Genomic DNA, 143770 nt, shown 5'->3' with positions numbered 1-143770 from the left:
ACATGGCATAAGTAATAGGTATTGTGGGTTGAGCCTGCCGGTTACTCCCCGCTCGCACTCTGCATTCCTCCTTAAAGAAAGCATACCATTTAATAAACTGAGAACTAGTAAGAACGGCTTTGGCCACATCCATCCAGTCCTTAGGGACACACGGGTAATAAGCAATGTCTTGTAATAGGGCCTGGGCCCAGGGAGAGTTTGGGCCATCCTCCACTACCGCCTTTCAGAGCTCTTTAAGATCCTTAGCTTCCCATGGATACCATTCCAAGGGCCTGTTAGCTCCTGGTGCCAGATTGACCGGATATGCTTGGGGAAGGGAACCCTGTGGCCTAGAGTCTGGGCTCTCGAATGGCCCTTCCTTTCCAGAGGAGGTCTCTGAGTAGGTTACTTCCCCAGCACTCGGCCCCTCCATGGAAGGTTGGTAGGGGTCTGGGTCTTGCAAGTCCCTCTCGCAGGTCTCGTAGGGCGCCATACCTCCCCTCCAATCAGGGGAATAGGGAGGGGGCCTAGGACCATCAGGGGCACCTGAGTAGATACCTCCGCCCCTGCATGCACAGATAGTGCGTTCCTGGTCGAATTTGACCTGTTCCTTTTCCTTTTCACTTCCCAAGTCCTCCTGCACTCCTTCTAGGCCTAATGTTGCCTCCTCCTCCTTCTTCTGTGATATAGCATTACCCATATTTAGGGTTTCACTTACCCCGAGAGACCGCTTAGCCTCGGCCGGTATCTTTTCCTTTCGTGCCCCACATTGGGTGCCAGATGTTGGGTCTTTGTCCATCCCATGAAAGATGGACGGGGTCCGAGGAAAGGTAAGTGCGGTGCTTGCCCGTTCCCAAGCCTCCCTCAGCCCGGGAGACAATCAGACACAGCAGGGAGCCAAATCCAGCAGGTAGAAAACTCCTTTATTAATAGAGAGCAGCCCCTTTTAAAGACAAAAAGGGTGGGTGGCATGGCAAGGGAGGAAGAAGAATCAATCGCTGTCAAGGTCCCACCCAAAGGAGGGAAAGTGTAACAAGTTTGTCAAAAAATGTATTCATTACCTTATTGATGTAACTGTAACCCCTCTGTACATTATTTTGAAAATATACATATACTGTTTGATTTTTTTATATTTTTTGTCGGTCATGGGGCCAGAACTCTGGGCCTTGTCGCTATCCCTCAGCTCTTCAGCTCAAGGCTAGTGCTCTACTACTTGAGCCACAGTGCCACTTCTGTTTTACTGTTTATGTGGTGCTGAGGAATCAAACTCTGGACCACATGCATACAAGGGAAGCACTCTACCACTAAACCACCTTCCCAGTCCTTGACAATAATGTTTTTAAGTTTTTTTTTTCATTTTTGTCTTTTCATGGGGCTTGAACTCTGACCCTGGGCACTGTCCCTCAGCTCCTCAGCTCATGGGATGCACTCTACCACTTGAGCCACAGTGCTACTTCTGGTTTTCTGGTGGGTAATTGGAGATTAGAGTCTCATAGACTTTCCTGACTGGGCTGGCTTTGAACCTTGATCCTCAGATCTCAGCCTCCTGAGTAGCTAGGGTTACAGGTGTGAGCCACCAGTGTCCAGGTCAAAAAACAGGTTTATATTGCTTAGTTGCTTGAACTATAATTGGGGGGGGGGCTGGAAATGTGACTTAGTGGTAGAGTGCTTGCCTAGCATGCATGAAGCCCTGACCTCATTTCCTCAGAACCACATACACAGAAAAAGCCAGAAGTGGTGTAGTGGCTCAAGTGGTAGAGTGCTAGACTTAAGCCAACGAAGCTCAGGAACAAGCCAGGGGTTGGTGCCTCACGCCTGTAATCCTTCCTACTCAGGAGGCTGGGATCGAGGGATCGAAGTTCAAAACCAGCCCAGGCAGGAAAGTCCATGAGACTCACCTCCAATAAAACACTCAGAAAATCATCAGTGGCACTGTGGCTCAAGTGGTAGAGTGCTTGCTGTGAGCTGAAGAGCTTAGGAATAGTGTCCAGGCCCTGAGTTCAAGACACAGAACTGCCCCCCACACAAAAAAATAGATTATTGGTGGGATAAAAGAAATACATTTCCTGTACACTATTAAAATTAAAAATAATTTCAGTTTATTAATAAAGACAGCAGCTAGACAGTCTATTTCTACCTTGCTTTCCCTTCCTAATAACAGTGCTGTTTGTTATATGGAATTTTATTAAATCACTCTAAGAATGCTGGTTCTCCAATGACAGAGCAGCATCTAGCCACCGAGGAAACAGCATGTGGCCAAAGGACACAGCACAAGCCAGGCACAGGTGGCTCATGCCCATAATCCTAGCTAGTCAGAAGCTACCTTGGTGCTCAGGCCCACTGGGAAGAAAAGTTAGTGAGACCCTAACTTCTACTAATCACAGGAAAACCAGAAATAGTGCTATGGCTCAATGGTAGAATGCTAGCCTTGAGCAGAAGAAGCCCAGGAACAGTGTCCAGCACCTGAGTTCAAGCCCCAGGTCAGGCAAAAAAAAGTAGATCTTGCAGTCAATGACAAAGAAAATTGTAGCCTATAACAAAGCAGGAGGCAACCAATGACAATCAGGATGCAGTCATCGCAGAGATGTGTATACAAGATGACACAAATTCTTCCATTCTGTGATCTCCATGACTCTACTCTGTGACAAGCAATGTGGCAAAGGCACAACGGAGATCAGTCTCCTGATTTAGACAACAAAGGAAACCTTCCAAATAGGGTCGTGGAGAGAGTAAGTCCCTGCAGGTCCCGTTATCCATCACCACTGGACTTTCTGGAAAAGTGTCAGGAGGAAAAGACCTGCTGTTCAGTCTGGAGCCCATTGGACATTGGGTATTTTATTCTATTCTATGTTTTGGTCAGAGACCAGGACTGGAACTCAGTATCTGATGCTTTCAGTCATCATCTGATGCTCCACAAGTCCCCTATCCCGCCTTTGGACACTCAACCTAGTTTGAAATCTACTCCCCCTGTTATACTTTCTGTTCACAGTCGCTATACACAGTTGGCTCTCCTGATAGTAAGTATTGATCCTTGATTATAGTTTAGACCTTAATATTTACTGTTTGTGTGTCTGTAGCCAATTTGGATCTTTGGAGTGAAATCCATTTGATTATCATGTGTGATCTTTACATTTCCTTACTGTCTTCTATTTTACTTGACACTGACAGGGTTCTTATCATGTTTTGATATTAGGGAAATTCTGTTTTCATCACCTAAGTTCTCAAGAGTCCCCTCTCTGTTATGAAATTTTTGGAAAAGCCTCTTCATTATGGGTTTGAGAGTTATTGTTTGACTTTTCTTTGTTGTTGTGTTGGTTCTGGGGCTGGAAGGGAAGACCAAGTTTGTGTGCCTAAGCTTTTGCACATGACCTATATAATAATTTTTTAATTTTATTTTATTGTAAAGATGTTGTACACAAGGGTTACAGTTACATGAGTCATGTAATGAGTAAATTTGTTGTTGAGCATTGTTGTCATAATTATTTTAAATTACAGTCCCTGAAAAAATAAAACAAAGACCCTGGGAATGTGGCTTAGTGATAGAGTGCTTGCCTTGCATGAGTGAAGCCCTGGGTTCCATTCCTCATTACCACAGACACTGTGCCACTGTGACTTAAGTAGTACAGCTCTAGTCTTAGGCATGCAGAGGCTCAGGGACAGTGCCCAGGCCCTGAGTTCAAGACCCAGGACAGGCAAAAATTTTAAAAATAATAAAATATTCTTTCCCATAACAAAAACCAAAGCCAGACACTTTTATAAATGAAGACCGTCGAAGCTTTAGGAAGGAACAAACACCAATGCTTCTCAAACTACAAAGGGGACCACCTCCACAAGTTACAAAACAAGGGGAAGAAAGATGACATTGATGAAGCATCTTCGTATTCTTATACTGCTTTGTGGAAAAGCAACTCCTCTGTACAACTACTTAAAGATTAAAAAATAAAACTAAATAAATAAAACAAATATGTACAAATCAATAATACTTCACACAAAGAGATAAGATCTGAAATCAAAACTTAACATTAACTGCACCCCTCAAAAACACTTTTAAAAAAGAACAGAAGGAACATGATCATATCAATACCTGCACAAAAAACCTTGAAAAAAGTTCAACAAGACTTCATTTTTTTTTGTCATCATGGGGCTGAACTCCAGGCCGGGGCACTGTCCCTCAACTCTTCAGCTCAAGGCTAGTGCCCTATGACTTGACCCATAGTGCCACTTCCAGCTTTTTCTCCTTTTGTAGTACTGAGGTATCAAACACCAGGGCCTCATGAATGTGAGGCAAGCACTCTACCATTCAGCCACCTTCACAGTTCAGCAAGACTTCATTTAAAAAGCTCTGAAGGGATTAGGAAGAGAGTGGGACATGCCTCAACTTCACAAAGCTTATGTGTGATAAATCTATAGTTCACACTGTCCTAAATGGGGGAAATTGAAAGAAGTCTGCATAAGGAAGGAAGGTAAGGGAACTCAACGATCTCCAATCTCTGATGCTATCAATATGGACTTGATCTTTCTCACTCTATTTCACTGAGAAGTTTGATGAATACCAGTATTAATCTTGAAAAGTCATGCAGAATTCACCCATGAATCCCCTCGTTCCTGGGATTTTCCTTTTTGGAAAACAGCCCATTATTTCTTCAGTCTCATTGCATATTATGGGCCTGTTTGACTGGTTTATAATTTTCTGGTTCAGCTTTAGCAATTTGTATACATTTCTTCTTGATTTTACATCTTATTTGAATATAGGTTTTGAAAGTATTCCCTCATATTCTTTTGGATTTCTTGGTTGTTTTTTTTTTTGTGGGGGGTCTGGTCATGGGGTCTGAACTCTGGGCCTGGGCGCTGTCCCTCAGCTCTTCAGCTCAAGGCTAGCGCTCTACCACTTGAGACACAGCGCCACTTCTGACTTTTTTCTTTTTGCTTATGTGGTACTGAAGAGTCAAACCCAGGGACTCAGGCATGCAACGCAAGCACTTTACCAGTGAGCCAACTTCCCATTCCCTTCTTCTTTGTTTTTTGCAATATTTCTATTAGAATTTCTAATTTTGTTAATTTGAGACTTGTCTTCACTGATTCATGTAGTGGTCTGTTAAGTGTATTGATTTTTTTTCAAATGTCACCTTTTGGTTTGTTGATTTTATGCAAGAGTTCTTTCTTTGCGAGTACTGGGTCTTATACTCAGGGCTTGAGCACTGTCCCTAAGCTTCTTTGGCTCAATGCTAGCACTCTACCACTTGAGCCACAGCACCACTTCCCACTTTATTTGTTTATGTGGTGCTGAGGAATTGAATCTAGGCAAGCACTCCACCACTAAGTGACATTCCCAGCCCCTATGTACAGATCTTTTAGTCTCTAGTTTATTTAGTTCTCCTCTATTCTCTTTTTTTATATGGGGTCTGAACTCTGGGCCTGGGTGCTGTCCTTCAGCTCTTCAGCTCAAGGTTGGGGCGCTATCACTTGAGCCACAGCAACACTGTTGTTTTTTTTCTGCTTATATGGTGCTGAGAATCAAACCTAGGGCCTCATGCAAGCAAGGCAAGCACTGTACCACTGAGCCACCTTCCCAGACCTCCTGTTCTTTACTGTCTCTCTCCATCTGGTAGTTTGTTTTTTGGTTTGTTCCTGTTTTTTAAGCACCATTAGTTGCATCCTGGGGTCATTCATTTGTAATGTTTCTCTGTTCTTTATTTGCACAATTTGTGCTATGAAGTTTCCTCTCAATGTCGATTTTGTAGTATCATTAAGGCCCTGGTATCATGTGTTTTCATTTTCTTGACTTGTAAGACCTTTCTGATTTCCTCTTTTATTTCTTCAGTGACCCACCTGTTGTTCATATGTGTGAGAATTTTCTGCAGTGTTTTGTTATTGAGGAGCAGTTTCATTCCATTGTGATCACATAGGATACGAAGAGGTATCTCCATCCTTTTGGTTTTGCTCAGACTTGATGTGTGTCCTAGGATATGGCCAGTTTTGGAGATTATTCCATGCACCACTGAGAATATGCATTGCGTGGTTGTTGGTTGAAATACTCTGTAGATGTCTACTTGGATACTGTGGTCATTTAATTCAAAAGCTGCTTTGCTGATCTTTTGTTTGGTTGACATATTCTTTGATGAGAATGAGATATTAAAGTCTCCCACTATTGTTGTGTTGGGGTATATCATGTTCTGTAAATCTAAGAGTATTTCTCCAATGTATTGATGCCCTCCATTGTTTAGTGCATATAAGTTTTAACCATTATGATTACTTCTTTGTGGATGATGTCATTTGTTAATATGTAATGGCTTTCCTTGTCTCTTCATAGTGATGTTAATGGGAAGTCTATTTTGTCAGAAAAAAATATGGCTACATAGCCTTTTTTCCAAGATGCATTTTCATGAAATATCTTTGTCTAAGCTTTTACTCAGAATTTGTGTTTTTCTTTTGACTGTGAAATGACTTCGTGGGAGTCAAGATTGAGATGAACCAGGTGCTGGTGGCTCACACCTGTAATCCTAGCTACTCAGTAGGCTGAGATCTGAGGATCCTGGTTCAAAGCCAGCTGGGGCAGTAAAGTCCGTGAGACTCTTATCTCCAATTAACCCCCAGAAAACTGGAAGTGGCACTGTGGCTCATGTTGAGCTGAAGAGCTAAGGGATAGTGCCCAGGCACTAGTTAAAGCCCTATGATGGAAAAAAAACAATAAAACAAAAACTCAGATGAATTATTGGGTTTTGTGTTTTGGTCCAATCTACTACTCTACCTCGTTTGGTTGGGGAGTTGAACCCATTGGTATCTATAAAGAAACATGTTTCATGCCGGGCGTCAGTGGCACATGCCTGTAATCCTAGGTCCTCAGGAGGCTGAGATCTGAGGATCGTGGTTCAAAGCCAGCCAGGGCAAGAAAGTCAGTGAAACTCTTATCTCCAATAAACCACCAGCAAACTGGAAGTGGCCCTGTGGCTCAAGTGGTAGAGCGCTAGCTTTGAGCTGAAGGGACAGTGCTCAAGCCCAGAGTTCAAGCCCCACGACCAATTAAAAAACACAAAAACTGTCTCATTTCCTGAGATTTTGTTGTTTTCCTAGTTCCCTAGTTTTTCAATATTACTCCAGAAACTTTGAGGAAAGAAAACTTTCTAGCATATCCTATGTGCTAGTTTATGACCCCTGTGCTGTGGGTTCCTGGAGTCCCCGAGCCCTGGTGTACCAGATGCTATACTCTGCAGGGCCAAGGCACATGGTCACCCAGGGTGGCAAAGCCCAGTGGGAAAGGCAGAAAGCATTCTGGGTTCTGCTCCAATCTCAGGATGCATCCAGGGCTGTAGGAACCAACTTGTAATAACTAGCTACATCCTGAAGTTTACTTTCTGACGAGTTTGACATATTATTCTGATCCATGAACATAATATGTTCTCTAAGCAATTCCTTCAGCACCTGGGCGACTGATTGTCTCTCCTGTGGCGACATCAGATTGATGCCCTGTAAACAAGGCCATCCAGACAGCAGGTAACACTGATTGAGGGCCACTGGGAGAAGCCTCATCACCCTGATATGGTACATAGACAAGGCTGGGCACAAGCAGCCTCAATGCCAAACTGCCTCCAGGAAGCTGTGCCCAGTGAAGAGCATTGTGAAGCTCTCAACCATGAGAAGAACATGAGGTAGGAAAAAGTAAGAAGACTTCATCATCCTCTTAGCCCAACCTTACAACATTGCCTGCTATACATGTTGAGATTTGAAACCGGGTTGCAATAATGTTTCCTGAATGGAACATATAAACTTCAATGTTTTGTAGATTAACTTTATCTGCAGTAACCCAGAAAAGGAGTAAAGTCTATTTATAAGGTATTGATTGAGCTACAGATGTGATTTATATGTATGTATGCATGTATGTTTATTTGATGATCAATTGCCTGTTTGTGGCTTGAATCAGGGCCTGGGCACTGTCCCTGAGTTTTTGTGCTCAAGGCTAGGACTCTATCACATAAGCCACAAATCATGCTTCAAATCATGATCCTCATATCTCAGATTCTTGAGTACCTAGGATATAGGAGAGAGCCACTGATGCCAATTTACAGATGGTTTTCTTTCTTTTCTATCTTTTTTTTTGATCAGTCATGTACTTGAACTCTAGGCCTGGGCACTGTCTCTAAGTTCCTCCGATCAAAGCAAGCACTCTACCACTTGAGCCTCAGTACCACCTGCAGTGTCCTGGTAGTTGATTGGATGTAGGAGTCTCACAGACTTTCCTACCCAGACTGGCTTTCAACTGTGATACTCAGATCTTAGCCTCCTGAGTAGCTAGGATTACAGGTGTAAGCCACTGGCAGGCTGCCCAGATGTTTTTCTTATAGCTTATCAATTCTGTGAAATGATAGATGTTAGAATTGTACACTTACCAGTTTTATCATTTTAATTTTCAGAATTATTTTGTATTTTTATTATAAAGCTAATATACAGGATTACTATTTCATAAGTCAGGAAATGAGGATAAATATCTGTCGGTTGTGAGGCTTTCACTCAGAGTGCACATGCTGTCCCTGAGATTTTAAGCTCCAGGCTGCACTCTGCTACCTTGAGCCACAGTGCACCTTCTACAGTACATATCTTTTTGGGTAATGTCACCTTTACCTCTGCCCTTCCCAGTTTTCCCAGTCTGTTCTAACCACAAGTTATTTAGTTCCTTTTCCGTATAGTGTCTACTGAATACCACTGATGCATTTGTTCACCCTTTAACTGTCATAATGACCACCAGACTCTCCAAACAGCAAGTGGATTTATTCCTCCAACCTCAATGTAAAAATTTGAGTACCACAGGTACAATGCTAGTGAAATCATGGATTTTTTAACATGATAATGATAACATTCATCGTTTACATATACTGAATCTATTGCATGGTAGATTTCCTAGTTCTCTTGCTATATATTCATCACTTCCAGTGATCACTGCGTAGAGGAAATAGGTGAGCTGAAGCCTACTTTGAATCTTAGTCTCCTGTTCCATTGACCCAGTTTTATATCATAGTGCAAGACGTATTTGTGTAGATTTTTGTGTCATTTCCCTCCAGATATACACTGGCATTTCATCTCTGGATTCACATGATAATGACTGCATTTCATATCAAGGCATGCTAAAATAGAACCATGGTCCGCACAATGCTTCATAGAGTTTTCAGGGAGTATGTGAAACCATTTTCACATCTGGTATATTTGGCCGACTCCTCTTTTGAAGCTTATTTTATAAACATTTTACCCAGAAAATTTCCCCAGTTTGGAATTTCTTCACAAGAAGCATTCCACCTGGAAATCTTTCTGGAATGGTAAACATTTTGGGGGATGCTGGAGCTTGAACTAATAGTCTGTCCCTTAACTTTCTCATGCACTACTGATTAGATGTATTTTCAACTGAGACATTGTAGCTGGACACTGGTAGCTGGTGCCTGTAATTCTAGCTACTCAGGGAGTTGAAATATGAGGATCATTATATGAAGCCAACCCAGGCAGGAATGTCTCTGATTATCTCTAATTAACCAGCATAAAGATGGAGGTGAAGCTCTTAGCTTTGAACAAGAATAAAACACCAAAAGGATATCATTCAAACACTGATTTCAAGCTGCAAGATTTCAACTGCACGCGCCCGCTTGCACACACACACACACACACACACACACACACACACACACACACACACACACACACACACACAAACACACAGGCACACAGCAAATATAATCTGGAGAGCAAAGAAAATTTCTTATAATATGCAAATTTCTGTGTACCACAGGCCTACAGTTCTCCTAGTAAAGGCACTGGGACCCATGGTGTCAGCCAGGGTTTCCCTCCTATAATCTCATCCATTTCTATACTCAAAATCCTCTGGAACTTTTATGATTCCTTTCTGGAAGTACCACTTGTTGGCCTGAAACTGATTTTCATCGTCCTCATATTCTTCCTGAAGAATCATTTAGAATGGATCGATAATCTAGTGCACTGCTTTTTCATTCTGGAATCAACTGTCTGGCTGCTCTATACCTCAGACCTTAGAATGCCATTCACAATGATCTCGGGTGTATCAAAATGGGGGCTTTTCCTCATAGCCCAGCTGTTCATCAGTGTCATGGGGAACTCCCTGCTCTCCATGCTCTATGTGTACATGTTTTCATTCCAGCGTCATCTGAAGAAGCCCATTTCCTTTTCTTTATAAAACTTGCTCATCAAGCTGCACCAGTTAACTACAGTTTGGTAAATTGTTATTTAACAATTATGACATCTGCAATGTTTTATAAAGCAACTAATTTAATAAAAATCACTGCTGTGAGGACTTAAAAAAGAAGATTCAAACTAGGCATAACATCAGCCATTTCCCATATTCAGTGATGACAAGAATAAAAGTGCAGAAAATGCCAGAGCCCCCCAACAGATCCAGAAAATCGACCATGCGATAGGTTCAGTAGGTGTAAGTGATGAACATTTTTATCATACAGAAATGGTAAGGTTATCATTGCCATGATAAAAAAAAATCTCTATGATGTCCAGACATATCAGGTCTCTGGGCAAGAATGTCAGTTAAGTACTGAAAAATTTCCATTGTGGTTGGATGAGTACAATGACTTTCTGTTTGGACAGTTTGATTGTCCATTATGAAAATTAAATGTGAACAAATGTAACAGTGGTACTCAGTAGACTCTGTGGATAATGCAGTATGAAATTTGTGGGTGGTAATGGGATGAATAAACTTGGAGGGAAGGGATAACATTGTTAAAAAAAAGAAATATACTGATTACCTGAGTCGTGAAATGGTAACCTGTCTGTATATTACATTTATAATGAAAATAAAAAATAATGATGAAGCCTGGCACCAGTGGCTCATGAGTGTAATCCTACTCAGGAGGCTGAGATCTGAGGAGCCAGGTTCAAAGCCAGCCCGGGAATGAAAATCTGTAAGACTCTTATCTCCAATAAATCACTCAGAAAACCAGAAGTGGCCTGTGGCTCAAGTGATAGAGTGCTTGCCTTGAGCTGAAGAGATGAGGGACAGCACCCAGGCCCAGAGTTCAAGCCCCACAACCGACTATATTTCTATATCTATATCTATATCTATATCTATATCTATATCTATATCTATAGACAATTAAAATTATAAAAACTGGGAAGAATGCAATACTAATTTCTATCATTCACAGAATCTATAAGATATAAGAAAGACATCTGATATGGAGTTGGGAGTGGGTGGCTGACACCTGTGATCCTAGTTATTCAGGAGGGTTTGATATGGGGATCATGGTTGGAAGCCAAACATGGTAGTGAAGACTGTGAGACTCTTATCTCCAATAAACTATAACACAAGCTGGAAGTCAAACTGGGCAGCAAGATCCAAATTCCCTCATTGGCACATTAGCACCTAAGTGTCAATGGGTTGAATAACAAGCACCAAAGATACACATTTCTGATTGTCCCTTTGGCAGAAGCGAAAGGAAAAGAAGTTGTGGTACATCTGCCAGATCACCTTCCAAAGTGGCCTTTAATCCCTCTGCAGGAACCATGCCTTTCTTCTTCTTTTTGGCTTTGCTTTGCTTGCTTCTGTGTTCTCACCACAAAGCACAGTCAATGAGTTAGTCATCTTTTCCAAGTCATCAATTTCCAACAAAATTCACACATCTCGAACTAAGGCTTTCAAAAACCTGCCATAATAGAATGACTTTTCATCCTGTGTAATTTTACCTTTTAGTAACTTCCCAAATTCTGTGAAATCATCTCTTGAAGATGGGTTCATAGCATCTATCCCACAAACTGTATCATTCACACCACCAAACGTTTCTTTTGCTAGTACAAGGTCTGACTCTTCCTCTAGTTTCTGTAGACACAGTTTATTTGCTAATTGTTCTTCTGGTGTTAGCACTTGAGGTTCTTCAGGTTCTTCTCATCTCTTTCTAATTTCTTCTTGCCTTTTGTTCTGTTGTCTTTCTTTTTTCTTTTATTTTCTCCATTATTTTTCTTTCTTTTCTGAAAATTTTATTTCTGGTTTTACTTCTGCTAGGGAATTTACGTCTGTTAGGAAAATGAACCCTAAGATATGTATTTTAAATGTTTTTTTTCTTTCATGCATTTGTTTCTAACACAATTATAAGATTATTTCTTTGTTGTTTTGTATGTCCCTCCCCCACAGTATAACCCCTGTTTAACTCTATTTGATGTTAGTATAATTTGTGGAGGGGAAGGGGAAAAACACGTCATTCAAATAAGGATACGGGTGGGCCTGTTGCAACAATGAGAAGTACAAGTTGTCATGTCGAAAATGAACTTTACAACGTGGGGGGGGGAGGATTGGGTGGGGAAGGTGAGAGGATGGGAAGGGATGGGAAGGGTAAACCAAAGGGGAGGCTACAATGCTTGATAAGAAATGTACTCACTATCTTGCCCATGTAATTGTAACCCCTCTGTACAGTATTTTCACAATAAAAAAATAAATAAATATTCCTGGGAAATTAAAAAAAAGTTGAGATTTGAAGATCAGGATTCAAAGCCAGCCCATTCAGAAGAGTCTGTGAGACTTATCTCCAGCATAAAGATGGAAATGTACCCATTAGTACTGACCAACACAAAAAAAGTTCAGGGATAACACTTAGGCCCTGAGATCAAGCTCCAGGATTTAACACATACACACACACACAGAGGCACACACACCAATCTGTGTTATATCAAGTACATTTATTAATCATTTTCCTAGTTCCTTGATACTGATAGTCACCTACGATGTTTTGGTAGCCTGTTTTGCTTCTATATGCTGAGTTCTCCAGAGTTATGCTGAGGACCGGCTCGGTCAGGACTACGGAGGACACCTAGTGGAGGTAACTTGAATAGGTGGGGAGATGGCAAACAGACAACTCACACACAAGAGGAGTAAATGCTGAGTGTGATTTATTGCAGAGGATAACAAGCTTCTATAGCAAAAGTCTCTATGAGAAAGGGCAAAAGGTTACACAATCTTGCTGCAAGGCTTCGTTCTTGGGTGGTCACCAGCTGGTCGCCTGATCTTGTTTTTTGGATGACAAGTTATGACTATAGGCACTTGTTTTCAGCTTTACCTCTATTTTTAAGAAATACAATTGGTTTTGATGTTTATCACCTATTAACCATTAACCAGGGCATATGGGCAAGGTGCTGAACAGAAAGGCATGAACAATAGTACTTTATAGTTACTTTTGTTTAGTTTTGGGATTGGGGTAGGTTTTTGTCTTAAAAGTGTGTTGTGTGGAGGGACTGGAAATGCTTTCATATCCTAAAAGGAAAGATAGAGTTAAATATCTGCCTATGATTGTTAACCATTAAAGTCTGTGCAGCTACAGGTTCCGGATTGGTTGTTGTCTTAAAAATGTTTCCTAGTATGGTACTGGATTTGCTCTCATTTATAAATGGGCAGAACTAGCCATAAATAAACAAGAAAAATGGCAAGTCAAGGAACCTCAACCTCTACTCAAAATAAATAGGCAACAGAGCAATCAATGAAAAACCTAGAGGATAGTTCTCAAGCTCTACAAACAGTACTTGTAAACATGCTGAATGAAAAGACTGAAAGCCTGCATGAGGCTATACTTGAGCATGATGAGGTTAACCAAAGATTAATAGAGGAATTCATGGAATCCACAAAAAAAGCTGTATTAATTCCAACCAAAAGGCCTGGGAAGGTGGCTCAGTGATAGGATACTTGTGTAGCGTGCATGAGGCCTTGAGTTTGATTCTTCAGCAACACATAAGCAAAAAGAAAAAAGCTGGAAGTGGTGCTGTGGTCAAGTGGTAGAGCGCTAACCTTGAGCTGAAGAGCTGAGGGACAGTGTCCAGCCCAGAGTTCAGACCCCATGACCACCAAAAAAAAAAAAGAAGACAAAACATAATTCCACCCAAAGGAAAGGAAGTCCAATTAAAAATATATCAGATTGAGTTAAGAATCATAGCAGAGAAATTCCTGAACATCCAAATGATAGGACCACTCAGATACAAGAACCCTTTAGAACCCCAAACAGACAACCAGAACGAGAGAGCCCACCACCACACTGTGATCTGCACAGGATTTATAAAGACCAAGCTTAAGCTGGGGCTTGAACTCAGAGCTTGGGTACTGTCCCTGAGCTTCTTTTGCTCAAGGCTAGTGCTCTACCACTTGAGCCACAGTGCCACTTCTGGCTTTTTCTGTGTATGTGGTACTGAGGAATCAAACCCAGGGCTTCATGCATAGGCAAGCACTCTACTACTAAGCCCCTTTCCCAGTCAGTATAGAGCCTTATAAACAGGAAATAGCAATGGAAATACACTTCCAAATAGGCCCAATGTCCAGTGGTGGGATTCTAGGCTCGCAGTGCATCAGCCAATGAGCAATTGTGTCACATACCAAGTTGGAGTCCTGGTCTCTGAGCAAAAAAAAGGAAAAGGAACTAACAAAAGTGCAACAGCCTCTAAAGTAGAGTAGTAGGCTTCGTCTCTTAGGAAATCTCCAGAATGTCCCATGGTTGCAGCTGTATACCCAGAGCCATAGTCTCTCCACAGTGCTATCCAATTTGTTGCCTGAATCCTGAACACTGATGTTCTCCATTGTGTCCCAGGGCCATGCTGCTTGTCACAGTGCAGAATCATTGAGGCTGTCGGATCTAAATACAGGTCTCATGGCCTCTATGTTGCTTTGTCCTTGGCTGTACCCTTTCTCATTGGCTGCATCCCACTTTCTAATTGGCTGTATCCTGCTCCCTCATTGGCTGTCTACTGACTCCTGAATCTTCATTGGCATACAAGTATTCATCAGATGATTTAATAAAATTTCTTTTAACAAACGGCACTGTTAGTAGAAATAGAATGTAAGAAATAGAAATGAGATGTCTAGCCATTGTCTTCATAAAAATAGAAACAATTTGTTAATTTTAATAATGTACAAAAAATACTTTTTTTTGTCGGTCATAGGGCTTGACCTCTGGGCCTGGGCATGGTCCCTCAGCTCTTCAGCTCAAGGCGAGCACTGTACCACTTGAGCCATAGCACCACTTTGGGCTTATGTGGTGCTGAGGAATTGAGCTCAGGGCCTCATGCACGCAAGGCAAGCACTCTACCACTAAGCCACCTTCCCTCACCAGAAAATACATGCTTTATCCCAACAATTATATTTTAAGCAACAAAACCCCCAAAAAACATCGATGGAAACACACGGGAGAGAGAGAGAGAGAGAGAGAGAGAGAGAGAGAGAGAGAGAGAGAGAGAGAGAGAGAGAGAGAGAGAGGAGAGAGAGAGAGATCGGAGAGGGAGAAGGAGATGAAAGGGAGAGAGAGAGAGGCACATTCACTATGACTTCAAAACCTCAGTGTTTTAATTTTTTATTTATTTTTTATTGTAAAGATACTTTACAGAGGGTTAAAATTACATGAGTGAGGTAATGAGTACACTTCCTCTTGAACATTGTTACCCCCTCCATTGTTTTCCCCCTATCATCCCCTCCCTCCCTACCTTCCCTGAGGTTCTTTTTTTGATTGTGATTAAGTGATTACATAAATTCCGGAATTTCACAGTATGGTGGAATAATGATGCTCATTTAAAGTCACAAGTTCATTCTAACTTTCCTGGAGCAAATTGTCTATCACAGTCTGTAACATATAAGGGTGTTCACATGTTATACACCATACATGTGATCAGCAGCATGGGGATATTTAGTAGTGGTTCGACCAGATGAGTGGGAGTTCTTTGTTTCTTAAGTCCTCTTAGTTTTGTCATATCACCTAACATTTTGGATTTAGCATCCACTTATCAGGGAGACCATGTACCGTTTGTCTCTTCACTCTTGGCTTACCTCGCTCAACATGATTCCTTCTAGCTCCATCCATTTCCCTGTGAATGCCATTATTTTTATCATTTCTAATGTAGCCTGGCCAGCGGAGTGTGACCCACGGGCTGGTGGAGCTCTCGAACAGTTCCCAGGTTTACTGGGTCCTGTGGTCCGGATGTTGGGGTAGGGAGTCTAGGTCAGTGTTTTAAAATTGCAGCATATCAGAATTTGAGTAACTTGTCTAGTGCTAGATCCCCTCAGCTCCACTCTAGGTCCTTTGGTGGTCAAGTAGATATTCTAGTCTCATGGACGTTCCTGCCTGGGCTAGCTTTCAACCTCTATCCTCAGATGTTAGCATCCTTAATAGTAGAATGACAGGCCTGAGACACTGCTCCTGGCCTCTGTGGTGTTTCTATCATGCTATAAACAGCAAGGATGATGTGAGCAGAGTGGGACTGCCATCATGGACTGGACTTCACTTCCTCTCACAATGTATCATTCTTGGTATAACATGAGTGAGTGATCCATCGTGAAACCATTCTGTTATTCTTCATGAGCAAGAATGGGCAGAGGGTGGGGTAGCTGAAGGACAAAATCAGTAGCACACCCTTGGATTTGTTCAATTTCTCCAGTGTGTACAAGGAATACACAATCACGATGTTGTTGGAACAATAGAAGAACACAAAGCAACTGACCAGCAGCAGAATGGTATGGGTGGCTGTGTTCTCGGGTGCCGGCTGGGAGGCAAGTTTGGGACTCTGGAGGTGCCGGGCTCTGCGACGGTGTCGGTAGAGGAGCGTCACCATGTAGAGGCTGGGGGCCACCATGAGGACCAAGAATAGAGCATCTCGCAGGACAATGGAGCTGATAATGGGCATTGGGTTGTCCCTTCCAAACTTTGTTTGACAGTAGGGATGAGAAAATCCCAGGCTCATGACTGTGGAATTGCAGTTGGATTCCACATGTGTGATGACGTTGAAATACATGATGGGATTCAAGATCCAGAAGGAGAGCAGCGAGGTCAGGATGAAGGTGGAGGATCGGCTTTTCAGCCAAGCCAACTGGGCAGGGGTGCGGCTGATGGTGAGGGCCTGAAAGGCGCTCAGGAAGGTGGTAGTGCAGGTGGACAGTCCCCGAGTGACCCTGAACAGGAACAGAACCGCCTTACACGTGGCATCATCCCAGAAACACAGGACTCCATATGAGGAGATGATGTAAGGCATGGAATGGAACATGATGGTCAAGGCATTGACCAGGGTCAGGTGCATGAAAACCATGGTGATGGGCTTCCGGAGCCGGGGCTTGCACATGGAGCTGTACGCATAGAACAGGAAGAGGATACAGTTCCCCAGGACGCCCAGACACACCTTAGACACAAGGAGGAGCCTGAACACGGTGTTGCCTGCGGTGGCTGTCATTGTGTGTGTGTGCGTGTGTGTGTGTGTGTGTGTGTGTGTGTGTGTGTGTGTCTGTGTGTCTGTGTGAATGCCTGAGAGTGTGCGAGTTTAATTGTGAGAATATGTACAAGAATGAAGAAAAATGTTTCAGCATGTGATTGTGTGTGTGTGTGAGTGTGTATGTGTGTGTTGCTGAGCATCAAAGCAAGAGTGCTGCCCAGCCAGGAAGGTGAGAAAGCTCTAGACAACACTGTGAGTTCCACAGGTGGGAATCTTCACGGTGCTCCACTTCTTGATCAGGCAAGCCAGGTTAAGAATGAATGCCAAAAGATAGAGTGTTAAACAATGATTTTAAAATAGTTTCTTTTTTGGGAGGTGGGTAATACTGCTTATGAAATTGGAACTCAGGGTCCAGGTACTGTCCCTGAGCGTTTTTACTCAAAACTGGTGTTATCCCAGTTGAACCACAGCTCCATTTCTGGCTTGTTGGTGGATCACTGGAGATCAGAGTCTCAAGGACTTCCCTATCTGGTCTGACTTTGAACTTGGATCCTCAGATCTTTGCCTCCTGAGCAGGTGGGATTACAGGCCTGACCCACCAGTGCCTGGCCCATACAATTGTTATAAGTGGAGTCTGGGAAAAAATGTTCCATTTGCCAGTTCTGGAGGGTTGGAAGTGTTCTGACCTTGGTATTTCTGACATGAATGTGCTGTGACCCTTGAATCTGGGATGTAGGGCCTGGAAGCACCTGGGGAGACACCTGTTAGAATCAGGAGGGAATTCAAGGGCACCACACTGGGCTGGGGTGTTAGGAAGGAAGATCACTGGCTGTCTCTTCCTGCGGTCCCTGGGGCTCCATCAGGGTCGGCAGTGGATGGTACAAGGAGCGCGGGGAGCCCGTTCATCTGATTGGCTTCACTTTTTGTAAAATCTTCATTTTTTGTATACCTGTTGCACAAATAGCACATCCATGTAAAATCCCTGTGGGGATGGCTACAACATGACTTTTGTTTTTTTGGTTGGTCATGGGATGAACTCTGGGCCTGGGTGCTGTCTCCATTCATCAGCTCAAGGCAAACACTCTACCATTTGAGCCACAGTGCCACTGCTGGTTTTCTGTGGTTCATTGGAGATGAAAGTCTCAAGGATTTTCCTGCCTGGGTTGGCTTTCAACTTCAATCCTAAGATCTCAGCCTCCTGAATAGCTACTATTACAGGCATGAGCCACTGGTACCCAGTACAATATGACTGTTTTCATAGTGTGTAGAGATACTAGAAGATAAATATCTAACCAATATTTTCTGTATATTTTTTTTTCTGTCAGTCGTGGAGTTTGAACTCAGGGTCTGAGTGCTGTCCCTGAGCTCTTCAGCTCAAGGCAAGCGCTCTACTGATTAAGCCACAGCACCACTTCTGCTTTTGTAGTGGTTTCTTGGAGATTAGTCTCCCAGACATTTCTGCCTAGGTTAGCTTTGAACTATGACCCTCAGATCTCAGCCTCCTGAGTAGCTGAGATTACAGGCATCAGCCCCCAGTGCCTGGCTTATTTTCTGTACGTTTGAGAGTTTTCCTCCTGTATCATTCTCACTCATTACTGTTCTTGTGTATTCTCTCACATCACATAGAATACTTTGTTCCTCAATAAACTTGCACGGAATTAAATTTGTATCCCATTTTTCCTGATTAAGTCTGGAAGAACATTTTCAATCCATTCTCCTGAACAATCTCCTGCAGAACAAAGTTTCACTCTGGCCCTCTTTGCTGCTACATGGAAGTATTCTCACCATTTCCTGGCCAGAAGCAACAGCCAAATTGTTGGGCATGACAATTCTGTGTGTTGCTCTCCTCAGCATCCTTTGTGCCTTCCAGAGACAGTTTAACTTTTATGAATTAGAATTCTTAGGAATTGTGATATTGGCTATGGTTCACAAATGTTCATCATATTCTCATATTGGTAATATGTGTTATCTTTCCTAGGTAATCAGGATCTTTCCAGATTGTCTTTTTCTATGTGTGTTAGTCATGGGGCTTGATTGTGGGTCTGAGCATGGTCCCTGAAAATTCTTCCTCAAGACCAGTACTCTATGACTTGAGCCACAGCTCCATGTTTGGCTTTTTGGTGCATAATTGGAGATCAGTGTCTCATGGACTATCTTGCCTAGGCTGGCTTTGAACTGTTATCCTCAGATCTCAGTTTCCTGAGTAGTTAGGATTACAGGCGTAAACCACACACACCTAAATCATCTTTGAACAAGTGCTTGCCTTTGCTCTAATGCTATCTCTAAACTTTTCAATTTAATTAACATGACCTCTAGAACTTTGTTTCTTTTTTGGGAGGGGAGAGGCGTCGGGTTGTGCTGCCTGATCTCTGGGCCTGGGCGCTATCCCTCAGCTCTTGAGCTCAAGGCTAGGGCTCTACCACTTGAGCCACAGTGCCAATTCCAGCTTTTTTCTTTTGATTATGTGGTGCTGAAGAATAGAACCCAGGACCTCAGTCATGCAAGGAAAATACTCTACCACTGAACCACCTTCCCAGCCCTTCTGGTAGAACTTTACAGTGAAGCTTGTTATTTTATATTTTCCCTTCTTATTGGACAGAAGATCAGTGTGAAGTGAGAGTATTAAATGCAGCTCACTCACAAAGAATTGACTTGGGTTGTGTATTTTCCATAAGGCTTTCTGCTCTGATTCTCATTCCATGACCCACTGGGCAGTTTACCACTCACGTTACTAGAATCAACAGTTGCAAGGCATTATTTTACACAAAGGATTTAGCAATTAGCAGAAATAACGGGGGAAAAAAGGAAAGATGGAAAAGATATAAATAAATCTGATCAAGGAAGTTCATACTCTTGACCAATGTGCCGTGAGAAACCGCACACCCAGTCTTTATTAAATGCCAGCTTTAACCCAGTCAGAATAAAATTCCATTTATTCTCTCTCAGACACTGATGAAGCCAATTCACTACCCAGAGAAATGACAAGGGCGTAGAGTTGTTACAGATGAACAACATTTCCCAACACAATTATTGTGCTTCACAAATGGAATGAAAATGGTCCCAGAAAAACACTATCTCCACACACTTGAAAGATAAAAATCTGCTGTGAAAACTTGCTACTATGAAGATGCACTATGAAATTTCTGCCACAGAAATCAAAGAGATGATTCAGACACAAAGATCAAGAGAACAATGTCAGAAAGGAGCCCCAACATTACAGACTGGGTGCTGGGATGAGGACAAGGAGAGCAGACAGCCCTTATGGGAGAAAACACAGAACAAGTCAGCTCCTTGTGAACAAGCCCACGATTCACACACCCACCACTCAGTGTCCAATAAGATGGGGAAATGTTCACCATTAAAGTAGTAGCTGGCAAGCTAATTTAAGATGGGAATTTTAGAGATAGCAATAGAACAAATGCAAGCCCTTGTGGAAAGAAGATTTTGTGGCTCACATGCTACTCAGGTAGCTGATATCTGAGGATCCCAGTTCAAAGCCAGCTCAAGAAGGGAAAGTTTGTGAGATTTGTGTCTCCACAGAATCACCAAAAGCTGGAAGCAGAGCTAGAGCTCACATGGTACAGTGTTAGCCTTGACCAAAAGTATTTAGTGACAGTGTCCTAGCCCCAGGACTGGCACATAATCACACATGTACACACACACACACACACACACACACACACACACACACACACACACACACACACACACTGCATGATTTTGTGATTCCCCTTGTAAATACATTTGAAAGTACTCCTAATATGCCTAGAAAATGGAACTTACCACAGGTGAGTTGGCAGTTGTACAGGACTCATTAGGAGGGAACTGAGCAGTGTTGTGCCACAGCGGCATAAGTTTGCACACCCAAAAGAATAAAAAGCAAGCAAATAACTGAACAAAAAGGGTAGCATTGAGAGAAAGAAGAAAGATGTGTATGCAACCACAAACACAAGTGAGAGAAATGAAGACAGGCCAGTGATGCACTCCTGCAAGCCTACCAACTCAGGAATCTGAGATGTGAGGATTGGGGATCAAATTTAGTGAGAGCAGGAAAAGTTCAGGTGATGCTTATCTTTACAAAAACTAAGTAAGTTTAAAAAAACCCACAATTGGAGCTGTGGCTCAAGTGGTAGAGAACTAATCTTACGCAAAACAGCCAAAAAAAATCTGAGCACCAAGGGCTTGTCTTCAAGCCCTAGGACTGGCACCAAAAAAGAATAGGGAGAGAAGTGAATCTGCAAACCACAGCTCATCCTGGGATGGGCAGTGTTGGGCCTTCATCCCACCCCTGGCTCTGAACCAAGGTTCAGAGTTGCAGAATCCTTCTTCTGGCTGTCTGGACTGCAGACACACAGAGTGTCTTTGGAAGCCTGGCTTGATCATGGGTGCCCCTATCAGCTAGAGGAGGTCGGGGGGGGGGGGTTCCCCAGGGTGTTTGCTCAGCTCGTCCCCTGCTGCTGTCACTCTGACCCTGTTTATTTCTTGTCATCGTGATGGACCAGAGCAGTCAGGTGCCCTGTCCCACGTGCACAGCATGTCTCCTGATGCAGGTCTGTCTGTGCTCCCAGTTCCAGCGGTGTCAAGAAAGTCAAATGGAGATGCTAAGAGCTCATTCAAAGTTACTTCTCACACCACTGGTAGGAAATAACCTGAGCACTGCAGGGCAGAGTTCAGAGAGCACTGTGCCCTCCACTGGGAAGCACTGAGCCCCCAGCATTCATGGCTTGGCACTGAGCTCCATATGGTCTCTGTCTTGGCTCACTGATTGATCATCCAAAGTTGGGATATCATGATCAGAATTCGTTCTTCTTTGTATAAAATGGTGACCAACACAGAAAGAAGAAAATGGGGGCTGGGAAGTTGGCTCAGTGGTAGAGCGCTTGCCTTGCATGCCTGAGGCCCTGGGTTTGATTCCTCAGCACCACATAAGCAAAAAGACAAAAGCCAGAAGTGGTGCTGTGGCTCAAGTGGTAGAGCAGTAATCTTGAGCTGAAGAGCTGAGGGATAGCGCCCCAGCCCAGAGTTCAGGCGCTATGACTTGAACCCCCAACTCCACAAAAAAAAAGAAAGACAGAAAATGAAATAGAACTGTGTTAAGGGTTAACTTATCACTGGAAGATGCTGTTTTTAAGGAGAAATGAGATTGCCGGGTGCCAGTGGCTCATGACTGTCATCCTAGCTACCCAGGAGGCTGAGATCTGAGGATCATGGTGCAAAGCCAGCCAGGGCAGGAAAATCCTTGAGTCTCTTATCTCCAGTAAAACACCAGAAAACCGGAAGTGGTGCTGTGGCTCAAGTGGTAGAGTGTTGCCTTGACTGAAGAGCTAAGGGACAGCGCCCTAGCCTAGAGTAGAAATAAATGAAATTAACATGCATTTGTAGGAAACCTCTGTGTGTGTGTGTGTGTGTGTGTGTGTGTGTGTGTGTGTGTGTGTGTGTGTGTGTGTGTGTGTTAAGGCTTCAACTCAGGGCCTGGGTGCTCTCTCTGTGTATTAGTGCTCAAAGCTGGTCTCCTACCACTTGAGCAACAGTTCCAATTCTGGCTTTTTGGTGGCGTATTGGATATAAGCCTGCATAGGCTGCCTTTGAACCTTGATTCTTAGATCTCAGAAACCTGAATAGCTAGGATGACTACTGTGAGCCACTGGCACGGGGCTGATGATTATGACATCAGCTTGGAGAGCAGTTTCAGTGAGATTGTTATAATCACTGCTACTCAGTAGACTGTTTGTTCTTTGTGCATAGAAAAGCTTCCAATAAGTATATATTTAGCTTGTTTCCTGCTGCTTTGCCATTAGAGTTCATGTAGCACAAAAGCCTCATTCAACTGGAGTTTTTCATGTTTTATGTACAGGATCATAACATCTGCAAATAGGATTAATTTCTCTTTTGAGTTTATTTTGGTCCTTTTGGTTTCTTTGACATTGCTGTGGTTAAAGGTCCAGGCACAAAGTAAATAGCATCAGAGATGGAGAGCCTACATGGCCTCCTTTCTCCCTTATGTAGGCTTTTTCAGATTTTCTCATTAAGTACAGGGTGAACTATAGATGATCACACAGAGCCTTTCTGATGTTGAAGCATGCCCTCCCTTCTCTTCCTAGTTTCTTTGGCGCTTTTATTATGAAGTGATATTGACTTTTGTCCAAGGGATTTTGTTCAGGCATTGATATGATCAGGTTATTTCTGTTCTCTTTTATAAATGCTCTTGAGGGGTTCAGTTGATGTTAGGATTTGATTTCAGATCCTGTCTCTTTAAGAGCTATATAATTGATTTCTGTAATATTTATTTTGTTTTATCTTATTTATTTTGTTTTATCTTATTTATTTTTTAACCCTTAATTGGTTGTGCAGAGGAGTTGTTGTTCAAAAAATTTGTACATGGCCTGGCGCCAGTGGTTCAGGCCTGTAATCCTAGCTACTCAAGAGGGTGAGATCTGAGGATCACGGTTCAAAGCCAGCCAGGGAAGGAAAGTCATGAGACTCTTATCTCCAGTTAACCACCAGAAAACCTGAAGTGGTGCTGTGGCTTACGTGGTAGAGTGCTCCCCTTGAGCTGAAAAGCCCTGGGACACCGCCCAAGCCCAGAGTTCAAGACCCACAACCAACCAAACAAAAATTGTACATGATGACAATGAGTCTTGAAGCTTCCCACTAGTTGTACAGTTCATTTTCCACATAGCAGTGAATCTCACTGCTGCTTTTGTTCACAGTTCATTCTGCATTTTGGGGAGATAATCACTACCTCTGTCTTCTCACACATTACACTTCTGCATAAGTCACTTGTATACTCCTTGCTCATTTTTGGTAGATTCTAGTATGTCTACAAAATTTATTGGAGCCGGATACTGGTGACTCATGCCTGCAGTCCCAGAGATTTTGAAGGATGAAATAGAAGGATCACAGTTCAAAGCCAGCCTGGGCAGGAAAGATGGTGAGACTCTCATTTCCAATTAACCAGCAACAATCCCAGATAAGGAGCTGTGGCTCCAGCAATGGCAAAAACAGTTCAGGAAAAGCGTCCATGTCCTGAGTTCAAGCCCCAGAACCAGCACAAAACCAAAGAAACAAAAGCAACAACAACAAAAACAAATCCATGAAAATGCTCCTTCAACAAATTCATAAAAGAGAGGGAATTCTTGAGAACTCAGCCTATAGAAGCAAAACAAGCTACCAAAACATGGTAAGGTGACTATGAGTATCAAGAAACTCAGAAAATGATTAATGAATGGACCTGAGATAACACACATACGAAAGGCTCACAAATGCATGTGATAACATATTAGAAAGTTCACACATGATGAGCAAGATGATTTCACTTCAAGGGTGCAAATTCGCTCAACTTTGATTCTCACAGGCCTGGACCCAGAGTAACAAGTATTGATGGGCTCAATTGCTCAACCAAAGGATATAGAGCCACAGATGGATCAAAAAACAAGACTCAAGGGCTGAGAAGGTGTCTCAGTGGTACAGTGTTTGCCTTGCATGCATGAGGCCCTGGGTTTGATTCCTTAGCAGCACATAACCAGAAAAAAAAAGGCGGAGAGCGGGGAACCAAACTCAACCATTTGTTGTCTCCCAGAAACTCATTTTGCAGGCAAAGAAAACTACAACTACGGTGTGCAAGGAGAGAAAAAGATCCTTCATGGGGCTGGGAAGGTGGCTCAGTGGTAGAGTGCTTTCCTTGCATGCATGAGGCTTTCCAATCAGCCACTGAATGCTTTGGGACAACTGATAGTTCTCCATGAAAGAGACAGGGCACATGGGGAAAGCATTTTATTATTCTTCATGAGGAAAAAAGGGAACACTGTTGGGTCGCATGCTGATTGAATACTAATCATCACCTCCAGGGTAGGGATTTTCACTGCTGTGTAAAAGTAATAGAAGTTGGTGATGTTGTTGAAGCAATAGAAACACACGAAACAGCTAATCAACAGCAGGATGGTGTGGGTGGCCTTCCTTGATCTTGGGTGCTGGCTGAGTGGCAAGGCTAAAATTATGTAGGTGCTGAGCTATCTGGTGGTGTTGGTATGGAGGCCTCACCCTGTAGAGGCTGGTGATGAACATAAGGATTACAAACACAACATCTTGAAATAATAAGATAGAGATATAATACCCTGATTTATTGTCTTCAAGCTGCGGAGTATGAAAAACCCAGAAGCAACAAGAATGAAATTGATTTTGGCTTTCATAACCTTAATGACTTGGACATAGATGAGCATATTGACAACCCAGAAGAACAAGAAAGAAGGGAAAATCCACACTGAAGACTTAGATTTATGCCACATGCACTGGGCACGGCTGGAGATGATGATGATGGCCTGAAACTCACTGAGGAGTGAGGTGGTACAGATGGACAGTCCCTGGGTGACTCTGAAGAGTTACACCACCACCTTGCAGCCCACATTGTCCAGAAAAAATTGGACTCCAAAGGATGCCATGATATTTGGCACAAGTGTGAAGGTGAGGTTCAGGATGTTGACCACAGTCAGATGTATGAAGATGGCATTGATGGGGTTCTTCAGATGATGTTGGAATGAAAACATGTACAGATAGAGCATGGAGAGCAGGGATTTCCCCATGACATCTATGCACAGCTGGGCTATGAGGAAAAGGCCCCATATTGATTCACCGGAGAACATTGTGAATGGCATTGTAAGGTCTGATGTATAGAACAGCCAGACAGTTGATATCAGAATGAAAAATCAGTGCACTAGATTATCGATCCATTCTAAATGGTACTTCAGGAAGAATATGAGGACGATGAAAATCAGTTTCAGGCCCAGAAGTGGTACTTCTGGAATGGAATCACAAAAGTTAGAGAGGATCTTTGAGTACAGAAACAGATGAGATTATTGGAGGCAAACCCTGGCTGACACCATGGGTCCTAGTGCCTTTGCTAGGAGAGCTGTGGGCCTGTGGTACACAGAAATTGGCATATTATCAGAAATTTTCTTTGCTCTCCAAATTTGCTTTGTGCCTGTGTGTGTGTGCAAATGTGCATTTGAAATCTTGCAGCTTGATATCAGTGTTTGAATGATATCCTTGTGGTGTTTTATTCTTCTTCAGAGCTAAGAGCTTCACTTCCATCTTTATGCTGATTAATTAGAGATAAGTCTCAGAGACATTCCTGCCTGGGTTGGCTTCATATCATGATCCTCACATCTCAACTCCCTGAGTAGCTAAGATTACAATCACCAGCTACCAGTGTCCAGCTAAAATGTCTCATTTGAAAACACATCTAATCAGTAGTGCATGTGAAAGGTAAGGGACAGACTATTAGTTCAAGCTCCAGCATCCCCAAAGAAATGCTTACCATCCCAGGAAGATTTCCAGGTGGCATGCTTCCTGTGGAGAAATTACAAAGTGGGGAAAATTTCTGGGTAAAATCTTTACAAACTAAACTTCAAAAGAGGACTGGGCCAAATATACCAGATGTGAAAATGGTTTCACCCACCCCCTGAACACTCAATGAAGCATTGTACTGACCATGGCATTATTTTAGCATTCCTTGATATGAAATACAATCATTATCATGTGACTTCAGAGATGAAATGCCAGTGTATTTCTGGAGGGAAATGACACAAAAATCTACACAAACCAGTCTTTCAGTATGATAAAACACTGGGGCAATGGAACAGGAGACTAAGATTCAAAGAAGGCTTCAGCTCATCTATTTCCTCTATGCAGTGATCACTGAAAGTGAGCTATATATAGCAAAAGACCTAGGAAATCTACCATGCAGTAGATTCCCTATATATAAACGATGAATGTTTTGATCATGCAGAGATCTTGTTATCATTATCATGTTAAAAAAATCCATGATTTCACTAGCATTGTATCTGTGGGTACTGAAATTTTTCCATTGAGATTGGAGGAATAAAGTCACTTACTGTTTGGAGAGTCTGGTGGTCATTATGACAGTTAAAGGGTGAACAAATGCATCAGTGGTATTCAGTAGACACTATATGGAAAAGGAACTAAATAACTTGTGGTTAGAACAGATTGGGAAAACTGGGAAGGGCAGAGGTAAAGGTGACATTACCCAAAAAGATATGTACTGTAGAAGGTACACTGTGGCTCAAAGTAGCAGAGTGCAGCCTGGAGCTTAAAATCTCATGGACAGCATGTGCACCCTGAGTTGAAGCCTCACACCTGACAGATATTTATTCTCTTGTTCTGAGTTATGAAATAGTAATCCTGTATATTAGCTTTATAATAAAAATACAAAATAATGACAATTAAAATGATAAAAATTTGGAAGAGTGCAATTCTAACATCTGTCATTTCACAGAGTTGATAAGGTATAAGAAAAATATCTGAGCAGGCCGCCAGTCGATTACATTTGTAATCCTAGCTACTCAGGAAGCTAAGATGTGAGGAACACAGTTTAAAGTTAGTCTGGGCAGGAAAGTCTGTGAGACTCTTGTCTCCAATCAACTACCAGGACACCTGAAGTGGTGCTGTGGCTCAAGTGGTAGAGTGCTTGCTTTGAGCAGAGGAGCTTAGAGACAGTGCCCAGGCCCAGAATTCAAGCCCATGAATGACCAAAAAAGAAAGAAAGAAAGAAAGAAAGAAAGAAAGAAAGAAAGAAAGAAAGAAAGAAAGAAAGAAAGAAAGAAAGAAAGAAAGAAAGAAAGAAAGAAAGAAAGAAAGAAAGAGAAAAGAAACCATCTGTAAATTGGCATCAGTGGCTCTCTGCTATATCCTAGGTGCTCGGGAAGCTGAGAGATGAGGATCATGATTTGAAGTCAACAGACTTCAAATGTCTGTGACATTCTTATCTCTCATAAATTACCAATGAAGCTGGAAGTGGAGCTGTGGCTTATGTCATAGAGTCCTAGCCTTGAGCACAAAAACTCAGGGACAGTGCCCAGGCCCTGATTCAAGCCACAAGACAGGCAATTGATAATCAAGTAAACATACATGCATACATACATACATAAATCACATCTGCAGTTCAATCAATACCTTATAAATAGAGTTTAGCCCTTTCCTGCATTACTGCAGATATAGTCAATCTAGAAAACATTGAAGTTTATACGTTCCATTCAGGAAACATTATTGCAACCCGGTTTCAAATCACAACATGTATAGCAGGCAATGTTGTAAGGTTGGCGTAAGAGGATGATGAAGTCTTCTTACTTTTTCCTACCTCATGTTCTTTCTCAAAGCTGAGAGCTTCGCAATGCTCATTCTCTGGGCATAGCTTCCTGGAGGCAGTCTGGCATTGTGGATAGGCTGACTGTGCTCAGCCTCATCTATGTACCATATCAGGGTGATGAGGCTTCTCCCAGTGGCCCTCAATCAGTGTCACCTGCTGTCTGGATGGTCTTGTTTATGGGGCATCAATCTGATGTCACCACAGGAGAGGCAATCAGTCTCCCAAGTGCAGATGGAATTGCTTAGAGAACATATTATGTTCATGGATCAGAATAATACAAGTCAAACTCATCAGAAAGTAAAATTCAGGATGTAGTTGGTTATTAAAAGTTGGTTCCTACAGCCCTGGATGCATCCTGAGCTTGGAGCAGAACCCAGAATGCTCTCTGCCTTTCCCACTGGACTTTGCCACCATGGGAGACCCTGTGCCCTGGCTCTGCAGAGTACAGCATCTGGTACAGCATCTGGCATAGGGCTCGGGGACTCCAGGACCCCACAGCACAGGGCTCATAAGCTAGCATATAGGATATGCTAGAAAGTTTTTTTCCTCAAAGTCTCTGGATACACATTGAAAAACTAGGTAACAAAATAAGAACAGAAAATATCTCCTGTCTCAACAGACAGAATCTCACTCACCTAACAGAGACTTGTAGAACTTGTAGCAGTCAGGATCCCAGAAGAATATCTCTATACAAAGTAGAGTGAAACCTTTGCACTTCAAGAACAAGGAACTATTTTTAAATGAAGCAAAAACCAAAGGAAGAACATTATTACGATGCAAAGAAGATAGTATTACTGCAGATTTCTCCACACCAACTCTGAATTCAAGGAGAGCCCCTAGAAGTTTTGAAGGAAAGTAATGGAAACCCAAACTGGGGTAACCAAAGAATGTAATAGTAAGGAAACTTTTCCCATGAAAAACATAGACCAAGAATCCATGAACATCAAGCCAGCACTACAAATCGTAATAAAGAAAAGCTGACAATCTGAAAAGAATAGTCAAAGTCAAGGAAACAAAGCTCTGAGTAAAAAGCTCTTGAAGACTAATAAATACAAGAAGAAGAAGAAAGCATACTGCAGGAAAACAATAAAATCACAGGAAATGAGCCTTTTTTTTTTTAATGGTCATGGGGCTTGAACTCTGGGCTTGAGTGCTGTCCCTCAGCTCTTCAGCTCAAAGCTAGCCTTCCACCACTAGAGCCACAGCACGACTTCCGGTTTTCTGGTGGTTTATTGGAAATGAGAGCTTCACGGACTTTCTTGCCCAGGATAGCTTTGAACCTCGATCCTCAGATCTCAGCCTCCTGAGTACCTTAGGTTACAGGCATGTGTCACTGGAGCCCGAATTGAGACACGTTTCTTTATAGACACCAATGGGCTCAACTCCCCAACCAAAAGATGTAGAGTAGTAGATTGGACCAAAACACAAAACCCAAGAATTCATCTGAGTTTTGGTTTTTTTATTTTTGTCAGTCATAGGGCTTGAACTAGTGCCTGGGCACTATCCCTTAGCTCTTCAACTCAAGATGAGCCACAGTGCCACTTCCAGTTTTCTGGGGGTTAATTGGAGATAAGAGTCTCATGGACTTTTCTGCCCAGGCTGCCTTTGAACCAGGATCCTCAGATCTCAGCCTACTGAGTAGCTAGGATTACAGGTGTGAGCCACCAGCACCTAGCTCATTTCAATTTTGTTGTCTCCCACAAAGTCATTTCACAGTCAAAAGATAAACACAAATTCTGAGTAAAAACTTAGACAAAGATATTTCATGAAAATGCATCTTGGAAAAAAGGCTATGTAGCCATATTTTTTTCTGACAAAATAGACTTCCCATTAACATCACTATGAAGAGACAAGGAAAGCCATTACATATTAACAAATGACATCATCCACAAAGAAGTAATCATAATGGTTAAAACTTATATGCACTAAACAATGGAGGGCATAAATACATTGGAGAAATACTCTTAGACTTACAGAACATGACAGACCCCAACTCAACAATAGTGGGAGACTAATATCTCATTCTCACCAAATGATATGTCAACCAAACAAAAGATCAGCAAAGAAGCTTCTGAATTAAATGACCACAGTATCCATGTAGACATCTACAGAGTATATCACCCAACAACCACACAATTCATATTCTCAGTGGTGCATGGAACAATCTCCAAAACTGGCCATATCCTAGGACACACAGCAAGCCTGAGCAAAACCAAAAGGATGGGGATAACTCTTGGTATCCTATGTGATCACAATGGAATGAAACTGCTCCTCAATAACAAAACACTGCAGAAAATTCTCAAACATATGAACAACAGGTGGGTCACTGAAGAAATAAAAGAGGAAATCAGAAAGGTCTTACAATTCAAGAGAATGAAAACACACCATACCAGGGCCTTAAAGATACTTCAAAAGCGGCATTGAGAGGAAACTTCATAGCACAAATTGTGCAAATAAAGAACAGACAGACAGTACGAATGAATGATCTCATGATGCAACTAATGGTGCTTAAAAAACAGGAACAAACCAAAAACCAAACTCCCAGATGGAGAGAGACAGTAAAGAATAGGGGTTGTGGGAAGGTGGCTCAGGGGTAGAGTGCTAGCCTTGTTTGCATGAGGCCCTGTGTTTGATTCTCAGTACCATATAAGCAGAAAAAACCCAAAAGTGGTGCTGTGGTTCAAGTGATAAAGCCCCAACCTTGAGCTGAAGAGCTGAAGGACAGCACCTAGGCCCAGCGTTCAGACCCCATGAGAAAAAAAATGAATAGGGGAGAACTAAATATACTAGAGACTAAAAGAACTGTACATATGGGCTGGGAATGTCACTTAGTGGTGGAGTGCTTGCCTAGCATGCATAAAACCCTGGATTCAATTCCTCAGCACCACATAAACAAACAAAGTGGGAAGTGCTGCTGTGGCTCAAGTGGTAGAATGCTAGCATTGAGCAAAAGAAGCTTAGAGACAGTGCTCAGGCCCTGAGTATAAGACACAGTACTGGCAAAGAAAGAACTCTTGCATAAAATCAACAAACCAAAAGGTGACATTTGAAAAAAAATCAATACACTTAACAGACCACTACATGAATCAGTGAAGACGAGTCTCAAATTAACAAAATTAGAAATTCTAATAGAAATATTGCAAAAAACAAAGAAGAAGGGAATGGGAAGTTGGCTCACTGGTAGAGTGCTTGCGTTGCATGCCTGAGTCCCTGGGTTCGACTCCTCAGTACCACATAAGCAAAAAGAAAAAAGTCAGAAGTGGCGCTGTGTCTCAAGTGGTAGAGCGCTAGCCTTGAGCTGAAGAGCTGAGGGACAGCGCCCAGGCCCAGAGTTCAGACCCCATACCCAGACCCCCCTCCCAAAAAAAACAAAACACCCATGAAATCCAAAAGAATATGAGGGAATACTTTCAAAAACTATATAAGATGGAAAATCAAGTAGAAATGTATACAAATTGCTAAAGCTGAACCAGGAAATTATAAACCAGTCAAACAGGCCCATAATATGCAATGAGACTGAAGAAATAATCAGCAGTTTTCCAAAAAGGAAAAGCCCAGGAATGAGAAGATTCATGGCTGAATTCTGCAAGACTTTTCAAGTTTAATACTGGTACTCATCAAACTTCTCAGAGAAATAGAGGGAGAAAGATCAAGTCCCTATTCATAGCATCAGAGAGTGGAGATCATTGAGTTCCCTCACCTTCCTTCCTTATGCAGACTTCTTTCAATTTTCCCCATTTAGGACAGTGTGAACTATAGATTTATTACACATAAGCTTTGTGAAGTTGAGGCATGTCCCACTCTCTTCCTGATCCCTTCAGAGCTTTTTAAATAAAGTCTTGCTGGGCTGTCAAGGTGGCTGAGTGGTAGAGTGTTTGCCTTACATGCATGAGGCTCTGGTGTTTGATTCCTCAGCAGTACATAAGGAGAAAAAGCTGGAAGTGGCACTATGGCTCAAGTCATAGGGCACTAGCCTTGAGCTGAAGAGCTGAGGGACAGTGCCCTGGCCTAGAGTTCAGCCCCATGATGACAAAAAAAAAATAAATTCTTGTTGAATTTTGTTAAAGGTATTTTGTGCATGTATTGATATGTTCATGTTCCTTCTGTTCTTTTTCAAAAGTGATTTTGAGGGGTGCAGCTAATGTTAAGGTTTGATTTCAGATCTTATCTCTTTATGTGAAGTATTGTTGATTTGTACATATTTTGTTTTATTTATTTAGTTTCATTTTTTAATCTTTAGGTGGTTGTACAGAGGAGTTGCCTTTCCACAAAGCAGTATAAGAATACGTTGACGCTTGATCAATGTCATCTTTCTTCCCCTTGTGTCATAACATACTTGTGAAGGTTGTCCCCTTTGTAGTTTGAGAAGCACTGGTGTTTGTTCCTTCTGAAAGCTTCGACGGTCGTCATTTATGAAACTGTCTGGCTTTGGTTTTTGTTAGGGAAAGACTATTTTATTATTTTTAAAATTTTTGCCTATCCTAGGTCTTGAACTCAGGGCCTGGACACTGTCCCTGAACCTCTGTATGCCCAAGGCTAGAGCTGTACTACATAAGTCACAGTGCCACTTGCAGCTTTCTCTGTGTATGTGGTACTGAGGAATGGAACCCAGGGCTTCATGTATGCAAGGCAAGCATTCTATCACTAAGCCACATTCCCAGCCTGTTTATTTCATTTTTTCAGTGACTGTAACTTAAAATAATTATTACAACAATGCTCAACAAGTAATTTACTCATTACCTTACTCATATAACCGTAACCCCTGTGTACAACATCTTTACAACAAAATAAAATTTAAAAATTGTTATATGTCATGTGCAAAAGGTCAGGCACACAAACTTGGTCTTCCCTTCCAGACGAAGGACCAACACAACAACAAGAAAAGTCAAAGAAAAACCCTCAAACCCTTAATGAAGAGGCTCTTCCAACACTTTCATCACAGAGAGGAGACTCTTGAGAACTCAGGTGATGAAAACAGAATTTCCCTAATATCAAAACGTGGTAAGAACACTGTCAGTGTCAAGTACAATAGAAAACAGTAAGGAAGTATAAAGATCACACATGATAATCAAATGGATTTCACTCCAAAGATCCAAATTGGCTAAACACACACAAGCAGTAAATATTAAGGTCTAAACTCTAATCAAAGATTAATACATACTATCAAGAGAACCAACTGTGTATAGCAAATGTGAACAGGAAGGATAAAAGGGGGAGTAGATTTCAAACTAGGTTGAGTGTCCAGCGGTGGGATAGGGGACTTGTGGAGCATCAGATGATGACTGAAAGCATCAGATACTGAGTTCCAGTCCTGGTCTCTGACCAAAAAATAGAACACAATAGAATACCCAATGTCCAGTGGGCTCCAGATTGAACAGCACCTCTTTTCCTCACGACACTTCTCCAGAAAGTCCAGTGGTGATGGACGACAGGACCTGCAGGGACTTACTCTCTCCACGGCCCTATCTTGGAAGGTTTCCTTTGTTGTCTAAATCAGAACACTGATCTCAATTGTGCCTTTGCCACACTGCTTGTCACAGAGTAGAGTCATGGAGATCACAGGATGGAAGAATATGTGTCATGTTGTATACACATCTCTACGTTGAGTGCACCCTGATTGTCATTGGTTGCCTCATGCTTTGTTACAGGCTACAATTTTCTTTGCCACTGGCTGCAAGATCTACTTTTTTTGCCTGACCTGGGGCTTGAACTCAGGGCCTGGGCCCTGTCCTGGGCTTCTTTTGCTCAAGGCTAGCGCTCTACCACTTGAGCCATAGCAATATTTCTGGCTTTTCCTATGATTAGTAGAAGTAAGGGTCTCACTAACTTTTCTTCCCAGTGGTCCTGAGCACCAAGGTGGCTTATGACTAGCTAGGATTATGGGCATGAGCCACCTGTGCCTGGCTCTGGCTGTGTCCTTTGGCCACATGCTGTTTCCTGGTCTCTAGATGCTGCTCTGTCATTGGAGAACCAGCATTCTTAGAGTGATTTAATAAAATTCTATATAACAAACAGCACTGTTATTAGGAAGGAAAAGCAAGGTAGAAATAGACTGTCTAGCTGCTGTCTTTATTAAAAACTGAAATTATTTTTAATTTTAATAGTGTACAAGAAATGTATTTCTTTTATCCCACCAATAATCTTTTGGGGGGAGCAGTTCTGGGTCTTGAACTCAGGGCTTGGACACTGTTCCTAAGCTCTTCAGCTCACAGCAAGCATGCTACCATTTGAGCCAGAGTGCCACTGATGATTTTCTGAGTGTTTTATTGGAGGTGAGTCTCATGGACTTTCCTGCCTGGGCTGGTTTTGAACTTCGATCCCTAGATCTCAGCCTCCTGAGTAGGAAGAATTACAGGCGTGAGGCACCACCCCCTGGCTTGTTCCTGAGCTTCTTTGGCTTAAGGCTAGAACTCTACCACTTGAGCCACTACACCACTTCTGGCTTTTTCTGTGTATGTGGTTTTGAGGAATTGAGCCCATGGCTTCATGCATGCTAGGCAAGCACTCTACTACTAAGCCACATTTCCAGCCCCCCACCAATAATAGTTTAAGCAACTAAGCAATATAAAAAATTTTTGAGCTGTGCACTGGTGGCTCACCCCTGTATCCCTAGCTACTTAGGAGGCGGAGATCTGAGGATCAAGGTTCAAAGCCAGCCCAGGCAGGAAAGGCTGTGAGACTCTAATCTCCAATTAACCACCAGAAAACCAGAAGTAGCACTATTGCTCAAGTGGTAGAATGCACACCATGAGCTGAAGAGCTGAGGGACAGCGCCCTGTGTCAGAGTTCAAACCCCATAAAAAGACAAAAATGAGAAAAAAACTTAAAAACATTATTGTCAAGGACTGGGAAGGTGGCTTAGTGGTAGAGTGCTTGCCTTGCATGCATGAGGTCCAGAGTTTGATTCCTCAGCGCCACATAAGCAGAAAAATAGGAAGTAGCACTGTGGCTCAAGTAGTAGAGCACTAGCCTTGAGCTGAAGAGCTGAGTGACAGCGACCAGGTCCAGAGCTCTGGCCCCATGACCGACAAAAAAAATAAAAAAATCAAACAACATATATATTTTTTCAAACTAATGTACAGAGGGGTAACAGTTACATCAGTAATGTAATAAATATATTTTTTTAGAAACTTGTTATACTTTCCCTCCTTTTTCTCCTACTTTCTATCCCCCTGCTTCCTATCTCCTCACCCCCCAAAATTTGTACAGATCATTTCCAATACTTTGTCTTCTGTATATTGGTGCTGCATTGGCTCAGCCCCTGTCCTTTATCTCACCATTCTGTTGTTCCCCTTCCCTTCCCTAATTCAAATAAATGTATATGCAATACTATGGCACCAAACTCAAATATAGCAACAACAGGGGATATAAATATAAAATGTTTGGGAAAACATACTCCCTCAATGTTTAAGAATTACAGCATGTCTAAAGTGCTCAATACACACAGTTTATACACACAGTTTTATTCCCCGTGTACGTTATTAAGATCTTCACTGCTTTTGAGCAAATGTTTTGGCTGTCTAAATAGCCATTGAACGCTTTATGACAACTGGTACTTCCTATCAATGAAAGGGAGAGTGTACATTTGGAAATAATTTTATTATTCTTCGTAGGGAAGAAAACAGACATGGCTAGGTAGCCTGATGATAAAATACAAACAATCACATCCAGTGTTGGAATTTTGACTTATGTGTAAAACTAATAAAAGTCCATGATGTTGTTGGAGCAATAGAACATGAAACAGCTGACCAACAGCAGGTTAATGTGTGTGGCTTTGTTCTCAGGTGCTGGCTTTGAGGCAAGTCAGGGACTATGGAAGTGCCGGGCTGTCTTGTGGTGTTGGTACAGGAGGGTTACCATATAGAGGCTGGTGATGATCATGAGGATTACAAACACAAGATCTCAAAATAAGAAGATAGAGATGCAATATCATGGCATATTGTCATCTATCTGCTGAGTATGACAATATACATTGGAAAAATCCAGTATCTCAATAGTAACATTGCTTTTGGCTTTCATAACCTTAATGACCAGTACATAGATGAATGTTATTGACAACCCAGAAGAAGAGGAAAGAAGGGAAAAACCACACTGAAGACTTAGATTTAAGCCACACACACTGAAGCAAGGTGGTGTAGATAGAAATCACCCGGATGACTCTGAAGAGGTACACCACCGCCTTGCAGCTTACATCGTCCAGAAAATGATGAACTCAGAAGGATGCCATGATGTCTGGCAACATTGTGAAGGTGAGGTTCAGGATGTTGACCACAGTCAGGTGCATGAAGATAGAATTGATGAGCTTCTTCAGATGAAGTTGAATTCAAAACATGTATAGATAGAACCTGGAGAGCAGGTAGTTACCCATGACAATGATGCACAGCTGGGCTATGAGGAAAAGCCCCCATATCGATTCACTCAAGAACATTGTGAATGGCACTGTGATGTCTGATGCATAGAGCAGTCAGACCGTTGGTGCCAGAATGAAAAATCAGTGCATTAGATTATTGATCCGTTCTATATGGTTCTTCAGGAAGAATATGAGGAAGATGTAAATCAGTTTCAGACCCAGTGTTGGCTCTTGTGGAATGGAATCCCAAGGGCTCCTGAGGATTTTAGAGGACAGAAACAGATCAGATTATAGAAGGAAAATCTTGGCTCACACCATGGGTCCTAGTGCCTTTGCTAGGAGAACTGTAGGTAGGCCTGTGGTACACAGAAATTTGCACAGTATAAGGAGTTTTCTAGGTCATCAGCTTGTAGTGAGTGTGGTGGGGGGCTTCATCTCACATCCTAATATCTATCCCTGAGGTTTCTTTTTCCTTGTTGCTCAAGGCTAACAGCTAACACCATCTTCATGCTGGTTTATTTGAGAATTAAGTCTTGCAGACTTTCCTGCCATGGCTTGCTTTAATTGCCATTCTCAGATCTCAAATTCCTGAGTAGGTAGGACTGCAGAAATGAGCCAACACTTCTCAGTACAAAATCATATTTCTTTTTATTTAAATCCTATTTCAAAACACATTTTATCCATAGTTCACTAGAAAGGTAAAGTAGTTCAAATTCCAGTACCAGAAAAAATTTCCTTAGCACCGTATTAAGTTTTCAATTTCAACTCTTCTGGGAAAGAAATTCCAAAGAGGGGGAAATTACTGGGTAAAGAATCAAAATAAGCTTCAAAGGAGGAGAGTGGCAAATATATAAGATGTAAAAATGTTTTCACATACATCCTACAAACTCGATTAAGCATTTGTATTTAGCCTGTTATTTTCTTAGCATGGCTTTGAAATCAAATGGGATCAATTTAGTGTCATCTAAAGAATGGAATACAAGTGTATTTTTGGATGGCAAATAAAAAAGCAACACAAAATAACTGCAGAAATGAATCTTGCACTAGGATATAACACTGGGGCAATGGAATAGGAGACTAAGATTCAAAAGACACTTCATATCACCCATTTCCCCTATGCAGTGATCACAGGAGTAGAAGTGAGGAAAATACAGGAGCACTTCAATAGACCCAGGAACTCCACTATGCAACAGATTCAGTATAAGTATCATGGAGAAATTGTAAAGTAAACATTACCATGTTCAAAATGTATCTATGATGTACAGAGCATCATATCTGGCCGTACTGAAACTTTTCCATTGAGGTTGGATGAGCAAAATCATCTGCTGTCTGGACAGTGTGTCAATTATGACAATTATGGGATAAACCAATGTAGCAGTGGTACGCAGTGGACAAAAAGGGGTAAACTTTTTTTATTTATACGGTATTGGTTGATCTACAGATGTGATTTATGTATGTATGTATGCGTGTATGTTTATTGATTATCAATAGCCTGTCTTGTGGCTTGAATCAGGGCCTGGGCACAGTCCCTGAGTTTTTGTGCTCAAGGCTAGGAATCTATCACATAAGCCACAGCTCCACTTCCAGCTTCTTTGGTTATTTATGAGAGATAAGAGTGTCACAGACTTTTGAAGTCTGTTGGTTTCAAATCCTGAACCTCATATCTCAGCTTCCTGCGTACCTAGGCTATAGGAGAGAGCCACTGATGCCAATTTACAGATTTTTTTTCCTTTTTTTTTTTCAGTCATGGGGCTTAAACTCTGGGCCTGGGCACTGTCTCTAAGCTCCTCCGCTCAAAGCTACAGAACTACAGCGCCACTTCCGGTGTCCTGGTAGTTAATTGGAGATAGGAGTCTCACATACTTTCCTGTCCAGACTGGATTTAAACCATGATGCTCAGATCTCAGCCTCCTGAGTAGCTACGATTACAGGTATAAGCAACTGGTGGCCTACTCAGGTGTTTATCTTATAGCTTATCAATTCTGTGAAATGACAAATGTTAGAATTGCACTCTTCCCAGTTTTTATCATAGCGCCTGAACTCTGGGCTGGGGCGCTATCCCTCAGTTCTTCAGCTCAAGGCTAGTGCTCTATCACTTGAACCACAGCACCACTTCGGGCTTTTGTCTTTTAGCTTATGTGGTGTTGAGGAATCAAACCCAGGGCCTCAGGCATGCAAGGCAAGCGTTTTACCACTGAGTAACCTTCCCAGCCCCCATTTTCTTCTTTCTGTGTTGGTCGCCATTTTATGCAAAGAACGAATTCTGATCATGATATCCCAACATTGGGTGATCAGTCAGTGAGCCAAGAGGGAGACCATATGGAGCTCAGTGCCAAGCCATGAATGCTGGGGCTCAGTACTTCCCAGTGGAGGGCACAGTGCTCTCTGAACTCTGCCCTGTGGTGCTCAGATTATTTCCTCCCAGTGGTGTGAGAAGTAACTTTGAATGAGCTCTTAGAATCTCCATTTGACTTTCTTGATACTGCTGGGACTGGGAGTACAGACAGACCTGCATCAGGAGACATGCTGTGCACGTGGGACAGGGCACCTGACTGCTCTGGTCCATCACGATGACAAGAAATAAACAGGGTCAGAGTGACAGCAGCAGGGGACGAGCTGAGCAAACACCCTGGGGACCCCCCGCCCCGTCCTCCTCTAGCTGATAGGGGCACGCATGATCAAGCCAGGCTTCCAAAGACGCTCTGTGTGTCTGCAGTCCAGACAGCCAGAAGAAGGATTCTGCAACTCTGAAACTTGGTTCAGAGCCAGGGGTGGGGTGAAGGCCCAACACTGCCCATCCCAGGATGAGCTGTGGTTTGCAGATTCACTTCGCTCCCTATTCCTATTTGTTCGCTCCCTATTCCTATTTGGTGCCAGTCCTAGGGCTTGAAGACAAGCCCTTGGTGCTCAGATTTTTTTTGGCTGTTTTGCGTAAGATTAGTTCTCTACCACTTGAGCCACAGCTCCAATTGTGGGTTTTTTTAAACTTACTTAGTTTTTGTAAAGATAAGCATCACCTGAACTTTTCCTGCTCTCACTAAATTTGATCCCCAATCCTCACATCTCAGATTCCTGAGTTGGTAGGCTTGCAGGAGTGCATCACTGGCCTGTCTTCATTTCTCTCACTTGTGTTTGTGGTTGCATACACATCTTTCTTCTTTCTCTCAATGCTACCCTTTTTGTTCAGTTATTTGCTTGCTTTTTATTCTTTTGGGTGTGCAAACTTATGCCGCTGTGGCACAACACTGCTCAGTTCCCTCCTAATGAGTCCTGTACAACTGCCAACTCACCTGTGGTAAGTTCCATTTTCTAGGCATATTAGGAGTACTTTCAAATGTATTTACAAGGGGAATCACAAAATCATGCAGTGTGTGTGTGTGTGTGTGTGTGTGTGTGTGTGTGTGTGTGTGTGTGTGTGTACATGTGTGATTATGTGCCAGTCCTGGGGCTAGGACACTGTCACTAAATACTTTTGGTCAAGGCTAACACTGTACCATGTGAGCTCTAGCTCTGCTTCCAGCTTTTGGTGATTCTGTGGAGACACAAATCTCACAAACTTTCCCTTCTTGAGCTGGCTTTGAACTGGGATCCTCAGATATCAGCTACCTGAGTAGCATGTGAGCCACAAAATCTTCTTTCCACAAGGGCTTGCATTTGCTCTATTGCTATCTCTAAAATTCCCATCTTAAATTAGCTTGCCAGCTACTACTTTAATGGTGAACATTTCCCCATCTTATTGGACACTGAGTGGTGGGTGTGTGAATCGTGGGCTTGTTCACAAGGAGCTGACTTGTTCTGTGTTTTCTCCCATAAGGGCTGTCTGCTCTCCTTGTCCTCATCCCAGCACCCAGTCTGTAATGTTGGGGCTCCTTTCTGACATTGTTCTCTTGATCTTTGTGTCTGAATCATCTCTTTGATTTCTGTGGCAGAAATTTCATAGTGCATCTTCATAGTAGCAAGTTTTCACAGCAGATTTTTATCTTTTAAGTGTGTGGAGAGAGCGTTTTTCTAGGGCTGTTTTCATTCCATTTGTAAAGCACAATAATTGTGTTGGGAAATGTTGTTCTTCTAAAACAACTCTATGCCCTTGTCATTTCTCTGGGCAGTGAATTGGCTTCATCAGTGTCTGAGAGAGAATAAATGGAATTTTATTCTGACTGGGTTAAAGCTGGCATTTAAGAAAGACTGGGTGTGCAGTTTCTCACGGCACATTGGTCAAGAGTATGAACTTCCTTGATCAGGTTTTTTTATATCTTTTCCATCTTTCCTTTTTTCCCCGTTATTTCTGCGAATTGCTAAAGCCTTTGTGTAAAATAATGCATTGCAACTGTTGATTCTAGTAACGTCAGTGATAAACTGCCCAGTGGGTCATGGAATGAGAATCAGAGCAGAAAGCCTTATGGAAAATACGCAACCCAAGTCAGTTCTTTGTGAGTGAGCTGCATTTAATACTCTCACTTCACACTGATCTTCTGTCCAATAAGAAGGGAAAATATAAAATAACAAGCTTCACTGTAAAGTTCTACCAGTGGGGCTGGGAAGGTGACTCAGTGGTAGAGTATTTGCCTTGCATGCCTGAGGCCCTGGGTTCTATTCTTCAGCACCACATAATCAAAAGAAAAAAGTTGGAATTGGCGCTCTGGCTCAAGTGGTAGAGCCCTAGCCTTGAGCTCAAGAGCTGAGGGATAGCGCCCAGGCCCAGAGGTCAGGCCCCACAACCGGACGCCCCTCCCCCCCGAAAAAGAAACAAAGTTCTAGATATCATGTTAATTAAATTGAAAAGTTTAGAGATAGCATTAGAGCAAAGGCAAGCACTTGTTCAAAGATGATTTAGGTGTCTGTGGTTTACGCCTGTAATCCTAACTACTCAGGAAACTGAGATCTGAGGATAACAGTTCAAAGCCAGCCTAGGCAAGATAGTCCATGAGACACTGATCTCCAATTATGCACCATAAAGCCAAACATGGAGCTGTGGCTCATGTCATAGAGTACTGGTCTTGAGTAAAAATTTTCAGGGACCATGCTCAGACCCACAATCAAGCCCCATGACTAACACACATAGAAAAAGACAATCTGGAAAGATCCTGATTACACATATTACCAATATGAGAATATGATGAACATTTGTGAACCATAGCCAATATCACAATTCCTAAGAATTCTAATTCATAAAAGTTAAACTGTCTCTGGAAGGCACAATGGATGCTGAGGAGAGCAACACACAGAGTTGTCATGCTCAACAATTTGGCTGTTGCTTCTGGCCAGGGAATGGTGAGAATACTTCCATGTAGCAGCAAAGAGGGCCAGAGTGAAACTGTTGTGCAGGAGATTGTTCAGGAGAATGGGTTGAAAATGCTCCTACAGACTTAATCAGGAAAAATGGGATACTAATTTAATTCAGTGCAAGTTTATTGAGGAACAAAAGATTCTATGTGATGTGAGAGAAAACACAAGAACAGTAATGAGTGAGAATGATACAGGAGAAAACTCTCAAACGTACAGAAAATAAGCCAGGCGTTTGTGGCTCACCCCTGTAATCTCAGCTACTCAGGAGGCTGAGATCTGAGGGTCATGGTTCAAAGCCAACCTAGGCAAAAATGTCTGGGAGACTCTAATCTCCAAGAAACCACTACAAAACCAGAAGTGGTGCTGTAGCTTAATTAGTAGCGCTTGCCTTGAGCTGAAGAGCTCAGGGACAGCACTCAGACCCTGAGTTCAAACTCCACGACTGACAGAAAAAAAATGTACAGAATATATTGGTTAGATATTTATCTTCTAGTATCTCTACACACCATGAAAAAGGTCATATTGTACTGGGTACCAATGGCTCACAACCATAATACTAGCTATTTAGGAGGCTGAGATCTTAGGATTGAAGTTGAAAGCCAACCCGGGCAGGAAAATTCTTGAGACTTTCATCTCCAATGAACCACAGATAACCAGAAGTGGCTCTGTGGCTCAAGTGGTAGAGTGTTTACCTTGAGCTGATGAATGGATACAGCACCCAGGCCCAGAGTTCATCCCATGACCAACCAAAAAAAACAAAAGTCATGTTGTAGCTATCCCCACAGGTATTTTACATGGATGTGCTATTTGTGTAACAGGTGTACAAAAAATGAAGATTTTACAAAAAGTGAAGCCAATCAGATGAACGGGCTCCCCGCGCTCCTTGTACCATCCACTGCCAACCATGATGGAGCCCCAGGGACCACAGAAAGAGACAGCCAGTGATCTTCCTTCCTAACACCCCAGCCCAGTGTGGTGCCCTTGAATTCCCTCCTGATTCTAACAGGTGTCTCCAGAGGTCCTTCCAGGCCCTGCATCCCAGATTCAAAGGTCACAGCACATTCATGTCTGAAATACCGAGGTCAGAACACTTCCAACCCTCCAGAACTGGCAAATGGAACATTTTTCCCAGACTCCACTTATAACAATTGTATGGGCCAGCCCCTGGTGGCTCACACCTGTAATCCCACCTGCTCAGGAGGCAAAGATCTGAGGATCCAGGTTCAAAGTCAGACCAGAAAGGGAAGTCCTTGAGACTCTGATCTCCAGTGATCCACCAACAAGCCAGAAATGGAGCTGTGGTTCAACTGGGATAGCACCAGTTTTGAGTAAAAAAGCTCAGGGACAGTACCTGGACCCTGAGTTCCAATTTCATAAGCAGTATGACCCCCCCCCAAAAGAAACTATTTTTAAATCATTGTTTAACACTCTATCTTTTGGCATTCATTCTAAACCTGGCTTACCTGATCAAGAAGTGGAGCACCGTGAAGATTCCCACCTGTGGGACTCACAGTGTTGTCTAGAGCTTTCTCACCTTCCTGGCTGGACAGCACTCTTGCTTTGATGCTCAGCAACACACACATACACACTCACACACACACACACACACAATCACATGCTGAAACACATTAATTCATTCTTGTACATATTCTCACAATTAAACTCGCACACTCTCAGGCACTCACACAGACACACAGACACACACACACGCACACACACACAATGACAGCCACCGCAGGCAACACCGTGTTCAGGCTCCTCCTTGTGTCTAAGGTGTGTCTGGGCGTCCTGGGGAACTGTATCCTCTTCCTGTTCTATGGGTACAGCTCCATGTGCAAGCCCCGGCTCCGGAAGCCCATCACCATGGTTTTCATGCACCTGACCCTGGTCAATGCCTTGACCATCATGTTCCATTCCATGCCTTACATCATCTCCTCATATGGAGTCCTGTGTTTCTGGGATGATGCCACGTGTAAGGCGGTTCTGTTCCTGTTCAGGGTCACTCGGGGACTGTCCACCTGCACTACCACCTTCCTGAGCGCCTTTCAGGCCCTCACCATCAGCCGCACCCCTGCCCAGTTGGCTTGGCTGAAAAGCCGATCCTCCACCTTCATCCTGACCTCGCTGCTCTCCTTCTGGATCTTGAATCCCATCATATATTTCAACGTCATCACAGATGTGGAATCCAATTGCAATTCCACAGTCATGAGCCTGGGATTTTCTCATCCCTACTGTCAAACGAAGTTTGGAAGGGAAAACTCAACGCCCATTATCAGCTCCATTGTGCTGCGAGATGCTCTATTCTTGGTCCTCATGGTGGCCCCCAGCCTCTACATGGTGACGCTCCTCTACCGACACCGCCGCAGAGCCCTGCACCTCCAGAGTCCCAAACTTGCCTCCCAGCCGGCGCCCGAGAACACAGCCACCCACACCATTCTGCTGCTGGTCAGCTGCTTTGTGTTCTTCTATTGCTCCAACAACATCGTGATTGTGTATTCCTTGTACACACTGGAGAAATTGAACAAATCCAAGGGTGTGCTACTGATTTTGTCCTTCAGCTACCCCACCCTCTGCCCATTCTTGCTCATGAAGAATAACAGAATGGTTTCACGATGGATCACTCACTCATGTTATACCAAGAATGATACATTGTGAGAGGAAGTGAAGTCCAGTCCATGATGGCAATCCCACTCTGCTCACATCATCCTTGCTGTTTATAGCATGATAGAAACATCACAGAGGCCAGGAGCAGTGTCTCAGGCCTGTCATTCTACTATTCAGGATGCTAACATCGGAGGATAGAGGTTCAAAGCTAGCCCAGGCAGGAACATCCATGAGACTAGAATATCTACTTCACCACCAAAGGACCTAGAGTGGAGCTGAGGGGATCTAGCACTAGACAAGTTACTCAAATTCTGACATGCTGCAATTTTAAAACACTGACCTAGACTCCCTACCCCAACATCCGGACCACAGGACCCAGTAAACCTGGGAACTGTTCGAGAGCTCCACCAGCCCGTGGATCACACTCCGCTGGCCAGGCTACATTAGAAATGATAAAAATAATGGCATTCGCAGGGAAATGGATGGAGCTAGAAGGAATCATGTTGAGCGAGGTAAGCCAAGAGTGAAGAGACAAATGGTACATGGTCTCCATGATAAGTGGATGCTAAATCCAAAATGTTAGGTGATACGACAAAACTAAGAGGACTTAAGAAACAAAGAACTCCCACTCATCTGGTCGAACCACTACTAAATATCCCCATGCTGCTGATCACATATATGGTGTATAACATGTGAGCACCCTTATATGTTACAGACTGTGATAGACAATTTGCTCCAGGAAAGTTAGAATGAACTTGTGACTTTAAATGAGCATCATTATTCCACCATACTGTGAAATTCCGGAATTTATGTAATCACTTAATCACAATCAAAAAAAGAACCTCAGGGAAGGTAGGGAGGGAGGGGATGATAGGGGGAAAACAATGGAGGGGGTAACAATGTTTAAGAGGACGTGTACTCATTATCTCACTCATGTAACTGTAACCCTCTGTAAAATATCTTTACAATAAAAAATAAATAAATAAATTAAAACACTGAGGTTTTGAAGTCTTAGTGAATGTGCCTCTCTCTCCCTCTTCCTTTCCTTCTCCCTCTCCCTCTCCCTCTCCGATCTCTCTCTCTCTGCTCTCTCTCTCCTCTCTCTCTCTCTGTCTCTGTCTGTCTCTCTCTGTCTCTCTGTCTCTCTGTCTCTCTGTCTCTGTCTCTGTCTCTGTCTCTCTCTCTCTCTCTCTCTCTCTGTCTGTCTGTCTCTCTCTGTGTTTCCATCGAAGTTTTTGGGGGGTTTTGTTGCTTAAAATATACTTGTTGGGACGAAGAATGTATTTTCTGGTCTGGGAAGGTGGCTCAGTGGTAGAGTGCTTGCCGTGCATGCATGAGGCCCTGAGTTCAATTCCTCAGCACCACATAAGCAGAAAAAGCCCAAAGTGGTGCTATGGCTCAGGTGGTAAAGTGCTCGCCTTGAGCTGAAGAGCTGAGGGACAATGCCCAGGTCCAGAATTCAAGCCCCATGACCGACAAAAAAAAAGTATTTTCTGTACATTATTAAAATTAACAAATTGATTCTATTTTTATGAAGACAATGGCTAGACATCTCATTTCTATTTCTTACATTCTATTTCTACTAACAGTGCTGTTTGTTAAAAGAAATTTTATTAAATCATCCAATGAATACTTGTATGCCAATGAAGATTCAGGAGTCAGTAGACAGTAGACAGCCAATGAGGGAGCAGGATACAGCCAATTAGAAAGTGGGATGCAGCCAATGAGAAAGGGTACAGCCTAGGACAAAGCAACATAGAGGCCATGAGACCAGTATTTAGATCCTACAGCCTCCATGATTCTACACTGTGACAAGCAGCATGGTACTGGGACACAATGGAGAACATCAGTGTTCAGGATTCAGGCAACAAATTGGATAGCACTGGGGAGAGTGTATGGCTCTGTAACCATGGGACATTCTGGAAAGTGTCCTAAGAGACAGAGCCTACTTCTCTACTTTAGAGGCTGTTGCACTTTTGTTAGTTCCTTTTCCTTTTTTTTGCTCAGAGACCAGGACTCCAACTTGGTATGTGACACAATTGCTCATTGGGTGATGCACTGCGAGCGTAGAATCCCACCACTGGACATTGAGCCTAATTGGAAGTGTATTTCCATTGCTATTTCCTGTTTATAAGGCTCTATACTGGCTGGGAAAGTGGCTTAGTAGTACAGTGCTTGCCTAGCATGCATGAAGCCCTGGGTTTGATTCCTCAGTACCACATACACAGAAAAAGCCAGAAGAGGCACTGTGGCTCACGTGGTAGAGCACTATCCTTGAGCAAAAGAAGCTCAGGGACAGTACCCAGGCCCTGAGTTCAAGCCCCAGCTTAAGCTTGGTCTTTATAAATCCTGTGCAGATCACAGTGTGGTGGTGGGATGTCCCATTCTGGAGGTCTGTTTGGGGTTCTAAAGGTTTCTTGTATCTGAGTGGACCTATCATTTGGATGTTCAGGAATTTCTCTGCTATGATTCTGAACTGAATCTGATATATTTTTAATTGGACTTCCTTTCCTTTGGTTGGAATTATGTTTTGTCTTTTTTTTTTTTTTGGTGGTCATGGGGCCTGAACTCTGGGCTGGACACTGTCCCTCAGCTCTTCAGCTCAAGGTTAGCGCTCTATCACTTGGCCACAGCACCACTTCCAGCTTTTTTCTTTTTGCTTATGTGTTGCTGAGGAATCAAACTCAGGGCCTCATGCACGCTACACAAGTATCCTATCACTGAGCCACCTTCCCAGGCCTTCTGGTTGGAATTAATACAGCTTTTTTTGTGGATTCCATGAATTCCTCTATTAATCTTTGGTTAGCCTCATCATGCTCAAGTATAGCCTCATGCAGGCTTTCAGTCTTTTCATTCAGCATGTTTACAAGTACTGTTTGTAGAGCTTGAGAACTGTCCTCTAGGTTTTTCATTGAATGCTCTGTTGCCTATTTATTTTGAGTAGAGGTTGAGGTTCCTTGACTTGCCATTTTTCTTGTGTTTCTATGGCTAGTTCTGCCCATTTATAAATGAGAGCAAATCCAGTACCATACCAGGAAACATTTTTTTTTAATTTTATTTTATTTGAGAACATACTGTACAGAGGGGCTACAATTACATGGGCAGGATAATGCATACATTTCTTACCAAGCATTGCAGCCTCCTCCTTTGTTTACCCTTCACCTCCCTTCCCAGCCTCCCCCCTCCCCCCACCCAATTATACCCCCCTCCCCCCCCACACCGACATTGTAAAGTTGGTTTTGACATGACATTTTGTACTTCTCATTGTTGCAACAGGTCCACCTGAATCCTTAAACGACTTGTTTGTCCCCATCTCCTCAACATGTTATACTGACATCAAATATAGTGAAAGCGGGGGTTACACTGTGGGGGAGGGACATACAAAGCAACAAAGAAATAATCTTATAAATGCGTTAGAAACACATGCATGAAAGAAATGAAAACATTAAAATACATATTTAAGGGTTCATTTTCCTAACATCACATTATCTGACCTTTTCCGCTTGACTCATACCTATACTAGATATTGCAAATAAGGGAAACCATGGGACCTATGCTTCTTTGGGCCTGGCTTACTTCACTTAATATAATTTTTTCCAAACCTTTCCATTTCCTAACAAATGGGGCAATGTCATTCTTTCTGATGGAGGCATAGAATTCCATTGTGTATATATACCACATTTTCTTGATCCATTCATCTACTGAGGGGCATCTGGGTTGGTTCCATATCTTACCTATGGTAAATAATGCTGCAATGACCACACTAAAGCTACCAGCACAACTATGTTTATTGCAGGAAACATTTTTAAGACAACAACCAACCCAGAACCTGTAGCTGCACAGACTTTAAAAGTTAACAATCATAGGCAGGTATTTAACTCTATCTTTCCTTAGGATATGAAAGCATTTCCAGTCCCTCCACACAACACACTTTTAAGACAAAAACCTACCCCAATCCCAAAACTAAACAAAAGTAACTATAAAGTACTATTGTTCATGCCTTTCTGTTCAGCACCTTGCCCATATGCCCTGGTTAATGGTTAATAGGTGATAAACATCAAAACCAATTGTATTTCTTAAAAATAGAGGTAAAGCTGAAAACAAGTGCCTATCGTCATAACTTGTCATCCAAAAAACAAGATCAGGCGACCAGCTGGTGACCACCCAAGAACGAAGCCTTGCAGCAAGATTGTGTAACCTTTTGCCCTTTTTCATAGAGACTTTTGCTATAAAAGCTTGTAAACCTCTGCAATAAATCACACTCAGCATTCACTCCTCTTGTGTGTGATTTGTCTGTTTGCCATCTCCCCACCTATTCAAGTTACCTCCACTAGGTGTCCTCAGTCGTCCTGACAGAGCCAGTCCACAGCATAACTCTGGAGAACTCAGCATATAGAAGCAAAACATGCTACCAAACATTGTAGGTGACTATCAGTATCAAGGAACTAGGAAAATGATTAATAAATGTACTTGATATAACACAGATTGGTGTGTGTGCCTCTGTGTGTGTGTGTATGTGTTAAATCCTGGAGCTTGATCTCAGGGCCTAAGTGTTATCCCTGAACTTTTTTTGTGTTGTTCAGTACTAATAGGTACATTTCCATCTTTATGCTGGAGATAAGTCTCACAGACTCTTCTGAATGGGCTGGCTTTGAATCCTGATCTTCAAATCTCAACTTTCTTTTTTTGATTTCCCAGGAATATTTATTCATTTTTTTATTGTGAAAATATTGTACAGAGGGGTTACAATTACATGGGCAAGATAGTGAGTACATTTCTTATCAAGCATTGTAGCCTCCTCCTTTGTTTACCCTTCCCATCCCTTCCCATCCTCTCACCTCCCCCACCCAATCCTCCCCCCCCCCCACGTTGTAAAGTTCATTTTCGACATGACAACTTGTACTTCTCATTGTTGCAACAGGTCCACCTGTATCCTTATTTAAATGACATGTTTTTCCCCTTCCCCTCCACAAATTATACTAACATCAAATAGAGTTAAAGCAGGGGTTATGCTGTGGGGGAGGGACATACAAAACAACAAAGAAATAATCTTATAATTGTGTTAGAAACAAATGCATGAAAGAAAAAAAACACTTAAAATACATATCTTAGGGTTCATTTTCCTAACAGACGTAAATTTCCTAGCAGAAGTAAAACCAGAAATAAAATTTTCAGAAAAGAAAGAAAAATAATGGAGAAAATAAAAGAAAAAAGAAAGACAACAGAACAAAAGGCAAGAAGAAATTAGAAAGAGATGAGAAGAACCTGAAGGAGGACCTCAAGTGCTAACACCAGAAGAACAATTAGCAAATAAACTGTGTCTACAGAAACTAGAGGAAGAGTCAGACCTTGTTCTAGCAAAAGAAACGTTTGGTGGTGTGAATGATACAGTTTGTGGGATAGATGCTATGAACCCATCTTCAAGAGATGATTTCACAGAATTTGGGAAGTTACTAAAAGGTAAAATTACACAGGATGAAAAGTCATTCTATTATGGCAGGTTTTTGAAAGCCTTAGTTTGAGATGTGTGAATTTCGTTGGAAATTGATGACTTGGAAAAGATGACTAACTCATTGACTATGCTTTGTGGTGAGAGCACAGAAGCAAGCAAAGCAAAGCCAAAAAGAAGAAGAAAGGCATGGTTCCTGCAGAGGGATTAAAGGCCACTTTGGAAAGTGATCTGGCAGATGTACCACAACTTCTTTTCCTTTCGCTTCTCCCAAAGGGAAAATCAGAAATATATATCTTTGGTGCTTGTTATTCAACCCATTGACACTTAGGTGCTAATGTGCCAATGAGGGAATTTGGATCTTGCTGCCCAGTTTGACTTCCAGCTTGTGTTATAGTTTATTGGAGATAAGAGTCTCACAGTCTTCACTACCATGTTTGGCTTCCAACCATGATCCCCATATCAAACCCTCCTGAATAACTAGGATCACAGGTGTGAGCCACCCACACCCAACTCCATATCAGATGTCTTTTTTATATCTTATAGATTCTGTGAATGATAGAAATTAATATTGCATTCTTCCCAGTTTTTATAATTTTAATTGTCTATAGATACAGATATAGATATAAGCACTGTATCACTAAGCCACATTCCCAGGGTTTTTATTTTATATTTTCAGGGACTGTATTTTAAAATAATTATTACAACAATGCTCAACAACAAATTTACTCATTACATGACTCATGTAACCGTAACCCCTGTGTACAACATCTTTACAATAAAATAAAATTTAAAAATTATTATATAGGTCATGTGCAAAAGCTTAGGCACACAAACTTGGTCTTCCCTTCCAGCCCCAGAACCAACACAATGACAAAGAAAAGTCAAACAAAAACTCTCAAACCCTTAATGAAGAGGCTTTTCCAAAATTTCATAACAGAGAGGGGACTCTTGAGAACTTAGGTGATGAAAACAGAATTTCCCTAATATCAAAACATGGTAAGAACACTGTCAGTGTCAAGTAAAATAGAAAACAGTAAGGAAATGTAAAGATCACACATGATAATCAAATGGATTTCACTCCAAAGATCCAAATTGGCTACAGACACACAAACAGTAAATATTAAGGTCTAAACTATAATCAAGGATCAATACTTACTATCAGGAGAGCCAACTATGTATAGCAACCATGAACAGGAAGTATAACAGGGGGAATAGATTTCAAACTAGGTTGAGTGTCCAGAGGCGGGATAGGGGACTTGTGGAGCATCAGATGATGAGAGAAAGCATCACATACTGAGTTCCAGTCCTGGTCTCTGACCAAAAAATAGAATAGAATAAAATACCCAATGTCCAGTGGGCTCCAGACTGAACAGCACCCCTTTTCCTCATGACACTTCTTCAGAAAGTCCAGTGGTGATGGATGACGGGACCTGCAGGGACTTACTCTCTCCACGACCCTATCTTGGAAGGTTTCCTTTGTTGTCTAAATCAGGAGACTGATCTCCGTTGTGCCTTTGCCACATTGCTTGTCACAGAGTAGAGTCATGGAGATGACAGGATGGAAGAATTTGTGTCATCTTGTATAGACATCTCTGCGATAACTGCATCCTGATTGTCATTGGTTGCCTCCTGCTTTATTATAGGCTACAATTTTCTTTGTCATTGACTGCAAGATCCACTTTTTTTGCCTGACCTGGGGCTTGAACTCAGGTGCTGGGCACTGTTCCTGGGCTGCTTCTGCTCAAGGCTAGCATTCTACCATTGAGCCATAGCACTATTTCTGGTTTTCCTGTGATTAGTAGAAGTTAGGGTCTCACTAACTTTTCTTCCCAGAGTGCCTGAGAACCGGGGTGGCTTCTGACTAGCTAGGATTATGGGCATGAGCCACCTTTGTCTGGCTCTGGCTGTGTCCTTTGGCCACATGCTGTTTCCTCGGTGGCTAGATGCTGCTCTGTCATTGGAGAACCAGCATTCTTAGAGTGATTTAATAAAATTCCATATAACAAACAGCACTGTTATTAGGAAGGGAAAGCAAGGTAGAAATAGACTGTCTAGCTGCTGTCTTTATTAAAAAACTGAAATTATTTTTAATTTTAATAGTGTACAAGAAATGTATTTCTTTTATCCCACCAATAATCTTTTTTTTGTTGGGGGGGCCAGTTCTGGGTCTTGAACTCAGGGCCTGGACAGTGTTCTCAGCTCTTCAGCTCGCAGCAAGCATTCTGCCACTTGAGCCACAGCACCACTTATGAATTTCTTAGTGGTTTAGTGGAGATGAGTCTCACGGAGTTTCCTGCCTGGGCTGGCTTTGTACTTCCATCCTTAGATCTCAGCCTCCAGAGCATGAAGTGTTACGGCGTGAGCCACCGATGCCTGGCTTGTTCCTGAGCTTCTTTGGCTCAAGGCTAGCACTCTACCACTTGAGCCACTACACCACTTCTGGCTTTTTATGTGTATGTGATTCTGAGGAATTGAGCTCAGGGCTTCATGCATACTAGGCAAGCACTCTACCACTAAGCCACATGTCCAGCCCCCCACCCAATAGTTTAAGCAACTAAGCAATATGAACATTTTTTTTGAGTTGGGCACTGGTGGCTCACGACTGTAACCCTAGCTACTCAGTAGGCTGAGATCTAAGGATCAAGGTCAAAGCCAGCCTAGGCAGGAAAGGCTGTGAGACTCTAATCTCCAATTAACCACCAGAAAACCAGAAGTAGTGCTGTGGATCTAGTAGTAGAGCGCTTGCCATGAGCTGAAGAGCTGAGGGAGAGCACCCAGGGTCAGAGTTCAAGCCCCATGAAATGACAAAAATGAAAAAAAACTTTAAAAATTATTGTCAAGGACTGGGAAGTTGGCTAAGTGGTAGCGTGCTTGCCTTGCATGCATGAGGTCCAGAGTTTGATTCCTCAGCACCACATAAGCAGAAAAGGTAGGAAGTGGCACTGTGGCTCAAGTAGTAGAGCACTAGCCTTGAGCTGAAGAGCTAAGGGACAGCACCCAGGCCCAGAGTTCAGGCCCCACGAGCAACAAAAAAAAAAAAAAGAAATGTATATATATTTTCAAGGTAATGTACAGAGGGGTTACAATTACTTTAGTAAGGTAATAAATACATTGTTTGACAAACTTGTTACACTTTCCCTCATTTTTCTCCTACTTTCTACTCTCCTCCCTCCTACATCCTAACCACCCAAAATTTGTACAGATCATTTCCAACATATTGTCTTCTGTATATTGATGTCCCATTGGCTCAGCCCTTGTCCTTTATCTCACCATTCTGTTGTTCCCCTTCCCTTCCCTAATTCAAATAAATGTATATGCAATATTTTGGTGCTCCATTTCTTTATCAGGTAAGCCAGGCTTAGAATGAATGCTAAAAGATAGAGTGGTAAACAATGATTTTAAAATAGTTTCTTTTTCGGGAGGTGGGTCATACCGCTTATGAAATTGGAACTCAGGGCAGGGGTACTGTCCCTGAGCTTTTTTACTCAAAGCTGGTGCTATACCACTTGAACCACAGCTCCATTTCTGGCTTGTTGGTGGATCACTGGAGATCAGAGTCCCAAGGACTTCCCTTTCCGGTCTGACTTTGAACCTGGATTCTCAGATCTTTGCCTCCTGAACAGTTGGGATTACAGGCATGAGCCACCAGGGTCTGGCCCATAATATTGTTTTAAGTGGAGTCTGGGAAAAATGTTCCATTTGCCAGTTCTGGAGGGTTGGAAGTGTTCTGACCTCGGTATTTCAGACATGAATGTGCTGTGACCTTTGAATCTGGGATGTTGGGACTGGAAGGACCTGGGGAGACACATGTTAGAATCAGGAGGGAATTCAAGGGCACCACACTGGGCTGGGGTGTTAGGAAGGAAGATCACTGGCTGTCTCTTCCTGTGGTACCTGGGGCTCCATCATGGTTGGCAGTGGATGGTACAAGGAGCTCGGGGAGCCCGTGCATCTGATTGGCTTCACTTTTTGTAGAATCTTCATTTTTTGAACACCTGTTGCACAAATAGCACATCCATGTAAAATCCCTGTGGGGATGGCTACAACATGACTTTTGTTTTTTCTGGTTGGTCATGGGATGAACTCTGGGCCTGGGCGCCATCTCCACTCATCAGCTCAAGGCAAACACTCTACCACTTGAGCCACAGAGCCACTTCTGGTTTTCTGTGATTCATTGCAGATGAAAGTCTCACGGACTTTCCTGCCCGGGTAGGCTTTGAACCTCAATCCTAAAATCTCAACCTCCTGAATAGCTAGGATTACAGGCATGAGCCACCGGTACTCAGCATAGTATGACTTTTTTCATGGTGTATAGAGATACTAGAAGGTAAATATTTAACCAATATTGTCTGTACATTTTTTCTGTCAGTTGTGGGGCTTGAGCTCAGGGTCTGGGTGCTGTCCCTGAGCTCTTCAGCTCAAGGCCAGCACTCTACCGCTTGAGTCACAGCACCACTTCTGGTTTTGTAGTGGTTTCTTGGAGATGAGAGTCTCACAGACTTTTCTGATTAGGTTGGCTTTGAACTGTGACCCTCAGATCTCAGCCTCCTGAGTAGCTGGGATTACAGGCATGAGCCACCAGCGCCTGGCTTATTTTCTGTACCTTAGAGAGTTTTCCCCCTGTATCATTCTCACTCATTACTGTTCTTGTGTTTTCTCTCACATCACATAGAATCCTTTAATCCTTAATAAATGTGCACTGAATTAAATTAGTATCCCATTTTTCCTGACCAAGTCTGTAAGAACATTTTCAACCCATTCTGAAAACTATCCTGCACAACAAAGTTTCACTCTGGCCCTATTTGCTGCTGCACAGAAGTATTCTCACCGCTTCCTGGCCAGAAGCAACAGCCAAATTGATGAGCATGACAACTCTGTGTGTTGCCCTCCTCAGCATCCATTGTGCCTTCCAGAGACAGTTTAACTTTTATGAATTAGAATTCTGAGAAATTGTAATATTGGCTATGGTTCACAAATGTTCATCATATTCTCATATTAGTAATATGTGTTATCTTTCCTATATAATCAGGATCTTTCCAGATTTTCTTTGTCTTCGTGTGTTGATCGTGGGCCTTGATTCTGGCTGGGTCTGATCATGGTCCCTGAAAATTTTTCCTTAAGATCAGTACTCTATGACTTGAGCCACAGCTTTGTGTCTGGCTTTTTGGTGCATAATTGGAGATCAGTGTGTCATGGAATATCTTGCCTAGGCTGGCTTTGAACTGTTATCCTCAGATCTCAGTTTCCTGAGTAGCTAGGATTACATGCATAAATCACACACCCAAATCATCTTTTAACAAGTGCTTGTCTTTTCTCTTCTTCTATCTTTAAACTTTTCAATTTAATTAGCATGAACTTTAGAACTTTCTTTCTTTCTTTTTCTTTTTTGGTCCCATCGTGTGGCCTGAACTCTGGGCCTTGGTGCTGTCCCTCAGCTCTTCAGCTCAAGGGGAGCGTTCTACCATTTGACCCACAGTGCCACTCCTGGCTTTTTTCATTTTGCTTATGTGGTGTTGAGGAAGCGAACCCAGGGCCTCAAGCATGCAAGGCAAACACTCTACTACTTAGCTACCTTCCCAGCCCCACCTGTAGAACTTTCTAGTGAAGCTTGTTATTTTATATTTTCCCTTCTTATTGGACAGAGGAGCATTATGAAGTAAGAGTATTAAATGCAGCTCACTCACAAAGAACTGACTTGGGCTGTATATTTTCCATAAGGCTCTCTGCTCTGATTCTCATTCCATGACCCATTGGGCAATTTTAGGACTCATGTTACTAGGATCAACCATTGCAATGCATTATTTTACACAAAGACTTTAGTAATTAGCAGAAATAACGGGGGAAAAAAGGAAAGACGGTAATGATATAAATAAACTTGATCAAGGCAGTTCATACTCTTGAGCAATGTGCCGAGAGAAACCGCACACCCAGTCTTTCTTAAGTGCCATCTTTCACCCAGTCAGAGTAAAATTCCATTTATTCTCTCTCAGACACTGATGAAGTCAATCCACTGCCCTGAGAAGCCATAAGAGTGCAGAGTTGTTTCAGCTGAACAACATTTCCCAACACAATTATTGTGCTTTACAATGGAATGAAAACTGCCCCAGAAAAACGCTATCTCCACACACTTGAAAGAAAAAAATCTGCTGTGAAAACTTGCTACTATGAAGTTGCTTTGTGAAATTTCTGCCACAGAAATCAAAGAGATGATTCAGATACAAAGATCAAGAGAACAATGTCAGAAAGGAGCCCCAACATTACAGACTGAGTGCTGGGATGAGGACAAGGAGAACAGACAGCCCTTATGGGAGAAAACAGAGAACAAGTCAGCTCCTTGTGAACAAGCCCCTGTTTCACACACCCACCACTCACTGTCCAATAAAATGGGGAAAAGTTCACCATTAAAGTAGTAGCTGGCAAGCTAATTTAACATTGGAATTTTAGAGATAGCAATAGAGAAAATGGCAAGCCCTTGTGGAAAAAAGATTTTGTGGCTCACCTGCTACTCAGGTGCTGATATCTGAGGATCCCAGTTCTAAGCCAGCTCAAGCAAGGAAAGTTTGTGAGATTTGCGTCTCCACAGAATCACCAAATCTGGAAGCAGAGCTAGAGCTAACATGCTACAGTGTTAGCCTTGAGCAAAAGTATTTAGTGACAGTGTCCTAGCCCTAGGAAGGGCACATAATCAAACACACACACACACACACACACACACACACACACACACACACACACACACACTGCATGATTTTGTGATTCCCCTTGTAAATACATTTGAAAGTACTCCTAATATGCCTAGAAGATGGAACTTACCACGGGTGAGTTGGCAGTTGTGCAGGACTCATCTGGAGGAAAACGAGCATTGTTTTGCCACAGCGGCTGAGGTGTGCACACCCGAAAGAATAAAAATTAAGCAAATAACTGAACAAAAAGGGTAGCATTGAGAGAAACAAGAAAGATGTGTATTCAACCACAAACACAAGTGAGAGAAATGAAGACGTGACAGTGATGCACACCTGCAATCCTAGCTACTCAGGAATCTGAGATGTGAGGATTGGAGATCAAATCTAGTGAGAGCAGGAAAAGTTCAGGTGATGCTTATCTTTACAAAAACACCTAAGTAAGTTTTAAAAAACCCACAATTGGAGCTGTGGCTCAAGTGGTAGAGAACTAATCTTGGTCAAAACAGCTAAAAAAAATCTGAGCACTAAGGGTTTGTCTTCAAGCCCTAGGACTGGCACGAAAAATGAATAGGGAGAGAAGTGAATCTGCAAACCACAGCTCATCCTGGGATGGGCAGTGTTGGGCCTTCATCCCACCCCTGGCTTTGAGCCAAGGTTCAGAGTTGCAGAATCCTTCCTCTGGCTGTCTGGACTGCAGACACACAGAGTGTCTTTGGAAGCCTGGCTTGATCATGCGTGCCCATATCAGCCAGAGGAGGACAGGACGGGGGTGGTGGTGTGAGGGATTTCCCCAGGGTGTTTACTCAGCTCGTCCCTTGCTGCTGTCACTCTGACCCTGTTTATTTCTTGTCATCGTGATGGACCAGAGCAGTCAGGTGCCCTGTCCCACGTGCACAGCATGTCTCCTGATGCACGTCTGTCTGTGCTCCCAGTCCCAGCGGTGTCAAGAAAGTCAAATGGAGACCCTAAGAGCTCATTCAAAGTTACTTTTCACACCACTGGTAGGAAATAACCTGAGCACTGCAGGGGAGAGTCCAGAGAGCACTGTGCCCTCCACTGGGAAGTACTGAGCCCCAGCATTCATGGCTTGGCACTGAGCTCCATGGGGTCTCCCTCTTGGCTCACTGATTGATCACCCAAAGTTGGGATGTCATGATCACAATGTGTCCTTCTTTGTATAAAATTGTGACCAACACAGAAAGATAGAAAATGGGGGCTGGGAAGGTGGCTCAGTGGTAGAGTGCTGGCCTTGTGTGCATGAGGCCCTAGGTTCGATTCCTCAGCACCACAGAAGCAAAAAGAAAAAAAGCCGGAAGTGGCACTGTGGCTCAAATGGTAGAGTACTTGCCTTGAGCTGAAGAGCTCAGGGACAGCGCCCAGGCCCAGAGTTTAGACCCCATTCCCTGAAACTTCCGCCCCCCCCCAAAAAAAGGAAGATAGAAAATGAACTAGGACTATGTTAACTTATCACTGGAAGACGCTGTCTTTAAGGGGAAATGAGATTGCGGGTCGCCAGTGGCTCACACCTGTCATCCTAGCTACTCAGGAGGCTGAGATCTGAGGATGGTGGTGCAAAGCCAGCCAGGGCAGGAAAATCTGTGAGACTTTTATCTCCAATAAAACACCAGACAACCGGACGTGGTGCTGTGGCTCAAGTAGTATATTGCTCGCCTTGAGCTGAAGAGCTGAGGGACAGCACCCAGGTTCAGAGTTCAAGCCCCATGACTGACAAAAAGAGAGAGAGAGAGAGAAATGTAATTAACATGCATTTGTATGAAACCCATGTGTGTGTGTGTGTGTGTGTGTGTGTGTGTGTGTGTGTGTGTGTGTGTGTGTGTGTGTGTGTGTGTGTGTTTCCTAAGGCTTCAACTCGGGGCCTGGGTGCTCTCTCTGAGTATTTGTGCTCAAAGCTGGTCCCCTACCACTTGAGCAACAGTTCCAATTCTGGCTTTTTGGTGGCTTACTGGATATAAGCCTGCATAGGCTGCAGGATAGCTGAATATCTAGGATGACTAGTGTGAGCCACTGGCACGGGGCTGATGATTATGATATCAGCTTGGAGAGCAGTTTCAGTGAGATTGTTATCATCACTGCTACTCAGAGTGTTTGTTCTTAGTGCACAGAAAAGCTTCCAATAAGTATATATTTAGCTTGTTTCCTGCTGCTTTGCCATTAGAGTTCATGTAGCACAAAAGTGTCATTCAACTGGAGTTTTTCATGTTTTATGTACAGGATCATAGCATCTGCAAATAGGATTAATTTCTCTTTTGACTCTATTTTGGTCCTTTTGGTTTCTTTGACATTGCTTTGGTTAAAGGTCCAGGCACTAAGTAAATGGCATCAGAGATGGAGAGCCTACATGGCCTCCTTTCTCCCTTATGTAGACGTTTTCAGTTTTCCTCATTTAATACAGGGTGAACTATAGATGTTCACACAGAGCCTTTGTGATGTTGAAGCATGCCCTCCTTTTTCTTCCTAGTTTCTTTGGCGCTTTTATTATGAAGTGATGTTGACTTTTGTGCATGCATTGATATCTTCATTTTATTTCTGTTCTCTTTAATAAATGATCATGAGGGATGCAGTTGGTGTTAGGGTTTGATTTCAGACTCTGTCTCTTTAAGAGCTATATTATTGATTTGTGTATATTTATTTTGTTGTATCTTATTTATTTTTTAACCCTTAAGTGGTTGTGCAGAGGGATTGCTGTTCAAAAAGGTGTAAATGGCCAAGCGCCAGTGGCTCAGGCCTATAATCCCAGCTACTCAGGAGGCTGAGATCTGAGGATCAAGTTCAAAGCCAGCCAGGGAAAGAAAATCATGAGACTCTTATCTCCAGTTAACCACCAGAAAACCTGAAGTGGTGCTGTGGCTTAAGTGGTATAGTGCTCCCCTTGAGCTGAAAAGCTGAGGGACAGCGCCCAGGCCCAGAGTTCTAGAAGCACAACCGACTGAACAGAAATTGTACATGATGACAATGAGTCTTGAAGCTTCCCTCTAGTTGCATAGTTCATTTTCCACATAGCAGTGAATATCACTGCTGCTTTTGTTCACAATTCATTCTGCATTTTGGGGAGACTATCACTACCTCTTTCTTGTCACACATTACACTTCTGCATAAGTCACTAGTATACTCCTTGCTCATTTTTGGTAGGTTCTAGTATGTCTACAAAATTTATTGAAGCTGGACACTGGTGACTCATGCCTGCAGTCCCAGATATTTTGAAGGATGAAATAGGAGGATCACAATTCAAAGCCAGCCTGGGCAGGAAAGATTGTGAATCTCTCCTCTCTAATTAACCAGCAAAAATCCCAGATAAGAAGCTGTGGCTGCAACGATGGCAAAAACAGTTCAGGAAAAGCATCCATGTCCTGAGTTCAAGCCCCAGAACTAGCACAAAACTAAAGAAAGAATAGCAACAACAACTAAAAACAAATCCTTAATGAAAATGCTCCTCCAACAATTTCATAAAAGAGAGGGAACTCTTGAGAACTCAGCCTATAGAAACAAAACATGCTACCAAAACATGGTAGGTGACTATCAGTATGAAGGAACTCAGAAAATGATTAATGAATGGACTTGAGATAACACACATATGAAAGGCTCACAAATGCATGTGATAACATATTAGAAAGTTCACACATGATGAGCAAGTTGATTTCACTGCAAAGGTACAAATTGGCTCAACACAAACAAACAGGAAATCTAAAAGTTCCTGAAGACAACCAAGGATTGAAAAATACTCACAGGGGAGCCAAGGGAATATACAGATTTATAAACAGGAAAATAATAGGGGAAACAGACTTCAAACCAGGTCCAAGTCCACTGGTAGGACAGAAGGCTTGAGAAGCATCAGTCAGTGAGCAAAAGGGTCTGTTACTGAGTTAGAGTTATATTCTCTGACCAAAACAGAATAAAACAACCAGTCCCTAGTGGTCTCCAGACTAGACAGGGCCCCTGTTCCTTAGGATATTTCTACAGAATGGGGGTACAACTGGACATTCAGTGGCTTACTCTCTACACAGCACAACCCTGGAAGGTCCAGTTTGTTCTCTCAATCAGGAGCACTGATCTTCCTAATTGTGTCCCAGTGTAAAGCTGCCTGTCACAGAGTAGCCTCCCCCTGAAGTGGGAGGACCCAGGAGTATATGTCATTGCCTAGATTCTGTTCTGTCATTGGCTATAATATCCTGCTTTGCCATTGGTGGAATCCTTTTCCATTGATTATATCCTGCTTTGCCATTGGCTGAATCCTTCTTCATTCACTAAATCTTGCTTTGTCATTGGCTGTATCCATTGATTTTTTTTTTCGCCAGTCCTGGGGAATGTACTCTGGGCCAGCACAGTGTCCCTGAGCATCTTTTGCTCAAGAGTAGCATTCTACCACTTGATCCACAGCGCCACTCCTGGTATTTTTTTGTGATTAATTGGAAATAAGACTCTCATAAACTTTCCTGCCCTGGCTGGCTTTGAATTGCAATCCTCAGATCTCCCTTTCCTGAGTAGGATTACAGATTTGAGCCACCAGTGCCTAGCTCTGGCAGTATCCTTTGTCACTGGATACCTCCTGCTTTGTCATAGGTCGCATCCTGCTTCCTTATTGGCTGGATCCTGGTTTGTCATTGGATGACTAGCATTCATAGGGTGATCTACTAAAATTTCTTATAACAAACAGCACTGTTAGTAGAAATAGAATGCAAGGAAGAAATGGATTGTTCAGCAGCTGTCTTTATAAAAACAAGTCATGAATTTTAGCAGTGTACAGAAAATGTATTACATACCAACAATAATATTTTAAACAAACAATATAAAACTTTTGTGCACACACACAGAGAGAGAGAGAGAGAGAGAGAGAGAGAAGGGTACATCAAGTAAGACTTCAAAGCTTCAATGTATTAAAATTCCGGCATATCTCTGGGAATGTGGCTTAGTGGTAAGAGTGCTCGCCTTGCATTCATGAAGCCTTGGGTTTTATTCCTCACTACCACCTAAAGAGAAAAAGCAAGAAGTGGTGCTATGGCTCAAGTGGTAGAGTGGTAGCCTTGAGCAAAAGGGACAGTTCCCAGGCCCAGAATTCAAGCCCCAGGATTGGCAAAAACAAAGACAACAACAACAAAAATATAATCTGGCATATCTTCATTCAAATACATTTCAAGTGCTCCATACCCACACAGTTTTTTCCCATGTACATAAGTAGAATCTTCTCTGCTTTTGAAGAAAGATTTTGGCTGTCCAATCAGCCACTGAATGCTTTCTGACAACTGGTAATTGTCATCAATGAGGGGGAGGTGCTACATTGGAAAGAATTATATTATACTTCATGAAGAAACAAGGGAACACGATTGGGTAGCATGATAAAATACAAATGATCATGTCCAACGTTGGCATTTTATCTACTGTGTAAAAAGAAAAACATTCATGATGTTGTTGGAGCAACAGAAACACAAGAAGCAGCTGACGAGCAGCAGGGTGATGTGGGTGACTTTGGCTAGGCTAGGTAGCGATGGCTAGGTGATGGCTAGGTAGCGATGCTGGGACTGTAAAGGTACATGGCTCTATTGGGGTGTCGGGAGAGGGGTGTCAACATGTGGAGGTGGGTGGTGAGCATGAAGATTACAAACATAAGGTCTCAGAATAAGAAGATGTCATGATCTATTTTCTTCTCTCTGTCAAGTATGACAATATGCATTGGAAAACCCAGAACCAACAACAGTAAAATGACTTTGGGCTTTCAGAGCCTTAATGACCGGGACCTACATGAGCATATTGGCAACCAAGAAGAAGAGAAAAGAAGGGGAAATCCACACTGAAGGTTTAGATTTAAGCCACAAGCTCTGGACACAGCTGAAGCTGATGGTGATGGCCTGAAATGCATTGAGGAGCGAGGTGGTACAGATGGAAAGCGCCTAGGTGACTCTGAAGAGGTACACCACCACCTTATAGCCCACGTTATCCAGAAAGTGCTAGACTCTGAAGGACACCATGATATCTGGCACCATTGTGAATATGGTGTTAGGCAAGTTGATCATAGTCAGATGCATGAAGATGGCATTGCTGGGCTTCTTTAGATGACGTTGGAATAAAAACATGTACAGATAGAGCATGGAGGGCAGGGAATTCCCCATGACACGATGTGGAGCTGAGCTATGAGGAAAAGACTCATATTGATTTACCCGAGAACATCACTGACAGTTTTTGTGATTTTTTTTAATTTTATTTTATTTTATTTTTTTGTGAACATACTCTACAGAGGGGTTACAATTACATGGGCAGGATAATGCGTACATTGCAGCCTCCTCCTTTGAGTTTTTGTGATGTTTTGATATAGAGAGCAGCCAGACAGTTGATACAGGAGAGAAATATCAGTACACTGGTTATGGATCCATTCCAAATTGAGCTTCAGGGAGAATATGCAGAAGATGAAATTCTCTTTCAGGCCCAGGGGTGGCACTACTGGAACAGGATCCCAAGACTTCCTCAGGATCTAAGGGGACAGTAATGGCTGCGATTATGGCAACGTGGTGTTCATGATATACTTCCTAGTTCCTCAGCGAGGAGGAACTGTGAGCTTGTGTGACAAATTTGCCTGTGAAAAGGAGTTTTCTTTGTTCTTCAGATTGGTGTGTGTGCCTTTGTGTGTGTGTGTGTGTGTGGTGTGTGTGGGGGGGGGGTGAAATCCTGGGGCTTGATCTCAGAGTCTAAGTGTTATACCTGAACTTTTTTTTGTATTGTTCAGCGCTAATAGATACATGTCCATCTTTATGCTGGTTCTTTGGAGATAAGTCTCACAATTCTTCTGAATGGGCTGGCTTTGAATCCTGATCTTCAAATCTCAACTTTTTTTTTTTTTTTGTCAGTCATGGGGCTTGAAGTCTGGGACTGGGCGCTGTCCCTCAGCTCCTCAGCTCAAGGTGAGCGCTCTACCACTTGAGTCACAGCAGCACTTCTGGTTTTTGTGGTGGTTAATTGGAAATAAGAGTCTTACGGACATTCCTACCTCGGCTGGCTTTGAACCATGATCCTCAGATCTCAGCCTCTTGAGTCCCTAGGACTACCGGCGCGAGCCTCTAGTGCCCAGATAGAGCCTCTCATTTTTAAAACACATCATATCCCAAATACAGGGTAAATCAACGGAACAAGTCCTGAGTTCAAACTCCAGCACTAGAAACAAAATTTAGAGCACCCTAGGAATGGTTCAAAGTGCAATAGTACCTATGGTGAAATTCCACAGTGGGGGAAATTACTGGGTAAGGAATCAAAATCTGCTTCAAAGGAGGAGTGTGCCAAACACACCAGAGGTGGAAATGCCTTCCTGCTTTTCTGAAAAGCTCCAGAGAGCCTTGCATTAACTCTGCTTTTATTTGAGACATGCCTTGATAGAAAATGCAATCAGAATAACACAGCCAAAATGATGGAAGACAAATGTATTTCTAGAGGTAAAAGACAAAACCAAAATGGACACTAAGTCAATGTACAAATGAATCTCCCACAATGATAAAACACTAAGGCAACAGAACAGGAGATTAAGATTCAAACTAGGGACGGTCCCAGCGTGCCCTTGTGGGCCAACGAGAGCCAGCCTGGTGATTGACCTCACCACCCCACCTCTTGGCGGCTCCCAGGCTATTTCATCCACAAGCTCGCCACCTGGCCGGTGGGGACCACTGGGAAGGCGAGGATAAGGACCTCAAAGGTAACTGGGATGATGATGATGATGATGATGATGATGATGATGATGAAGAAGAAGAGGAATCAAAAGAAGCAGCAGAAGTAAAACCAGAAATAAAAATTTCAGGAAAGAAAGAAAAATAGAGGAGAAAATAAAAGAACAAAGAAAGACAATAGAAGAAAAGGCAAGAAGAAATTAAAAGGAGATGAGAAGAATATGAAGAACCTCAAGTGCTAACACCAGAAGAACAATTAGCAGATAAACTGCGGCTACAGAAACTACAGGAAGAGTCAGACCTTGTACTAGCAAAAGAAACGTTTGGTGGTGTGAATGATACAGTTTGTGGGATAGATGCTATGAACCCATCTTCAAGAGATGATCTCACAAATTCGGGAAGTTAGTAAAAGATAAAATTATACAGGATGAAAAGTCATTCTATTATGGCAGGTTTTTGAAAGCCTTAGTTTGAGATGTGTGAATTTCGTTGGAAATTGATGACTTGGCAAAGATGACCAAATCATTGACTGTGCTTTGTGTTGAGAACACAGAAGCAAGAAATGCAAAGCAAAGCCAAAAAGAAGAAGAAAGGTGTGGTTCCTGGAGGGGGGTTAAAGGCCATCTTGGAAGATCATCTGGCAGATGATAGTGGTTTTGATGGAGGATATGTACAAGACAATGAAGATTTCATGTGACAGTTTCCCTCTCCTAGTGTCTTCTTTCTGTTGCCCACAATCCCTTCAACATCTAGCACAACTTCTTTTCCTTTCACTTCTGCCAAATGGGACAATCAGAAGTGCCCTATCTTTGGTGCTGGTTATTCAACCCCTTGACCCTTAGGTGCTAATGTGCCAATAAGGAAACTTGGATCTTACTGCCCAGGGGTTAAAATTGGGAACTTTAGTTGCTACTAAATCATAGTTTAAAAACAAAACAAACCTAATAATGTTGTCATTTTTGCTGTCTAATCCCATAGCAACAGTCACTAAATTGGAAACAAAGGTTGCAACATGATAATAAATTGTGTGATTTTTACCAGCACAGTTCAGTAATACAGCTGTAACCATACCTCCTTGAAGGACTTCATCCTTGTCAAGAAAAGCAGTTTGCAGCCAGGGCATGTGGTGTGCATCTCGTATTCAAATTGCATTGTCTTAGAATTGAGCGTGAGGATATTAAGTTCACTGTGAAGAAGATTATCTCAGAGTGAAGATACTGTGGCTGAAAAGTACTGGTTTGATACTTAAAATTTTAATGACCAAAACCACCTCTGAAGCTGAAGAAGGTATACCTCTCCGTTATCACAGGACAAGTTATGGAATCTCAGTGTACAGACTGTCTAAGTTTTTATTTATCAGACTATTTCTACTGAGGGAGGGAAACTACCTGTTTTTATTTGCTTGACTCAAGTGTCTGAGAAACAAATCTCTTGTCTCCTAGGCTGCAAAATCACTACTGTGAGAACTTAAAAAGAAGGTTCAAACTAGGCATAACATCACCCATTTCCCCTATTCAGTGAGGACAAGAATAAAAGTGAGGAAAATGCCAGAGCACCTCAACAGATCCAGAAAATTGATCATGCGATAGGTTCAGTCGGCATAAGTGATGAATGTTTTTATCATGAAGAAATGGTAAGGTTATCCTTGCCATGATAAAGAAAATCTCTATGATGTCCAGGTAAGAATGTCAGGTAAGTACTGAAAAACTTCCATTGTGGTTGGATGAGTACAATGACTTTCTGTTTGGACAGTTTGATTGTCCATTATGAAAATTATAATGTGAACAAATGTAACAGTGGTACTCAGTAGACTCTGTGGATAATGCAGTATGCAATTTGTGGGTGGTAATGGGATGAATAAACTTGGAGGGAAGGGATAACATTGTCAAAAAAGAAATATACTGATTACCTGAGTCGTGAAATGGTAACCCGTCTGTACATTACATGTATAATGACAATAAAAAATAATAATGAAGCCTGGCACCAGTGGCTCATGCCTGTAATCCTACTCAGGGGGCTGAGATGTGAGGAATGAGGTTCAAAGCCAGCCCAGGCATTAAAATCTGTAAGACTCTTATCTCCAATAAACCACCCAGAAAACCAGAAGTGGCCTGTGGCTCAAGTGGTAGAGTGCTTGCCTTGAGCTGAGGAGCTAAGGGACCACGCCCAGCCCCAGAGTTCAAGACCCACGACCGACTACATATATATATATATATATATATATATATATATATATATATATATATAAAATGACAATTATAAAAATTGGGAAGAATGCAATACTAATTTCTATCATTCACAGAATCCATAAGTTATAGGACAGACATCTGATATGGAGCTGGGTGTGGGTAGCTCAAACACCCGAGATTCTAGTTATTCAGGAGGGTGAGAGCTGGTGATCATGGTTGGAAGCCAAACTTGGTAGTGAAGACTGTGAAACTCTTATCTCTAATAAACTATAACACAAGCTGGAAGTGGAACTGGGGCTCATGTCATAGAGTCCAAGCTTTGAGCATGACAGCACGGAGACAGTGCCCAGGCCCTTACTTCAAGCAACAGCACCAGAATAAACAAACAAACAAACAAACAAATGACACCTGTAGATCACTCTCTAAGTTATGAGTAAAATATTTTTAGGGTTTTCTAGGTCACTGCAGAGAGTCAGTCCCAATTAGGTTTCTGTGTTCCTGGATGAAAGCATTTGTGTAACTTCATTTCAAATCACAACACATATAGCAGACAATAGCCAGGGGAAATGGAATAATGAAAAGTTTTCTGACCTCTTCCTACGTCGTGGTTTCCTCAGGGCTGAGAGCTGGTTCACAAGGCCCAGCTTCCTTGAGGCATTCTGGCATCATGGAAAGGCTGAGTCTGGCCAGGCTGGACTATAGAGAAGGCTTGGGATAAGGAGGCTTCTTGTCATTGATATCTGGATGTCAACCAGCGTCACCTGCTGCCGGGCTGGCATTGTTTACTGGGCATCCATCAAATCTTCCCACAGGAGCTGCAAACCATTCTCCCCAGGTTCAAGGAGGAAACACTAAGTTTATTAATTAGATGAACACATTTGCCATTTGAAGACGTGTTTTTTGTTTTATCCAAGTCAAACTCATCAGAAAATAAACTTCAGGGTGCAGTTGGTTATTAAACTTTGATTCTCAGAGCCCTGGACCCAGAGTAACAAGTATCGATGGGCTCAATTGCTCAACCAAAGGATATAGAGCTGCAGATGGATCAAAAAGCAAGACTCAAGGGCTTGTAAGGTGGCTCAGTGGTATAGTGCTTGCCTTGCATGCATGAGGCCCTGGGTTTGATTCCTCAGCACCACATAAACAGAAAAAAAAAAGTTGGAGAGCGGGAAACCAAACTCAACCATTTGTTGTCTCTCAGAAACTCATTTAGCAGGCAACAAAAACTACAATTTCAGTGTGCAAGGACAGAAAAAAATCCTTCATGGGGCTGGGAAGGTGGCTCAGTGGTAGAGTGCTTGCCTTGCATGCATGAGGCCCTGGGTTCAATTCCTCAGAACCACATAAACAGAAAAAGCCAGAAGTGGCGCTGTGGCTCAAGCGGTAGAGCGCTTGCCTTGAGCTGAAGAGCTGAGAGACAACGTCTAGGCCCAGAATTCAGGTCAACGACTGGCAAAAAAAGAAGAAGGAGGAGGAGGAGGAGGAGGAGGAGGAGGAGGAGGAGGACGAGGAGGAGGAGGAGGAGGACGAGGAGGAGGAGGAGGAGGAGGAGGAGGAGGAGGAGGAGGAGGAGGAGGAGGAGGAGGAGGAGGAGGAGGAGAAGAAGAAGATCCTTCATGAAACTGAAAAGAAGAAGAAGAAGAAGAAGAAGAAGAAGAAGAAGAAGAAGAAGAAGAAGAAGAAGAAGAAGAAGAAGAAGAAGAAGAAGAAGAAGAAGAAGAAGAAGAAGAAGAAGAAGAAGAAGAAGAAGAAGAAGAAGAAGAAGATCCTTCATGAAACTGAATTTTCTTCAACACTAACAGTCTACCACAGAACCATTTAGAGATTTTTCTGTGAGTAATTGAGCTAAGAGTCTCAATTACTTTCCTGCCCAGAGTGGTTTAGAATGATGGACCTCAGAGCTTAGAGCTCAGATTCCTGATCAGCTAAGATTTTAGGCATGAGCCACCCATGGCTGGCTGTGGCTCTATGCTTTCTCACGGATTACATCCTGGTTTGTCATTGGCTGTATCCCTCTTCCTCATTGGCTGGGTGCTGCATTGTCATTGTATGACCAACATTCATAGGATGTTCTAATACAATTCCTTGTAACAAACAGCACTGTTAGTAGAATTAGAATGTAAGGAAGAAATGAACAGTGTAGCATCTGTTTTTATGCAGCAGAAATACCTTTTTACTTTTAAGAGTGTACAGAAAATGTATTCATTTATCCCACCAATAGTACTTTAAGCAACTAAATAAGATAAAACTTTTTGTAACATCCCCGCACCAATACACACACCTTAGTACCTCAGTGGTTTGAAAGGTACCTCAGTGTTTGAAAGTTACAGCATATCTAAATTTGAACAGCCCTTCCAGTGCTCATACCCACACAGTTGCTTCCATGTACATTACTACACTTTACTCTTCTTTTGAACAAAAATTTCAGCTTTCCAATCACCCACTGAATGCTTTATGACAACTGAGAGTTCTCCATGAAAGAGACAGGGCACATGAGGAAAGCATTTTATTATTCTTCATGAGGAAAAAAAGGGACACAGTTGGGTAGCATGCTGACAGAATACTAATCATCACCTCCAGGGTAGGGATTCTCACTGCTGTGTAAAAGTTATAGAAGTTGGTGATGTTGTTGAAGCAATAGAAACACAGGAAACAGCTGACCAACAGCAGGATGGTGTGGGTGGCCTTGCTCTTGGGTGCTGGTTGGGTGGCAAGGCTAAAACTATGTAGGTGCTGAGCTAGGTGGTGGTGTTGGCAGAGAAGCCTCACCATGTAGAGGCTGGTGATGATCATGGGAATTACACACACAAAATCTCGAAATAATAAGATAGAGATATAATACCCTGATTTATGTCTTCAAGCTGTGGAGTATGACAATATACATTGGAAAACCCAGAACCAACAAGGGTGAAATTGATTTTGGCTTTCATAACTTTAATGACTGGGACATAGATGAGCATATAGACAACCCAGAAGAACAAGAAAGAAGGGAAAATCCACACTGAAGACTTAGATTTAAGCCACACTCACTTGGCACGGCTGGAGCTGATGGTGATGGCCTGAAACGCACTGAGGAGTGAGGTGGTATAGATGGACAATCCCCGGGTGACCTGAAGAGGTACACCAGCGCCTTGCAGCCCACATCATCATCCAGAAAACATTGGACTCCAAAGGATGCCATGATATTTGGCACAAGTGTGAAGGTGAGGTTCAGGATATTGACCACAGTCAGATGTATAAAGATGGGCTTCTTCAGATGACGCTGGAATGAAAACATGTGCAGATAGAGCATGGAGAGCAGGGAGTTCCCCATGACACCGATGCACAGCTGGGCTATGAGGAAAAGCCCCATATTGATTCACCCGAGAACATTGTGAACAGCATTGAAAGGTCTGATGTATAGAGCAGCCAGATAGTAGATACCAGAATGAAAAATCAGTGCACTAGATTATTGATCCATTCTAAATGGTTCTTCAGGAAGAATATGAGGTCGATGAAAATCAGTTTCAGGCCCAGGAATGGCACTTCCGGAATGGAATCTCAAAGGTTCCAGAGGATCGTTGAGTATAGAAACGGATGAGATTATAGGAGGGAAACCCTGGCTCTTACCACGGGTCCTAGTGCCTTTACTAGGAGAACTGTGGGCCTGTGGTATAGAAATTGGCATATTATAAGAAATTTTCTTTGCTCTCCAGATTATATTTGCTGTGTGCCTGTGTGTGTGTGTGTGTGTGTGTGTGTGTGCACATGCACGCACGTGTGTGCGCACGCATTTGAAATCTTGCAGCTTGATATCATTGTTTGAATGATATCCTTGTGGTGTTTTATTCTTGCTCAAAGCTAAGAGCTTCACTTCCATCTTTATGCTGATTAATTAGAAATAAGTCTCAGAGACATTCCTGCCTGGGTTGGCTTCATAGCATGATCCTCACATCTCAACTCCCTGAGTAGCTAGGATTACAGGTGCAAGCTACCAGTGTCCAGCTACAATGTGTCATTTGAAACCACATCTACTCAGTAGTGCATGAGAAAGATAAGGACAGACTATTAGTTCAAGGTCCAATATCCCCAAAGAAATGTTAACCATCCCAGGAAGTTTTACAGGTAGAATGCTTCCTATGGTGAAATTATAAACTGGGGGAAATTTCTGGGTAAAATGTTTATAAACAAAGCTTCAGAAGAGGAGTGGGCCAAATATACCAGATGTGAACATGTTTTCACACACTCCCTGAAAACTCAATGAAGCATTGTGCTGACCATGGTTCTATTTTAGCATGCCTTGATATGAAATGCAATAATTATCATGTGACTCCAGAGATGAAATGCCAATGTATTTCTGGAGGAAAATGAAACAAAAATCTACACAAACCACTCTTGCACTATGATAAAACACTGGGGCAATGGAACAGGAGACTCAGATTCAAAGTATTCTTCAGCTCACCTATTTCCTCTACACAGTGATCACTGCAGGTGAGTAATGTATAGCAAGAGACCTAGGAAAACTACCCTGCAAGAGATTCAGTATATGTAAACGATGAATATTTTGATCATGCAGAGATCTTGTTATCATTATCCTGTTAAAAATCTATGATTTCCCTAGCATTGTATCTGTGAGTACTGAAATTTTTCCATTGAGATTGGAGGAATAAAGTGACTTGCTGTTTGGAGTGTCTGTTTGTCATTATGACAGTTAAAGGGTGAACAAATGCATCAGTGGTACTCAGTAGACACTATATGGAAAAGGAGCTACATAACTTGTGGTTCAGACAGGATGGGAAAACTGGGAAAGGCAGAGGTAGGGGTAACATTACCCAAAAAGAAATGTACTGTAGAAGATACACTGTGGTTCAAAGTAGCAGAGCGCAGCCTGGGGCTTAAAATCTCAGGGACAGCATGTGCACCCTGAGTGGAAGCTTTACAACAGATAGATATTTATCCTCATTTTTTCAGTTATGAAATAGTAACCCTATATATTAGCTTTATAATAAAAATACAAAATAATAATGACAATTAAAATTATATAAACTGGGAAGAGTGCAATTCTAACATGTCATTTCACAGAATTGATAAGCTATAAGAAAAACATCTGAGCAGGCTGCCAGTGGCTTACACCTGTAATCATAGCTACTCAGGATTCTCAGATCTGAGAATCATAGTTTAAAGCCAGTGTGGGCAGGAAAGTCTGTGAGACTCGTATCTCCAATTAACTACCAGGACACTGGAAGTGGTGCTGTGGCTCAAGTGGTAGAGTGCTTGCTTTGAGCGGAGGAGCTTAGAGACAGTGCCCAGCCCTAGAGTTGAAGCCCTATGACTGAAAAAAAAAAAGGCTGGATAAGCTGGATAGCCTGCCCGTGACCAGCCTTGACTATAAACCATACCAGGGTGATGAGGCTTCTCCCAGTGGACATCAATCAGTGTCACATGCTGTCTTGACGGCCTTGTTTACAGGGTGTCAATCTGATGTCCCCACAGGAGAGCCAATCAGTCTCCCAGGTGCTGAAGGAATCGCTTAGAGAACACACTATGCTTATGGAATAAAATAATACAAGTCAAACTCATAAGAAAGTAAACTTCAGGACGTAGCTGGTTATTAAAAGTTGGATGCATCCTGAGCTTGGAGCAAAACAGAATGCTCTCTGCCTTTCCCACTGGGATTTGCCACCATGGGTGACCCTGTGCCCTGGATCTGCAGAGTACAGCATCTGGTGCACCAGAGCTCGGGGACTCCAGGAACCCATAGCACAGGGGTCATAAACTAGCACATAAGATATGCTAGAAAGTTTTCTTTTCACAAGGTCTCTGGTTACACATTGAAAAACTAGGTAACAAAATAAGAACAGAAAATATCTCCTGTCTCAACACACAGAATCTCACCCACCTAACAGAGACTTGTAGAAGTTGTAGCAGTCAGGATCCCAGAAGAATATCTCTAGACACATCACAGTGAAACCTTTGCACTTCAAGAACAAGAAACTATTTTTAAATGAAGCAAAAACCAAAGGAAGAACTTTATTGCAACGGAAAGAAGATAGTATTACTGTTGATTTCTCCATACCAACTCTAAATGCAAGGAGAGCCCCTAGCAGTTTTGAAGGACAGTAATGGAAACCCAAACTGGGGTAACCAAGGAATGTAACAGTCACAATGGATGGTGTAAGGAAACTTTTCCATGAAAAACATAGACCAAGAATCCATGGACACCAAACTAGCACTACAAACCATAATAAAGAGAAGCTGACAATCTGAAAAGAATAATCAAAGTCAAGGAAACAAAGCACTGAGGAATGGAACCCAGGGCTTCATGCATGCCAGGCAAGCACTCTATCAATAAGCCACATTCCCAGCCTGTTTATTTTATTTTTTAAGTTTCTATAATTTAATTATTACAACAATGATCAACTAGAAATTTACCCATTACCTTACCATGTTACCATAACCCCTGTGTACAACATCTTTATAATAAAATAAAGTTTAAAATTATTATATGGTTCATGTGCAAAAGCTCAGGCACACAAACTTGGTCTTCCCTTCCAGCCCCAGGATCAGCACAACGACAAAGAAAACTCAAACAAAAAACCTCAAACTCTTAATGAAGAGGCTCCTGCAACAATTTCATAACAGAGAGGAGACTCTTGAGAACTCAGGTGATGAAAACAGAATTTCCCTGCTATCAAAGCATGGTAAGAACACTGTTACTGACTAGTAAAATAGAAAACCGTAACAAATGTAAAGATCACACATGATAATCAAATGGATTTCACTCCAAAGATGCAAATTGACTAAACACACACAAACAGTAAATATTAAGGTCTAAACAATAATCAAAGATTAATACATACTATCAGGAGAGCCAACTGTGTATAGCGGCTGTGAACAGGAAGGATAACAGAGGGAGTAGACTTCAAACTAGGTTGAGTGTTCAGAGGTGGGATAGGGGACTTGTGGAGCATCAGATGATGACTGAAAGCATCAGATACTGAGTTCCAGTCCTGGTCTCTGACCAAAACATAGAATAGAATAAAATACCCAATGTCCAGTGGGCTCCAGACTGAACAGCACCTCTTTCCCTCATGACACTTCTCCAGTAAGTCCAGTGGTGATGGACGACAGGACCTGCAGGGACTTACTCTCTCCACGGCTCTATCTTGGAAGGTTTCCTTTGTTGTCTAAATCAGAACACTGATCTCCATTGTGCCTTTGCCACACTGCTTGTCACAGAGTAGAGTCATGGATATCACAAGATGGAAGAATATGTGTCATGGTGTATACACATCTCTGCATTGACTGCATCCTGATTGTCATTGGTTGCCTCCTGCTTTGGTAATGGCTACAATTTTCTTTGTCATTGGCTGCAAGCTCCACCCTTTTTTCTTTTTTGCCAGACCTGGGGCTTGAACTCAGGGCCTGGGCACTGTCCCTGGGCTTCTTTTGCTCAAGGCTAGCATTCTACCACTAGAGCCATAGAATTATTTCTGGCTTTTCCTGTGATTAGTTGAAGTAAGGGTATCACTAACTTTTCTTCCCAGGGTGCCTGAGAACCGAGGTGTCTTCTGACTAGCTAGGATTATGGGCATGAGCCACCTGTGCCTGGTTCTGGCTGTATCCTTTGACATTGGCTACATCTTGCTTCCTCATTGGCTAGATGCTGCTTTGTCACTGGATCACCAGAATTCATAGAGCCATCAAATAAAAATCCATATAACGAACAGCACTGTTATTAGGGAGGGAAAGAAGGGTAGAAATAGACTGCCTAGCTGCTGTCTTTATTAAAAAACAGAAATTATTTTTAATTTTAATAGTGTACAGGAAATGTATTTCTTTTATCCCACCAATAATCTTTTTTTGGAGGGGCAGTTTTGGGTCTTGAACTCAGGACCTGGACATTGTTCCTGAGCTCTTCAGCTCACAGCAAGCACTCTACCACTTAAGCCATGGCTCCACTTACGATTTTCTGAGTGGTTTATTGGAGATGAGTCTCATGGAGTTTCCTGCCTGGGCTGGCTATGAACTTCGATACTTAGATCTCAGCCTTCGGAATATGAAGGATTACAGGCGTGAGCCACTGACGCCTGGCTTGTTAATGAGTTCTTTGACTCCAGGCCAGCACTCTATCACTTGAGCCACTACACCACTTCTGGCTTTTTCTATGTATGTGATTTTGAGGAATTGAGCCCAGGGCTTCTTCAATGTTAGGCAAGTACTCTACCACTAGAGCACATTTCCAGCCCCCCACCAATAATAGTTTAAGAAACTAAGCAATATAAAACTTTTTTTTTTGAGCTGGGCACTGGTGGCTCACGACTGTAACCCTAGCTACTCAGGAATCTGAGATATGAGGATCAAGGTTCAAAGCCAGCCCAGGCAAGAAAGGCTGTGAGACTCTAATCTCCAATTAACCACCAGAAAACCAGAAGTAGCGCTGTGGCTCAAGTGGTAGAGTGCTCGCATTGAGCTGAAGACCTGAGGGACAGAGCCCAGGGTCAGAGTTCAAGCCCCATGAAACGACAAAAATGAAAAAAAAAAAAAAACTTAAAAAAATTATTGTCAAGGACTGGGAAGGTGGCTTAGTGGTAGAGTGCTTGCCTTGCATGCATGAGGTCCAGAGTTTGATTTCTCAGCACCATATAAGCAGAAAAAGCAGAAAGTGGCGCTGTGGCTCAAGTAGTAGTGCGCTAGCCTTGAGCTGAAGAGCTGAGGGACAGCGCCCAGGCCTAGAGTTCAGGTCCCACCACCGACAAAATATATATATATATATATATATATATATATACATATATATATATACATGTATACATATATATTCTTTTCAAAGGAATATGCACAGGGATTACAGTCACATCAGTAAACAAATAAATACATTTTTGGAGGGGTCTGGTCATGGGGCCTGAACTCTGGACCTGGGTGCTGTCCCTCAGCTCTTCAGCTCAAGGCTAGAGCTCTACCACTTGAGCCACAGTGCCACCTCAGGCTATTTTTCTCTTTGTTTATTTGATGCTGGGGAATTGAACCCAGGACCTCAGGCATGCAAGGCAAGCGCTCTACCACTGAGCCACCTTCCCAGCTCAATAAATACATTTTTTGACAAACTTGTTATACTTTCCCTCCTTTTTCTCCTACTTTCTATCCCCCCCTCCTACCTCCTCACCCCCCAAAATTTGTACAGATCATTTCCAACATATTGTCTTCTGTATATTGATGTTGCATTGGCTCAGCCCTTGTCCTTTATCTCACCATTCTGTTGTTCCCCTTCGCTTCCCTAATTCAAATAAATGTATATGCAATACTATGGCACCAAACTCAAATACAGCAACAACAGGGGATATAAATATAAAATGTTTGAGAAAACATACTCCCTCAATGTTTAAGAATTACAACATGTCTAAAGTTGAATAAGACTTCAAGTGCTCAATACACATAGTTTATACACACAGTTTTATTCCCCAGGTACATTACTAAAAACTTCACTGCTTTTGAGCAAAAGATCTGGCTGTCTAATTAGCCATTGAATGCTTTATGACAACTGGTACTTCCCATCAATGAAAGGGAGAGTGTACATTTGGAAACAATTTTATTATTCTTCGTAGGGAAGAAAACAGACATGGCTAGGTAGCCTGATGATAAAATACAAATGATCACTTCCAGTGTTGGAATTTTCATTGCTGTGTAAAAGTAATAAAAGTCCACGATGTTGTTGGAGCAATAGAAGAACATGAAACAGCTGACCAACAGCAGGATGATGTGGGTGGCTTTGTTCTCAGGTGCTGGCTGTGAGGCAAGCCTGGGACTATGGAGGTGCTGGGCTGTCTTGTGTAGGTACAGGAGGGTCACCATATAGAGGCTGGTGATGATCATGAGGATTACAAACACAAGATCTCAAAATAAGAAGATAGAGATGAAATACCATGATCTATTGTCTTCTATCTGCTGAGTATGACAATATACATTGGAAAATCCAGAACCTGCAAGAGTAAAATTGCTTTTGGCTTTCATAACCTTAATGACCAGGACATAGATGAGTGTTATTGACAACCCAGAAGAAGAGGAAAGAAGGGAAAATCTACACTGAAGACTTAGATTTAAGCCACACACACTGGAGCAAGGTGGTGCAGATGGAAAGCGCCCAGGTGACTCTGAAGAGGTACACCACGGCCTTGCAGCCCACATTGTCCAGAAAACCATGAACTCGGAAAGATGCCATGATGTCTGGCAACATTGTGAACGTGAGGTTCAGGATGTTGACCACTGTCAGGTGCATGAAGATAGCATCGATGGGCTTCTTCAGATGACGTTGGAATCAAAACATGTACAGATAGAGCATGGAGAGCAGGGAGTTACCCATGACACCGATGCACAGGTGGACTATGAGGAAAAGCCCCCATATTGATTCACCCGAGAACATTGTGAATGGCATTGTGATGTCTGATGTATACAGCAGCCAAACATTTGATACCAGAATGAAAAATCAGTGCGTTAGATTATTGATCCATTCTAAATGGTTCTTCAGGAAGAATAGGAGGAAGATGAAAATCAGTTTCAGGCCCAGTGTTGGCGCTTGTGAAATGGAATCCCAAGGGCTCCTGAGGATCTTAGAGGACAGAAATGGATGAGATTTAGAATCGTAATATCCTCCTGAAGGAGAGATCCCTTAATTAATATGTAGCAACCTTCTTTGTCTCTTCTCACAAATTTTAATTTGAAGTCTATTTTATCTAATATTAGGATTGCAACTCCCGCCTGTTTATGGGGGCCATTTCCTTGGTAGATTTTGTTCCAGCCTTTAACATTGAAAATGTGTTTGTTTTTACGGGCAAGATGTGACTCCTGAAGGCAGCAGATAGATGGGTCTTGTTTTTTAATCCAACTAGACAGTCTATGTCGCTTAATTGGAGAGTTAAGTCCGTTAATGTTAAGAGATAGGACTGAGAGGTATTTGGGAGTTCCTGCCATGTTATCTACCTTCTTGGGGGCTGCGAAAATTGGGTTCTTCCTATGGTTCTTGGATTCTCAGTTTGGGTGCAGTTTCTTGGCCTTTATTGTGGTCTTGTTGGTTTTCTATGTGTAGGACATCTTTAAGAATCTTTTGTAGGGCTGGTTTGGTGGAGATGTATTGTTTCAATTTTTCTTTGCTATGAAAGGTTTTTATTTGGCCTTCAGTTATGAAGGAGAGTTTAGCTGGGTACAGTATTCTTGGTTAATAGTTGTTTGTTTTTAGGGCATGGCATACATCATTCCAGGCTCTTCTTGCTTTGATTGTCTCTGCTGAGAAATCTGAGGTGATTCTAATTGGTTTCCCTTTATAGGTGATTAATCTTTTTTCCTTCACAGCTTTAAGGAACTTTTCCTTGGTCTGAATTGATCCTGTGTGGATTATAATGTGACAATGGGATGTCCTATTCTGGTCTGGTCTGTTTGGAGTTCTAAAAGCCTCTTCTATGTGAATAGGCCTATATTTTTGCATGTTTGGGAAGTTCTCTGCTAGGATCCTGTTAAACAAATTTCCTAGACCATTAACTTCTGTTTCTAGGTGCTCCTCTACACCCATTATCCTTGGATTAGGCCTTCTTTTGTGTCTTCCAAGTGTTGGATAGATCTCTCATATTTCTTGGATTTGTATTGGATGGTTGTATGTTCTTTCTCTATAATATCTAGGCTGTCTTCAGTCCCTGAGATTCGATCTTCTTCATGGTCTAACCTGCTGTTAAGACTTTCTAGTTTGTTTTTATTTCTTTGCCTTCTAATTGGTCAGCTTTGATGGCTTCAAATTCTTTGTTAAAGCTTTGTTTTAGATCTTGTATGAACTTCTTTACTTCCTTAATTTGGTGTTCAGTGTTTATTCTCAAATCACTTAGTTGATTGGTTATGGTTTCCTTGGACTCCCATTCCTTCTGTTGGGTTCCATTCAGCATTCCCTTCGTGTTCTCCCTGACTTCCTTAAGCCCTTTGTTAATGGTTCCCATGAATGCCTTTAGTGATCTTTGTGTATTCTCATCCTGCTCTCTCAATTCCTGTATTACTCTTTGCTTAGCTTCCTCCCGCTCCCGTTCATGCCATTCCTGTAGTTCTCTCTGAGTGTTCTCAGCCTGTTGATTACTTAGAGAACAGAATTACAACTTCAAGATGTGTGTTTTTTCCAAGACAAACTCATAAGAAAGTAAACTTCAGGATGTTGCTGGTTATTAAAAGTTAGTTCTCACAGCCCTGGGGACATACTGAGAGGAACCCAGAGCACTCTTTGACTTCCCTGCTGGGGTCTTGGCTCTGCAGAGCTTGGAATCTGGTGGGCCAGCTATGTAGGGCTCCTGTACCCCATAGCACGGGAGTCAGGATTCTAATGCACAGGCTGTGCTACAAGGTTTTCTCCTGTCCAAAGCTCTGGACACACATTGATAAGCCATTTAACAAAATAAGAACAGAAAATTTCCCTAACTCAACGTGGAATCTCATCCACCTGGTAGAGATATGTAGAACCCATACCAGACAGGGTGACAGAAGAAATACCACTAGACACATCAAAGTGAAAACACTGAAGTCCTAAAGCAAGAAACCATTTTTAAATGCACCAAACTAAAGAAGGAACTTTATTACAACAGAAAAAAGATGAGAATGACTGCAGATTTCTCCATACCAACTAAATTCAGAGAGAGCCTGGAGTGGTATACTTCAACCCACAAATGAGAAGAATTGGCAACCCAAACTAGTGTAACCAGCCTGGCTAAAAATCACAATGGATGGTGAAACTCAAACCTTCCACGACAAACAACAACAACAAAAAGAATCCATAGAATTACATCAGAACTACAAGACATAATAAAGGAAAGTCTACAATTAGAAAAGAGAAAACAATCAAAGTAAACACAGCATTATATAAAAGCACTACACTATGAATAAATACAAGAATTCAATATATAGACTTGAATAAAGATCATTAGAAGTTTAGTAACTACCTAAGAGGAAAAAAGCACACGAAAGGAAAATAACAAGATGGCAGGAACAATGACATAGTTCTCCATAGTGACATTCAACATCAATGTGTAAACTCCCCAACCTAAAGATGTAAGCAGTATATTGGGAAAAAATACAAAACAACTATAACAACAGAAACTCATCGCACCAGGAAAAATAATTCAGAGCTATAAGATGTACAAAATTCATCATGCAAATACATCTTGCAAGAAGGGCAGAGTGGCCACATTGTCATCTGATAAAAATATATTCCTCATTAAAATCAGTACAAAGAGACAAATAAGACCATCACATCTTAACAAAGTACATGATCCACAAAGAGGAAATCATAGTGGATAATATTTGTGCACCAAACCATGGAAGACATAAAGACATTAAACAAATACTCTTAGCCTCACAGAACCTCATAGACCCCAACACAATAATAGTGGGAGATTTTAACACCCCACTTTCATCAACCAAACAAAAAACAGCAAAAAAGCTTCTGAATTAAATAACTCCATTACTCAAATGGACATAGAAGCCCTCTAGAAAGTATTTTACCCAACAAGCACACAACTCACATTCTTTTCGGCAGCACATGGAACATTTTCCAAAATTAACCATATTCTAGGACACAAAGTCAGCCTGAGCAAAAACAAAAGGATGGAAATAACTCTTGGTATCTTATCTGATCACAATTCAACTGCTCCTAAACAACAGAACACTACTGAAACACTCAAACATACAGTGACTGAATAGGTGGGAATTCACTGAAAAATATAACACTTCAAACCAGACCCTCTGGGTGTAGCAAAAGCAGTATGGAAAGGAAAGTTCTTAGTGTAATTGTATACATATAGATAAGACAAACAGTGTGAGTGAAGTTACTAGGAAAATAGCTGTACACCAAACCTCAAACAACCAGATGGAGAGAGTAGTAAGGAACAGGGGATAAATTAAGTAGAGACTAAAAATACAGTTTATATAAAATCAACAAAACAATAAGTTGCTCTTTTAGGAAAAAAACAATAAAATTTACAAATGACTACCTAAATTAATGAAGAAAAGAAGAGACTCAAATGAACAAAATCAGAGATGCTAATGCAAACATTGCAAAAAACCACCAAGAAATCCAAAAGATAATGAAGGCCTCTTTTCAAAACCTACATTCTAACAAGATGGAAAATCCAGTAGAAATGTATGTATGCAAACTGCTTGACCTCCACCAAGAAGATTAAAACAATTTGAATAGGCCCATAACACCCAATGACATTGACAGTCCAAACAAGGAAAATCCCAGGAATCAGGGGGTTCATGGCTGATTCTGTAATACTTTTCAAGTTGAACTAGCAGTGGTACTCATCAAACTCATCCATGAACTAGAAGCAGAAGGATCATGTCCAAACTCATAACATCAGAGAGTGGAGATCGCTGATTTCCCTCACCTTCCTTCCTTATGCAGACTTGTTTTCAATTTTCCCCATTCAGGACAGCTTCAACTGTAGATTTATCATGCCTAAGCTTTGTGATGGTGAGGCATGACCCACTCTCTTCCCAATGCCTTCAAAGCTTTTTTTTTTTTTAAATGAAGTGATGTTGAATTCTGTCAAAGTCTTTTTGTGCATGTATCGATACAATCATGCTACTTCTATCCTCTTTTAAAAATATTTTGGAGGGGTGTAGTTAATGTCAGGGTTTAATCTCAGACTTTATTTCTTTAGTTTCTCTATTTCTGATGTGTATATTTGTTTTATTTTTGGTTTTATTTTTGATGTTTAAGTAGTTGGACAGAGGAGTTGCCTTCCCACAAAGTACTATAAGAGTGAGATAATTGACCAATGTCATCTTTCTTCTCCATTTGTCATAAGGTATTTGTAGAGTTGCTCCTCTTTGTATTTGAGGGCACTAGTGTTTGTTCCTTCTGAAAGTCCTGACCACCTTCGGTACTGAGGGTTTTTATTTTAGAGAAGACTGTCTTTTCATTTTATTTTTTAAGTGAGTATATTTATTTTATTTTATCTTTTTTGTTGTTCATGGGGATTGAACTCTGGGCCTGGTCGCTGTCCCTGAGTTTTTCAGCTCAAGGCAAGTACTTGAGCCACAGCGCCACTGCCAGTTTTCCAGTGGTTAATTCCAGATAAGAGGCTCATGAACTTTCCTGCACTGGCTGGCTTTGTACTGGGATCCTCAGATCTCAGACTCCTGAGTAGCTAGGATTATAGGCATGAGCCACTAGTGGCGCCCGACTAAAATTGTTATGTTGTAGATGATGTGCAGAGGGGTTCATGTTTCACATTACAGTTAATTAGAACAGTTCGTTTTGGATAATGTTACCCCTTCCCACAATCTCTCTCAGTTTTTTCTCCCATTTCCAACCACAAGTTGCATAGTTCAGTTCCACACATTGTCTAATGAGTACCACTGCTGGCTTTGTTCATACTTTGTCCTCCATTTTGGAGAGACTACTATGACTTCAATCTCCTTGCACATCACAATTCGGTTGTAAGTAGTTCTTGTCCTCCTTGTTCATATTTCAGAGGTTCTATTATATATCCAAAACTTATTGAAGTTGGGTGCCAGCTTCACACTGTTATGATAGCTTCTCAGAACCTGTGATATGAGGATCACAGTTCAAAGCTAGACTGGGCACAAACACTGTTGTGAGTCTCTTACCTGCATTTAATCAGCAAAAAGCCACAGGTGGAGCTGTGGCTCAAGTGGGAGATTGCCAGCATTGATCAAAGAAAGCTCAGGCACACAGCCTTGGTCCTCAGTTCAAGCCCTAGGACCAGTACAAGAACAAAACAACTAAACAACAGCAACAAAGAAAACAAAAAATAAACAAACAATACAAAACCCAAAAACGGGGGCTGGGAAGGTGGCTCAGTGGTAGAGTGCTTGCCTTGCATGCATGAGGCCCTGGGTTAGATTCCTCAGCACCACATAAGCAGAAAAAGCTGGAAGTGGCACTTTGGCTCAAGTGGTAGGGCACTAGCCTTGAGCTGAAGAACTGAGGGACAGTGCTCAGGCCCAGAGTTCAGGCCACATGACCGACAAAAAAAAAAAGAAAAGAAAAGAAACCCTAAAACGTTCATGAAAAGGCTCCTCCAACAATTTTGGTAACAGAGAAGAAACATGTGGGAACTCAGCTGATTGAAGCAGAATTTCCCTGCTAACAAAACATGATAAGGACACTATTCTTGTCAAGCAAACTAGAAAATGGTAAAGAAATGTAGTTGAGATACTCATCCCAAAGTCTCAGAAGTACATGTGATAATATACTAGAAATATCACACATGATAATAAGGCTGATTTTATTCCAAGGATGCAAATTGGCTCAACACATACAGACAATAAATATTAAGGTCCAAAATAAAATCAAGGACAAAACACTATCAGGAAAGCCAACTGGCCAACTGTGTATAGTGACCATGAACAGGAAGGATAACAGAGGGAGGAGACTTCAAACTAGGTTGCGTGTCCAGTGGTGGGATAGGAGACTTGTGGAGCATCAGATGATGAGCAAAAGTGTCAGATACTGAGTTCCAGGCCTAGTCTCTGACCAAAACACTAGAATAGAATAAAATACCCAATGCCCAGTGGGCTCCAGACTGAATAGCACCCCTTTTCGTCATGACACTTCTCCAGTAAGTCCAGTGGTGATGGACGACAGGACCTGCAGGGACTTACTCTCTCCACGGCCCTATCTTGGAAGGTTTCCTTTGTTGTCTAAATCAGAACACTGATCTCCATTGTGCCTTTGCCACCACACTGCTTGTCACAGAGTAGAGTCATGGATATCACAAGATGGAAGAATATGTGTCATGGTGTATACACATCTCTGCGTTGACTGCATCCTGATTGTCATTGGTTGCATCTTGTTTTGTCACTGGCTACAATTTTCTTTGTCATTGGCTGCAAGCTCCACTCTTTTTTCTTTTTTTGCCAGACCTGGGGCTTGAACTCGGGGCCTGGGCACTGTCCCTGGGCTTGTTTTGCTCAAGGCTAGCACTCTACCACTTGAGCCATAGCACTACTTCTGGCTTTTCTTGTGATTAGTTGAAGTAAGGGTCTCACTAAGTTTTCTTCCCAGGGTGCCACCTGTGCCTGGCTCTGGCTGTGTCCTTTGGCCACATGCTGTTTCTTCGGTGGCTAGATGCTACTCTGTCATTGGAGAACCAGCATTCTTAGAGTGATCTAATAAAATTCCATATAACAAACAGCACTTTTAGTAGGAAGGGAACACAAGGAAGAACTAGATTGTCTAGCCACTGTCTCATAAAAACAGAAATGCTTTTAATTTTAATAGTGTACAGATAATGTATTTCATTTGTCCCACTAATAATCTGTTAAGGAACTAAGCAACAGAAAAGTTCTGTGCAAACACACACACACACAAGTACCTCAGCATTTAAGAATTACAGTATCTCTGAACTGGAACAACACTTCATGTGTTCAATATACACAATTTCTTCTCTAGATATATTACTAGGAATTTAACTGCTTTGAAGAAAAGTTTGGCTGTCCAATCAGCCATTGAATGCTTTATGACAACCGGTACTTCCTATCAACAAGAAGGAGAGTTTACATTTGGAAAGAATTTTATTATTCTTCATTAGGAAAAAAGGACACACAGTTGGGTAGCATGATGATACAATGCAAATGATCACATCCAGCGTTGGGATTTTCACTGCTGTGTAAAAGGAATAAAAGTTTGCGATGTTGTTGAAGCAATAGAAGAACACGAAACAGCTGACTAACAGTAAGATGGTGTGGATGGCTTTGTTCTCAGGTGCTGACTGGGAAGCAAGCCTGGGACTGTGGAGGTGCCGGGCTGTCTTGTGGTGTCGGTACAGGAGGGTCACCATATAGAGGCTGGTGGTGACCATGAGGATAACAAACGCAAGATCTCGAAATAATAAGATAGAGATTAAATACCATGATCTATTGTTTTCTATCCGCGGAGCCTGACAATATGCATTGGAAAACCCAGAACCTACAAGTGTGAAATTGCTTTTGGCTCTCAGACTCTCAGTGATTGGGAAATAGATGACCATATTGATGATACAGAAGAAGAGGAAAGAAGAGAAAATCCACACTGAAGACTTAGATTTAAGCCACACCCAGTGGGCACAGTTGGAGCTGATTGTGATGGCCTGAAACGCACTGAGGAGTGAGGTGGTACAGATGGACAGTCCCCGGGTGACTCTGTAGAGGTACACCACTGCCTTGCAGCCCACATCGTCCAGAAATTGCTCAAATCTGAAGTATGCCATGATGTCTGGCAACATTGTGAAGGTGAGGTTCAAGATGTTGACCACAGTCAGGTGCATGAAGATGGTATTGATGGGATTTTTTCAGATGACTTTGGAATAAAAATGTATACAGATGGAGCACGAAGAGCAGGGAGTTCCCCATGACACCAACACACAGCTGGGCTATGAGGAAAAGCCCCCATATTGATGCACCTGAGAACATAGCTAAGGTGTTTGTGATATTTGATGCATAGATCAGCAGGGAGTATACAGGAGAGAAAAATCAGCGCACTGGATTATGTATCCATTCCAAATTAAGCTTCACAAAGAATATAGAAAATCAAAGTCAGTTTCAAGCCCAGGGATGGTCCTTCTGGAGTGGGATGCCAAAGACAAAAGATCTATAGGATCTAGAGGACAGAAATGGTTGTGATTATAGAAAAGAACCCTGTCTCACACCATGGGTCCTAGCGCCTTCAGTAGGAGAACCATAGGCCTGTGGTACAAAGGAATTTGTAAATTATGTTTTCTTTGATCTCTAGATTATTATATATGCTTTGTGTGTGTGTGTTTGTGTGTGTTTGAAGTCTTGTAGCTTGATCTGAGGGCCTGAATGGTATGCTTTTGCTAAAAGCTAAGAGCTTCACCTTCATCTTTATGCTGACTAATTAGAGATAAGTCTCAGAGACATTCCTGCTTGGGTTGGCTTCATATCGTGATCCTCACATCTCAACTCCCTGAGAAGCTAGGATTACAGGTGTGAGCCACCATGTCCAGCTACAATCTCTCATTTGAAAACACATCTAATCAGTAATACGTAAGAAAGGTAAGGGACAGACCACTAGTTCAAGCTCCAGCATCCCCAAGGAAATGTTTACCACCCAGGAAGATTTCCAGGTGGAAAGTTTCCTATGAAGAATTACAAACTGGGGGAAATTTCTGGGTAAAATGTTTATAAAATAAGATTCAAAAGAGGAGTTGGCCAAATATGCCAGATGTGAAAATTGTTTCACACACTCCCTGAAATCTCAATGAAGCATTGTACTGACCATGGTTCTATTTTAGCATGCCTTGATATGAAATGCAATCATTATCATGTGACTCCAGAGATGAAATGCCAGTGTATATCTGGAGTGAAATGACACAAAAATCTACACAAACCAGTCTTGCACTATGATAAACACTGGGGCAATGGAACAGGAGACTAAGATTCAAAGTACGCTTCAGCTCACCCATTACCCTATGCAGAGATCACCGGAGTAGAAGTGAGGAAAATATAGCAACAAATACAGGAAATCTCCTATGTGATAGATTCAGTATATGTAAGTGATGAACAATTTTATCATGCAGAGATCTTGTTACCGGTACCATGTTAAACAATATCTACAATGTCACTAGCATTGTATCTGTGGGTACTGAAATTTTTCCATTGAGGTTGGAGGAATAAAGTCACTTGCTGTTTGGAGAGTTTGATTGTCAATTATGACAATCAAAGTATGAATGAATGAATCAGTGGTACTCAGTAGACATTATGTGGAAAAGGAAATATACTGCTTGTGGTTAGGACAGGATGGGAAAACTGGGAAAGACAGAGGTAGGAGCGACATTGTCCAAAAAGAAATGCACTGTGGATCAAAGAAGCAGACCGCAGCTTGAAGCATAAAATCTCAGGGACAGCATGTACACCCTGAGTGGAAGCCTTACAACAGACAGATATTTATACTCATTACCTGACTTATGAAATAGTAACCCTTGCGTATCAGTTTTATAATAAAAATATAAAATAATAATGACAGAATTCTAAAAACTGGGAAGAATGGTTTGCTAACATCTGTCATTTCACAGAATTGACGAGTTATAAGAAAAACATCTGTAGCTTGGTGCCAGTGGCTCTCTCCTATAATCCTAGCTACTCAGGAGGCTGAGATCTGAGGATCATGGTTTGAAGCCAACAGACTTCAAAACTTTGTGAGACTCTTATCTCTTATAAATTACCAAAGAAGCTGGAAGTGGTGCTGTGGCTCATATGGTAGAGTCCTAGCCTTGAGAACAGAAACTAAGGGACAGTGCCTCAGCCCTAATTCAAGCCACAGGACAGGCAAAAATAATTAAATAAACACATACATACATATGTACATGCATGCATGCATGCATACATACATACATACATACATACAAGACATCTGTGGGGGGATGGGAAGGTAGCTCAATGGTAGAGTGCTTGCCTTGCATGTATGAGGCCCTGGGTTCGATTCCTCAGCACCACATGAGCAGAAAAAGTTCAAAGTGTGGCACAAGTGGTAGTGTCCCAGGCCCAGAGTTCAGGTTCCACGAAAGAAGAAAAGAAAGACATCTGTAAATCAATGAATAAATTATGAATAAAAGAATTTAGGTCTGTTCCAGGTTATTGCAGATAAAGTCAATCTAGAAAACAGTGAGAGGGCTGGGAAGATGGCTCAGTGGTAGAGCGCTTGCCTTGCATGCCTGAGGCCCTGGGTTCGATTCCTCGGCACCACATAAGCAAAAAGAAAAAAGCCGGAAGTGGCGCTGTGGCTCAAGTGGTAGAGCACTAGCCTTGAGCTGAAGAGCTGAGGGACAGCACCCAGGCCCAGAGTTCAGGCCCCACGACCGGACCCAAAAAAAAAAAAACAAAAAAAACAAAAAAAGAAAACAGTGACGTTTCTATGTTCCCTTAAGGAAACATTATTGCCACCCCGTTTCAAATTACAACATGCATAGCAGGAAATGCTGTAAGGCTGGGGGTAAAAAGGATGATGAAGTCTTCTTACCTCTTCCTACCTCATGTTCCTCTTAAGGCTGAGAGCTGCACAATGCTGGCTCACGAGGCACAGCTTCCTGGAGGCAGCCTGGCATCGTGGATAGGCTGCCCATGTCCAGCCTTGACTATGAACCATACCAGGGTGATGAGGCTTCTCCCAGTGGACATCAATCAGTGTCACCTGCTGTCTGGTTGGCCTTGTTTACAGGCTTCAATCTGATGTCCCCACAGGACATGCAAAACTCTCTCCCAGGTGCCAAGGCAATCTCTGAGAGAACATATTAAGTTGATTACTTAGAAGAACAGAATTACAACTTCAAGATGTGTGTTCTTTCTAAGTCAAACTCATCAGAAAGTAAACTTCAGGATGTTGCTGGTTATTAAAAGTTCTCACAGCCTTGGGGACATACTGAGTGGAACCCAGAGCGCTCTCTGTCTTCCCTGCTGGGGGCCGTGGCTCTGCAGAGCTCAGAATCTGGTGGGCCAGCTGTGGAGTGCTCCTGTACCCCACAGCACGGGGGTCAGGATTCTAATGCACAGGCTGTGCTACAAGGTTTTCTCCTGTCCAAAGCTCTGGACACACATTGATAAGCCATTTAACAAAATAAGAACAGAAAATTTCCCTAACTCAACAGAGGAGTCTCACCTACCTGATAGAGATATGTAGAACTCGTACCAGACAGGGTGCCCGAAAAAATACCTCAAGACACATCAAAGTGAAAACGCTGAACTTCTAAAGCAAGAAACCATTTTTAAATGCACCAAACTAAAGAAGGAACTTTATTACAACAGAAAAAAGATGAGAATGACTGCAGATTTCTCCATACCAACTGAATGCAAAGAGAGCCTGGAGTGGTATAATTCAACCCCCAAATGAGAACAATTGGAAACCCAAGCTGATGTAACTAGCCTGGCTAAAAATCACAATGGATGGTGAAACTCAAACCTTCTACGACAAACAACAACAAAAAGAATCCATAGAATTAAATCAGAACTACAAGGCATAATAAAAGAAAGACTACAATCAGAAAAAAGAAAACACAGCATTGAATAAAAATCACCAGAAGGCTGGCAAATACTAGAAGAGAAAAGAAGCACACTAAAGTTAAATAACAAGATGGCAGAAACATGATCTACCTCTCCATGGTGACGTTCAACACCAGCAGGTAAACTTTCCAACCAAAAGATGTAAAGCAGTAGACTGGAAACAAAACAAAACAACAAAAAAAAACCCAGAACCTCATCTGGGTTTTGTTGGTTCCCAGAAACTCTTCACACAAAGAAAAATAAATTCAGAGCTAAAGGATCGACAAAGCCTTCATGCAAATACACCTTGCAAGAAGGCCAGAGTAGCCACATTGTTATCTGATAAAGTACACTTTTCATTAAAATCAGTACAAAGAGACAAGTAAGACCATCATATATTAATAAAGGACACGATTTACAAAGAGGAAATAATAGTGGATAATATTTATGCACCAAACCTTGAAAGACATAAATACATTAAACAAATACTCTTAGCCTCAGGGAACCTGATAGACCTCAACACAATAGTGGGAAATTTTAACACTTTACTTTCAACAAAGCGTAGGTCAACCAAACAAAAATCAGCAAAAAACCTTCTGAATTAAATGATTCCATTATTCAAATGGACATAGAAGACATCTAGAAGCATTTCAACAACCACACCACTCACACTCTTCTCAGCAGCACATGGAACATTTTCCAAAATTAACCATATTCTAGGACACAAAGTCAGCCTGAGCAAAAACAAAAGGATGGAGATAACTCTTGGCATCTTATCTGACCACAATTAAATTAAACTGCTCCTAAACAACAGAACACTTTAGAAGACACTCAAACATACAGTGACTGTTTAACACATTACTGAACAACAGGTGGAAATTCACTGAAAAATATACCACTTCATACCAGACACTCTGGGTGCAGGAAAAGCAGTACTGAAAGTTCTTAGTGTACATTGTACACATATAGACAAGACAAACAGTGTGAGTAAATAATCTCATGCACATCAAACCCCAAACAACGAGATGGAGATAGATAGTAAAGAACAGGTGATAAATAAATTAACTAGAGACTAAAAGCACACTTCACATGAAATCAACAAAACAAAAAGCTGCTCTTTTAGAAAAAAATTAATAAATTTAACAGACCACTATTTCATTAATGAAGAAGAGACTCTAATCAACAAAATTAGAGATGCTAATCGAAACTGCAAAAATCAACCAGGAAGTCCAAAGGATAATGAAGGACTCCTTCAAAACTTACACTCTAACAATCCAGGAGAAAATGTATGCAAACTGCCTCAGCTGTACCAAGATAAAAACAATTTGAACAGGCCCATAATACCCAATTAAATTGAGGAAATAATCAGCAGATTTCCAACAAGGAAAATCCCAGGAACCAGGGGATTCATGGCTGATTCTGTAAGACTTTTCAAGTTGAACTAACAGTGGTACCCATCAAACATGTCCATAAACTAGAAGCAAAAGGATCATGTTCAACTCATAGGATCAGAGAGTGGAGATCTCTGAGTTCCCTCGCCTTCCTTCCTTATTCAGACTTGCTTTCAATTTTCCCCATTTAGGACAACGTGAACTGTAGGTTTATCATGCATAAGCTCTGTGATGTTGAGGAATGCCCCATTTTCTTCCTAATCCCTTCAAGGCTTTTTAAAAAATGAAGCGATGTTAAATTTTGTCAAAGTCTTTTTGTGCATGTATCAATATGATCATGCTACTTCTGTAGTCTTTTTTTTTTTTTGCCAGTCCTGGGGCTTGAACTCAGGGCCTGAGCACTGTCCCTGAGTCTCTCTTTGCTCAAAACTAGCACTCTACTGCTTGAGCCTTAGCACCACTTCTGGCTTTTTCTGTGTATAGGGTACTGAGAAATCAAACCCGCGCTTCATGCATGCTTCGCAAGCTCTCTTCAACTAAGCTACATTCCTAGCCATACTTCTGTATTCTTCAAAAAATGTTTTTGAGGGGTGAAGTTAATGTTAGGGATCTCAGAACTTGTTTCTTTGTTTTTTTCAATTTTTTTATTGTGACTGAGTGGTTACATAATTTCCCAAATTTCACAGTATTGTGGGTTAGTGATGCTTAGTTAAAGTCACAAACACATTCTAACTTTCATGGGGCAAATTGTCTATCATGGTCTATAACATTTATGAGTTCTATGAGCTTTGCAATACAGTTATTTCTTCTGCATTGGGTGATATGTACATTTCTTTTGTTTTGCATAGCATCAGCTATTCCCTCTTTCCGACTTGTTCCCTCCCTCCCATCGCTGCCATTGTGTTGCTTAGTTCATTTTGGTCAATGACCAGTGCAGCTGATGGGTCCCGCTGTTGTATGTTTTTCCCTGATTCCCTCTAGTTCTGTGCTGTCCTCCTGTTTTCCCTCCAGTGTGCACATATATACCATATATGTGATCAGCAGCATGGGGTTACTTAGTAGTGATTCGACCAGATGAGTGGAAGTCCTTTGTTTCTTAAGTCCTGTGAATTTTGTCATATCACCTAACATTTTGGATTTAACATCCACTTATCAGGGAGACCATGTGCTGTTTGTCTCTTTGCACTTGGCTTACCTCACTCAATATGATTTCTTCTAGCTCCATCCATTTCTCTGAAAATGCCATTATTTTGTCCTTTCTAATGGCTGCATAATATTCCATTGTGTATAGATACCACAATTTTTGGATCCATTCATCTGTGGTGGGACATCTGAGTTGTTTCCATATCCTGGCTATTGTGAACAGTGCTGCAATAAACATAGAGGTGCATGTGTCCTTGTATACTGGTTCCTGTTGTTCAGGATAGATGCCTAGAAGTGGTATGACTCGGTCATAAGGGAGGTCAATCGTTAGCTTTCCAGACTGTTTTCCAAAGTGGTTGTATAACTGTACATTCCCACCAGCAGTGTAATAGGGTTCAAAACTTATACTGAAATAAGATGGAAAAATCTAGCAGAAATGTATAGAAACTGCCTAAGCTGAACCAAGATGTTATAAATGACTTAAACAGGCCCCTAAAATAGAATGAAATAGAGGAAGTATTCTGCGGTGTTCCAACAAAGAGAAGCCCAGTTCCTGAGTGATTCATGACTGAGTTCTGTAAGACTTTCAAAGTTAAACTAATACTAGCATTAAATAAACTTTTCCATGAAGTAGAAGCAGATGGATCGATTCCAAACTCACAGCATAAGATTGTGAAGAATGTGATTCCCTTACCTCCTTCCTTCCTTCTTCAGTCTTGCTGTCAATTTCTCCCCACTGAGGCCAGAATGAACTATAGATGTATCATACAGCCTTTGTGAGGTTCAGGCGTGCCCTTCTCCTAGTCCCTTCAGGGCTTTTATTACGATGTGATGTTGAATTTTGTCATAGGCTTTTTTGAACATATGTTGATATGATCGTGTTACTTCTGTTCTCTTTTTAAAATGTTTTTGTGGGGAGCAGTCAAGGTTAGGTTTGATATCAGATCATCTCTTTAGGTGTTGTATTACTGATATGTGCTTGCTTTATTTTATTTTAATTGAATTATGTGTGAGTAGTTGTACAAGGGAGTTGCTTTTCCACAAAGCAGTATATGAATACAATGAGTCTTGATTAATGTCACTACTGTCTTCAATCTCCCCCATCTGTGGTACAATATTTGTGAGTTCCTCTGCTTTTGATTTAATGAGGTTTGAGGAGCCTTAGTGTTTGTTCCTTTTTAAAGCCCTACAAGTCTTCAGCACTATGTCTGGTCTTGGGTTTTCTTTTTGGGGACATTGGTATTTTTTAATTTCTAATGAGAATATATTTTAAAATTTGTTATTACAAAGGTGAGATACAGGGACTGGGAATATAGTTTAGTGGTAAAGTGCTTGCCTAGCATGCATGAAGCCCTGAGTTTGATTCCTCAGTACCACATAAACAGAAAAAGCTAGAAGTGGTGCTGTGGCTCAAATGGTAGAGTACTAGCCGTAAGCAAAACAGACTCAGGGACAGTGCTCAGACCTTGAGTTCAAGCCCCAGGACAGGCAAAAAAAGGTGATGTTCAGAGGGGTTTCTGTTTCATCTATCAGGCAATGAGTACATTTCTTTCTGGTCAGTGTCATCCTTTCCCACACTCTCCCTGTTCATTGCTGCCTTTGTTCACCCTTTGTCCTCCATTTTGGGGAGATTATTACTATTTCAATCTCCTTGCACATTACAACTGTACAAGTTGTTTATCTTCTCCTTGTTCAATTTTTGGTAGATTTTGTTATGTATTCAAAATGTATCAAAGGTGGACACTAGTGGCTCACATCTATAATGCCACCTGCTTACAAGGTTCAGATCTGAGGATCACAGTTCAAAGCCATCCAAACAGGAATGTCCATGATATTCTGATCTCCAGTTAACCAGCAAAAGAGCCAGAAATGCAGCTGGGTTCAAGTGGTAGAGCTCCATCCTTGAACAAAAAGAAGCTCAGGGATTAACCCAGGCTATGAGTAGAAGCTCCAGGATCAGCACAGAAACAAAGAAACAAGAACATCAACAACAACAAATAAAAAAAAACCTTACAGAAAGGCTCCTGATACAATAATAATAAAAGAGAGGAAATAATAATAAAAGAGCTGAGCCTATGAAAGTAGAATTTCCCTGCTATCAAAACATGGTAAAGACACTATCAGTATCAGGAAAAATAGAAAAATAAAGAAATGTATTTGATATAACACACATCCAAAAGTCTTGAGAAATACCTATAATATATTAGAAAGATCCCACATGATGAGTAAGTTGATTTCACTCTAAGGATGAAACTAGTTCAATACCCACAAACAGTAAATATGAAAGTCCATAAATATAATGAGGATTAAAACTTATCCGGGGCTGGGAATGTGAGTTAGTGGTAGAGTGCTTGCCTAGCATGCAGGAAGCCCTGGGTTCAATTCCTCAGTACCACATAGAAAAAGTCAGAAGAGGTGCTGTGGCTCAAGGGGTAGAGCACTAGCCATAAGACAAAGAAGCTCAGGGACAGTGCTCAGGCCCTGAGTTAAAGCTCCAAGACTGGGAAAAAAAAATCAACAATGGAGCCAACAACAATAGAGGTTTATGAATAGGAAAAATATCAGGAGAAATAGACTTCACGCCAAGTCAAATGTCCAGTGGTGGGATTCTAGGTTTCCAGTGCATCAGCCAATGAGTGAAATCATCAGATACTGAGTTTGAGTCCAGAAAGAAAGAACTAACCAATGTACAATGGCCTCTAATATAGACAGGGCCCTGTTCCTCAGGACACTTTTCCAGAAAGTCCAATGGTTACAGCTGTATATCCAGAGGCTTAGTCTCTCCACAACACTATCCTGGAAGGTCCAATTTGTTGTATGAATCCACAACACTGATCTTCTCTATTGTGTCTCCGTGCTAAGCTGCTTATCATGGAGTATAGTCATGGAGTTTGGAGGACCTAAGAATAAATATGTCATTGCCTATATCTTTTTGTCATTGGCATTATCCTGCTTTGTCATTGGCTGTATCCTTTGTCATTCTGTAATCCTGCTGTCATTCACTGCATACTGCTTTGTCATTGGCTATGTCCTACTTCCTCATTAGCTGTATCCTGTTTCCTCACTGGCTGTATGCTGTTTCCTCATTGGTTGTATCCTGCTCTGTCATTCATACGATAAATACCTTATAACAAACATTACTGTTTATAGAAGTAGAATGCAAGGGAGAAAACGACTGTATAGCAGGTATCTTTATAAAAACACAAACAAACTAGGCCCCAGTGGCTCATGCCTATAATCCTAGCTACCTGGGAGGCTGAGATCTGAGGATCACAGTTCAAAGCCAGCCCTGGCAGGAAAGTCCATGAGACTCTTATCTCTAAATAACCACCAGAAAACCAGAAGTGCTGCTGTGGCTCAAGTGATAGAGCACTCGCCTTGAGCTGAAGAGCTGAGGGACAGTGTCTCTTCAAGCCCCACGACGGACAAAGGCAAAAACAAAAAACACAAACAAGTGGTTAATTTTCACAGTTTACAGAAAAGACGTTCTTTTTATCCCAACAATTACATTTTAAGCAACTAAACTATAATATACAGAAAATATATTCTGAGCAAGTTAAATAAAAAATATATGCTTAGCAAAATATATTTTAGGCAACTAAACAATTTAGATAGAAATACATTCTTTTTATCCCAGCAATTATATTTTAAGTAGCTAAAGCTTTTATGCAAACTCACACAGAAGAGTAAATTCACTAAGACTTCAAATCTTCAATGTTTAATGGACCTAGAATAAATCATGTTAAGTGATGTAAACCAAGCTCAGAGAGACAACTGATTCATATTTTCTCTCAAATTTGGAAGCTAAATGTATAATACACTGGGACCTGATAAATTATGCAGGACTCCATGCATCCACACACAAAGAAGGATACCTTTAGGAGAGGAAACAAAAAGCTCAATGTCTGTTCACTTCTGATCATATAAAATAACATTCATCATAGCTGGGTGCTGGTGACTCACATATGTAATCTCAGGAAACTGAGATATGAGGATTACAGTTCAAAGCCAGCCCAGTCAGAAAAGTCCCTAACACTCTTATCTCCAACTAACCACCAGCAAACCAGAAGATGAGCTGTGGCTTAAGGTAATAGAGTGCTAGCCTTAGCAGAAAATGCTCAGGGACAGCACCCAGGCCCTGAGTTCAAGCTCCATAACCAAGAAAGAAAAAAAATCAAAATAAATTCCAGAATATGGAAACAAGAGGAATTTTGTTGTTGTAAAACAACAATAACAAGAAGACTAGGCAGTGGTAGCTCACAACTATAATCTGGCTCCTCAGGAGGCTGAGCTCTGAGCATCATAGTTCGAACCCACCCAGACAAGAATGTCCATGAGACTATTAATTTCAATTAACCACCAGAAAGCCAGATGAGGTGCTGCGGCTCAAAGTGGGACAGTGCTGTCCTTGAGCAAAAAGACTCAGGGCCAGGCCCTGAGTTCAAGGCCTACAATCAACCAAAAAAGAAAAAGAAACGAAAGGAAAACTCATTGTTTAAAAATGACAGCATATGCTGATCACATGTATGGTGTATATGTGTACACCATTATATGTTATAGACTGTGATAGACAATTTGCTCCAGGAAAGTTAGAATGAACTTGTGACTTTAAATGAGCATCATTATTCCACAATACTGTGAAATTTGGGAAATTATGTAATCACTTAATCACAATTAAAAAAAAAAAAAAAGAACCTCGGGGAAGGTAGGGAGGGAAGGGATGGTAGGGGGAAAACAATGGAGGGGGTAACAATGCTCAATAGGAAGTGTACTCATTACCTTGCTCATGTATCTGTAACCCTCTGTATAGTATCTTTACAATAAAAAATTTTTTTTAAATGACAGCATATATGAATTTAAACACTTCAATTATTTTTCCATGTACACTAGTAGACTCTTCCCTACTCTTGAACAAAATTGTCCACTGTCCAATAGCCACTACGTGCTTTTTTGGAATTTTTACTTTTTATTGTTATTAAAAAGTGATGTACAGAGGGGCTAAAGTTACTTAACAGGTAATGAGCACATTTTTTTTTTGTCAGTCATGGGGCTTGAACTCTAGGCCTGAATGCTGTCCCTCAGCTAAAGGCTAGCGCTCTACCACTTGAGCCACACACCATTTCCAATAAGTACATTTCTTTTAGGACAAAGTCACCTCTTCCTTAACTCTATCCCAGTTTTTCCATCCTGTCCCACTTCCCCTTCCTACCTACAAGTTGTATGGTTCATTTACAACGTAGTGTCTAGTGAGGATCACTGCTGCATTTGTTCCCGCTTTGTCCCTCTATTTCCACACCAGTGGATGCTTCCTGACCAGGGGTCATTCTCATCAAAGAAAGGGAAAGGGTTATTTGGAAAGAATGTTATTATTCTTCATGAGGAAAAAGGGGACATGGTTGGGTAGCATGATGACAAAGTACAAACTATCACCTCCAACACTGGGATTTTCACCACTGTGTAAAAGAAAGAAAAGTCCATGGTGTTGATGGAGCAAGAGAAAAACGCCAAACAGCTGACCAGCAGCAGGATGGTGTGGGTGACCTTGTTCTCAGGTGCCAGCTGGGAGGCAAGATTTGGGCCTATGGATGTGCCCGGTAGACTATGGATGTGCTGTTGGTAGAGAAGCATCACCATGTAGAGCCTGGTGGCAATCATGAGGATTACAAACACAAGATCTCAAGACCCTAAAATACACATGTAAACCAGGTACTGGTGGCTCACTCAGAAGGCTGAGATCTGAGGATCCAGGTTCAAAGCCAGAACAGGCAGGAAAGTCCGTGAGACCCTTTTCTCCAATAAACCACCAGAAAATCGGAAGTGGTGCTGTGGCTCAAGTGGCAGAGCGCTAGCCTTGAGCTGAAGAGCTGAGGGACAGCACCCAGGCCCAGAGTTCAAGCCCCACAAACGACAAGGAAAAAAGAAATCCAAACAAATCACATGTAATACCACAATTCTTCAATCTGTTGAGTAGGACAATATGCATTGGAAAACCTAGAATCAATAACACCAAAATTGCTTTTGTCTTTCATAGTCTTCATGACTGGGACATACCAAAAGAAGAAGAGGGGAAAATACACACTCAAAACTTAGATTTAAGCCACTGGGCATGGGTGGAGCTGATGGTGATGGTCTGAAATGCACTCAGGAGTGAGGTGGTACAGATGGAAAGCGCCTGGGTGGCTCTGAAGAGGTACAACACCGCCTTGCAGCCCATATCAGCCAGAAAACGCTGGACTCCATAGGATTAGAGCAGGGAGTTCTCTGTGACAGTGACGCACAGATGGGCTATGAAGAAAATACCCCACATGTATTCACCCCCAAACATCATTAATGGTGTTTGTGATGTCTGATATATAGATCAGGCAATTGGTCAGTTCAGGAAAAAATCATTGCATGAAATGATCAATTCATTTGAAATTGAGCTTCAGGAAGAATATGCAGAAGATGAAATTGTTTCAGGCCCAGCGGTAGCACCTGTGGAATGGGATCCCAAGGGTTCCCGAGGATCTTAGAAGACAGAAATGGCTGAGATTACAGGAGGGAAACTTTTCCTTATACTTTGTTCCTAGTGCCTTAACTAGGGCCTATGTGAATCACAAATTTGCATGTTACAAGGCATTTTCTTTGATCTTCAGATTTTATTGTGTGTGTGTAAGAGACAGAGAGAGAGGGAGGGAGGGAGGGAGAACTCCTGGGGCTTGATCCCAGGGCCTAAGTGCTATCCATGAGCTTTTTTTTTTTTTTTTTTTTTGAATTGTTGTTCAAGGGTAACAGCTCCTCTTCCATCTTTATGCAGGTGGACTTGAACTGTGTTCCCTAGATCTCAACTTGCTGAGTAGCTAGAATTATCAGATGTGGAAATACCCTCCTGCACTTCCTAATGACTGGATAAAGCATTGTATTAACCTTGTTTTTATTTGAGCATGGCCCTGATCTTTTTTTTTTGTCAGTCATGGGGCCTGAACTGTGGGCCTGGGCTCTGTCCCTGAGCTCTTTAGCTCAAGGCTAGCGCTCTACCACTTGAGCCATAGCACTACTTCCAGCTTTTTCTGCTTATGTGGTGCTGAGGAATCGAACCCAGGGCCTCATGCATGCAAGACAAGCACTCTACCACTGAGCAACCTTCCCAGCCATGGCCTTGATATGAAATAAAATCAATATAGTGTGACCAAATGATGGAATGCAAGTACATTTCCGGAAGTAAATAACAAAAAGAAAACCTACACAAAATAATTGTACAAACGAATCCTACACTATGATAAAACACAGGCAATGGAACAGATTGATTCAATCTAGGTTTCATATCACACATTTTCCCTCTGCAATTATCCTAGAACTAGACAATTGAAAAATACAGGAGTATTTCAATAGTTCCAGGAAATCTACCATGAGATAGATTCAGCATGGGTAAGTGATGGACATCATTATGCAGAAATGGTAAGGTTATTGTTAAAATGATTTAAAAAACACACTACAATGTTCAGAGCATCTTATCTGTAGGTAATGAAAAATTTCCATTGAGGTTGGATGAATAAAGTCATCTGCTGTCAACTGCTATTTGGAGAGTTTGATTGTGAATAATGAGTTAACAAAGGTGAATAAATGAGCAGTGGTACTTGGTTGACACTCTGTAGAAAATGAGCTATGCAACTTGTGGGTAGCACCAGGATGGAAAAACTGGGAGAGAGTGAAAGAAGGGGTAACATTGTCCAGAAAAAAATGTACTCATTACTTGACTTAAAGAATGTTAGCCCTGCTGGGCGCCAGTGGCTCATGCCTGTAATCCTAGCTACTCAGGAGGCTGAGATCTGAAGATCACGGTTCAAAGCCAGCCCGGGCAGGAAAGTCGTGGTTTATCGCCAATAAACCACCAGAAAACCAGAAGTGGTGCTGTGGCTCAAGTGGTAGAGTACTCTCGCCTTGAGCTGAAGAGCTCAGGGACAGCGCCCAGGCCCAGAGTTCAAGTGCCACAACCAATAAAAAAAAAAGTTAGCCACATTGTACATCATCTTTATAATAACTATTTAAAAACTAAAATGAGAAAAAGTGGGACAGGGCCCAGGCCTGGAGTTCAAGCCCTATGACCAACACCAAGGGAGGGAGGGAGGGGGGGGAGGGAGGAGAGAGAGAGAGAGAGAGAGAGAGAGAGAGAGAGAGAGAGAGAGAGAGAGAGAGAGAGAGAGAGAGAGAGAGAGAGAAGGGAGGTGAAGGGGGTGGGGGAGAATCGCAGGAAAGTCTGTGACTTCTTATCTTTAATAAACCATAAAAAGTCTGGAAATAAAGCTGTGGCTCAAATGGTAGAGCATTAGCCATGGGCATAAAAGTGCTCAAAAAGCATGAACAGCTTTCATGCTCTTAATTCAAGCTCCAGGACCAATAAAAACATAACAAAAGATTTCAGTAGATCACTCTGTAATATCAAATTTCTTTTTTTTTTTTTTTGGTCTGGTCGTGGGGTCTGAACTCTGGGCCTGGGCACTGTCCCTCAGCTCTTCAGCTCAAGACTAGCGCTCTAACCACTTGAGCCACAGCCCCACTTCCAGCTTTTTTCTTTTTTGCTTATGTGGTGCTGAGGAATCGAACCCAGGGCCTCAAGCATGCAAGGCAAGCACTCTACCACTGAGCCACCTTCCCAGCCCCTGAAATAAAATTTCTTAGGGTTTTTCAGGGTTACTGTCGATAAACTCAGTCTACAAAACATTTAGGTTTCTGGACCAGGATGAAAGTATGTTTGCAACTCCATGTCAAATCACATGTTTAGCAGAAAAATATTGTAAAGTTGGTGGAAAAGGGATAATGAAAAGTATTCCAACTTCTTCCTCTCTAGGTTGGGTCCAGCCCAGCTGCATTTGCTCAGCTAGGACTGTGTAGCAGGCTCCTCATGATAGGGCCTCTCCCAGGAGACATTATGTCTCCTGCTGCCTGGCTGGCCTTGTTTACTGGGCATCACTCTGATGCCCCCACAGGAGCTGTAAACTGCTTTTCCCAGGTGCCAAAGGAAGCTCTTGGAGAGTGTATTAAGTTGATTAATTAGAGGAACAGAATTACCGTTTTAAGATGTGTTTTTTCCAAGTCAAACTCATCAGAAAGTAAACTTCAGGATGTGACTGGTTATTAAAAGTTGGTTCTCACAGCTGTGGATACATCCTGAGCTCTCTGCCTTCCCCACTGGGACCTGGAGCTACCTGTGACCCCATCTCCTGGCTTTCCAGAGAATAGGTTCTAATGGGCACAGTGTGAGGGGCTCAAGGACCCCACAGCACGGGGGTCAGTCTTAGTTCTAAGGAATAGGGTATATTAGAATGTTTTCTCATTTCTAAATCTCTGGCAGATTTAAATGGCTATAAAGTTGTACTCCTGCATGCCTGGAATGCCCAGGAGGTGGGGATCTGAGGATCATAGTCCCTGAGATTATTATCTCCAATTAACCACCACAAAGCCAGTCTGGAGTGAAAAAACTCGGACAGTCCCCAAGCCTTGAGTTCAAGTCCAAGGTCTGGCATACACAGAAAATATGGGTATGTCTGCAATCTAAATAAAACAAACAAACAAAAAAACTAATCCTACATAATAGATTTTTTTAACTTTTAATATGCAAAAATATGTACTTCTAAGGTTAATATCCCTGTTTTCCCTGCCTAGTGAGAGCCATATGGCTTTCCTTCTTCATTTTGCCAATATGCTGGTTTGCTAACAGATGCTAAGGCTTATATATAAGCTTATGATGACCACCTTTAATCTAGATTGTAGTTGTTAGCTGGGGCCTCCTTGGTCCTCCTGTTGAGAAAAACCCCAAACTTTAAAATATTATATTTCTATTTAATTATTTGTAGAAAGGACTTGCCATTCTATCAAGCTGTTTATGAAAACAATATGTCTCCACTGATGTCCTCTTAAGATTTTGATTGACAGCTTTGGTGGGTGGGACCAAAGAGCATTTGGTCTGCCTTAGTCATCCATGTCCAGTGTAAAAGATGAAGAGGAAAACCAGGCCATCACACACGATGGGATCTTCAAGGTCAGTGGAGCTGGTCTTTGACTCCTCAAATGACTCCTCACACTTGACAGCCTCGTCTTTTACCTTGAAACCTTTTCACTGCTATTCAGTGTGCCCCACAATCAATGCTACTCTATCAGAGAACTTTCTAGAAATTCGGATCCCTACACGTATCCTCTGAATGCTACTCTACCTGGACAAGAGGCCTTTAATGTACGTGAGACTCCCCATGGATTCTCTAAGTTGCTACAGACTGAAGTCCCCTTTGTCAGGTATAACTGCAGGAAGCTCCATGGGAGCCGTGGAGATGGTTTACTCCAGAAATCTCATGGGGGCGAGGGGCCAGCCAAGCAAGGACCAGATTGCCATGTGGTCCTCACATCTGCACTGGCCCAGGTGGTTTCCATGCGAAGCCCTTTGCAACCTTGGCAGATTTCATAGGTCAGGACAAGGGTCAAGGGCACGAGCTGTGAAGTTGCCACGTTGGGCACTGGCCCAGGCAGGGACGGTGTGGCACCTCCCTCCACTCACCTGGCCCCAGGAATCCTGGCTGACGGGAAGGAGGGAATCTGAGCTGTCTCTCTTTTCCTTGGCCTGTGGTTCTTCCACCCTCCCCTAGAAGCTATGAACTCAGCACAGAGACCAAAATAATACTGATTTATTCCAATCGCGAAGCACAGTAGTTCAAAGAATTCCCTTCCCCAGAAGTCTCTGCTTCAAACAAACCGCCAGTGTCCTCTCCCTCCGCCGGGGGGAGAAAAAGGAGGCAAAATCTCAAATCACTGCTCATTCCTCCCCAGTCCGTCTCCTTTTCAAAATTTTCCCCTCTGCATTTCCCCTCAAGTGTCAGCTCCTGATTCCTGTTGCCATTGCTCTCCACCCCTTTCATCTCCAGTACTTGTCCTTCTCCCTCTTCTGGCTAGACAGCCTGTTCACCCCGCCACGCTGCACAGCCCAGTGCCCCCCATCCCGGCTCTGCCCCTTTCCTGCCTGCCTTCCTCCAGCACCACGTCGACCCTTTCTCTTTGGCCCCAGGAAGTCCTTGGAGGCATCCGGACCATCGCACTTCCCTCGGCTGGGGATCGTGGAGACCATGTGCTCTGGGGGGAGGGAGAGGTCACTGACCACCGTCTGCTCTTGTGGCCTTGGATCCGGAGGAGGTGGCTGGCTGAGAACTGGGGTCCGGCCGTTTTCTTTGGGATGGACGGACACCCTCCCTCCGCGGCGCGGGGCCGAGAGGTGGTGGGGGGGTCAGAGCGCCGGGGCCTTCCCCCAGCAATCCCTGAGCAGGTCGGCGTGGAACAAGGGTGCGCCGGTGAGCAGGCGGGCGGCGAAGAGGTGGCGGCAGGGCAGGCGGCGAGCGGCATAGATGGTGCAGCTGCAGTGCGTCAGCGCGCGGTCCAGCACGAAGTCGGAGCTGCCGTCCTTGAGGGCGAAGCCGGCGCCGGTCCAGTGGAAGCTCTGCGCGCCGTGCTGCCGGGCGAACGCCAGCTCCTCAGCCACCAGGTCGGCCAGCTCGGGCCCGCAGGCGGCTCGGAACCGGGCCAGCGGCTCCCAGTCCGTGGCCTCCTCTTCCAGGGGCTCGCCGGGCCTCTTTGGTTCCTGGCCGGCCTCGCCACTGCCGCCGCTGCCGACCTGATGCTCGTGCCCCGCGGGCCCGGGGTCCGCGTCCACACCGCCGCCGTCCTCCTCGGCCGGCTCGGCCCCTGCCGGGTCCCCGCACCCCACCGGCCCGCCGTCTCCGTTCGCCATGTCGCTTGCCTTCGTGTCTCCCAACCGCACCACGACGATGTCCTCCAGGCCTCGCCTCCTCTTTGGCCCCGGCCTCCCCCCGGCCGGCCTCCCTCCGGGCTCCTCTGCGCTCCGGAGCCCTGGCCGCTTCCGGCCCTCCACGCCCCCGGGCCTCGGCTCCCCGGGCTCCTCCTTCACGTGGACGCCACTCCCCGGACTCCCTTCCCGGCTGCCCCGTTCGCCCAGGGCGGCTTTGAGCTCGGGTCCCGCACGGGGCTCCGGCCGGGGCCCCCGCCAGTCCCTCACCTCGGGCCCCCCCTCCCTGCGGGCGCCCCTCACCTGGTTCTCCAGTCGCGCCCCCTTCCAGTCTCTGGCCAGCGGCCCCTTCCCCTTGTCAGCGTCCCCGCGCGGCCGGCGGCTGGGGCCGGACTCGGGGCCCGGCGGCCCGGGTGGCTCGGCCGCCTCGGGCGCGGCGTCATCGGCCGCCTCGCGGGCCGCGTCGGCCCACTGCATGGCCACCAGGTCGCGCAAGCACTGGGCCACGCCGTGCGGGGGGCTGAGGCGGCGCAGCAGGCGGCGGCGGTGGCCGTGCACCAGCGCGAACGAGTCGAGGTCGCGCGCCGCCTCGTAGGCGCGGAAGTGCACCCACAGGTCGTGCCGTGGCGCCCAGTTGTGCTCGAAGTAGCGCACGAAGGCGGGCGGCGCCTGCGCGCGCAGCTCGGCCAGTGCCTCGCTGTAGGCGGCGTAGGACGATGCCCCCGCCAGGCGGCAGAGCAGCGGCCAGAGCCCCGGGTCCTCGCGGCTGGCACCGCCCAGCTCCTGCGCCTTGCTGAAGAGCGTCTCCAGGCCCTGTGCGCGGCAGATCTGCACGCGGGCGCAGGGCAGGAGCTGGCGCACGGCGCGCAGCTGCCCGGCCACCTCAGGCCCCGCGATCAGGCAGCGCACGCGGCCCTTGATGTCGGGCGCGCTCTGCAGCAGCGACGCCAGCGCGAAGCGCAGCAGGCTGGGCGTGCCGGGCCGGGCCACACAGCAGGCCGCCTGCCGCGCGCGCCCCGCGCTGTCCACGCACAGCACTGACACCAGGTCCAGCGCTCCCTGCAGCCCCGGCAGCCGGTCCACCAGCAGCAGGCGTGGGAAGCGGCGCAGCAGCGCACGCGTGCGCGACGTCAGGAAAAACACGGTCTCCACGGCCGCCTGGTCCTCTACGAACACCAGCTTCACCTGTGGGCGGGGCGAAGGTCACACAGAGGTCAAGGGACACCCGAGGTCAGGGAGAGTTTTGAAACAGGGTCAGGGATGGGTCTACCTGACTGATCCCTTCCTTGGTGATCAGGACCTGAAGGGGGTAGAGGGTGCCTGCCCAAACCATCCCTGGATGGGCAGAGGTCAAACAGAAATTAGGGACGTGGGGGGTGCACATCCCTAGATGGTCAGAGGTCAAGGGGCAACCAAAGGTCCGGGTGCGCTCATCCCTGGCCTTGAGCAGTCAGACAAGGTCAGGCAAGGGTCAGGCGGTGCTCACCCTTGCAAAAATGAGCCTGCACTTTCCCCTATGACCGGCAGGGGGCAGTGTGGGCACCAGTGGCTCACATCTGAACTCCTAGCTACTCAAGACACTGAGATCTGAAGATATAGCTTCAAAGACAGCCCAGGCCGGAAAGTCTGTCAGATCCTTATCTCCAATGACGTTTGCTGTGGTTCAAGAGGTAGAACACTAGCCTTTACCACAAAAGCCCAGGGACAATGCCCAGGCCCTCAATTCAAGCCCTGGGGGCTTGTGCCCAAGCATGTATGCAGGCACACACACATGAACCCGCGCTGCTTAATCTATGGCAATTTGTCCCACAGTAATAAGAAAAATTACCCAGAGGTCATTAGGGATCCAGCCCTGCAGAAAAGCTAAGCAACAGTGAAGGCCCCAAGTTCAAGCCCCAGGGCTGACTCATATACATACTCAAACGCACACTCACACAAAGATCTGTCTCCTCACAAAGGTACTAAGCAGCCAGAGGCTGAGACTCCCAAAGCCAGACCCTGTGAGAGCTGACTCACAGTAGTGGAAACAGAATTGGAATCCGATTTAATCATAAATCTCCCCACAAAGCCTTTTGTCATAATCCAACCAAATCCTGTAACTCCATCTTAAAAGCACTGCACCATGCTGAGCTTGCAAAAAAAAAAAAAAAGCAAAACAAAACACCTATTAAAAAGTCTGGTAGAATCCAGAGAGGAAAGATTTTGTCTTCCTAGCCCAGAAATCATATATTCAGTACTCCAAAGTATATTGAAACTCAATATAGGTCATGAAAACAAAAATCTGGTAAATTTATCGCTGAATGAGTTAACAATATCACCAAGCACTCACCACTGCATCACTTTCTACTAAGAGTTTAATTGAACTGACCCATCTTCAGTTGAGTTCTGGTCTGTCCTATATGGTAGTTCATTTTTCTATGTAGAATGTAAACTATGAAGGGCGTGGTAGCTTTATGCCTGTAATACTAGCTACTTAGGAGACTAAGATCCGGAGGATCATGATTTGAAATCAGCCTAGGCAGAGAAGGCCAGGGGATTTGATCTCTAAAAGAACCAGCAAAAAAGCAGAGCTGGAGGCATGGCTCAAGTGGTAGACCACAGGCCAAGCAAGCAAATGAAGGAAGTGTAAGGTCCAGAGTTCAAATCCTAGTACCGGTGAGAGAAATAAATGGGTGTAGCACATTGGTAGTCTTCATTACTAATAAATAAAAATTCACCATTTAAATATGGGAAAGTTCACATGGTTCAAAATTCAAATATGACTAAGCTGTATTAAAAGCCTTAGTCTCTTTCTTAGTATATGTGGCACCTGCTGGCCTTGACATTTATAATTCCTATTTTCTTATTTTATATGTAATACAGCATAGGATATACAGTGTTTCGCAACTCGCTTTAAGTTAAAAATGCATCTAGGATATTGGACCTCTGTGGCTCACACCTGTAATCCTAGCTGTCACACTTGTAATCCTAGGTGGAGGTAGCGATCAGGAGAATAGATTTGGGGTGGTGGTGTGGGGGGGAGGTCAAGAGATCCTATTTGGACATAAAAAAGCCAGGTGTGGTGGCATCTGTCATCCAGGGCTACACAAGAATTGTAAATAGGAGGATTATGGTCCAGGCTAGCCAGAGCAAAAAGACCCTAACACAAAAATGAATTGAGTTGGGAACACTGCCATGCATGAAGAATCCAGGTACTTCCAGGTGGAGAAATAAAACCATCCTGCCTGCTAGCCAGCCTCCCTCTCCTTTTCCTCCCCTCTCTTCTTGGAGTAAAACAGCAGAGCGACATGCTAACACAACCAGCCTGCTCCAACCTCCACACCTTCTCACTGGCTGCTCACTGCACCTGAAACTCTCCCCATCCCGACAGCAGAATGGGGTTCCCTTTCCTCCAGCTTGTCCTCTCTGCTTCACCACTAGCTCCTCACATGTTCCTTCCCGGACCACTCAAAACAGCACCCTAAACACAATACCAACATTAAATGGCAGCCTTCTATCTGCTCCTCTGGATCATACACTCCTCCCTCCATGGATCGCAGATCATGGCATCCTGGTGCTGAGGTGGGGTGGTGATGGTGTGTGGCCTTGTGCGCATTCATACATTTGTCATTTGGGCATTTTCTATTTGTGTAGGTCACTTTGGAGAAAAAAATTAGATGTTACCTTCCATCTTTATGCAGCCTATAACTTAAGAGGCCAGCTTATCTTATCTGGGTGTGGCTTCTCCCAATAGCACTGCAAGGTGGAACTGGGTATGGTAGCATACTCCTGTAACCCAAGCTATTCACACTGGTGAAGACCTGGGTAAAATTAGCTTGATTCTATTTAAAAACAAAACAAAACAAAAAACCCCAATACAAACAGAAAAGGCTGGGAGAGTGTATTATGTGGTACTGCTTGCCTAACAAATGTACGGAGGCTTTGGATTCCACCACCACTATCAAAACAAAAAACCAAACCAAAACTTAAAAGGTGGTTCCAGCAGGTATCTCTAAGGGAGCCAACTGCCATATAACAGGTGCTTGTCCTGAACACAGGGTTTGGATGCTGTCACTTAGCTTTTTCACTCAAGGCTGGTGCTCTATACTGGAGCCACAGTGCCACTTTTGGTTTTCTGGTGACTCACTGGAGATAAGAGTCTCCTGGACTTTCCTGCCTGGGCTGGCTTCGAACTGTGATCCTCAGATTTCAGCCTCCTGAGTAGCTGGGATGATAGGTCCAGGGGAATTGTCTAGGGGTAAATTGCAGTTCCTTGAAAGGAATTCACTTCCTGGTGCTCATTTCCAGGCCACCCGTGCAAGAGACAAAGTATTCCCAAAGGACAAAAAGCCTGTGGGGGCAGCTGCACTGGACAGGACCAAGGGAGGGCCCATGAGGCTATGGCCCAATAGGTCCATGTTGACTGAATGATGAAGTGATAGATGGGTGGAGGAATGAATGTGAGCCAGGGACCACCTGGCTCCCTCCTCCCCTACCTTGGCCTCAGGGTCGGTGCGGAAGAGCCCCTCGAGCACGTGCAAGGCATCCAGGACCCCGTGGTCAGGACCCTTGCAGTGGGACAGCAGGCGGCGCACATCGGCTGGGGCCACGAACTGCTTGGAGATCTGGTTGGTGACTCGCACGGGCAGGCAGGCGTTGCCTAGCAGGTGCCCGGGGCGGAAGTGGCAGGCAAACTCGTGTGGGCAGGGGGGGTGGGAATGCGTGAGCTGACATTCCGACACCACCAGGCGGTCCCGCAGCGGGCTCAGCTTGACGATGATAAAGGCCGGGCAGCTGGGCTGGGAGGGCCTGCAGGAAAGAATGAGCTCCATCACCCCATAACCCCGCATATGAGACCAGGGGCTCTGTACGTTATGCCAGCTGGGAAAAATAGCTGCCTCAGTTTCCCCATATCGTAATCATCAGCCCTTCTTTTGAGGGCTGTGGTAAGAATGGATACGTAAAACTTGCATGGCTGAGAAAATTCTGTACCTACCACAGCCACCTGTCAAAGTGAACAGAGCCGAGTCTAGTGGCTCCTACCTATAATCCTAGCTAGCACAGGAAGTGGAGACCCAGATGATTAGATGCCAAAAAAACAGGCCATGGGCAGGCTCCCTTCTTAGCAAGTGTGAAGTGTAAGCGCTGAGTTCACAACTTACTACAAAAAAAATCCAAAGTTAATTTTCTTCTAAAAGCGCTAGCGCTACTTCCACTGTAAAAGTTCTGGGGAAGGTGGGGCAGTCTCAGCAGGTAAAGGGAGGGGGAAGGGACAGGTGCTAGAGGTGGTACCGTGCCACCTAGAAAGGGGAAGAATGAGGGCGACACCTTTACCTATGTTCCTGGACCCCAAAACTCATCTCACCCCAAAGGACTTTCCTATCCCAGCACCCACTCTGCTCAGCAACACCCCCTAGACACAGCACCACAGGGTCCAGGCTTCAACACCATTATGGCCTCATCCTCTGCCTTCTTTTACCCTAATTCTCCAGCCTGAGATCTCAGCCTATGTGTGGCCTGTGACACTGGAGAAGCCGAAGTTGGAGCAGCTGGGAAGACTGAGTTACAAGAGCTCATTCCGGATAAAGCAGGACAGGATAGGACAGCACACGCCTGTAACCCAGCTATTCAGGAGGCTGTGATCTGAGGACCCGAGGCTGGAAGCCAGCTCAGGCAGGAAAGCCCATGAAACTCTTCTTTCCAATGAACCAGCAAAAAGCTGGAAGTGGAGCTGTAGCTCACCAGCCTTGAGTGGGAAAAATAAATGAGCCCTCAAGGCCCTGAGTTCAAGCCCCAATACTGGTGCAAAACAAAGCGACAGAAAACCCTGAGATGCTTTTATGTCCCCCCGCTAAAAATGAGGAAACTGAGGCCCAGAAGGGGGGGGGTTGCCTGCTCCATACAACTGACTAGTCCAAAGGCTGAGCACCAACCAGCACGGGTTCTGTGCTCCAAGTTCCTACAACAATTACCACTTAGTTCTGGATTCAGCTATTCAGAGCTCCAGGAGCACATCCATCCTCCCAACGGCTCTGTGACAGTGTGGAAACTGAGGCAAAGACCACTGCCTAAGCTGTATTCATGTAGCCCACCTTGGCTAAGGACTACAATCAGCAGCCTCAAATTCCTACAAGAGTCAGCAAGGAGGGATGGGGAAGGGGTAGCACCCAACACGAGGAAGCAGACAGGTAGAGCCTGGGGAATGAATGGGAGCTCCAAACCTTATCTGATGGGGCGCACATGGGCAGGCACGGATGTCCTTCCCTGTTCAGAGGCAATACTGCCTGAGGAGTGAACCTTGTCTCTCTCGCATTCTCCCCCTTCTCCTCCCTGATAGCTGTAGAAGTGGTCTAATGGTGGTCTTATAGTTTCACCGAAAAAAGATTAAGCCTTAAAAAAATTTTTTTTTGCTTTGGGTGGTACTGGGGTTTAAATTGAGGAGTTGCTTAGGGGAAGGGCTCTACTAGGGTGAGCCCCACCTCCAGCCCTTTTTGCTTTGGTTAATGGTGAGATGGGCTTTTGCTCTACCCTCTTCTCTAGAAGGCTATCAGGGACAGGGGTTCCTATTTACCCTGGCTACAAGTATTATCTATGAGGGATAGTGTTTATGGGTTTTCTTTTTGGCCTTGGTTCTGTTTCACTAGTTCTGTCTCCCTCAGGGCTTCTGTCCAATCTTATTGTCTGGCAGTGTGAGCTCCTCTCCCTCTGCCTTCCAGACTCCTCTCTCATCTCCCTTTCTCAGTAAGGGTCCCCCTTCTAGACACCCAACCTCATTGTAGTGATCATTCTCAAGCAGCCTCTCTGTCCCCTACAAGTGGGTAGGTGGGGCTCACTGCCCTCCCCCGCCCTTTTTTTTCTTCCCACATCAGGGCATAGTCCCAGGGTCACGCACCACGCTGAGGACTGGTCAGGCGAACGCGCATCTTTGCACACCAGCAGCACGTAGCTGTACTTGAGCACGTGGATGAGCCGGTAGAGTGGGGGTGTGCTGGCCCAGGGGCTGCGTGCCACATGTGTGGAACTCTTCACAGAAAAGACCACCAGCCGCTGCTGGCACCACTGGTCGAAGAAGCAGCTGAACTCTGCCCAGGAGAAGAAGGCTTTGTCCAGCAGCTCTTGCTCTTCTTTACCCACCACTGTGCCTTGTGGGGGCTCCGACAACTCCAACCTGGAGTCCTGAGTGGGAAGGTGGAGAAGAGCTGGATGTCAGATCCTTCCTCACCTGGGTCTTAGTATTTGGATTCCTTGTTCTCAGCCTGCCCGATGGGTGCCAGTGCCTCTATACAGGTGGCACTGGAGGCCCACCCAGAATCTCGCCCCATCTGGCTTTTGTGCCAGTTCTGGGCCTTGAACTCAGGGTGTGGGTGCTGCCCTTGAGCTAACTTTGCTCAAGGCTATAGATCTATCACTTGAGCCACAGCTTCACTTCCCACTTTTTTGGTAGTTTCAGTTGGAGATTAGGGTCTCACAGGCTTTCCTGCCTTGATTGGCTTCAAACTGAGATCCTCAGAACTCAGTCTCCAAAGTAGATAGGATTATAGGAGTGAACCAGCAGCCCCTGGCTGTTCCACCCAATCTTTGTTCTTTCAGACCCTCACTTTTCCCTTTTTTAAAGTTGGAATTTAATTCCATTTCTTGGCTACATCTCTCTTGAAGAGACCCCTAAGTACAGGTGAAGTTTCTTTGCCCCCAGATAACCCTGAAACTCAGCTGTGGTGCCTCATAACTTGTAGTGAAGACTTGCGCCCCCCTTCCCCCCCCTCCCGTCCCCACCTCCGAAAACTTCCAGGGCCCAGGTTCGTCTGGAATTCCACCTTCCATGTGCCTAGGCGTGGCTGTCAGCCATCTGCGGCCGTACCCCGCAACCAAGCTGGAACCCCTCAACTCCAGGCCGGAATGCAGGGCGCACCTGTGGCTCCTCCTCTCCAGGAAGCGGCGGCTCCTCCCACATCTGCGACCCTTGGGGTTCTCCAGAATCATCGCTGGCGCCCGCTTCCGGAGAAGCGCTCATCTCCAGGGGTGCTTCCCGCGTCGGGGCGCGGGTCGTTCGCCTGCAGGTGTGGGGGGCCCACTTGTGGGAAATCCAACTCGGAAGTGTCCCCAATACTCGTCTGGGGGGGCACTTCCTCCTAGGACGCACCTCCCCGGGGCCGGGTCGAGTCGCGGCCCCCTCCTCCCGGTCGGAGCTCGCATCCTCCCGGTGCGTCTCCGCTCTAGGCGCGGTCCCGGGGCGCCCGTCAGATGGGGTTCGGCACTCCAGAGCGTGCCCCCGCCACCCCCGTCCGGCTGCACCTTCTCCTCCCTCTCTCCCTCGCGCGGCCCCTTCCGGCGCCGGCCCCCTTCCCCCGAGCTCGCCGCCCCCCCCCTCGGCTCGGCCTCGGCGCCCCCCCAGCCCCGCGCCCCTCCCGCCCCCCCCAACTCACCTACCCAACCCGGAGCGGCTCCCGCCTCCCACAATGCCGTGCGCCGGGGCCAGCCCGGCCCTTGTTCCCGGGATGCTCCGCGCGGCCTCCCGCCTCTCTTCCCGCCATGCTCCGCGCGGCGGTTCCGTCAATCTTTCCTCGGTCCCCGACCAGTCTATTCCCTCTCCCCGCTTCCCCCACCCACCCTGGAACCCGCAGTCTCACCTGCTCATCCTGGGCGAGGGCCGATTCGGGCCCTCTTCCCAGCATGCTGTGCGTCAAGGCCGGCCTCAGCTCCTCCTGTTTTCAGGTTGCCGCTTGCTAGGGAAGACTACAACTCCCAGAATCCTTTGAGTGGCGGCGGCCGCCGCGGCGCGAACAACACCCTGACCCCGCCTCCGGACGGCCCCGCCCCCTGACCCCCGAAGTCTGCGCGCGAATTCCGTGGCGCGAATCTGGGACTGCCGGGTACTCGGAGCTGAGCGACTGAGGCGTCCCGGAGCAGCGGCTCGCGGGGAGGCGCGAGGCAAGTGGAGCCGCCTAATGCGAGGCTGGGGCTGGCGAGCGTGCAAAGCGTTCTGGGCCCGTGGGTTTCCCGGGTTCGCGGTGGCGGCCAAGGAACGGGCGCGGGGATGCTGAGGGGCCGAGGGCGCGCGCAGGCAGCGGGCCCCGGGCCGCCGGCCTGAGAAGGGGCTGAGGACCCGAGACCCTGGCAGCTGAACGTAGTTAAGAGGTCTAAAGAGGCTTGGAGGGGTCGGGCCGCGCGGGAGGGGGAGGGGCCAGAGGGCTGGGGGCGGGGCCACCTGGGGAATTATCCTGGCGCTGCGGGTGGGCTCGGGAGGTCATCGGGAAATTAGCATATCCTGGGGAGGCGGGGCCGACTTGGAAGCTGTGGCCGCTTTAGGGCGTGGCAGGACGCCTCACGTGAGCTGCGAGGGGCGTGTCCCTCTGGGGGTTGGGGCCTAGGCGGGTTCTGTGGTCTGCCTAGGTAAAGGCCTCCTCCTGAAGGATCCATCCTGCTGGGGAGAAGTCTGGTCTTGTCTATGGCCTGATGCATGCTGGAGCTGAGCCGATCCAAGGGAGCGCCTGACAGCCAGAAAGAGAACAGTCAAGCCATAGCTGGGGAGCACGTAGGGGAGGCTTAGGACTTATTGATGCTTTATCTTCTAGCTTTTTGATGATTAATTGGAGACCAGAGTCTCACCGACTTTTCCTGTCTGGGGCTGTCTTTGAACCTTGATCCTCAGAGCTCAGCCTCCTGAGTAGCTGGGATTACAGGTGTGAGCCACTGGCACCTGGATTCAAATGATAACCTTATTCCTAATTTTAGGTTGCTCCTTTTCTCTTGGGTCGTGAAACCTTTCAAATAAGTAACTTAGCATTATATTGCCTCCTCTCCGTTTTCCTTTTCCTTTCCCCTGCCTCGTGCCAGAGATAGAATTTAGAGCTTCCATGTGGTACTGTGTAGCCCCAGCTGTCTTTGGACTCAGAATCTTCTCGTGTCTCAGATTCTGAGAGTACCAGCCTGGTACTACCACACCCAGCTTGACTTATTTTTGTATTTTTGAGGGGGAAAGGAAAGTAAATTTTTATCATGGGACATTTGAGTAGGAAAGTAGACAGCAGTGTCAAAGCAGTGTGTTCCCTAACACCCTCCCCCCTCCCTGTAGTTAACAGAATGTAACTTGAAGCAACAAAAAAACCTGGGTAACTATAAGTAGGTACCAGGTGTAAAAATATCCTTTTGTGCAAGTCAAGCAGAGTGGTTCTCAGAGCTCCCATTGAGTAACAGTGTCTCTCTTCTACATTCCCTTTTTTTTTTTTTCTTAATTTGGTTTGCTTCTTTCAGGTTTGGTTCTGGGTGGTCTGAGCCTCCACAGCTGTATAGTTTGTAGTGCTTGGCTCACTAGACCTTGAGCAAATGTAGAGCAGTACAATAGGCCTGGACTTGGCTTGGCCATTGGGCCTGGTGTTCAGCAGCCATCTCTACCTGGAACTTAGCGACCTGTTCTGTTCTTTGTGGGGCTGTATTCTGCTTCTGCAGAGGCATGCTTCTGTCTAGAGGGATGAAAGATGGGTCTTTGTTTACTCAGTGCAGACTGGAGTCAAATTACTTGGATTGAATTCCCCTGTACCATAGATGAGCTCTGAGTTCAGTGACTCAAGGCAAGCCAAGCTAGTAATGTGTGTGTGTGTGTGTGTGTGTGTGTGTGTGTGTGTGTGTGTGTGTGTGTGTGTGTGTGTGTGTGTGTGTGTGTGTGTGTGTGTGTGTGTGTGTTCAGAATCTGGGCACTGTCCCATAGCTTTTTTACCCAAGGTTAGCACTCTACAACTTAAGCCACAGTTCACAATCCTCCTGTTTCATCTTCCTGAGTGTTGGGATCACAGGCATGTATCACTACACTTGGTGCTTCTTTCCTTGTGGGTGAAATAGGATGGAAATGAGCAGTGCCCTGTTAAGTTGTTGAGAGGCACAGATAACATTATGGTTCTGGCTCATGTCACCTCTATAGCCCTCGGATCTAGAGCCACCTGCATCCTAATACATCCCAGTGCAGAGAGACCCTTCCTTTCCTCCTCAAGTTGGATGGTGGTCAAGGACATGGCTGCTGGAGCTCCACACCTGACTCTGCAGCCCACGAAGCTGTGTGACTTTGAACAAATTATCTAACCTGTCTGGGCCTCCATTCCTTATTTGTAAAATAGCTATAATAAACCAGAGTAGGATTTTTAAGCACGTGTAATAGTATCACCTAGTAAATAAATACCTTGGTTAGTTGTTTTTTTTTTTTTTTAAGGAGGGGGGTTGGGAAGGTGGCTTTGTGACAGAGTGTTTGCCTAGCATGCATGGTTTGATTCCTGGGTTTGATTCCTCAGTACCACATACACAGAAAAAGCGGGAAGTGGCACTGTGGCTCAAGTGATAGAATGCTAGCCTTGAGCAAAAGAATCTCAGGGACAGCGCCCAGGCCCTGAGTCCAAGCCTTAGGACTGGCAAAATAAATAAAATAATTTTTTTAAAAAGAGAGCTGGCACTGGGGCTCATGCCTATAATCCTAGCTACTCTGGAGGCTGAGATCTGAGGATGGTGGTTAGAAGCCAGTCCAGGCAGAAAAGTCCCCTTGAGACTCATCTCCAATAAACTACTCAAAGCCAGAAGTGGTACAATAGCTCAAGTGTTTAGCCTTGACAAAAGAAGCTCTTGAGTTCATGCCCCAGGACTGGGTAGGAGGAAAAAAAGAAGTTGTTTTTTTTTGTTTGTCATGGGGCTTGAACTCTGGGCTTGGGTGCTGCCCATACACTCTTCAGCTCAAGGCGAGCACTCTACCGCTTGAGTCACAGTGCCACTTCCAGTTTTCTAGTGGTTTATGGGAGATAAAGAGTCTCACGGACTTTCCTGCCTGGGCTGGCTTTGAACCGAGATCCTCAGATCTTTGCCTCTTGAGTAGCTAGGATTACAGGCATGACCGGTGCCTGGCAAAAGAAGTCTTTTATAAGAAAAGTAAGTAAAAACATTCAGGTCATGTGCAGTAGTGGTGGAAATCACCAAAGTGTTGGTGTCTGGGAAATGGGTTTGGAAGAAACAGTTGGGGGGGGGGGGGGGGTGAATCGGGCTCAGCCCTGTCTCTAGCATTCCATGTGCCCTTGGAAGGATGGACTCCCTGAACACTTCATCACCAGGGCACAGGGTCCCCATAAGATGGTAACGTATGGAAAGAGAAGTACAAAACTACTGCATAGATGGTCAGAAAGGGTCTTAGAGCCAGTGCCTGATGAAGCTTAGGAGGGGAGGGGAGGGATTGGACACAATACTGTGGATGGAGCGTGGGGGCTGTGGACTAGGGTGATGTCAGGCAGTCCTCAGAGGGAAGATTCAGAAGGAAGTGTGTGTGGGGGGGAGGGGAATAGAAAAGTTATTTAGAGCTTAGATTTACTAGTTCTTAAAAGGTTGAACCGGTAATACAAGTGTATAGTTCACACTAAAATCCGGCCTTACCTCTATCCATAGAAAGACTGGGCCAAGCTGGGTGTTGTGGTACAGGCCTATAATCCCAGCCTTTTGGCAGGCAGAGGCAAGGGATTGATAGTTCTAGGCCAGCCTGGGCAGAGTTAGTGAGGTATTATCCAAATAGACACAAGGGCTGGAATATGGCCAAAGTGAGTTCAGTACTGAAAAGGCCCTACCTGATCTGCCCTTTACACTTTCGTGGGTTTTTTTCGGTGGGTTTGCCAATGCACGCAGAATTATTTTCCCCATCTAGCAAAATTGGTAACAGATGGCCTAAATACCATCTTCTGAACTCTTGACTGTTACTTAAATTTTTAGTATGTCTGGGATTTTAGGCAATATTAGTACCCAGGGAGAATTCTTTTGTTCTGTTTTATTGTTCATCTTTTCAGGGTTTTTTCTTTGTGAGGTGTTTTTTTTTTTTTTTTTTTGGTCAATCTGAACTCTGGGCCTGAGCTCTATCCCTCAGCTCTTCAGCTCAAGGCAAGCGCTCTACCACTTGAGCCACAGCGCCACTTCCAGCTTTTTCTGGAATTGAAACCAGGGCCTTATGCATACAAGGCAAGCACTCTACCACTGAGCCACCTTCCCAGCCCCCTCAACTTTTCTTTTTCTCAGAGTTGCTAGGATGGAACCTAGGGCTTTGTGTATGCCAGGGAGAGCAGTCTGTCAATGCATCTCCAGCACTGTTTTTATTTTTGTCATGATTGTAGCTTATAGAAAATTGTAAAACTCTTATATCCAGCCTCCCCATCAGTGGCCTCTTATCACAACCAGGAAATCGGCACCAGTGCATTACCAGATCTGGATTCACAACTTAACTGGGCAAGCCTGTGTGTGTGTGTGTGTGTGTGTGTGTGTGTGTGTGTGTGTGTGTGTGTGTGTGTGTGTGTGTGTGTGTGTGTGTGTGTGTGTGTGTGTGTGTGTGTGTGTGTGTGTGTGTGTGTGTGTGTGTGTTTAACTGGGCAAGCCTGTGTGTGTGTGTGTGTGTGTGTGTGTGTGTGTCTTGATCCTTTGTACAGATCTGTGTAATCACAACAGTTGACCAGTGTCACAAAATTGCCATGGTTCCTGTCACTTTTAGGACTTCATATGATCACCCAAGAACAATTTTTTTTTGGCCGGTCGTGGGGCCTGAACTCTGGGCCTGGGTACTGTCCCTCAGGTATTTAGCTCAAGGCTAGCATTCTACCACTTGAGCCACAGCGCCACTCCAGAAAAACTGGATAAAAATCTTAAGAGGTCTCAATGAATCCTTCATATTGAATGAAAAGTCTGTGTATGCTAAAGGCGACATCTTCCCTTTTTCTCTCATTTGGAACTTTTACACTTCATTCTGGTTTATAAAATTGAGAGTTTCTGGTTGTAGTTTTTGTTCTTTCGGTGTTTTTTCCTTTGAGGAAGTGATTTTTTTTGTGTGTGTGGGGGGGGGTGTCTTTGCATAATCAATATCTTCAGGGGTCTTTGGATTTGTGTTTCAGGAGAAGAAAGACCAGGAAGGAGAGAGGACGGGAGCATTTGGACGCCATCATGCAACGAACTATCAGGTAAGGACCCCACATGCCCCATGCTCACGCTCCACACTTGCACCATAGCTGTGCCTTTCCTTAGAACTTCCTGTGTCCTCACACTGGCATTTCCAGGATGACCAGCCTGGAAAAGAAGAGATGTTATGAGGAGACAGGTAGAATTGTCAGTTGTGGGGCTTGACCTCACAGCCTAGACAATACCCCTGAGCTCTTGCTCAAGGCTGGCACTCTTACTTTGAGCCATAGCACCACTTTCCAGTTTTTGGGTGATTAATTGGAGATAAGAATCTCATGAACTTTACTGCCTGAGCTGGCTTCCAACCATGATTCTCAGATTTCAGCCTTCAGACTAGCTAGGATTACAGGTATGTTCCACCAGCACCCAGCTTAAAGTATTATTAATTTTTTTTAATTTTATTTTTTGTTCTAGTTCTGGGGCTTGAACTCAGGGCCTGAGTGTTGTCCCTAAGCGCTTTTCTCTCAAGGCTAGTGCTCTACCACTTGAGCCACAGCTCTACTTCTGGCTTTTTTCTGGTTTATTGGAGATAAGAGTCCCATGGACTTTCCTGCCCTGGGCTGGCTTTGAACTTCCATCCTCAGACCTCAGCCTCCTGAGTAGCTAAGATTATAGGCATGAGCCATCAGCATCCAGCTTAGAGTATTAGTTTTAGTTACTATTTCTCATTGGGGGGGATGGAGAACTTAACTCTGGTCAGCAGTTGTTACAACCTAGGGGTGTGGGGGCTTGCTGGCGCCATCTAGTGGACAGAAGCAAGACAGAGCCTACTCAACTCCAGTGAATACCTTCCCCATGTGCACACATATGTGCACTTGGTGCGTGCGCGTGCGCACACACACACACACAGAGGATGGCCCAGCCTCCTGTCAGTTTTACCTGGGAGAACAAGCCTGGAGTCTTGGGAAGGGAATTGCTTATCATAATGGCTTCAGGCTTAGTTGGGTCTAGCTGTCAGATTTTATCACTGGAAATCTCTCTCTCTCTCTCTCTCTCTCTCTCGTCAGCCCGGTAGTCTTTGATGTTGTTACAAGTCACTCTGGCTTCCCAAAGGAGGGAGTGTCTCTTTTTCCAGCAGTATTTAAAGTCAGGTTTAGCCAGGTACTGGTGGCTCACATCTGTAATCCTAGCTACTCAGGAGGCTGACGTCTAAGGATAGTTGTTTGAAGCCAGCAGAGGGGGCGGGGAGGGCTGGGGAGTCAGCCAGCGGGGGAACGTCTGTAAGACTCTTTATCTCCAACTAACTACTGAAAAAATTAAAAATTGGTAGTGGAGTTGTGGCTCAAATAGTAGATCTCTAGCCTCGAGCATAAAAGCTCAGAAACAGTGCCCAGGCCCTGAGTTTAAGCCCTAGAACTGGCACCAAAAAAAGGGGAAAAAAAAGTAAGTAAAGTCATATTTAAACTAGGAGCGCATCCTATCCCCAAGCCAGCTGCTTTGGCCCCAGGCAGACAGTGTACTGATTGGGCCAGACTTAAGTCTTGTATCCGTGGTGGGTCATCAGTGATGTCATATGTATAGAGAGGATTCTGGAAAGGGCCATCTCAAGAGGAAAATGGAGTGTGCTAGCAGAAGGGGAAGGGGGGGCTATGCAGCTCAGGAACCTGGGAGGCAGGAGGAGCCCAGAAACCGGGGAGATAGATGAGTGGTCTGGGGACAGCTGGTCCTGGATGGCCAGTATCTTTGGCTGCCCACCAGTTCCCCATAAGAGTTGCTCTGTGTCTTTTCACACATCGCTTCCTTATGCATGGTAACTGGGTGGCGCAATGCTGTCAGCATTTCCCTTCTGCACCCCTGTGTTTGTCCAGGTCATTTTTCCAACCTGCCAATGAAGGTAAAGTGAAGAAGCCTGAAAAAGAGGCTACAACCAAAGGCAGCAGAGAGACGGAGGCCCCTGCACCTCCCAAGTAAGGGGCCTGCAGGCAGGTGGGGGAAGGGCAAGGGCTTCTCTAACCCTCTTCTGCCTTGTGTTCTACTTAACTCACCTACTATAGAAATTAGCATCGGTAGATACTGAGGAGGTTTCCAGTTTGCTGGCATAAGGGCTCCTTGCTCTGGGGATTAAGCTGTGGCCTCTTGTGTGTGTTCTGAGAGAGATGGTATGGGGCCTCTCCCAGGCTCACAGCTGCTTCGTCTTTACACCGCAGATGGATGAATGGTACCCAGGTGCTAAAAAGGAGGGGTGGAGGCTTGGCTTAGCAAGAGCCTGCCTAACAAGTGTGAGGACCCAGATTGGACATGGTGGTGGCTATTGTCACAGCCGCCTGGCCTCCCTGCAGGGCGGCGCTGAAGGAGCAGAATGGAGTGGTATCTCCAAGTGACTCTCCAGTGAAGAGGCCAGCGAAGAAGGCAGCCCGGGTTCTGAGCAGTGAAGGGGAGGAGGAAGATGAAGCCCTCGATACCCACAAAGGCCAGGTAGGCCCCTGAGGCCCCTGCCAGCACAAACCTACTTCCTCTTTACCCCTGGAGCCCAGGGCAGCAGCTGCTCAGGACTGTGGAGACTTCCTGGAATGTGGGCAAGTCGAGTGCTTGTGCCTAGACTACAGGGTTCCAGTTCCCACTCTGCCCAGGTTGTTACATGTGTTCCCCAAACTCAAGCAATGTGTACCTCACAGTAGGAGGTCCTACAAATGCCTTGCCACTGATCCACACCCCAGCCCTTGAGCAACCTGTTACCCCTGCCCATGTAATACAATGTATCATAGATTTGAGAGACTGGAACACAGATGTTTCTAGAAGCCTAGGCTTTGCTCTGAAGATGGTAGGAAAATAAAATTATGAAGCCCATGAAAAACGGTAAGATAAGAAAAAGAGGGTGATAAGAAAGTAACAATGAACATGATCAAAATGTTTTATGTGTATGTATAGAACAAAGAGGCTCCCGTATACAGTTCATATGTGCTAATAAAAGTCTTTTAAGAAAGTATTCTGAGTAGGATCAAGGCAGGTGTAGCTTTGGTCAGGGCAGAATTCCAAATATCCCTTTGAGGCTTCCTGCCTGAGGGATCCAGATAGGAGATAGGAGCTACTCCTGTGACTAAGAAAGAGTAGAGAACTGTTGCTCAGATAGGTCACTGTTATCTAGGTGGCTGAAGGGTAAAACAAGCCTGAATGCATCCTGGAGGTAGAAATTTTTGTAGGCAGCTTCTACCTTTAGCTTGTGATCTTCCGTGCCTGGGGGTGGGAAGATCTTGGTCTCACTACCAAAGCTAAACCTAGTAGCTATCAGCATGAGGATTTGTGGGCTCTTGAGTCTTTGGCCCGGCATCCAGTGGAGAGGAGAGCAGTAGGCTTGAACTCCGCAGCTGGTCCAGGGCCCTTTGTGGTTGGTTAATAGCACACTCACAAAGAACATTGGCTTGGGAAAGATTTATTTTTCTCTCTGATGAGCACAGAAAGCTCCAGATCTGCTAGAAGCCTCAGAGTCAGAGCTTTGCAGCCTGCTGCCCCCAGATGTCTGTCTTCGGGAGTGGCAGTGTGCAGCCCCTCCTTTCCAAGTGAATGTTGTTAGAAGGAGAGAGTGCTTCATTTCCCCTCCTGCTCCATTGCATAGAACTGAAGTTCAGGACCTCCCTTAGCAGCAAGGGAGGCTGGGAAATGTAGTCCTTAGGACCAACCCCACACTAGCTGTGAGGGAAGCTGGGAAATGTAGTCTTCTGTTGGGTGATCATATGCATAGTTACACATGAAAGGTGCTGTTACTGTAGACCACAGAATTGTGACTGGGGTTCACATTGGGAAGAATCTGGAAGCAGGAAGTGACCCTGGGAGATGGAGCACTTGTGGGGGTAGGACCCTAGGGCAGGCTAGAGTTGGTGAGCTGATGAAGCCACATTGGCCCGCCCCTTTCTATTCACCCAGAACTGCTCTTTCCTTTTCTAGAAGCCTGTGCCAGCCTCCCCAAAGTCCTCACCTTCCAGCTCTGGCACAAGTCCCGAGAACAGCCCTTCTGGCCCAGATACCTCCCCCATGGACACTTCCCCATCCGGATTCCCAAAGCGGCGCACAGGTAAGGGCCTGAGCCTTCTCAGCTCCTGGACTTAGACAAGGGTGACCGGCGAAGAAGACCACCTCTAAGAGAGGAGGGAGGGTGGGTTGGGAAGGCCACTGAAGCTGAGTGGCGCTCCATGTACACGCCAAGCACTGGGTTAGGAACAAGGGGACGACAGCTCAGTCCTAGAAAGCCCACCTGTGGGGATGCCCTTGTCCTTGGATTTGGGAAGGGAAAGTTTGCTGCAGGGAAGGACAGGACGGGGTCCACATGTGACCCAGAAACCCCTGAGCCTGCCTGCCACGTGCTCACAATGGCTCCGCTATGGCTGAGGAACTGGCTTTCTCCTGTGACGTCATTTTAATTGAGCTCACATTGGAAAGTAGACCCACATGGAGCATGCCTAACCCGTGATCTGAAGTCTGTAACGCTTCGGACGCAGACACTTTTGTGAACCCCATTAGTCCGCTTGGCAACTGTGCAGCTGTTCCACAGCTATAAAGTTCTGCCCTTTTATCTCCTGGTGCTAGCATCATCCGTGCCCGCAAAGGTTCTCCCGCTTCACCCCAGGCTGCATCTGTTTGAGGTGTTTCCTCATGGCTTCTGCCACCCAGAAGCAGAGGGTCCCCGTGCCAGATTATTTCCTTGGGTGTGTTGCCATCCAACTGCTACAATGGGCAGCCAGAGCTTGCTTTGTAAGGATGCCATGGCCATGAAGCATGCCTCAGTGTCTCCACTCCCCCCCTCCAAGTTTTAGGGAGCCAGCCTGCATCAGTCATTGAGGTTTGGTTTCCGTCTGTTGGAGACCTTTCCAGGGGTGCAGCTAGGGCACAGAGAGCACCCACTGGAGTCAGGCGCCACTGAGAGAGCATGTGGCATCGTCATCAATTATTCGGGGTTACTGCCATTCTTCAGAGGCAGGGGAGATGGGCACCAAGGGCTTAAGTAGCCTGCTGAGGTCACCCGGCCAGTTCCCAGCAGGGCTCGCGGGCTGAGGCTGGTACTGGAACAGTTGGCTGGCTGAGGGCCAGGTAGGGCGCAGCCCACTCGGGAGGTGGGGGGGGTCCCCCTCAGCTTGGCCTGCCCTCTGAGCTCAGCCACCGATCCCTCTGCCTTCCCAGCTCGGAAGCAGCTCCCAAAGCGGACGATCCAGGATGTTCTGGAAGATCAGAGTGAGGAGGACAAGGACAGAGAAGCCAAGAAGAGGAAGGAGGGAGACGGTAAGGCACCAGAGGACAGGGCGCATGTGTGTGAGCGGGCACACAGGGTTTGGGCCCTGTGATTCGATGCCTGTCAGCAGTGGCTATCTCAAATCCCTATACAGCCCCCACCACCATGGAAGCGTCTGGATTCGCCTGTTGTCAGTCTCCATTCAGGGTTCATCACACAGCTTCAGCTTCCTGCCTTTGTCTTCTACAAGTATTTTCCTTTTTTTTTCTTCTTTTTTCGCCAATCCTGGGGCTTGAATTCAGGGCCTGGGCACTATCCCTAAGCTGCTTTTGCTCAAGGCTAGCACTCTACCACTTGAGCCACACCGTCATTTCTGGCTTTCTTTTGTGTGTATGTGGTACTGAGGAATCGAACCCAGGACTTCACGCATGCTAGGCAAGCATTCTACCACTGAGCCACCTTCTCAGCCCTTAGAAGTATTTCCTTTTAGACAGTTTCCAGTTCCTTTTTAAATAAACTTTTCCCTAGACCTGAGGATCCTGAGCGCTGTGGTCACAGGTGGGGTCGGGGAGGGGCTTAGTGTCTTGGTGAAATTTTCCTGGTGCCCCTGGTATAACACCTGGGGCACATCCCAATAGTAAGCAGTTGTGGTTGGCAACAAAATAGAAATTTTTTTTTTTTTTTTGGGTCCGGTCATGGGGCCTGAACTCTGGGCCTGAGTGCTGTCCCTCAGCTCTTCAGCTCAAGGCTAGCACTCTACCACTTGAGCCACAGCGCCACTTCCGGCTTTTTTTCTTTTTGCTTATGTGGTGCTGAGGAATCGAACCCAGGGCCTCATGCATGCAAGGCAAGCGCTCTACCACTGAGCCACCTTCCCAGCCCCAAAATAGAAATATTATACAGGTGTATAATAGCTCCTAATGGAACTGTTAAGGTCTTACAAATCATCAGACATTCTGCCCCACGATGACATTCTGCCCCACACGAATTTGGGTTTTAAAACACACGATCTTGGGTTTTTATAACTTCTGAAGTCAGCAGAGGACCCTTCTTCGTGAGGAATATGATGGAATTGCCGGCCCCAGGACTCCCCAGGGTCTAGATTTAGGGGTGCTCAAGTCATTACGTAAATGATGCAGGACTCATGCGCCTTAGTTCTCTCTGGGTGACAAACTGTCCCTGGTGCGGTGTGGGCACTGAGGAGGTAGCTGTTGGTCTGGGCTGACTAGGGAATGGTGACCAGAAGAGAGGTCTGAAGCTAGGCTAGGTAGCTCATGATCAAAACTTGAGGTCAACATGGGTAAGGTAGATACCCTGCTTTGGAAAACCAAAATGGAAACACTTCACACATTTAGTGCATACTATATGGTTTTGGATAACTTTCATTTGTAGTTGGTGAGACTGGGCACTGGGAACCCACGGGGACTTTGGGCTAACTGTCCTGGAAGTTTTAAGTATCTTGAGCTTGTAGTTCAGATCGTGTCCAGCAGGTGCCACTGCGTTTCCTTTGAGGAAGTAACTGTGGGCCTCTGCCCTAAAGTTCCTGCTTCTCCCACACGTGCGTGACAGGAGAAATAGCCATAAAGAACCAGATATGGGCGCCGGTGGCTCACGCCTATAATCCTAGCGCTTCTCCCACATGTGACAGGAGAAATAGCCATAAAGAGCCAGGTATGGGAGCCCGGTGGCTCACGCCTATAATCCTAGCTACTCAGTAGGAAGCTGAGATCTGAAGATGGCAATTCAAAGTCAGCCTGGGCAGGAAAGTCCGTGAGACTATTCTCTCCAATAAACTACTCAGAGAAAGCAGAAAGTAGAGCTGTGGCTCAAGTGGTAGAGCACTAGCTTTGAGCACAGAGGCTCAGGGACAGCGCCCAGGCTCTGAGTTCAAAGCAAAACCAAAACCAGATCTATTATCATTTGAGGCCTGAGATTTTTGCCATTCACAACCCTGTTGGACAACTGGGCTTTTGTTTGTTTAGTAAAAGGTTTTCAGTGAGCACAGGTTTCCCTTGGCAGGTTTTCACTGCTAGAAATTCAATTTCCTATGGCAGTTTCTGGTGAGCTACACATCACATGGGACTGTGAGTTGGGGTTCTAGGTGTTGCTGATACACAGGTGGATAGGGCAGAGTGGTTATCCTCTTTCTACCAAGGTGATATCTTTTCCCAAGTTAAGAGTTGGCAGTCTTTGCTGAGGAACTGGGGATCGAACCCATGGCCTCACACATGCTGTGCAAGAGCTCTACTGCTGAGCCACGCGCCCAGCCCTTTGTTTGGAGGGGAAGTCTCTCAGACTTTGTCTGAGCTACCCTTTTTTTTTTTTTTTGGTCGGTCGTGGGGCTTGAACTCTGGGCGTGGGCACTGTCCCTGCGCTCTTCAGCTCAAGGTGAGCACTCTACCGCTTGAGCCACAGTGCCACTTCCAGTTTTCTAGTGGTTTATTGGAGATAAGAGTCTCATGGACTTCCCTGCCGGTGCTGGCTTTGAACCGTGATCCTCAGATATCAGCCTCCTGAGTAGCTAGGATTACCGGCGCCCAGCCTGGGCTACCCTTATACTCAAGGTGTCTCTGTCTCTGCCTCTCGAGTGGATGGGATTACAGGTGTGCATCACCACACTTAGCTCATTTTGCAGCTATTTCAGTTATCTTAGAGAACTTTCCAGTTTGTCTTCCTTCTATAAAGTGAAGTAGTGACATGGCCAGCATGCCCTCCCATGGGTGGCTGATGTGGATTATTAGTGGTGTCTCTAGTATCTGTGCCAGGGACATACACAGAATGCTGTGTTGATTCAGCATGCTCTGTGCCAGTCCTGGGACTTGAACACGGGGCCTAGGCACCCTCCCTGACCTTTTGTTCTCAAGGCAAGTGCTCAATCACTAGAACCACAGTGCCATTTCCAGCATTTTTGGTGGATAAATGGAGATGAAGAGTTTCACAGACTTTCCTGCCCAGATTGGCTTTGACCCTCAATCCTCAAATCTCAGCCTCCTGAGTAGCTGGAATTACAGGTGTGAGCACAGGCACCTGGCAGATGACATTGTTTTTATTTAAAATCTGTCCATGGCTGCTGGAATCTGCAGGTATGGAGCCCAGAGATGTGGAAGGTCGAGCCCCCCTACAGTAGACAGAAATGCCCTAGGCTAGTGGAGTGGCCAAGTGAGTTTTTGCCCATTTTTCTCTTTATCTCCAGAAGCAGAGACCCCAAGAGACAGCCCCACAGAGACCAATGTGGTAAAACCAAAAGGAGAAGAGGAAGAGGACCAGCCCGCGACACCCCCGAAGTCCCCCAGTGAGTGTCTCACCTTGCCCCAGTCCCATGGCCCTGATTTGGTGTTCAGATGTCTTTGAGGAGGGAGGGGGGAAAGTCCTTTGAAACAAGTTCATGTTTAAGGGAGACATGGAGGCAGTGGTAGGTTAGGTTGTGAGTGTCATTTATTGCCGTGCATGGGGTCGCAGGAGAGCTGTTCACCCCACAGCACGTTGTTTGCGACCCAGCCTGGCACTGATTGTTCAGTGGTGCCCAGGCTGAGTTCTAGAACTTGAGAGACAGTGTGGTCACCCTACATCTCACGCTGGGGTGTCTGCCACCCCTGCGTTGTCCTCACACAGGCGGCTTGGGTGCAGCCAGCAACTGCTAGAGACCTAGAGACTCTGCTCTGTGGGGAGCTTTGTTCATTAAACCAACAGTTCTAAGCGTTGAAGCCCAACGCAGCCATCACCTTGGTTAGCAGTGTGTAAGCATCGGGCTGTGGAGGCATTGTGTCTGGCTGCCCAGAGGAGAGGGCACAGCTGGCTAGGTTTCCTGCCCACAGGACATGGTTACCTCGGAGTTAAGAAAGTCTAGAGGTAGAAATAGGCCATCACTGGCTGCCCTGTGCCTGTAGAAGCCCGGACTCCAACCAAGACAGAAAGCAGCCCTGCGCCCAGGGCGGCGGGCAAGCGGAAGCGGCCGGAAGAGGAGAAGCAGCAGCAGGAAGAGAAGCAGCCAGGGGAGGAGAAGCAGCCAAGAGAGGAGAAGCAGCAACAGGAGGAGAAGCAGCCAGGGGAGAAGAAGCAGCAGCAGGAAGAGAAGCAGCCAGAGGAGGAGAAGCAGCAGCGGGAAAAGAAGCAGCCAGGGGAGGAGAAGCAGCGGCAGGAGGAGCCAAGCAAGCCCCTTCCCAAAGCCCCCCGCACGCTCAGCAGCTTCTTCAGTGAGTCCTCTCCCCCCCACCCCCAACTGTGCATCTAGAAGATGGGTGCTGGATGGAGAAGGGCTGTGGGGAGGAAGTACCCACCATTTCCTGGCTTCCTCCCCAGCCCCCCGGAAGCCCGTGGTCAAGGCGGAAGTAAAAGGAGAGGAGTTGGGTGCTGCGAAGAAAGCGGCCAAGGGGTGAGTGTGACCTGGTGTGCTCCCTTTTTCCGTACCTGTGTCCCACTGCCCACAGGGTTCGGCCAACTTTTTCTGTAATGGGCCCCATCGTGAGCATCTGAATGGGAGGGGTGCAGCTGGCGGGTCTCCATCCAGGGCTGGAGTCTGGCTGATGTTCATCCCCGGCCGAACTTTCCCCTCAGCAAGGGCCGGACGACACAGACAGTCAGGTGTTTATAAGGCCTTTCTGCCATGGACCGGCTCTGTCGGGACGACGGAGGACACCTAGTGGAGGAACTGGAATAGGTGGGGAGATGGCAAACAGACAACTCACACACAAGAGGAGTGAATGCTGAGTGCGATTTAATGCAGAGGATAACAAGCTTTTATAGCAAAAGTCTCCAGGAGAAAGGGCAAAAGGTTACACAATCTTGCTGCAGGGCTTCATTCTTGGGTGGTCACCAGCTAGTCGCCTGATAGGCATTTGTTTCCGGCTTTACCTTTATTTTTAAGAAATACAATGGGTTTCATGTTTATCACCAATTAACCATTACTTTTTTTTTTTTGGTCCAGTCGTGGGGCCTGAACTCTGGGCCTGAGCACTGTCCCTCAGCTCTTCAGCTCAAGGCTAGCTCTCTACCACTTGAGCCACAGCGCCACTTCCAGCTTTTTTCTTTTTGCTTATGTGGTGCTGAGGATTCGAACCCAGGGCCTCATGCATGCAAGGCAAGCGCTCTACCGCTGAGCCACCTTCCCAGCCCACCATTACTTTTTTCTATAGAGGCCTTAACTGTCCCATAAGATCTTTCCTGTTCCTTCTTTAATAGTAAGCACCAAGGAGGTCTAGATCTAGCAAGTTTCTTAGTAAATGAAAGAGAGTAACAGGAAATTCTTTTTCCTAAGTAGTTCTCCCAGCAATTGCCATACATTCTTTCTGTTCTAGCCGCGCCTACAGCTTCTTGTAAATCTCTTAAAACAATTCCTTCTGCTGAAGTGTCGTTATGAAACCCCCAATACTTTTATATTTACTTATGACTTGTCTACTAGCCTCCATAAGAGGGGCTTTCAGGGTAGCACTTAACTCTGGTGAGTTAGTCATATTTTTAAGACACTCATCAGATGTTGGAGTCGTCAACATTCTTAAGAAAGAGCTTTGAATAAGGGAACGTTGAGCATGAGTAAGTACAATGAGCAGCAGAAACAGTAAAAGATTAATAGGCACTCTTATACAGTGAAGAAAAGAAAAGCAGGGACAGAAACACATCTTTCCCAGGGGTTTGCCAGCCTTTCCAGGAGGTAGGCCTCTTTGAAGCCCCATTCTCTGAGGTAGACTTTGGTGAAGTCCCATTCTCAGAGATAGGTCTCTGTGAAGCCCCATTCTCAGGTCTGAAAGCAGGTTTCCCATGCTAAGCAGACTCCACCGGAGTAGGCGTGGCACCTTTCTCCTTAGTTGGTTGAGATAAACCTATTTATTCCACTGATGACTGAGAACCATGTGGTGGTACGCAGTGGCTTTAGCTGCTGGAGGTTGTACATGAGTAAGCAGCACAGAGTCCTTGTTTTCTAGAAGTAAGCACTGGGGCAGGGAATTGCGTGGGGGAGGTGGGAAGTTGCAGGTCTCAACGAAAAGGTCCAGAGGCCTTCACTGGGTAAAGGCTGGATTTGAGTGAACAATCTAAAGCAAAGGAGGGAGGGAGTTTGGAGGAAAAGAGCAGCAAGTACAAAGGCCCTGAGGCTGGAGGACTTGGGCTGGAGGCGAGCAAGGAAGGGGGACTTTATAAGAACATGCGTGGAGTCAGAGGTGACGACACACAAGACCCAGTGCTGTCCTTGTTCCTGATCGCAGCCTGGCACTCAGTGGGTACTCAGGAAACACTTGTGGGACAATAACTTGTCTGACTCAGAGATCTACCCAGGCTCATCTCCCTTGTGCCTCCCACAGACCCCTGGACCCGATGAGCTACAATCCTGGCAAGAACAACTACCACCCCATCGAGGACGCCTGCTGGAACCCTGGCCAGAAGTGAGCTTCCTGCTTTTCACCCCGCCCTGGATACTGGGTCTCATGGGGACACCATTGTTGTGGAGGGGGGCAGGGGGAGCCGTGCTGTGTCTCACTGTTTGGGGATGTGGCAACGTGGAAAGGGGTAGCACAGGGCAGCGTGGGGTGCAGGGAGGCCACCCCCCCAAGTGCGGGGTGCAGGGTGGTCTGTTGAAGGGCTCTGTGTGTCTCCCTTCCCAGGGTCCCTTTCCTGGCTGTGGCGCGGACATTTGAGAAGATCGAGGAGGTGTCCGCTCGGTGAGTGGCCAGGCCTGGGGCCGTGGAGTGGGCCTCATGTCTCGTGCATTCTAGGCAGGCCCCAGAAATGGTTGAATTCCCCAAGCAGCGTAGCAGTGTGTGAGTGTGTTCTCGAACCTCAGACCGAAGCCCTAGGCTGGCCCCACCATCTTTCTGTGCTTCTTTTTTTTTTTTTTCTATCCATTGTGGGCCTTAATAAGGACGAGCCTTGTGGGGGGCGGGGGATTCTCAGTGCGCATGCGTGAGCTCAGGGCCAATCCCCTGTACCTTGCTGAGAAGCTACCCCGGGGAGGGGAGTGCTCATGGCCCTGGGATGGTGCCCATGGCCCAGGCCCTTCCTGCCTTTCCCCTGCTCGCTCTGCTCCCCACGCTGCCCCTGAGGACCCCCATGGTCGCCCCCGTTCCCTCCTCCAGGCTCCGCATGGTGGAGACACTGAGCAACTTCCTGCGCTCCGTGGTGGCCCTGTCACCGCCAGACCTGCTCCCGGTCCTCTACCTCAGCCTCAGCCGCCTGGGGCCTCCGCAGCAGGGCCTGGAGCTGGGCGTCGGCGACGGCGTCCTCCTCAAGGCCGTGGCCCAGGCCACAGGTGGGGGGGGGGCGGCGGGATGTGAAGGCTTTGAAGGGAGGTGAAACCACTGTGGGTGCACCCAGGGGCGGTGGGGGGGTGGGCAGGGGAAGGGGGTTGAGTGGGTGAGAGGCTGAGATTTGCAGGGCAAGGGGGAAGGAGGGCAGGAACAAGGACCCGGCTTCTTCTAGCTGCTAGAGTCGCTGTGGAGCCAGGTGTGAGAACAGTCGAGGCCCGGTGGAGGTTGGCAATCAGAGAGGGTGTCGGTGGCCAGCTAGGATGAGGGTCCAGTCCTCCCTGCTCCCCGTGACCCCACCTCGCCCCTGCCCTGCTGGTGATGGCCGCCACCACCTCCCCACTCACCCTCGTGTGCGCCTCACACCTGACCACAGGCATCGGACACCTGGCAACAGGAGGAGGTTCCCCCCACACACACACCAGGGAATGGACACACAGCCACCCTGCCCTACTCACCCCCACCTTGCCTTCCCCCCACCAGGCCGGCAGCTGGAGTCCATCCGTGCCGAGGCGGCCGAGAAGGGCGACGTGGGGCTGGTGGCCGAGAGCAGCCGCAGCACGCAGCGGCTCATGCTGCATCCGCCGCCGCTCTCCGCCGCCGGCGTCTTCAACAAGTTCCGTGACATCGCCAGCCTCACCGGCAGTGCTGTAAGTGGGGGGGAGACTCGTCCCGGCACCCCCATTATCTTGGGGCCTAAAGCCAGCCATGGCAGGACATCTGCTTCCTGGACTGGATCTCTGGTTCACCCCTCTCCACTCTCAACACTGGGAGCTCCAGAGATCCCAGGGCTCCATGCGCCCCTGCTGGTGTCAGGACTGGGCACATGCTCACTGGACAATGAGGGAGGGAGGGTGACAACGAATATGAATTTCTTTTATCACCCCAAGACAAAGGTCCTGGGAGTCAGGAAGCGTGGGTGGGGAGGAGGGAGGACGGGGCGCTGGACCCACAGTGAGATGACTGCCAGGTCCCCGCTCTCCCTCCTCTCCAGTCCACTGCCAAGAAGATAGACATCATCAAAGGTCTCTTCGTTGCCTGCCGCCACTCGGAAGCCCGGTACATCGCCAGGTGTGTGTGTGGGGGGGGGGGGTGGCAGGTGAGGGGTGGCCTTGGGGCCGGACAGGGGCCTAGGAACCCAGCAAAGGAGAAAAATTGGGGGAAGCTCAGTCCTTTTCTTTGCCTGGAGAAGGGTCCTGTGGTGGATGGGTAACGCGTGCTGTGATTGATAGGTGACGTCTGCCCTGGCCTGAGCTAGGCAGTGGAAAGAGCATTTTTAGGTGATGTGCCCTGTGTGAAGTGGGCCATGCTATCAGTTTCCCCAGCTGCTCTGAGGTGCATTCTGTGCTCTTCACCCCCTTGCCAGAGCAGGTGAAGGCAGGGACATTAAGCCACTAGTGCAGGCCAGGTGGGGCCGTATCACCACGCCCAGTGGGGAGCCACATTTCAGTTCCTTGCACCCACCCTGTCTCAGCAGCTGGTGTTAGGGGTGCCTGCATCTACCCCCAGGAAGGCCAGTGGTCAGTTTCCACATCTGTGGAATGGGGTCACTGACCTCCAGCCCCCCCAGGATTGTTGTGATTGCTGAGTGGGTCAGGAGGGGACTGGATGGGGGGAACTAGAACAAGGCAAGTCTGCAAAGGGGCCGCCGGCCTACCTCACACTGCTCTCTCCCAGGTCCCTGAGTGGACGGCTGCGCCTTGGGCTGGCGGAGCAATCGGTGCTGGCTGCCCTCGCCCAGGCCGTGAGCCTCACGCCCCCAGGCCAAGGTGAGTCCCCTGGCTACACCTTGATGGGTCCCGGGAGCCAGGGGCAGCTGAGCCGCCCTAAGCCCTGGTGAATGTCCCTTAGGATTCCCCCCAGCTGTGGTGGATGCTGGGAAGGGCAGGACGGCGGAGGCCCGGAAGACATGGCTGGAGGAGCAGGCCCTGGTCCTGAAGCAGACGTTCTGGTGAGACACAGCGGGGAGCAATGGACAACAGCTGGCCCACAGTAGTGATGCCACGGCCGGCTGGCAGAGAGCAAGAGGGCAATCTAGACAGGACTGGTACCAAGCTCAAGGCTACTGACAAGGCCTTGGCCAGGATTTGACAGTGAAGGCATGAGGGCGGCAGGGAGGGGGCAAGTGTGAAATGAAGTCACTGGGAAATGGTCTCCAGCAGCTGACAGAGGCAGGCGGGTGTCCCACAAACACCCTGGCAGTGGCCCTTGCCACGGGCACCAGCGAAGCTGTGCAGGCTCTGCAGCGTGTACCCTCCCCCTCCCCCCAGCGAGGTGCCCGACCTGGACCGCATTGTGCCCGTGCTACTGGAACATGGCCTGGAGCGGCTCCCGGAGCACTGCAAGCTGAGTCCAGGTACCCCCTCCCCCACTCACTGGGACCCTCTGAGACTCAGATGCCCCAAAAGGCAGCAGACTGGCCCATAGTAGCCTGTGACACACCATAGGTGTCCATGGCCCATTGTGCAGAGCTGTGCCCAGCCATCCCCGGGATAGGGGGCAGTGTGGATGTCTTAGATCTGCTTCCCCGAAGGTGCTGACCTTTGTCCTTCCGGGTGGAAAGCGGACACACAACACTGTGCCACTGGGCGAGGCAGGGCTGTGGGGACCGCCTACCCTTCCCCCTGCCTCAGTCTCCCCTAACTTGCCTCCCTCCCTCCCAGGGGTCCCGCTGAAACCCATGCTGGCCCACCCCACTCGAGGTGTCGCCGAGGTCCTGAAACGCTTCGACGAGGCGGCCTTCACCTGCGAGTACAAATATGACGGACAGAGGGCGCAGGTGTGCAGCAGATTCACCAGATTCCTCCTCTGGAGCATTCCAGAGCCTTTGAGCAGTGGCGGTGGGATGGAAGGGACCAAAAGGGAGCTGCATGGGGGAGTGCGCCTCTGATTCCTTCCCTCTGCCCACGCCATGGCAGATCCACTTCGAGGAAGGCGGGGAGGTGAAGATCTTCAGCAGGAACCAGGAGGACAACACGGGGAGGTACCCCGACATCATCAGCCGCATCCCCAAGGTGCGGGATCCTCCACGCCCCCGCCCCCCTCCACTGCCAGGGCAGTGCGGGATCCTCCCCCCCCACACACACCTCCACATGAAGGGTGGGGTTAGCTGCAGCGTGAGCAGATGTGACTCACTCCCTACATCCGAAGGCTGGCACAGCGTGGCACCAGCGTCCCCTGCACCCAATCCGCTGTGGCCTCCACCACCCTTGGCTGACCTATCCCAGCCTGTGCTCTGGTGGGGAAGAACTCTTTCTTAGCTGTCCCCCTGCCCACGGACTCCCCACTTGGGTCCTGTGGCCAGCTGTGCAGCTGAGGCTGGGGGCCTGGATGGGACGGGACAGGACCTGGTGTCTCAGAAGCCACAGGCGGGGTGGACAGGGCTGGGCGTGGAGCCGGGGCTTTCTCTGCACCCAGAGGGCCCTGGGCCACTCTGGAAAGTTCCTGTGTCCCTTTGTCTGCCCTTAGTTAGGCAATGGCTTCCTGCACGCAAGGAATTGTGCCTGGTGCAGGCGCCACGCAGGGGGTGCAGTGGGGTGTAAGGGTTCTGATTTAGCAAGTATGGTACGTGGTTTGCTGAGTTCTGACAAGTTGAATCACCATGTGGTTTCGTCACCTAGAAGTGTCTTCTCAACCAGGTGCTGGTGCTCACGCTTGTAATGCTAGCTACTCAGGAAGCTGAGATCTGAGGATCAAGTTCAAAGCCAGCCTAGGCAGGAAAGTCCACGAGACTCTTTATCTCCAATAAAGCACCAACAAAGCTGGAGTGGAGCAGTGGCTCAAGTGGCAGAACACCAGCTGTTTGATCACAATAGTATCCAGGTCCTGGGTTGAAGCCCCAGGACTGGCACACACACACCAGTGTCTCCTGCCTCAGCCCAGCATCCTGTCCCCTCTGCCCTCCACGTACCAGAAGTGGCATATGCTTAGGCACTTGCCTGTGCAGAAATTCCTGCACGCTGTCTCGGTCAGGAATTCCCGCTGCTGCATGGGCCCGTGGAGGAAAAGCTGACTTACACAAAGGAAATAGGAAAGAGGGCAGGCACCATGAGACACAGGCTGAGGGGAGGGGGGATAGTCGAGCCAGGCCACGTGGCACAGAGGCTCCAATGTCCAGCCCTGGGCAGGGGTGATCGTGCATGGCTCTTGACGTCACCTGCTTTGTCAGGGAATTGTGGGGATTGCAGGAGAAATGGTGGCTTCCCTTCTATTTCTCGGTCATCCTGCAACGCCCCCAGCTGGGTCTCCTCCTTCACCATGCAGATTAAACTCCCTTCGGTCACGTCTTTCATCCTGGACACCGAGGCGGTGGCTTGGGACCGGGAAAAGAAGCAGATCCAGCCATTCCAGGTGCTCACTACCCGCAAACGCAAGGTACGGTCAGCTTGTTCTCTGCCTGTCACAGCCCCACACGGTCTGTTTCGTCCAGTTCCCACGTCCTAGAAGGAGAATGTTGGTCTGCATGCAGACGTCCTTCCTTTGACAAAGTGGCTGCTAATGCTACAGCCCTCACATTCTAATCCCAGCATCCCAATGAGAAAGGGCACAGGTCTCTTCTGCATCTCTGTCCTTTTACTGTGAAAGGTACACCCAGGAGCCCCTACAATCTGTACCCCAGCAGGTTCCCCTTTATGTCTGAATGAAGGGGGCTGGTGAGGGAGTAAAGGTAGGATTATCAGAGCCGTCCTAATTTGTCAGGCCTAGGGCCAGCTGTGTCTCAGCTCTGCCTGGTGTACACCCTTAGCTAAGACATGGTGGGCCGGGACTCAGCAGAGCACCTCACCTCTCCACTCGTGACCTCTATTCTGCCCCATGCAGGAGGTGGAAGCGTCAGAGATTCAGGTGCAGGTGTGCTTGTACGCCTTCGACCTCATCTATCTTAATGGCGAGGTGAGCACCCAGGCTGGGGCAGGGCTGGGGGGCAGGGGGTGGAGCCAGAAGATGAGGCTCCTCCCCTGGTTTTCTGGTCTCCTCCCTTGTCTTACCGAGTGGCAGCGCTGCAACTGGGCTGGGCTGCTGTGAGCATGGACGGATGGCTTGGGAGAGGCCAGTGGCTACTGTCAGAGAAGCCGGGGCTCCGTTCCCCAGAGCTGAAGCCACAGGTGCCGAGCTTGGCACACTGGGTTTTCTGGTGGCTCATTGGAGATAAGAGTCTCATGGTCATTCCTGCCTGGGCTGGCTTTGAACCGCCATCCTCAGATCTCAGCCTCCTGAGTGGCTAGGATGACAGTCACGAGCCACCGGCGCCCGGCTTTTCTGTGGGCCTTTTTCTAGGAGGATTGGGGTGGGGGTGGGGGGCGTTTATTTGGTGGCGACAGTCTCACTGTGTAGCTCAGGCTGGAAGTAGAGAGCTCCCAGCCTCAGCCTCCCAATGTGCCAGGACTACAGGTGTGCACTACCCCACCTAGCCGTAGGGTTTGCTCAGAGCACAGCCCCAGAGTTGGGGCAGAGCGTGTATTCCAGCCTGGTGGTCATGGTCATCGTGTCCATCCTCCCCTCCGCCCATCCTCTCTGTAGTCCCTGGTCCGGGAGCCGCTGTCCCGGCGCCGGCAGTTGCTCCGAGACAACTTCGTGGAAATGGAGGGCGAGTTCGTCTTCGCCACCTCCTTAGACACCAAGGACACAGAGCAGATTGCTGAGTTCCTGGAGCAGTCAGTGAAAGGTGGGGAACCCCTCTGCCACCCCCCCCACCCCAACCCAGTCCCAGGGCATTGTGGGTCATGCTGCCTGTCCCTGCAGACTCGTGCGAGGGACTCATGGTGAAGACGCTGGATGTGGATGCCACCTATGAGATCGCCAAGCGTTCGCACAACTGGCTCAAGGTGACCCCATGCTGCCTGCTCACGGGACAGCGAGGGCCTGGGGTCTCTGCGTTTCCAGAAAAGTCCCCTGTGGGCCACGTCCCAGCACTAGGACAGGGCTGGCCATCAGGCTGGAAGCCAGCAGGATCTGGACCACCAGGAGACATAAGAATTTTCTAGAAGTTTTAGGGCATCAGCAGCATCCTTCACACAGGCCCTGGGTGCAGTTGTTTCTGCAGTGGCTGTCCAGTCACCCTGGAGTGAGGCGCAGGTGTCAGTGGGGACGGGCAAGGGGCGTGCAAGGCCACTGGGCCTTTGTGTTTCCCCTGTCCTGTGGACCAGAGGCCGCCGTGGGTCCATACCCTGCCTCACGTTTTTCCTTGGGCCGGTGATGGCCCCTGTAGCCTGTGCAGCTGCGCACCCACTACCCAATCTCACACCCACAGCCCCTGCCTGGCGCAGTGGAGTGAGGGAGAGAGAGCATCCAGGTGATGCCCGCCAGGCACCCTGGGGTGCTCCTATAATCCCAGCACTGGAGAGGCAGAGGCTGGGAATCTCAAGTTCCAAGTCAGCCTGGGATACCAAGCAAGGCAACAAAAGCAAAACAGGGATGATTCCCCAGTCCCCCAGGGCTGTGTCCCCTCCTGGGGCAGTGCCTCTCACCCCTCCCCCATCCCCCATGCCCTTCCCAGCTGAAGAAGGACTACCTGGATGGTGTGGGGGACACCCTGGACCTCGTGGTGATTGGTGCCTACTTGGGCCGGGGGAAGCGGGCCGGCCGCTATGGGGGCTTCCTGCTGGCCGCCTACGACGAGGACAGCGAGGAACTGCAGGCCATATGCAAGGTGCTGGGGGCTGGGTGCTCCCTGCAGAAGTGGGAGGGAACGTAGTTTAGACTCCTAGGGGGACCTCCTGTCATGCAGACCGATCAGCTCCTCTCCTCCACGCAAAGGGCTCCCCTTTCCTAGTGTTGTGTCCGCAGGGGTGAGGCAAGTGAAGGATGCGTCCACCTCCCTCATCCACCCACGTCCTCCCTACCTGCCCCCTCACCCCCTGCCTCACCCAGCCACGTCCTTACCCATCTGTGCCCTCCACAGCTTGGGACCGGCTTCAGCGACGAGGAGCTAGATACACACTACCAGAGCCTCCGGGTGAGCCACCCCCCCCCTCCACCCCCACAGGCTGGGGCTCCACAGGCACAGTGGGCTGCCAGGGTGCCCAAGCCAAGTGCCAAGTATCACCGGGCAACGCCCAGGGAAGGGTGCCCTGCAGGCCCCACCACTGTATTCCTCCTCTCACCACCTCCTCTTGTGCCCAGCATTGCCACTTTAAGGCCTTTCGCCCTCTTCCCGTACCCTCCCCCTCTCCCACCCCAGACCTGGGATGTGAGACCTGCCCCTTTCCTGTGACCCCCCCTCACCACAGGAGCTGGTGCTGCCCACCCCGCGCCCCTATGTGCGCGCCGACGGCGCTGTGGCCCCTGATCACTGGCTGGACCCCCGCGCCGTGTGGGAGGTGAAGTGTGCGGACCTCTCCCTCTCCCCCATCTACCCCGCCGCCCGAGGCCTGGTGAGTGACTCGGCCCGGACCCCGGTCTAGCTTAGCGCTTGAGAGGAGGCCTCACGGATGGTTTGCTGAGGCCAACCTCGAACCACGCACGGTCCTCACTGTCTCAGCCACTAGAGTAGCTGGGATTCCAGACAAGGAGCCACTGCTCCCCACAACGCCCTCTTCAGTCCTTCCACACCCCATCGCTCAGCCCCCATGGTACAGATCAGGAAACTGAGGCTGGGGTAGACTGGGCATGAGGAGACTGGGCGGCCCCTGTGGAGCCCCCCCCCAACACTGGCACCTCCCGCAGGTGGATAGCGAGAAGGGCATCTCCCTGCGCTTCCCTCGCTTCGTCCGTGTCCGCGAAGACAAGGAGCCTGAGCAGGCCACCACCAGCACCCAGGTGAGGGGCGGGAGGGTGGCTGGGCTGGGCTGGGGGGAGGGCCTGGCTGAACACCCCCACACATACATACCCCACCATCCCTGCACTCTGCAGGTGGCCGCCCTGTACCGAAAGCAGAGTCAGATCCAGAACCAGCTAGGCACCGACTCGGACTCTGATCCTGAGGGTTTCTACTGAGTGCGAGCTTTGCGCTGGCCTGGGCCTGGTAGGCGTTCCCTTGTGTCCTCAATAAATCACTGCTAATCACCCGCAGCGTCCCTTCACTTCTTCCAGAACCTTCCAGAACCTTCCACCTCTACTACTTTGGGAGCTTTGGGAGTGGGGCCCTGTCCTCCTGTGGGTGTGGCCTGTGAGGGCCACACACAGCCCAGTGCAGGGTGGGTGAGGTACATAAGATGGAGATGTGAGGAATCTGCCCAGTGCAGTGTGACATCGCTTGGTACAAGGGAGAGTAATCTTCTAGAAAAGCTTGTTTCCCTGTAATGGCATCTCTGGGATCTGTGCTGGCCTCTGGCCACTCGCTGGCGGGAAGATGAGCAGGAGTGAGGAGATGGGGGACTTGTGGGATTCTCCCAGCCCAGCCATCGTCTCACGCCTGTATTCTCACTCAAACACATGGGGACACTGAGGCACAGGGACAAGCTACGCTCACTGTGTCCTCAGCCTTGGCAGTGGCAAGCCAGGAGTTGGTGTGGCCACAGACGGTCACAGCTGGTTCCTTGTCCCACAGGAAGGGTCATGTCTGTTGTGTGTGGGTGATGGGCTGGGGGCCCCATTATCAGTTCTCCCCACCCTGTTAAGGTGTGCCATGATGGAGCTAGGGTTGTGGATGGGGTACCCCAGGAAATGCGTCCCCCCCATCACACGGCATTCTGAAATGACTCATATGATGAGGTGTCTCCCGGAGGCTCCTGGGAAATGATGGGAAGAGATGCCCATCACTTGATTAACTCTGCGCCTGATTCCTGAGAAAGCTACCCAGATCAGGAGGAACATTATCTGCTAGCATACGGCAGTGACCTCTAGTCTAGCCTGGGGTGAACTGAGATTTGGCCTTGGTTCCTAACCTTAGGGTGGGGGGGCAGGTTCTGAAGATAAAGGTGGGCGTGTGGCCACTTCCTAGAAATGTGATTCTGCAGGCTATGCTGTCATGTCCTCTCCCTAACCCTTATCAACACCTGCCAGAGGCCCAGAAAGTGCCAGAGCCACATTGGACACTACTTCTCCTCCTCCTCCTCCTTCTTCTCCTCTTCCTACCTTCCTCCTTCCTTCTTCCTCCTTCCTCTTCTTTCCTTTCTTCCTTCCTCTCTCTCTCTTTCTTTCTTTCTTTCTTTTTTTTTTTTTTATTGGTCCAGTTGCAGGGCCTGAACTCTGGGCCTGGGCGCTGTCCCTCAGCTCTTCAGCTCAAGGCTAGCACTCTACGACTTGAGCCACAGCGCCACTTCCGGCTTTTTTCTTTTTGCTTATGTAGTGCTGAGGAATCGAACCCAGGGCCCCAGGCATTCAAGGCAAGCGCTCTACCACTGAGCCACCTTCCCAGCTCTCTCTTTCTTTCTTTCTTTCTTCCTTTCTTTGTTGTGGGGCTTGAACTAGGAGCCTGGGCACTATCCCTGAGCTTTCTCCATCAAGATGAATGCTCTACCACTTTGAGCCACACCGCCACTTCCAGTTTTCTGGTGGTTCATTGGAGATCAGAGTCTCACGGACTTGCCTGCCCAGGCTGGCTTCAAACCCCAGTCCTTAGATCTCAGCCTTCTGGAGAGTTGACAGGATGTCACTCCTTGCCAGGCAGATGTCCTTGCCTGCAGTTTGCTGCCACCCAAGGCCAGGGCCTTGTGAGGAAGGAAGCAGCAACATCAGTATCTGACATAAGAAGCTGAACTATGGCTTCCAAGTGGGCAGAACACCTCCTGTGCGTTTGGGAGGAAGCAAAAGTCAGGGATGGTAGGGGGTGGCACGCAGGGGTGTCTGAGCTTGGTGGGTGAAATCCCTGGAACATGGCTGGCTTCCAGGTGCATGGCCAAAGGTGTGACACGGTATTGTGTGAGTTTAGAAGCACAGGTGGGTTTGACGGGCTCACCATTTGGATGGCCATCAGGGCTTGGACTAGTTGGTACCAAGCTTTGAAGTAATACACTAGCAGGCAGAATAAGGCCAAAGGAGAAAGGTTTAATTCACTCGAGACTATGTGTGTGTGTGTGTGTGTGTGTGTGTGTGCGTGCGTGCGTGTGTGTGTGTGTGTGTTAATTCACTCGAGACAGTGTGTGTGTGTGTGTGTGTGTGTGTGTGTGTGTGTGCGCGTGCGTGCGCACACGCGCACGTGCGCGCTGGTCCTGGGGCTTGTACTAAAGCCTAGGCACTAACCCTATACTTTTTTCCACTCAAGGCTGGCACTCTACCATTTGTGCCCCAACTCCACTTCTGGCTTTGTTTGGGTAGTTCATGGAAGATCAGAGTCTAGGGAATAAGCACAAAAACCTCCAACTTCACTTTTGCCTGTAGTTGCCTGTAAGAATCACTAGTTTCCTGGGTGGGCATGGGGATGCATGCCAGTGATGTGGAGGGTGGAGATAGGGGCATTGCAGTCTAATGCCAGCCCTGGGGGGGGGGGAACTTATCTGAAAAATAAACTAAAACAGGATTGGGGGTGTAGCTGAGGTAGTTTGCTTTTGAGCATGACTAAGAGGCCTTGAGTTCAAGAGTTCTAGAATGGAAAAACAAGCCGGTTTTATACTTGAGTAACACCTTAAGAATGTCCCCATCAATTTTTCTGCAATCCTTTCCTGGAAAATGGTGCCACTCACATTAATCATCATGTGTTCTAAGTAAGCAGACTCCTCTAACTTTTCTCCTTACCCTTCAAGACCAACTGTGTGTGTGTGTGTGTGTGTGTGTGTGCGCACGCGCGCGCACGTGCGCGCGCCAGTCATGGGGCTTGAACTCAGGGCCTGGGCACTATGCTTGAGCTTTTTTTTTTTGCTCCAGGCTGGCAGACACTCTGCCACTTGAGTCCCACCTCCACTTACAGCATCTTTTGCTGGTTCACTGGAGATAAGAATCTCACAGACTTTCCTGCTAGGGCTGGCTTCAAACTATAATCCTCAGATCTCAGCCTCCTGAGTAGCTGGGATTACAGACGTGAGCCTGGCATCTGACGCCAAGGATGTTTTTAAATACAGGGGCATTGTGACCTGAGCCTTCAGTAGTGGTCTGACAGCTGGCAGATCATTCCAGTTTGTATCCACAGTCAGCCCCCCGGGGCTCCCTTGCTAGAGACAAGAGGAGCTGTGTGCTGAGGAGTTGTGTACAGAGAGAAGAGGGGCAGACAGATGTCAGCACTGTACTACGGCCTTACTATTAACAGCTTTCAACCCCCAATTCCCCAGCTCTCCCCAGCCCCCCACTTAGTGGTATCTGGTGGCACAAAGTTGACAACCAGACAGTTTATGGCAAAAGCATGCCGTAGATTAGGCACACATAGACACAGTCACTGTCTCTGAACACCCAAAAGGAGTCACCAGAGGTGACAAAGGGGAGACAGGAAGGTCTGGTCACCCCACCCTCACCCCAGGTTCCTCTTGGAGGTTTTATAGGAAGGGGAGCAGAGGCATGTGTTACTTGGGCCCCATTTTCTGCAGAAGACATTATTTCTGTTGCTTGGCCAACATGCCCGTGTTCAGGGCCGGCATCTGACCTTTTCTTATCTTAATGCTGGTTTTGCAATGAGTTGCTGAGAAACTCTACAGTTGAGCCTTGGGTTTGTTTAAATTACCCTGTTAGAATTTTGCAAGGATTTCTAGAGAAGTCCTTTGACGGTTGGGTATCGTTCTTCTTAGTTCTAGTTTTTGCTAGGAGCTCTTCAGAAGTCGTTGGTTTGGGGTAATCTTTTAGGTGACCTCAGCTATGGGGGCCGGGGGAGAGTGTGGAAAGGGAGGGTGTAGAAAATGGAGTTGGACCGCAGACCTCTCTCATGACAGAAATAGGAAAAAGAAAAATTATTTATTAGGCATGGCGGGAGGCCCACGGGTCATGGTGATATACATGCATCCGTTATCCCATCATCAGGCTTCCTCATTCCCTTCCCCTTCCTTAAAATAATCCCAGCTGGACCCTGGTGACTCACACCTGTCATCCCAGCTACTCAAGAGACTGAGATCTGAGAATCATCATTCAATTCCAGCCCAGGAAGGAACGTCCATGAGACTCTCATCTCCAATGAACTGTGGAGCTGTGGCTCAAGTGGTAGAGCGCTAAAAAGTGATAGAGAAAAAAATCCCCATGACAAACAATCCACAGGTTTCATTGTCCTATTTCTATACGTGAATATAAACTAATGTGCCCCTATGTAAATATGATCTTCACTTATCCTCTCCTTTGGTCCTCTCCCTTCCCCTTCATCTCCCCCAAATAGGCCACAGTTACAATAATGTTTATAGGTCTGTAGATCTAGATAGATAGGTAGGTAGGTAGATAGATAGATAGATAGATAGATAGATAGATAGATAGATAGATAGATAGATAGATAGATATTAGTATACCTGTATATGTCTTTTAGGTCTAGATTTCACAAATGAGTGAATCTATGCAGTATTTGGCTTTATCTCATGATGATGATCTTCCACTGTATCCATCTTCCTGTCAATGATGTAACATCTTCTTTATGGCTGTATGATATTCCATGGTATAGATGTCCCATCTTGAGGCCAGCTCTTTCTCCTGTGACAAACATTTCCAAGCTGCATTTGGGCCAGAATAAGGAGGATGGAGGAAGAGAGAGGAGAGAGAAAAGGAAAGGGAGCAGAATGAAAGTCTTAAGAAGAAAGGCCAGGTGTGGTGAAGAAAAGGAGAGGGAGCAGAATGAAAGTCTTAAGAAGAAAGGCCAGGTGTGGTGATGCACTTCATTAATCCCAGCACCTAGGAGGTGGAAGCAAGAGGATTGTGAGTTCCAGGGCAGTCTTCCCTCTCCCTCCCTCTGCACCCCCCTCCAAAAAAGGAGAGAGCCCTTTGGTGAAGGGGAAGAGCACATGTGGTATTGATGTTTCTTTACCTGGTACTGGCGGCTCCTGGCTGGATTCCACGTTGTTCTGTTTGGACATCCTAATCATTTTGATCCTGTTTTCCCAATGAAGGAGTTGAACTGAAATTAGGGGGTTGGCAGTGGTTGTCCACCTATTCTCAGGGTTCCATTGAAGACAGGAAAACAAAATGGAGACATTGAAAGGATGGTGGGGAGGGAAGAGAGGGAAGAGGACAGAGGAACTGAGCAGATACTGGATGCTTCCAAAACCATAAAAGTATGCCACAGACCCTGGCAATCCATCCGTTTACACTTCCAAAGAGACGGCCATTGAAAACCAACTGCGCATGCTCAGGATGCAGATGTTTTCCGTGCAGTAATGCAGACACTTGATGGACAGTTCCCAGAATGCCACCCAGCCAGTGCTCTTCCACTTGAGCCACAGCTCTGGACTTTTGATGGTTAATTGGAGAGGCCATGGCCTTTCCTGCCCGGGCTGGCTTTGAACTGCAATCTTCAGATCTGAGCCTTCTATATTCTAGCTTTTTATCTTCCTGTTTGGACACAGTTTTCTCCAGGGTAGGCAGATTTTAAGGCAGGAAAATGCATATCAGCTCACATGATGTAAACCAATTTCTAGTAACTCAGAACTGACACTGCACCTATGAAAATCCACAAGGTGTGGTTTTGAAATTGGATTTATTTTTAAACCACCTTGGTCAAAACTATATGTAATAAATTCCTGAAGTCTGGCAGGCTTCCTGTATCAGGAAAGAAACTTGAAGGGAAGGGGTGAAAAGATGTGACATGGAGAGACTGGGAACAGAAATAGAAAACGTGATGAGCCAGGTACCAGTAGTTCATGCCCATAATCAGCTACTCAGGAGGCTGAGATCTGAGGATCATGGTTTGAAGCCAGCTGGGGCAGGAAAGTCCATCAGACACTTATCTCCAATTAAAAAAAAAAAAAGGGGGGGGGGTGCTGGGAAGGTGGCTCAGTGGTAGAGTGCTTGCCTTGCCTGCCTGAGGCCCTGGGTTCGATTCCTCAGCACCACATAAGCAGAAAAAACTGTAAGTGGGGCTGAGGCTCAAGTGGTAGAAAGCTAGTCTACAGCTGAAGAGCTGAGGGAGAGCGCCCAGGCCCAGAGTTCAGGCCCACGACTGGACTCAAAAAAAAAAAACTACTGGCGGGGGGATGGGGGGGGAGGAGGAAAGGGATGGTAGGGGAAAAACAAAGGAGGGGGTAACAATGCTTGATAGGAAATGGATATTACTTTGCTCATGTAACTGTAACCCTCTGTATAGTATCTTTACAATAAAAACATATTTTTTTTAAAAAAACCTGCCTGGTGCCCATGGCTCATGCCTGTCATCCTAGCTACTCTGGAAGCTGAGATCTGAGGAACGTGGTTCAAAGCCAGCCCAGGCAGGAAACTCCATGAGACTCTTATCTCCAAAAAGCCATTAGAAAACCGGAAGTGGCGCTGTGGCTCAAGTGGTAGAGTGCTTGCCTTGAGGTGAAGAGCAGAGGGACAATGCCCAGGCCCAGAGTTCAAACCCTATGACTGACAAAAAAGGGGAAAAAAAAAACAGAAGTAGAGCTTTGGCTCAAGTAGTATAGTGCTAGCCTTAAGCAAAAAGCTCAGGGACAGTGCCCAGGCCCTGAGTTTAAACCCCACCACTGATGGACCCCCTCCCCTCCCATAAAAACAATAAAAACAAAAGAACCCTTAGTGCCCTGAGTTCAAGCCCCAGGACCAGCACCACACACACAAACACACACACACACACACACACACACACACACACACACACACA

At 45.5% G+C, this 143770-nt stretch overlaps 3 protein-coding genes and 1 pseudogene across 8 annotated transcripts; 2 read left to right on the top strand and 2 right to left on the bottom strand.

Annotated features, from left to right (window-relative positions):
* The first annotated feature begins 62117 nt into the window (after positions 1-62117).
* LOC138811544 (eukaryotic translation initiation factor 3 subunit J-like) lies at positions 62118-65057 on the top strand (annotated as a pseudogene).
* An 18966-nt stretch (positions 65058-84023) lies between these two features.
* On the bottom strand, positions 84024-84972 carry LOC138811538 (vomeronasal type-1 receptor 40-like). Its single transcript, XM_069999292.1, is given in 2 exon segments — positions 84024-84842; positions 84844-84972. Coding segments are annotated over 2 exon segments (948 nt in total).
* A 16751-nt stretch (positions 84973-101723) lies between these two features.
* LOC138814633 (uncharacterized protein ZSWIM9-like) lies at positions 101724-111546 on the bottom strand. 5 transcript variants are annotated; one of them, XM_070003743.1, is made up of 5 exons: positions 111459-111546; positions 110741-110882; positions 109724-110007; positions 107328-107640; positions 101724-104037 (listed from the first exon to the last, which is right to left on the bottom strand). In XM_070003743.1, exons 1-5 carry the CDS (start codon positions 111464-111466, stop codon positions 102337-102339), a joined length of 2448 nt encoding a protein of 815 aa, XP_069859844.1. In that variant the 5' UTR covers positions 111467-111546; the 3' UTR covers positions 101724-102336. The 5 variants fall into 5 exon arrangements, with proteins under 5 accessions (XP_069859844.1, XP_069859860.1, XP_069859852.1 ...); XM_070003759.1 differs by lacking the exon at positions 111459-111546 and adding an exon at positions 111259-111323; XM_070003751.1 differs by lacking the exon at positions 111459-111546 and adding an exon at positions 111255-111308.
* Positions 111547-111568: 22 nt separating this feature from the next.
* LOC138814626 (DNA ligase 1-like) lies at positions 111569-137181 on the top strand. 2 transcript variants are annotated; one of them, XM_070003721.1, is made up of 28 exons: positions 111569-111759; positions 116724-116789; positions 118596-118694; positions 119067-119202; positions 120670-120796; positions 121900-121998; positions 125145-125240; positions 125836-126141; positions 126248-126320; positions 128242-128322; positions 128542-128598; positions 129013-129185; positions 129664-129830; positions 130175-130251; positions 130858-130949; positions 131032-131131; positions 131451-131536; positions 131844-131959; positions 132099-132194; positions 133444-133554; positions 133999-134070; positions 134698-134842; positions 134920-135002; positions 135674-135826; positions 136079-136132; positions 136407-136550; positions 136843-136935; positions 137029-137181. In XM_070003721.1, exons 2-28 carry the CDS (start codon positions 116773-116775, stop codon positions 137110-137112), a joined length of 2937 nt encoding a protein of 978 aa, XP_069859822.1. In that variant the 5' UTR covers positions 111569-111759; positions 116724-116772; the 3' UTR covers positions 137113-137181. The 2 variants fall into 2 exon arrangements, with proteins under 2 accessions (XP_069859822.1, XP_069859811.1); XM_070003710.1 differs by having other exon boundaries at positions 125142-125240.
* The last annotated feature ends 6589 nt before the right edge of the window (positions 137182-143770 follow it).

Source organism: Dipodomys merriami, unplaced genomic scaffold (genome assembly GCF_024711535.1).
Source record: "Dipodomys merriami isolate MVZ:Mamm:240054 unplaced genomic scaffold, mDipMer1.0.p SCAF_106, whole genome shotgun sequence".
Classification (NCBI taxonomy): Eukaryota; Metazoa; Chordata; class Mammalia; order Rodentia; family Heteromyidae; genus Dipodomys; species Dipodomys merriami.
This window is presented reverse-complemented; position numbering and strand designations above follow the sequence as displayed.

Excerpts from the sequence above, each read along its gene's own strand:
- LOC138814633 (XM_070003733.1), bottom strand. The coding sequence starts at position 111,024 with ATGCGAGCTCCGACCGGGAGGAGGGGGCCGCGACTCGACCCGGCCCCG. Across the intron at positions 110,008-110,740 it reads CTGGAGAGGAGGAGCCACAG|GACTCCAGGTTGGAGTTGTC; the intron begins GTGCGCCCTGCA and ends CTTCCCACTCAG. Across the intron at positions 104,038-107,327 it reads GCACCGACCCTGAGGCCAAG|GTGAAGCTGGTGTTCGTAGA; the intron begins GTAGGGGAGGAG and ends CCCCGCCCACAG.
- LOC138814626 (XM_070003710.1), top strand. Across the intron at positions 130,950-131,031 it reads CCTCACGCCCCCAGGCCAAG|GATTCCCCCCAGCTGTGGTG; the intron begins GTGAGTCCCCTG and ends AATGTCCCTTAG. Across the intron at positions 131,960-132,098 it reads ATGACGGACAGAGGGCGCAG|ATCCACTTCGAGGAAGGCGG; the intron begins GTGTGCAGCAGA and ends ACGCCATGGCAG.